Source organism: Pinus tabuliformis, chromosome 6 (genome assembly GCF_031772625.1).
Source record: "Pinus tabuliformis cultivar Carrire ecotype Pingquan chromosome 6, CPIR1, whole genome shotgun sequence".
Lineage (NCBI taxonomy): Eukaryota > Viridiplantae > Streptophyta > Pinopsida > Pinales > Pinaceae > Pinus > Pinus tabuliformis.
The window spans coordinates 1,011,923,264-1,012,067,442 of NC_142292.1; the positions used below are offsets into that span (position 1 = coordinate 1,011,923,264).

The following is a 144,179-nucleotide window of genomic DNA, read 5'->3' on the forward strand; positions in this document are numbered from 1 at the left end:
GGTTGGTTCTTGTGTGACAACTATGATTGTGTTTATATCCAATTTATCCTTTAAGCGCTTTTTGAAAAGCCATTGTATGCTCATAATAACAATGTAATAGTTAATATATTTTGGAAGTATGTAGGCTCCTGAATATGATATGGATATGGCAAGATATGAATATGAATGTATTCCCCCCCCCAACTGATGGTATTGGCAATTCTATGAAATGAAGAAGAGATGTTTTTCCAATAATTATCATGCTAGCTTTTTATGGAATTCTATGGTCAAAAGTTAGAAAATGACGTACCTTAACTTACCCTTGGAATGGATGAGTTGTATGTGTGGTGGCTGCAAAATTTTGATCATATTCTTCTTCAAGTGGCTAAACAAGAAGAGTCATGGATAAAGATTTAAGATGACTTTTTATTGCTTCTACTAAAACTTGTTGAATCTGCTCCAAAATGCTGAAAATAATAGTTTTCATGTCTTCAAAACTCATTGATACAATTCCTACTATGTGAAAAGATGTTCTGATATCGAACATAGCAGGGAATTGTTGACTGAGTGGCCATTAATGGATGCCACTAGTCAACACGAGAACTCTCACCCTTGAAGACAATGAGAGTCAAGATTCCCAAACACATCTTGCTAGGTACGAATAGTTTTGCCGATGTCGAGTCACCTAGAAGATCTGATGAACAAAAGACATTAATGTATTCCCATTGTTTGTCAGCGTGAGAACTTGCCATTAAGGCATGCAAGCCTCAAGGTGTCTTTACAAGGAACTTAGACTCAAAGGACTATGGACTCAATAATTTGCATTGAAGCAGAGCTTATTTGTGAAATGAAAATGACAAGAAAGAGAAGATGAAAATGGAAAATGGCAATGGAGAGTAGAAATGGCAATGGGCAATAAGCATGTGAATGAACCTCTTGCTTTTATTTGTGGGTTATGAATAAACAAAAAGAAATGGAAAGTGCATGTGAATGTAAATGGAAAATATGAAGGAAAATGAGGTGAATGGTTTATTATGAAGTATGGATGTGATGGAGACAATAGTATTTGAAAGTTTTTTCAAGTATTTGGATCTGATTTGGCATTAGAATATTTCCTCTTTGTTATTGATCATCCTTTTATGAAACAAATTGGTCTCTTAGAGAGACACCATTCACTTGTAGTCATTTGTCCTTCCTCTTGGAACCTGCAAAAAAACTAATACTTCTTCTGCAATGGAATGTAAGATTATCAAAGGAGAGAGGTGATCAATCTCTCTAGTTATGATATTTACACACAAAACTAAGAATTTGTATTAATGAAACAAGTTCTCAAAGGAAAAATCAAAAGAATTTATACCTGCTTTGGAATTGGTGCCTCAAGTTGAATGTTGCTTCTTTTCAGCAATTTATTTCATTATTTACTATTTCAAACTCTGATAATGGATTTCTCATTGTGTAGATCTTGTTGAGATCTTTCCAATGACACTTGAATCATCAAAATCTGATTTTGTTTGAGAAAGTTAGGTTGATTTGAACAATGAGATTTTTCAGCTGCGGAACGCGCGCAATTTCTGTAGCTAAAAATCTTGAATAAAAAGTTAGCCATTCGTTTTCATCATCAGTCCAAAATTAACCAATACCTTCAGAAAAGTGAGTAAATAACTTGTTCATCTCATTGATTCAAAATTGCTTTTTTTTCTTGACATGCAGTGACTTAGTGTGGCGACTTAGTGATAACACACACCTTGACTTCCCTTTGATCGGGGTCTTTTTCATCGACTTGGATCAAATGGATAGGACACCATCCATGTACTGACATTTTCCCAGCTACCCGTGTGGCTTGTTTCGTCTCTTGACACCTATAACCTATAGAAGTATGAAAATGGTTGCAGAGTTGTCAGTGAGCTACGGAACAGAGCTGCATTTCGCAGCTAAAAGACAGTCAACCATCAGTTTTCTGATTTAAGTTATTGGAAAAGAGATTTATGCAACCAAGTACCAGGAAGAAAATCCAAGACCGCCCATTTGATCTAGCTAAATAAAGTCCAAGTCAAAATCTGTTCAACTGATTTAGCTCTCACAATGAGCCCCATCATTTTTGTTCTCGACTACTCTTCAGAATTCTCTTCACTGTCTGAGAAATGGAGTGACTGCATGGATAGAAATCAGAGGTTTATGGATATGGAAATGGAATGAAAATGTATATGGAAGCAGATGACTGTAACTAAAGCGACTATATGTACAGAATATGTGAAAACAAAGTAACTATATGCGTAGACTGTGTGAAAGTAGGGTGACTGTTATACACAGGTAGTATGAAAACGGAGTGACTGTGTATGCAAAGAGGCTGCGGAAATATGAAAAGGGAAAAAAATCGGTGTAATGAAAAAATAATCAGGGTTTGAGAGTCGTATGCAAATAGGTTACGTCGTGAATTTAACCGTTTAACAGATGTTAAGTGCAGAAGTCCGGTTGAGTACGAGTCATGGAGTTCAAAACGGAGATTGCATGAATTGAATTGGATTCTTAGATGCCACATGGATTGAATGCCAACATATACTAGGTTCCCAAATTGGAATTCCCTTCCCCAGACAACCGAATTAAATCAAACTACCAGTTTATTAATTCAAAATCCGTTATTTCCTCTCGCGGCCTGCAAAAATTGGCTTCAAAGAACCAAGGAGATCGCCCAAACCACTTCAAATTACTTAAAACGATTTCTGGGTTATCTAATTGACCCTATTGCTAAAAAAGCCCATGTTTTATTTTTTCCTAATCTGTTTTCGTTTGGCTGGAATTTGCATTCAAAGTGTGACATTTTTCAGCTATTACGTATTTTTTTGTCTGCCAGGTGTATTACACAGGCGCAATGACAGGGCTAAAGAATTGGGGTAACTAACCATCTCTCGTGGCTCTCTAGAAGAAATTAGTCACAGGTTTGTTATCTAAAGACAAAACAATGAGCCAATCATCGATCCGTGGTGAGAATCGTCGATCTATTATCCTCATGTTTATTCAATATTTAGGATTACCTGATACGGGAACAACTCTCTTCTCTACTAGTTCATTAACAAAGAAATCGGAGAAGAAATGTCAAACGATAATGCCCAACCCAACGAGTTGCTAAACAATTGTTGTTGTGGTTGTTTTTATTAGATTGGTACCTTAAATATTTAAAACAACGATTTAATAATTTTGTTGAAGCTTGCAGCTTAGATTGTTTACATTGCAGGTTTTGTAGGCGGCGGAAATCTAAGTGGCAGCAATAATTGTATTGAGCTCGTTGATTCATTTTCAGGTTGGGACAATGTCAAGGCCCCTTAATGGCGTCAACGTGGATCTACAAATTTGCATTCACTTCCTCGTTGTTACCTAATCGTTTAAGATTTGAACCCTTGGTTTTTTCGCATATACAGTGCATTTTTTTATGATTTTACAGGTTTGTTTCAGGGCCAAAGCTCAAACAGGAATGCGGGTTTTCTATTGAGGCCACAGTGGAAACTAGAATTGGGGATAGTCATCGATTGTTTCTTTTTTTTTCTGAAATTGTGAAATTTTATAAGAATGATTAATGATTTTCAATTTCAGGTAGCAATGACTTCAAGGTAAATATGCTAAAACAGGACTTTGACTGAGGTCTTAAGCTTATTTTTTTATCAATCTGGGCTGGGTGACTAGGATAGGATCTATGTCGGGACAATTCCAGAGATGCCCATGTGGTCAGTTTCTTCATTGGATGCTTGTAACCTGCTAAACCTTGGAATTAGATGTGGAATTCACAGTTAGCTGCGGAATCAGGCTACATTCCACACCTAATTTGCAAAATCTTATTAAAACAAGACACAGTGTTTTGAGGGCCACTACAAACCATAACTAGTCAATCTTGGACAACTGAATCTATCAAAGCAGTTGGATTTTTTTTTTTTTTTTAATCAAATGAAATGATGAAGTTTATTTTGTCCCCTTTTTCTCTTTCTTTTTTTTTTAGCATAACAATTATTTTTCTGATCCTCCAGATCACACAAAGTGCAAGAGGAGAGCATACTCAAGAAATTATTAATTTTTTTAGATGTAATAAATAATGCCTCCTAATTACACTTCCCAGGAAATGGCGCCAAAATGTTTAGTCAATTTAGTGTCCTAAATTGCTCTACATAAATTATCAATCCAGGTATCGTAAACTGATGAAGTGTGGTGCACCATATGTGCTTAGTTAACATTTTTTCTTACTTTGTTGTTTTATATTTTATGTTGTTTTTGGGGGTTTTGTTTCTTATGTTAGAATCTACTTTCTAAAAAAAAAAGAAAATAAAACAAATCAAAACTTTGAACAGTTAGATTAATCTAAGCCGGAAAAATATCCAAGAAAAAAAAGCAAGAAAAATAAAGTTGTTGCAATTTAAACTAAAGGCAAAAGTAAAACTTGAAATTGCTCTTAAACTAATGAAAGGCAAATCAATAATCTCATTCATAATCACAACATTCCGCCAATGTTGGCTCTAAAAACATCATTATATGGGATGAGAGAATGACACTAAACTATCTAATGCTATACTAATGGAAAGCAAGTCGTCTCATTCATAATCATAACATTCCGCCAATGTTGGCTTTAAAAACATCATCATATAATCATGAGAGAACGAAAGACTACAATAAGCAGAAAGAAATAAAAACAAATCAAGTCCCATTCATAACTTCACATATTGCCAATTTCGTTCTTAAGGAACTAAAAAGACTCAATGAGACATGAACTTATGTAATGAGTATTCCACTAAGCAAAAAGCAAGAACATGTAAAGAAAAATTTATCTACTGTGTGCTCTAATGCTCCAATTCACCAATTGGAAAATAGGAAGACTACTTTCTTGGAATATTTTGTCAAGCATAGATTACATAGTTAGATAAATCTACAATCAACCAGTTAAACACACTTGCATGAATTAAAATTGCATGAATGGAAAATCTAAACTATCAAACTTGAAAGCAATAAAATGACATACTTGAATGAAATCAAAGCAAAACTTCAAAACAAAATCTACTCTACCTTACATTCTAATGTGCTCCATGACATCTACTTCACATCTCCTTCCATGTTGAGAACATCAAAGCTTTATTCAAATTCTTCAAAATTACAAAGTACAACAAAACTTTTCAAAGCCATCAAAGAAGAACTACAAGCTCCAAGCTAAAGAGCTACCAAAAAGCTACAAGCTTAAGAAATAAAAAGCTAACAAATGAAGGAGAGAGATCTTCTATTTATACAAAAAGATGAGAAGTCATCTCATTAATGAGAGTCCATGAATCTCTCCCTCTACCTCTAGAGTCCTAATCAAAATAGGAACTGATATGACACATGTCTTCTTAGAGTTTCAATACAATTAGTAGATGTGACACATATCCTCATGATCCCATGATTCTCTCCACTCAAATACGAATTTGGCCTTAGAGTGCCACATAAAGGTCTTCTAGAAGCCTCCTTTTGACCTACATATGTCAACAATCTCAACCCACTTGTTAGGTACAAGCATGTGCACATTATTTTCTAATTTTAACCACAAATTCACTTTAAAAAGCTAAGAATTAATAAGGTTTGGAAAAACATAAATGTGGCCCAATGATAATGAAAGTGGGATGATTGTAGTGACATAGTAGTGAAATGGAGGTGAAATGGAGGTGATATAATGGACATAATAGTGAAAGTGTAATGGAAGTGAGTGACATTTTCAAGACCCAACGAAGAGTTTAAAGACTTCTGCGCAGCGGAAGAAATTAAACGAGAATTGACGGCACCTCATAACCCATAGCAGAATGGGGTGGCCGAGAGGAAGAACAAAACTATTGTAGGGGCAGCACGGGAAATGATGCATGACCAAGGCCTACCACTTCACTTGTGGGATAAGGCATGCAACACAGCGGTCTATTTACAGAATAAAAGCCCGCATCGCATACTTGGGATGAAGACACCAGATAAAGCTTTCTCCAGTAAGAGACCAAATGTGGGTTACTTCAGGATCTTTGGCTCATCCGTATATTGCCATGTGACAAAGGATGCGCGGAAGAAGCTTGAGCTGACAGCAAAGTTTGGGATATTTGTGGGGTACACTGATACACCTCACAACTATCGAATGTACTTGCCTACCAGTCAGAGGACAGTGGTTCGCAGAGATTTCAAGTTTGATGAGCAAAAGGCCATGCGAGTTTCCATTGAGAGGGAGCTCCAACTACAGGTTGTATAGGAACTATTGGTTCCTAAGGAGGAGGAGCCTCAGACTGATGTAGAGCAGCTGCATGCAGAGGTTCCAGGAGTGGAGACATCCACTCAAGCAGAGTCTTCCAGAGATGGATGGAAGTGCACAAGTGAAACTGACAGATTGTTGGAGGATGCGAGAGAGAATGTGGGAGGACCATCTTCTCAGCACAGACAGAGGAGGTCACCTGAGAAGTACACTGGATACATGGCCCTTACTAGGGAATGTGTTGAGACCGAGCCATCTTCCTTTGAGGAAGTAGTGCAGCAGCCGATTTGGGTTGATGTTATGGTGGAGGAGTATGACTCCATAGTTCGTAACAGTGTTTGGTACGTGATTCCGAGACCAGAGAACAAGTCAGTTGTGAGTTCCCCTTGGCTTTACAAAGTAAAGCAAGCTGTTGATGGTAGTGTGGAGAAGCATAAGGCAAGATTTGTTGCCCGTGGCTTTTCACAGGTTGAGAGGATCATGTTGCTACAGTATATTTCGACAGAGAAGCAAGATGCTGACATTTTGACAAAAGCATTATCAAAGTGTAAATTCGAGTTCCATAGAGACAAGTTCGAGGTGGCAGATAATCCCTTTCTTGTTGAGAGGGAGTCTTGAAATGTGGCAACAAGAATATTCCAATTTAATTTGTCCCTAAATTAAATTCTGAATTAAAATTCAATTTAGTCTTAACAGCTACTTGGAAATAATTAATTAATTTATTTTAAATTAATTAGTTGGAGAAATTCAAGTTAGAAGTCTTTCTGAAGTCATGCAAGAGTTATCCCTTAAATTAAGGAGATAAGATTGAGTTATATTTGAGTTGTAGAGTTTAAGCTTCTGTGATCCATATCAAGTTTACAAAAAAAATTCGGCAAAGATCACATGAGACATCATTTGTCGACGCGTTTCGAACCAACCAGTGTGGTTCATCGACAGGACAAGTTGAAGAAACAGATCCAGCTTAGCATGTTAAATAGTCTGAGCAGAGACTCCAACGGCTAAATCGACCAACTGTTAATTTTGACCTACGGTCCATAGGTCAAATACTATTCATAATTTAATATTATTATTATTAATAAATTATTCATCAATTATTATAAAATATATATATCATAAAGTTGAGGTTAAAAATTTTATTAAATGGTTAGTTAGAAAAGGTAAATTATTTGATTTAATAATATAAGTAATTATTTATACTTAATATTATATTGGTAAAATAGCCTTGATAATAATATATTATTAATATTAGTAGTGAAAATATTATTATTATTATTATTATTATTATTATTTATGGAAAAAAGTTAAATTAGGTAAGTATATAGATAAATAATTTATTTATTTATTAAATTATTTATTAATAATAATTATATATATATATATATATGTGTATATAAATATATTAATAGTCTTAGATAAAGTTAGGTAAAAGACCGATGAAAATAATAATAATAAATAAATTAATTAAATTAATTAATTAAATAATTAATCAATTAATTAAAAATAAATAAATAAAATAAAATAAATAAATAAATATCAGGACAAGTTGAAGAAACAGATCCAGCTTGGCAGTTTAAATAGACAGAGCAAAGCCCCCAACGGTTAACAAGACTAACAGCTACTTTTGACTAGGTACCTTAAAAAATGCTACCCGGGGACCAGTCCTTTAAATAAATTAATATTAAAAATAATTAAAAAATATATAATAGTTATGTTCAATTATTACCTAAAAATAATTCATGTTAAAAGTTAGTTAAGGACAAATAACTAAAATTCATATCTAAGGGGAAAAATTACCCTAGAGGGGAAAGTCCCCCAAATAATAATTAAAATTATTTTTAAAATAGATAAACAACTCAATTAGTAAAAATAATTTATAAAAATAGTTAATTAGAGATAAATAATTAAAAATTATATCTAGGGGAAAAATATTTCTCATAGAGGGACCAATCCCTTAGAATAAATAAATTAATTATGTGAAAACTTTATATTAATAAAACTTATATGATAATAGTTAATAAACATAAATAATCAAAAATTATATTGAATTAAATTATATTAAAATTAAAATATAATTAAAACTAAATTATATTAAAACTAAAATATAATTAAAATTATATTTAAAATCAAATTATATTAAAATTATATTATTAAATTATATTAAAATCATGTTATAATAATTAAAATTATATTACCCTAGGGGGACCAACCCCCTAAAATAACATGATTTAATTCAAAAAATTAAAATTTTTAAGTTAAATTAGTAATTCAAAATACTTCGTGATAATATTTATTTACAAATAAATTAATAAAAATAAGAAGGAATTAAAAACCAGACCATTAAAATGAGTAAAATAAAAATATATATGTATATATAAAAATATATAGAAGAATAAATAAATAAATAAAAATAATTAAATAAATAAAATAATAATAATAATAATAATAAAGGACTAGGTCGAGAGTGTTGGGACCCAACACCGACTGATTTTCCAGCCATCATCTCTATTGATATTACTCGGCCTCTTTTCAATCTCAAGCGCCCCCCTAAATTTCCGATGATGGAGGTGCGAAACCTTAGCAATAACACTAGCTTCTTCAATACAAACATGATGATTGGTTTTCTCGGCGTGCTCAGCCAAAGCGGAAGACTTAGTACGCCTATGCTTAAGATCAGCTGCATGTTCATTAATCCTCTAATTAATGCAGCGACCAGTTTCCCCAATGTAGGGGGTCCCACAGGAACAGGGGATCAAGTACACACCTTTCATATCCTTAGGGTCGATAGGATCCTTCGCTGATCTGAGGGACATGCGAATGGTGTTCAGGGGCCTAAAGGTCACAGGAACATCATGCGACCTGAGAATCCTACCAATCTTATCAGTAGTCCCCTGAACATAAGGAAGAAGGACACCAGGAACTCACTCCTTTGGTTCTCGATGAGATACCGAATTCTTCGAAGCTTTAACGAAAGCCCTCTGACCTAGGAATCTACTATAACCGTTCTCAGCAAAGACATCAAGGAGATGGGATTTTTCTTTCTCAAAACTCTCCTTATCCGAAATCCTTAAGGCCCGAGTAGCCAGGGTATTGAGAACACCCATCTTTTGAGCCGGGAAATGATGGGAACTGGCATGAAGATACTGCTCAGTATGGGTTTTCTTCCGAAAAACTCGGTGGCCGAGGGAACCATCACTATTCCTAGAAATAAGAATATCGAGGAACGGAAGGCAACCATCGACCTCCTGCTCCATGGTGAACTTAATGGCAGAGGATTGATTATTGAGATGATTGAAGAAGAGAACTAATTCCTCTTGGCCGTGAGGCCAGATAACATTGGTGTCATCCACATATCTTCTCCAAAGCTTTGGCAGGAGCCTGGAAGAGTTTAGAGCCTTGGACTCAAAATCTTCCATGAAAAGATTAGCAACAACAGGGGAAAGGGGTGAGCCCATGGCAACCCCGCATGTTTGCTCGAAGAACTCTCCCTCAAAATAGAAAAACGTAGAAGTGAGACAGATCTCAACTAACTTAGCAGTGTCAGGATCTGTTAGGCGGTTGATCACCTCCATGGCCTCACTAATAGGGATTCAAGTGAAGAGGGAAACAACATCAAAACTAACAAGAATGTCCCCAGGGTCAAGCTTAATATCCTTGAGCTCCTTAATGTAGGAGGTCGAGTCCTTTACGAAAGACTCCGTACGACCAATCAAGGGCTTAAGCTTTAACGCAAGGAACTTAGCAAGAAGGTAGGTAGGACCACCAATGGTGTTGACAATGGGCCTCAAGGGAGCCCCATCCTTGTGAATCTTGGGGAGACCATATATTCTAGGCGCGATAGGGTTGCTTTCAATGAGTTTATGGTGCAGGGAACTCAATGAGCTAATGGATTTAATGGCAACCGCCACGTTCTTAGCAACCTTCTTTAACGGATTCTTAGGAAGCTTTTTGTAGCTACCACTATTATGAAGATGATCCAACATCTTGCTACGGTAATCAGCCTTGTTAAGAATAACGGCAGCACCACCCTTGTCTGCCTTTAAAACAATGATATCCTTGTTCTGGTTTAAGGATCTGAGAGCGAAAGATTCTTCCTTGCTAAGGTTTCTCTTAGGGGGCTTAGCCTTTCTCAAGACAACCGCACAATCTTGCCTAATGGTGTCCTTGACCCTATCAGGTAAATTACTGATCCCAAACTCGATGTCACAAATAATATCATCCACACTGGTTGGTTTGAAACGCGTCGACAAATGATGTCTCATGTGATCTTCGCCGAAAAATTTTTGTAAACTTTATATTTGAGTTGTAATTAGTTAACTTAGTTTACTGAGTTAAGTCCAATTAAATTAGTTCCAAACTGTTTGAGGAACTAATAGAGAGTTAACGATTAGTTGATGCATGCATGCACTCAACTAATGTTACTCCAATTAACTGAAGATTCCATCATCAGAAACTCATGCATGTATATTCATAGAAAGACCTAGTTGAGATTAAAGTCAAGGACAGTGTACTATCAGTTGCATGTGTTTTCTCATGGAGAAAACTCATGCATGCAATCAAGGATTTAATCCTTGAGGATTGTGTAGTTTTGAATGAGGCTTTCCACTTGGTAGAAGGCAAATCATCCACAAGGAAATAGGACCTTGGAGGGCAGAGAGGAAGGCTGGAGAGAAGCCAAGATTTCCTGTGAGCATCTGTGAGGATTGTACTGAGAGCTGGCTAGCTGTGAGAGATAAGGCTTTGTATAATTCCTATGTATTTCCACCTTGTATGATAATACAGATAGTGGGGTTTTTAACTGGGGCTTTTCCCAAAGTATTTTCATGTGTATTGTGCCATTGATTCTTCCTCTTCTAGTTATATTATTCAGCTCGATCTTTAAGCTTCCACAAATTGATAGTAGAAGTAGGTTATAGTGTTATGCTTTGATTTATATTGCATTATCAGGTTAACCTACCATCAAATTTTCTACATGGTATCAGAGCTTGATTTGTAGAAATTTTTACATACATACTTTGCAGATGGTAAAACAACGGCTCAATTTCTATTCAATCATGTTATTTCCAGGTTCGGCGTCCCTCAAGCCATTGTCACCGACCATAGCACCCATTTCCGAGATTACATGATGGTTGAACTGAACTCTACGTTGGGTTTGCGCCATGATGGCTCAACCCCATACTATCCTCAGGTCAATGGCCAATTTGAAGTTGTGAACAAGGTTTTGGTTACAATGCTCAGCATACTATTGAGATGCATAAGTCAAATTGGCATCTCATTCTCTTTTCAGCTTTGTGGTCTTATTGAACCTCGACAAAAGACGTAACTAGTTTCACACCATTCCAGCTAGTCTACGGTCTGGAAGCAACGTTATTGATTGAGTGTGAAATCCCTTCACTCAAGCTAGTTGTTGAACTTCTCCCTTAAACCTCACTTCAAGAAGAACGCCTCTTGTATTTAGAACGGATGGATGAGACTCGTTGTCTTGTTGCTTTGGTCATAGAAGTACAAAAGAAGTGAGTCAAGTCCCATTTCGATCAGTTGATCTCCCTCGCGTGTTTTCTGAAGGAAATTCGGTTTTACTATACGATTAGGCTAATGATAAACTGGGGGAAGGCAAGTTCAAACCTATGTGGCACGGGCCTTATATTGTTAAACATGTGTTACAAAAAGGGGCCTATGAGCTAATTGATTATGAAGGCAATCCTTTAAATAAGTCGCGAAATGGGCTCTATATTAAAAAGTACTATGCTTAGGCTATCTTGCATGGTCACTTATGTACATTAGTGTGTCATTCATTTTTGCGCAGTGTGGTTTGGTGTGTTGGTTTTCAAGCAGTTTTCATGCTCACTATGTTTTTACCTGCTTTGCAGATGTCTGTGACTCCTCACATTGGTTTCGCTGATGGTGCTTGCCATAGTACCCGGAATCTATCCTCTGCAGCATGGACCATTTATGACCCCCATGGTGAGTTGATTGATCTTCAAGGTATTTGTTTAGGTCGAACAACCAATAACATTGTTGAGTACAGCGCAGTTATCGAATTGTTGTCGAAAGCCATCGCTCTTGACATTCGGGAATTGGTTGTCAACCTAGATTCACAGCTTGTCGTCCTTCAACTCAACAGGAAATATTTCGTCAGAAATCCTTAGATATTGAGAATGTATCTACGTATTCGTCTACTAGAGAGAAATTTTGATTATATTACATATCATCATATTCCTAGACATATGAATACATTGAGAGATGCATTAGATAAGTATGTGTTAGATAGACATTTATGAAACATGTGAAAAGCAAGAACAAATCATTTGTAACATAGTAAGCAATAAAATACAGCATATATATATATATATATATATATATGTCCATAGTTTTTGATACATCCAAAACCCCAAAAATAATGTGTGCTCAAATAACATCCATAGCTCGCAGGCCTCATATATTCGTGGCTCGCAGCCCTCAAAATGTGAAATGTTGGACCTAGGAACTAATCAGCATGGTGATCATGGTAGCATGTAACTTCTCGTGTCACACGAGTCAGCGATCAGCATATCCAATCAGATACCCCCACCCTATGCCTCTGATACTGGCATGGGATATCTCCCACTCGGGCATACTTTGGGATCCCATGAGTCAACCCCTCGAGGTTCCTCGCGATATCCTCCTCGTTGTCGCCTCCCTCCTGATAAGGAGCGACATCGAATTGACAACACACACACCTGGCAATCAGGGACATCCCGGCAGGATGCTCTGGTCCAACATCTGCATTGATAAAACGAAATGTTATGAGCATATATATCTCAAAAACAATTAAAAATTAAAAAATTAAAAATTGTTGGGTTTTTACCTTCATCATCAAAATACCCCCCCTCTAGGAGCGGCATATCCGATCTCCTCGGAAGTCGGTACTGCTATAAGGCCAATCCTCCACTACGATCAGTTGTCGTTGTAGCCATGAGAAAAAGGTGGGCTTATAGGACATTTGTTCGCCCCCAGTGATCCTAGGCATCAACTGGCTCCACTGAACCATCCGCGGGTCACCTGGAATTGGCGAATCCACCTCAGCCAGCTAGTATTGGAACAATAGAACCCGCTCCAAGAAGAAGGTCACTAGCACAAATTCGAAGCAAAATTGCTTTAGGTTCCCCGCCTTAGCTTTTGACAGCTAGCGTTTCATGTTGATCTTCATGTCTTCCACCCAGTTGAATATTGTCGGTGATGTACAGTCGATAGCATAAATGAACTTCGACTTATTGGTTTTATGCTCTGCTTGGGACCCAGCCACTCTGTTGATGGTCAACAGTAGCACTCTCAGCGTAAGATCTCGAACAGTCATAATCTCGATCTTGCCGCTTTTGGATTTGAGGGATTCTAGGCAATGTTCGACAAGTAGCATGGATATACTTGCCCCGATCGGCCTCGACCCATATAGGTTGACTGGTTCCCCCCTCCGGGACAATCCTGTGATGAAATAAATGTCTGAAGTTTCTAACTCCAGCTCTTGGTCACCAATGACGAAAATCTCTCGATTCACATCCCAAAGACTAATCAAATATTGTAACAGCTCAGGTTGAGCCCGCATCCCTAGAGAAAGGAAGAACTTGAGGAGCCCATAGTTCCTCAAAGCATCCAAGCAATTTGGATCAGCCATTGCTTGTGTGTCAATGTTCTCATGTTCACGTTCCTTCTAATCTACCATTTTCGACGATTATTTCCTACAAAAACCATGTAATCAAGTCAATAATCATCTTTCGCCACTAAAATTTGGATTTAAACGGTGAATTAAAGAGAAAACATCAATTTTTGTTTGTTCACAACGTCGGCGCGCTTGTTTTAGAAATAGTTGCGTCGACGGCGTGCTTGGTAGTTTTAGCAACCCCTGGCCGGCATGATTTAGTGCCCGGAAATCACACCGACCGAGGGTGAACAATTTCTGCCAAAACCTCCCTCAAAAATCCAAAAAATGGATAAAAACAGGAAAGAACAGTATGAAAATGGAGCTTAAGGTCTTGGCTCTTACCTGCAACTAACGGCTCGGCGCATGACCTCCCAGATCTCCCGCAATTTGCTCCAGATAAATTAGGGAAAAAGTGGGTTAAAAGCTCTTCACACAAAGGTAAAATGGTAAATGGTAAAAAATAATTATTTTTCCCTCCTTTTATTCATTTTTCATCAAATATTAGGGTTTTTAAGTATTTTTGACCTATTTTGCCTCAGGAATTGGATAATACATTTACCTTTTTGTGCAGCGACAGGTCATGGATTTTCGATGATGGCACTGAGTCATGTTTCAACTCTTTTCTCGACTCGTAAAACTCAAATGAAAATATTGCCGAGTATTTTTCCCTTTTGACTCGTAAAAGAGAATAAATGGGGGGTCCGCTTTCAAGCTCTTTTCCAACCCTTTAAACACGAAAAGATTGTCGAGCTCTTGTCGTTTTGAACTCGTTAAAGGCTGCGAAACTTCATTTACCCAGTATACGTTTACCCCTTTTTTGGGATGGGATGAACTACTTACGAAAAAGGTACTCCTTGACTGAAATGGTCAAGCGGTTCTCTCGAGTATTGTTTTTTGCCTTTTCGGGCTCAAGAGACACAAATGTACAAAAAGGCACCATGTGGAGTTTTCTTTTCCGTGTCTTTTTCAAACTCTCTAAACATGAAAAAGATACCAAGTTACACCTTGTCGGACTCGTTAAAATATTAAACGACATCAGATTTTTCACCATGACGAACATGAGTTTCTCCTTCCTAGAGCTCATTAAACTTACTAAGTCAGATTCATCCGAAGGATGAACTTACAGTGCAAGCATATGCTATCCCCTTCAAGCTTGCGATTAAAAAATAATTGGGGTACCTGCCATAAATGGTGGGGGAAAATGGGAAATTTTATCAGTCGTGTCGGCAGCTCACTTTTGAACATGACACCTTTTGCTTCGTGTCGGGTTGGGATATCCTCACTTCATCATTGACCTTCCTGGGTTGGGCCATTCATTTTTTCCATCCATTTGATCTCTGCCACATCATCATGACCATTGATCCTATGGATCCAAAGGCTCCCAAACTTCGCGTCGTGTCACCAATATGTTCAAGATTTGTCCTTCTGCAGTTACCCTTAACTCTAATTCTTTGTATCATCCAAAATCATTTGCATCCCTTAGTCTCATGTCAATGATGTGGGATACATCATGGCCCTCCTTCGACATAGTCACTTCCTACCGACTTTAACTCATTATCCAAGAAGTTGATCGAGAGACTCCTCTTCGGTACCTTGGAGCTTGCATGCCCTTTAAACGGCAAGTTCTTCACACTCGACGATAAGTTCACATCATTGGCTTTCGATCGTGTGATTTCATGGGTGTTCGACTTCAATTTCTTCATTCACATTCCGTGAATTGTGCTGCTAGTACCTTGAGAACCATTGTCATTATTGGTGGTTTCTCTCGCACTTGTTAACAGTTTACATCATTGACTAGGAATCAAGCGATTTTCTAGGATGTTCGACGTCAACACATCTATTCACATGTTAGAATTTGTACTTTGATCGAGTCGTGTTGGAACGCAAGGCCCTAGGTTCATATTACAAAAGTCTAGGTTGTAAGGCGATGTGACATGGTTGTGCTAATATACATGTATTTTTTAGATGGATGACTGCAACCATACCATGAGTTGTCATATGTGATCCTTCTCATTATTGGATGGCTGCAACCATACCTTGGTTTCAATATGATCCTCTTTATCGGATGCTTGCACCCATGCCCGGATCCATTTACATGATCATTCTCTGGATGACTGCATCCATACCATCCATACCACGATTCATGTATCATTTGATAGAGTTTTCAGTAATGTATATGTATATGTACTTGCTTGCAGGTTTTCCGATGACAGACTCTGGTTCCCCGCACTGAGTTATAAAGCATTTCACCCCACTCTAGTTCGGCCTTCACGCTTTAGGGGGCATCTGTTACACAGCATTTTGTCACTGTCCCTGTACTCCCCGTTCCTTGATCCTAGAGGACCTCTACAGTGAACCCTTCATGTTTTTCCATCATGAAGAAACTCCCATTGTGTCCCTCTTCATGAGCATAACAATTCCCTTTTGCATCATTTTCCCAAAATCTTCTATTTTTCCCAGTTTACAAGACCAGCGCTAATGACCCGTGTCCTCCCCGCCCCGATATACAAGGATTACAACTGCCCCTCACGCCGACCGGAGCGACTAAGCCTTTTCCTAGTCGCATTGATCCTCTTTTGGAAAGTTTTTTAAATTTGGAGCCAAAGCTTCCAACTCTAGAAGCTTCATAACGAAGTCTGGTAAATGGTTAGGCCCGATAGAGCCAAGGAGGTCAGATTGGGCTCCTTTCTCCTATTAGAATGGAACTACCTCAAGAGATAAGACCTTCTCCCATGAGAATAGGAACCATCTCCCATCCATTCAAGCTATATAAACCTCCACTTTTCCCAAGCACAAACTAGGGTGTGTGTGCTAGTGCTAATTAAGTTTTGTTTGGAGTAATCAGTAAGTTATCCATACTTTGTAGCTCTCTAGTTTGTGTTTAAGGGAGAATTGTGAGTTGGTTTGGTGTGAAGCCTAAAGGGAAGATCCTTGAGACTATCATTGTTTGGGCCATCCATGGAATGCTAGCAGAAATGTGTGGGAACCCGGATTTGTCAAAGGAGAACAACAACGTCAAGACACCAGTTGTAACCTCTTCTTGATTTAATAAAGATGAAACTATCGATTGATTTCCTACATAAGATGTCATTTCACATGTTTATGGCTTAACGTTTCTTGACTTGTTAAGTAGGTTGAATACAATTTGTATATTATCACAGTGGTTGTCTGTTGTTGTCTACTTGTTTTAGGTGTTCGCAAGAAGGAACAGAAGATAGCTGGAGCAAGGAAGCAAGATCGTCATCAAACTAATAGCGTACTAAGAGGTAGTCCCTCTTAATTGGTTCTAACCTAAGAAAATCTTCCATAGAATGTCTTGTCTGTGGCTAGACCCGCTGTCACGCTAGAGGAATTTTTTGTGTCCACATGTAGAATTTTACCTGCACCACAATTATGAGGTACTATAAATAGCAAAGGGTGGGGTGACCTTGACATTCCCCTTTGTGACTTCTCATCTACCCTCATGACTCTTCAATTACTCTATGACTGTTACATCCAACTATCGACACTTGGACTTCCACTTTACAAGATGTTACATCCAATCTACACATGTACCCATGTGAGACAAAATAGGCTTGAGCAAGCCATGCAAGACATCACTAAGACTCGGACAGTTTGGGAAGACCAACTCTTCGACATCCTCATGGTGGTCGACCATGGCGATCTGATGCCAAGCTTGGTGGTCCATAGTGGTCGACCGTGGCGGACTAATGCCAAGCTTGGTGGTCCGTGGTGGTGTCTGAGCGCTCAATGGTGACATCTTGTTGAAAGCGAACTCTTACCTCTATTGCATCTAGGTATACTGATATGGCTCCTTTGTCCAACTCGTCTGGTAGCATGTGCATGGTTGTCCTGGGTGCGGCCGGACTAGCAACATACTGATGCATAGTGTTTGTGCTGATCTCCAAGCATGCGCTGGTGGTCGTGTGCATCAACTTGTCGGAATAAATGTTCAGCTCCAGTCGGACTTGCTTCTTGTTTTCACCTCAGTGAGTGTGCCAAAAGGGTGGGATCGCATGCATGCACACAATGACATGCATGTTGCTGAATTCCCTTGCATGCGCTCAACAACATTGTTCAACTTGTCTGCTTCGTGCCAGCTGCGAGGATGGATCTATAACTTGTATGGGCGCAATTTCGTTCGTCTGTGCATGTTGTGCCCCCTGTTGTACCTCTTCTTGTTGTGATTCATTCTCTCATATGTGCAGCTCATGTTCTTCCTTGAGTTTCTACTTCAACACATGCAACTCCTTCTCTATTTCTCTCTCTGCCTTCGCGTGATCTTCGTGTCGTGTTGTCACCTCATAGCCTCAATCTCCAAAGCTTCTTTCGTCATGAGTGGATTTACTTTGAACTTGCAGTGTTGCTTCGCCTCTATGTTGTCAACAACCTTCCTCTTTCATTTGTCGCGTGCAAGTGTGCTGCCTTCTGCTACTACTGATGGTGTTTCTCGTCGTGATTCTGTTGCCATTCATCTTGATATCCTTGTCCATGAACAACTTGATGTCTTTGTGGACAGGGAAGTTCATAGACACTTAATCAACTGCATCCCCAGTTGTGCTCTTAACAGTGTCTTTGACTCTGCTCTCTTGGAAGCCATTGTACCTGTGTTGTTGGGAGGACGATGACACATGTGATACCTAGAGACATAGCAACACTCATGGAAAGCAATTTGTCAGTTTAAAACCAAAACACGCTAGAGGATTCACATGCATAATACCTGTGTGACGGTCCATGAAGATTGTGCAATTTTCACCGAGAGGCTGGGAGACTCACTGCCAAGACTACAGAGGACACAATTCGAGCTGCCAGGAGGTTGAATGATTGCTAGAACTGCGCAATGGACAGTCCATCCTGGCCTGCTGAGGACTGAAACTGTGCAATGCGCAATTTTAGTCAGCAGTGACATGCAACCTGCAAACTGCATTATGCAGTTTCTGGGGCCAGCAGGACACTACCTCCAATAATTGCGCAATGCAAGCCTGGAGGTCAATGTTGGGCCAGACTTGCGCAATTTCTGCAAGGAAGACAGAGCCTTCGCTTCCAGAAATGTGCAATGCTAGCCAGGCAAGGCATAGTCCGGGCCAAGGCAGCCCAGACCAGCCAACGGGTGACTGAAAACATGAGAAGTCTGAATGCATGATGAGATGAGTGCAAACAAGAGTGAATGATTATGCATGCAAACAGTAAGTGCAGGATTCAGAAAATGAGACACATGCATGTGTGAAGCGGGTCGCTGTGACAGCGACCTTCAGTGCAAAAACAGTGTCATGCATGCGACAGTAGTGAGATGCAAACAAAAACTAAAATGGTGCTTGTACAAGATAACATGCATGCAAACGATAGCAAACGTTCACAGAAATCAAGCAGACAGCATTCACACAAACCGAAACACAAAAAGCGACAGAAACGCAGCTCAAGACATGTGAAGCAAGCTCACCCCGAAACAGTTGAGTCGAATGTGCCGACGACTCCTAGATGCTATGTGGGATGTCAGAGCTCCAAGATCGATGCAAGGAATGAGCTCTGCAGCGTTCGGTTCATAATTTTTTATAAAATCGAGATTATGATGTGCATGCCACAAATCTAGGAAAAGTGACACTTAGCGGGAGGTTTCTGAAATGATCCTTGCATGTAACCTCTAGCTGCTAAAAATAGATCCCTAAATCTAGGGATGCCTTTGCATGTTGCCTTGGGAAAAGCAGTCCATGCATGCAAAACAGTTTTGCTCAGTGCTGGAGGGAACCGGTCAACCTAAAGGCACATGCATTAGTCTATGAGCCTGGGATGGAAATCTGCGTTGTTCATGGGCTGAGTAGAGCTAGCTATCCCAGAGGTATTGCACAATTTCTAGGAGGAACAAGTGATTGTCTCCCAGGATTGTGCAATTTCTGCACTGAGCAATTGTCCTAGGTTTGATTGCGCAATTTTCTCAAGGAAGCTTCTCTGACTGCATTGCGTAATTTTTGAGCCCAGCAAGTTGCCTCACTGATTTGCGCAATTTTTGCTAGTTGTTGGACTGGTTGTCCCAAAGGGATTGCATAATTTCTGGGAGCAGTAGGTGACTGCTGCCCAGAATTGCGCAATTTTAGGGCTGAGCAGCTGTCCTAGGATGAATTGCACAATTTTTTAGAGGAAGACTGTCAGGTAGAATTGCGCAATTCTAGAGCCCAGCTGGGTTTGCGCAATTTCTGAAGGGAATGCTGGTTCTCCTCCATAATTGCACAATTTCTGGAGGGAAGGTTGGTTCCCCTCCATAATTGTGCAATTCCCAGAGGGAGCTGCTCAACCAGCAACTGACACTAAGTCTAGAAAGAAGCCTGTGAAGGAGGTGGAACAAACGTGCATGCATAGACTGACAAGACTCTATGAAAGAGATGAAACCTATGTGCTTGACGATGCAAGACATGTTGCTAAGGATGGTTGGCAGGGATGCTCCAAAACAAAGCTAAGTAAAAATTTTGGAGGGTGCTCATAGCCGCTACAACATATAGCTTCAATACTACTCCAAAGAGGCTTCAAGGATGTCTTTTGTAAGGATCCGACAATGCTTCAAGATGCTCCAATAATGTTTTCAAAGATTTCAAGTATGTTGCTCCAATCAAGGCTCTAGCAAGGGTGAGAATATCTTCTAAGAAACCTCCCTAAGCACTGCTACAAGATTCTTCAAAAGTTGCTCAAAAGTCCACAAGAGAGAGGCTCCAAACAATTCCAAATTTGCTCCAAGAAGTGTCAAGGTCAACTCTCAAGGTAGGGTTGAATATTGATCTAGATAAAACTAAGGCATTCCATAAAGGGGTTGAGGTCTATGCCCTATCACAAACTCGAAATTTCCTTGTCACGGGTCTCCACATGTTCGAAACTACAAAGGTTTGCTACAGACTTTCCGCAGGTCTGAACTTACTATCTCAGGGCCGGAATTATAGAGGTCTACTACAAAAATTCCACGGGTTCGAACTCACTATCTCAAGGTTGAAATCAAAGAGGTCTGCTCCTAGCCATGAGGGTCAAAAATCTAATCCAAAAAGGGTTGAGTTCTACTTCCAAGAAGGGTCAAGGTTTGCATTCAAGGAAGGTCGAATTGTCTACTCCTAAATGTTTGCACAAAAAAGTTGAACCTTGTTCAAAAAGATGCAATGAATCTAGCACAAAAGTTTCCAAAAACCAAATAGAGATTCACCAAAAATAGTTCAAAAAACTAGATCTAAAAACAAATTTTTCTTTTGCTAGACACCAAGTTCATGAGCTATGAACTTGTTTTCTTCACCTCATATCGAACTTATTCTTGTCTTCCTTGCCTTGGGCGAGTTAGATGGATGAATGGAGGAATCTAGCTTCTTATTTATACTTGTTCGACCATGTTTTGAATAGACATGTCTCTTGGGAAGGTTGACTTGTACTCATGTAGGCCGACTCATGTAAGCTTGACAATATATTGGTTTCCAAATTGTAAATTCAATATCTCATTAACAAGTAGGAGTTAGAAGGCAAGTAAATACTTGTTGGAAAGGGCTTGGAGTCCTCTATATTCTTATGTGATTGAATTCTTGAGTAAGTGTCCCTTTAACATTAATAACAAGAATTCTTCCAACAAAGATAAGGTGATTACAATTATTGTTGTGAATGTGGTGACAATGCACATTGTGCTCAAGATCGTATTAAGGCAATTACAATATTTGCAAGATTATGCAAAGCATACCAAGTTTTACAAATAAATTATGAGTACATGCTAATTTACACAATAATGAAGAGTTGACTAATACACTATCAAAACTTATTACAATGGAGGTACAAAGTTTAATTTCAAACCATAATGCATCATAATTCCTATCATCGAAAGTAGTGGTAGATTGTAAGCTTCAACTAATGAGCCATTTGATCCTACATATAATCAAAATTGTTAATGACAAGTATATACAAAGAGTAATAAGCCCAAATTGTGGAATGTACTAGATAAACTTACCAACCAAGGTAGTTTTAACATTGTTTGGATTTTATTGGATCCTATAATACAAACTAACTTACAAGTGGGGAGATGTAAGAAGGGTTATCAATATTGTGTGTGGTAGCTCTTAGGTTGTTCCTAAAGTGTTTACACCATGCTAAGGGTTTACTTTATGTAATGTGGGGTGAATGGTTAAACCCTAGCCCCTCACTGTATCTTGCATAGCATTGGTACATCAACACTTGGAGGGCTCATCGTAAGTGAATACTTGTCCTTGAGATATGTACTAAAGGAGGTGCACTTATTGTGGAAGTAATTATCTTATGTGGCAGTTGACATCTACATGGATAGATATTAAGAAGAATGTACGCTTGGCATAGGAGGTTCAACTCTCTTATGAGAAGTGCTAAGAATAAGGAGAAAGGGCGCTTGGCCCTAGAAGCATTAGGGCAACATGGCACATGTGGTAGGGAACTTGGCTTGAAGGACTCTCACTTGGAGGGCACTCTACTTGAGGTTGCTTATGAACTTATTTACACATGGAGGAGGAACATTGAGCTTGGAAAACTATCTTAGAAAGCATGCAACCTTTTGATAGGGAATGCTTAACATGTGGAGGCTTAGCTTGGAGAGAGCCTTACTTGAGGGTGGTGCCAAACAACCTAGTGACATTTACTCTATTTGGCAAAAGAGCACTCTACTTGAGGACCTAGTACAATGACTTAAATTGAGTTGTGAACCTAATCCACTTCTCTATTATTAGCATCCACCTCTCTAAGATGGAACCTTTAGTATAACGAAGTATTCAATTATGTACTCGTAATCTTTGATGCACTTGTCTTGGAGTCGATGAAAGAGCTGGAAGACTTGGAGTTTATCTGAAGTAAAGCTTACCACAATTTGTCTTGAAGTCTCGGTGTGAACTAGACCCAAGGTTTGTGGGATGAAACCCTAGAGAAAGATTTGTACTGCTTGCATGCAAGTGGAGCTTGTGTGATGCATAATTGGTTAATCCCCTTGCTAGCTTATGGGATACAAGTGCGACATTCAAGGTGGACTTATTAGTATTGATACTAGCATGTTGTAGAGCCTTCAATGCAACTAGATGGCTTGGTGGGATGCCTTACTAGGCCTTTATATTGTTGGTTTGGATTTGTTTTTGATTATGGATGTGATAGCTAGGCATTGTGGTGCAACTGGAGAGTCCTTGCTTGGATGTGTTAAAAGCACTTGTTTTACCAACTTGGGATGAGTTGAGGTATTGTATTTTATCTTAATTTGTGTAACATATGAAGTGTGCCATTGTTGTTCTAATTGCAAATCTAGAAAATTTGACTTTGATTTCTCGTTGTTACGAGTAGCTTCATGGTTATTTTAATTGAGTGGACTTGATGGAACAACTAGATGTGAGTGGGAAAAGATGATGGGAGCGAAGGGAAAAACGCTCTGCGGCTGCTAGGGTTTTTCTCGGCCTGGTCTGCTGCTTTCGCGCCTCCGGCGGCAGGGCCTGCCTCTGGTGAGGCTTTCGGTCCGCCCTCCCACCTTCGCTTGGTGCTCCTTCCCGTCGTGCGGCGTTCTGAGCCGGGGTTTGTTTCATTGAGTGGGGTCTGCAGTTCATCGAATCCGGTAGCCGGTGGTGCGGTTACGACCTTGGCATCTGGTTCCTTTCTTTCCGGCGGCCATCTTCACTTGCGTGGTGCCTTCATCTGCGCGGCTCTGATTTATTAACTTCGTCTGCCGTTCCAGCTTACGGTGTGCCCGCCCTGCTTTGTTCATAGACATAGTTTCCGCCGCTTGTGCTCTGTTTTGAGAGGCGGCGGAGTGAGAACAATATCTTCCGGTTTCCGGCGGATTTCAACAACTCCGGTTCTCTGTTTTGGTGGTCCGTTCCTGGTTGTGCTGAGCCGTGGTGAGGAGGCAGGGGCTTCGTTAGGCCTCGTGGGGGCGAGGTGGCTACCCTAGCCGCCTCTGCCCCCAGACCCGTATCGCCTCTGCTCTGGTTGAGCCCGGATGGGTTCCCTTGCTGAGTTGTGGTTATCTTTTTTTGGTTTTTTGCTGGCTTACCTCGGCAGTCATTGGTTGCGTTGAGGGATCTGTGGTGTGGAGTCTATCTCTGCACCAATTCGTGCCGCCTCTACAATGGCTGTTTCTGGTGGGTTTTCTTCGGTTTCTTTGGATCTGGGCGGTACCTTCCTCAGGCTTCTTTGTACACAGCTGGAGAGTTGAGGGGGTGGGGGGGTGGCTACCTGGGTTGCTCCTTTCCATTTCGTGCCTCTCCTCCCTGTCTTGGCGGCTTTTCGATCTACTGCGCTTTCCCCAGGAGCCTTTGTTTTTTTCTGTTTTTTAGCTTGGGTCGGATGGAGGTTTACTCCTGTACTGTTTTAATTTTCTGTTTTTTATTAGCTTGTAAGGGTTGGGTTTCTCCCCTGTTGGGGTTTACATACCCTCTTTCTGGATGCCCTGTTTGAGGGCCTTATCTGCATACTTCCCTGAAGTATTGGTTTTGTAAGTGGTATACCCACACTACAGCATATGCGTACAGCATCTACAACATGTAATTTTCTGCAATTCTGAATTAATGAAAATTAAGCGCTCTCTTTCTTCGGAAAAAAAAAACTAGATGTGAGTGGAAATTGTACCCCAAGAGTTGTGATATTCATCTCTCCTTCAAACAAATTTTTGGTGTCCATCCCCTTGAACTTGCCTAGTAAATGGTTGAACATAATTGAAGTAATTGTTGTGATAATAAATATTTCAGATTGAATAAAAACACTAAAAGTTCTATAAAATATATCCATGAAACCTCAAATAAATAAAGTTATATTTGGAAGTATTTTAAAGTACAGATTTTCTAAATTTTCAATATAGTATATCTAAAGAGTGGACATATAAAATTACCTAGACTTTTACATCTCTTACATTTATAAATAACTAGCTAATACCTCAAACCCACAAATAATGATGGTTGACGCAATACATCAACCTATCATACTCCACTATTTATCAATAAAGCTTCCACCATCAATAAAACATCTTGTTTAATATGTCAGATGAAATAAGTGTGGCGTGTTGCTTTTTTTAATATTGATCCTACATTTTGTAGATAATTCTCTTGGTCCAATGAGTCTAAATCATTAAAATATTAAAAGTGCAAAATGTATTTGACATCTTTTGGATAAAAGTTTTTATATACATACAGATTGAAGTCATTTGCAACCTAGTACCCTCTATTGGATACTGGAATAACTCTACCACTAATTGCACCAATGTTCAGCCACCATATCCAATCAACTATTTTACAAATCTCATCATGCATTGAGTGACCTAGAACTTTTTTTTGCAACCATTTAGAAGCTCGTTCATGTTTTATTCAAAAAAAATCACATGATTACATTACATGCAAACAGGAGATCACAAAATAGTTAAACACATAGTAGCAAACCTCCATAGACTTTAGCAATCAAATCACTATGCAAATGAGAGTCCCTTGTCCCACAAACATAAAAGATCCCATATACCAATTTAGTGTCTAACTTAACTGTGACCTTAAAATTTGATGCTGATAATGATGATATTATTATTATTCATGTTTTATTCAAAAAAAATCACATGATTACATTACATGCAAACAGGAGATCACAAAATAGTTAAGGACATAGTAGCCAACCTCCATAGACTTTAGCAATCAAATCACTATACAAATGACAGTCCCTTATCCCACAAACAAAAAAAATCTCATATACCAATTTAGTGTCTAACTTAACTGTAGACTTAAAATTTGATAATAATAATGATAATAATAATATTATTATTAACCACTTAAAAATTATGGAAAAAAATTGGATACTTGTCGCTCTATATATAATATAGAAATAGAAAATAATATTGCAATTAATATATTATGCCCAAACAGGCTCGACATTGCTATAACAATATAACCATTTTCCAATTTATACATTATGCCCAAATAGGCTCGACATTAGCAATAAAAATATAACCATTTTTTAATCTTTAATTATATTTCACTGGGTCAAGTGGTCGTGACGTAACAAGCACACATGGAAATAACACTCATATCCACGTGAACATGTACACAAATAAAGTCGATACACCACTTAATGCCACTAAACGTAGCCAGTACAAGCCAAACTGCGGAAGCCCTTAGGTAATACACCCAATGAACAGATTTAACTTCCGTTAATAATATAAAACAGATGGGGGTCTTTAAACAGAACAGGTATTAATCCTTACAACGCAATCCTTTTATATAATAAACTTGCACAGGACCTATTACATTTTGAATACATTCACCAATCTACTTGGAAATCAAAACTATGCACACGGAGATTATTATATGCAAAAGAAGAGCATGTGCGCAGCCACAGTTAGAACACACTGAATGGATCAAATAGAACCATTTCCAGGATAGCCGAATCAGTATAATGGAATAATATCACGACGCATTCAATACTATGATACAAGAAACACTACTGCTTCCATTGGAGGCCAACAAATTGTATAGCTATATTCAAACCACGATTCTTGTATTATTATGAAATGAATATCCCGAATGAGCGAATTCTCGATGTTTATTATTCCTGTGCACTTGCACAGTAACAAAGGTGTTCAAAATTCTTTAGAGGCCGTAAACATATTGCCGTCGAACAGTATTTTGAAAAAACAGGAAAAAAAATAGGTATTAGGTGCTTCCTGCCAAGAACCATAACAGACTAAACTTTTGGAATGGTTACAATCTCACGGCTTATATGCTAAAGCCAAACCAATCTTGGGGGACTTATCAAGTGCCTTTGTGTCAAACTCTGAAGAAAGAGTTATCAAGGATTTAGGCTTCCATTCGTGCTGGAGAACTGTGCCAAGCTTCCCGTGGTTGTTGAGCCGTGTTTTCATGGTGGTGAGGGGGTCAAGGGCATAAGAACTTCCCACTGTGAAAGTGTTTTGATTTGCTGAAAACTTGCGTGAAATCTCAGCAGCAAAACAAGTTTTTGTAATGGGACTCAGTTCATGGAGATATGAAGCTTTCAAAGTGTCTCCCTTGTCAGCGCTAATGAACAAAAACAGTCATACAAAGTTAAAGGTTATTAACATCATATATTCATATTTATAAACAAACACACAAGATTATAAGAGAAGCTGGATTAGGTTAATTGAGATGCATACAATATAACAGCGGCACTGAATTCAGGCTTTGTAATGCCAATGCCTGCATTGTACTTCGTGAACAATCCTGATGAAGTGTCAAAGCCTACTTCACCACCAACAGTAAATACGTCGCTTCCTATTGCCGTAGAAAAGTCAACTACAGGCTTGGGAGTCAAACCAATGCTTGAGCTCAAGCCCACGTGTTCAGGCAAGTATTGAACCTCCAACTAAACCAAACAAAAAAAACAAAAATAAACAGCACAATAAATAAAATTATAGAAAAGTGCACTTTTGAGATTTTTGGAAAACTTCGTAAAAATGATGCCACTACTATAAATTATGTATGAAGGCATGAGTGAAAGAAAGAAATGGATGAAACAAAACAACAAATGGATGCAAAAATGGAATATTTACCTCAATGCATGTCCCACAAATAGCAAGGAGTTAAAGAATTTTGTTATGGAGAAGTTCCGTAAGCGTATATGGGGAAAAGAGTTGGGTAAAAAGAAGTAATCTGTTCAGGAATTTAACCCCACTTGTGATCTCCAACAAAAGAATACATTGGAGCTAGCATTCCGTGGAGAGCAAAGATTCTTATTGCTCAATTAAAAACTAACTCACATCAACTTCAGTGTGAAACGGGACGGTGGAAGAGACCTAAAGAAGCTTGGGAAGAATTGGTGTGTACTTTTTGCACTTCTGGGGCAGTGTTATCGGAAAAGCATTTCATTTTGGCATATGATGCTTTCAGAGACATCAGGAACAGTTCTGGCAGTATGTTAGCACCAATTACTTGGCATTGTCTTTTCAGTGAGGGCACTGTTAGAAGGTTGGGTCAGCTCATCATCAATTTGAGTAAGAAAATGATTGAATTACAAAAGGCAGAAAACAGGGAGGCTGTTAGTCCCATATACTATTTTTAGTCTCGTGAACGTTAAAATATCATTCATTCATTCATTCACTAATATATGATGAGGAAAAAATGGCACCAGATGCATTTAGAGGTTGTAGAACTTCAACTATAAGTAAAACTATCCACATAAACATTTTCTCATATTTCCTGACAAGTTAAAAGGGAACATGATAATCACTAAAGAAATAGAACGAACACTTCTGGTGTAAAAACAGCTGAACCACTTACCTTGCCAGATTTATCGTCTGGCAATTTGAAGCTAAAAACAGTCTTGGCACCTGGTATGACTTCATCAATGGTGATTGTAGTTGAAATCTGTTATTTAAAAGAAACAGCCCAGATATTCTAAGTCACAAGAATAAGTGAGCAAGCAAAACTGAATTCCATGTGCAAAGTTTGGAACTCATTTAGAATGCCAAGGAAGACTGTTTTCAGAAGCAGAGAAAGATAAGAGAGAACATCAAGCGGTTTCAGTTCTATTCAATCAGTTCACACTACTTACATTGGAATTTGTGTCCACTTTAACGTCGATGGTTGACTTCTGATACTTGTAGAGTGTAGCGATGTCACCGCAGAAAAGCCCTCCTTTGTTCATGCCAGTTGATGTAATACCCTGACCAGTCATTTAAATGAGTATCAGTATCAATTTGAAAAACAAAATACAGATGATTGCAAACAGCATAAGAACAAATGAGAACATGTACTTGGGAAATATATGTTTCCATTCACAAAAGTGAAATTGGAAGAAAAAAAAACTGCAGTGTATCACCAGTAGATGGAAATCAACAATAGATGAAAATTGGTTATTCTTTTGCCTGTTCCTCTCATAAAATACTTGTGTAAAATCTCATTTAACTTCATAAAATTTTACCATTATTTTGAATCTCATAAAATATCATTATTAATATTTCCTGAATTATATGTTTTAGAAGCCTATTAACCGACTTCTAGATATTCTATTGCATCCCACCATTTTTAATGTTTTAACTTTTTCTCCCTCCTGACACCAAAACCACACAGTTTGGGAAGCTTTGCCTCGGACCTTTGACTTTCACCACCAACTACCACCTCTGTCGACATCTTAAATTTCACAGATTTTGCCATTTTAAATCAAGAAAATCTGGTCCCGTCTGATATAGACATCATGATAAAAAAATTCTATGATTGTTAATAGTTCCTTGAGAAAAGCCCAGTTGGCTAACTCAACTGGTTAAGTGCTTTGTGGTTAAGTGCTTTGAGCTTCATGTAGGTCTTGGGGCCAATTCCCTAGGCTGTCTACCTCTGTTGCATGCACTTGATGTCTCTGCTGAGTCAGGCACTGTAATCAGCGGCAGCAGGTTTGCACTAGGTACCATCTCTGAAAGAAGGATGTGCCCTGGAGTTTCCCTACGAACTTTTAGTTGGGCAAAAAAATAGTTCCTTCAGAATGATATTTAGATCATAGGAGCATTTGAAAAGAAGATAGAAATGGAAAATTGAATATCCCAGCCCATTAAGGGTTTTCCTCTTGTTCATAAGGCCTTAGTTCTTTAGAAATGCAGGATTGATGCGCCAAAAGTCCACCCTCTCTTTAATTTTCCAAAATTGAATTAACAGACTTGCATATATGGTTAGGTTCTTCAGGTTGCCATTAAAACAATGGAATTCAAGAATTTTAAGAATGATGGGAGACATTCTTGGTAAGTCAACTTCATTTTTTAACCATCTGCCCTAGAAATGTAAGATTTGGAAGCAGTGGGGCAGCCTAGAAATGTAAGAATTGGAACTGGGGGTATGATGTTGGTAATACTGTTGGAAGTTCAATCAATAGAATGGAGGCAGCCTGCAGCAGGTATGAAATCAACCCCTTTTGATTCCTTATTGAACTGGTACAAATTATTGACCATATGACCTAATTTGATTAAATGCCAATACTTGATACAAGTTTTTTCTGTCTTTCCTGGTCGAGTTTAACCAACATAGGTTAGTGGCAAGGTGGCTAGGCTTGAGGTCCTAAAGTCAATTATTGGCATCATAACAACAGAAGTGCCAAAATCCTCAGCAAGATGCATGTGAGAATGTTGACCTGCATAAAGCAGAAATATGGAGGGTGATGAGCCCAATAAATTTGGCTGCCTGGTTTTAAAGTGCTTATTCAGACCAGTAGACACTTCCAGTGTGTTTTTTATGCAGATTTGTCCTCTTTCCTTAGCAAACTGGCACAAATACTTGACCCTATTGTTGAATTTTGTAGCTATGGTTGGTCTTCATAATTTGCATTCTAGCATTTGTAATGTATAAAGAATTTGTAAAACATGTTATTAATGTCATTTTGATTATTTAGTCCTTGAAAAATTTATTGTAAGACATGTTCTTCATGTTGGATTTAAAAGAGAAAATTTTGAAATTTGAAAATTGAATTTTTGGCTCCAAAATTGTTAAGTCGGCCCTCCCTCAAGTCAAGTTGGCCCTAGTGAAGAGACACACCCATTTGTGAAGGCAGAACATCTATATATAAAGGCATTTGACCTCCTCCACAAGAGCACCATTCGATCTCATCACAACAAGACATTTTCTGGGCATCAAAGTGAAGGGCAAAGGAGAAGAAGAACTAAGATCTCTCTCTCTTTAGCTCGCATCTCTCTCTCTCTAAAACTCACACGTGAGACCTTTTTTGGACAGGCCGAAATTCTGGAAGGCTGAGTTGTCTGGGCATATTCTGGAGGCCAAATTTAGACCTAGGGCAGATCTGATCAGAGCGAGTTGCTGGAGGCTTGACTTGAGGGTTGTGGACCAGGTTTGACCATAAACATAGTTTTGACTAGCTGCATTAAGATGTATTTCTTGTTGAACTCAACAATTTCTCTAAGAAAAAGGTTGTTGGGTTTTCCCCCCAAGTGGGTTTTCCCAGGGTAAATCTTATGTTCTCTTTCTTGCATTGTGATCTCTACTGTCTTTATGGTTTATGGTTGAATTTCTGAAGTGTAATTGCTTAATGATAAACTGGAATTATTAAAAGAAAATCTATATCATTTGAAGTAATTACCAATAGTTCAGAAATAGTGTGCTTGTATTTATTGCACTTCAAAATCAACATGGTTTCAGAGCTTTGGTAATGAAAAGGATGTTGAGATCACTCTTGAAGAAGTTTTCACTCTTTGGTAAAAGATCACTCTTGAAACCCTAGATCTACAACTATGGGTTCCCACATGAAGGAAGGAAACAAGTTAGAAGGAGCTACAAACTTTAGGGCTTGGAAGACTAGGATTGATCTTCTCCATGCAAAAGGTCTATAACTATGGGTTCCCACATGAAGGAAGGAAACAAGTTAGAAGGAGCTACAAACTTTAGGGCTTGGAAGACTAGGATTGATCTTCTCCTTGCAAAAGGCAAGGTCACTGAACCAGAGAAAGACGAAGAGAAAGCAAAGTTTGAGAAGGACGATTTTACAACCATGAGCATCATTGTGGACTTTATCAAAGATCACTTGATTCCCTATATTTCAAGTCTTCAATTCTCAAAGCATATGTATGATGCCCTAACCATTTTGTTTACTATCAACAATATTGGTCCAACCATGAGTTTGACGAATGAAATTCATGATATTAGAATGACAAGGAATGATACTATAGCCTCACACTTCATGAGAATATCTCAACTAAGAGATCAACTACAAGCAATTGATGAAGTCATCTTTGATAAAGAATTAGTAATGATAAGGAATTGATAACTACAGCACTCAATGGTCTACCCGAATCATGAGATGCTTTTGCAGCTGGAATATGTGCTAGAAAGGATGCTCCAAAGTTTCATGAACTATGGGAAAATTGTACTCAGGAAGAATCAAGGCTCGTATCAAGGGGAAGGGTTCAAAGATCTAATGAAGGCAATTCTCAAGCATTTGAAACACGCTTCAAGAAAAGTGGAGGAAGAAAGAAGTTTGGTTTTCAAAGAAGAAATGAAGATAGAAGACCGGAAGAAAGAAGATTTGCTCCTCAAGGAAAGAGAGACATGTCAAAAGTTCAACGCTACCAATGTCACAAGTATGGTCACTTTAGACACAATTGTCCTGAAAGATCAAATGATAGAAAGAGAAAGAGAAAACAGCATGCCTCTACAGCAAATTTTGAAGAACTTACAAAGAAACCAAAGAACGAAGAACCAGGTAATAAAGAATTCTTCTATTTCTCTGCTCTTACTGGTTTTGTTGTGTTGAAATATGTAACGAGGTTCGGACTTCACAATGACATTTGTAATCATGACTTCATGTATTTGATGTAGAGAGAAAAATAAAATTATTATTGTCATTCTTGAGGCATGGGTTTCATGCTCACATAATTTGATTTATAGGTCAAGCACACATTGAGTGCTTCTAGGGCTTGTCACTAGGTCTACAGGTCAATTAAGTCATTATCATGGACGGAAAACCCTTTGGGCATGTTACATATTGTAAAGGAAATTTTATTTGAGTCAAAATAGAGTCAAAGACCCTCCAAGACCTTGTCATAGTGCTACAACCAAGTCGGCCTATTAGGCCACTCAAGGTATCCTATATATAGGAGCATTCAGCCTCATTCAAAGGAGTATCGATCAATCATCCAAGAGCAAGCAAGAAGTGCGGAAAAGGAAAAACAAAGAGTCTCCTAGATAGCAAAGAGAAGAAGGAAGATCTAAAGTTTGAGATTGCTTTTGGGACACCTACACCTCCCACGTGTGATGATATTAGGGCTTCTATCTGTTGCAGGGAAGCCGAGTTGCAATACCATCAAAAGGTTATTCATTGGTACCAATAAGACTTGTTTTAAGGACCAAGTTCACAAGGAAAAAGGAGACCAAGTAGGTAAAAGAAGGCATATTTCTCCATTTCATCTCACCTGTGCTATCCTAGGGTTTCTGCAAAAGAGACTGAAAGTTGCAAATCAAAAGAGGTCGAAAATTATAGTCAAGGTGTAGGTCTAAGCTTATGATGTGAAGGCAGATTTGAACCAAAAGAGACTCGGGTTGACTTTGTAAGAAGTAAGGTCTTCAAGAAGAATTATGACTTGGTCTTGGAGGGGTCGTTTGACAAGGGTCATAGGTCTTGGAATTTGTCATCTGAAGTTTTATAAGAAGAGAAGAGTTCTTGTGAGTTTTCCTCTCAAGAGGAGAAGTTTTGGCGCTAGTTGATCACCTATATCTTGTGTCCTCTTGGTAGTTGTTTGATGATAAGAACACAATAATAATCTAATTGAAGAAGAAGCTAATCAAAATAAGTAAGAATATATCACAAGCAGTTATCAATTTAAGAGAAATCACTTAATTTAGCTACCGCTAGATTTCTCAACATGTTGCAGATAGTGAAGATTTATGGCTAGTAGATAGTAGTACCTCAAGGCACATGACGGGAGATTGAAATAATCTCACAATTCTGATGGAAAGAAGGCAAGCACAAAAGGTGGAACTTCAAGACAACCATAGTTATGCAGTAGAAGGCATTGGAAAGACATCCATTGTTGAAAATGTAGTGATGGAAGGTCCTCTGGCTTGTGCCTTAGCCAGTGAAGACCTCGACTTAGTCTTTCTCCAGCATGAATGCGAGTTCATGAGATAGACTTCAGTTACGATTAGTTGACTTCTATTTTACTGGAATGGTCATCAAGTTTTAATGCATAGTGTTAGAGCTTCAATTAAGAGGAGTCCTCTTCAATTAGACTACAGGACGAGGTGGCAATGACAAGTTCAATTAGAGTTTATTTAGAACGAGTTAAGACTTCAGTGTTGATTGGAAAGAGAACAAGTTAAGACTCCAATGTTGATTAGAGAGAGAACGAGTTGAGTTCTCAATTAACTCGCAATCACAACTCGTGCTACTAGTGAGAATTGCTAATCGAACTAGGCCTCCTTGCATGGTTCGAATTCTATCTATAAAGAGAAGGACGAAGGCACATAATTCATAGATCATTCTTTGTGTGTGGAGTGTGCATAATTGAGGAGCAATTGTGCACAAGGAAATAGGGCTCATGTGTGCAAGGAAATAGGAGCTCAAGTGCACTAGCCAATAAGAGGCCAAGTGCAGTAGGAAATAGGGGCTCAAGTGTGCAAGTATTGTGGAGCAATGATCAGGGATTCTCAAGGTAGGTCGAGAATATCTTTAGCAGAGATCAAGAGCTGAGAATAGTGAGGAGAAGCCTAGAGCTTTCTCATAGACAAAATTGTTGGCTGCAATAGCAGCGTGAATTGTAATAGATCTAATTGTTCAAGAACAATTAATAAAATACAACAAAGAAAGCAAGTTTTCCCTTTTGGGTTTCCTAGGTAAAACAAGCATGTCAATTTTGTGAGCATGTGTTTTTATCTCGATTATTTTCTGTTTCTTATTAAAAGTTTAGAGACTCTGTATCTTGGTGAAAGTAAATTTGGTTTCAGTTTTCAGTAATTTATCTAAATAGTGTGCAAAGTTTCAAGAGAAAATTTAACATGGTATTAGAGCAAAGTTCTGCATAAAGACCAGCACCAAAATTGATCAGTCAGTGAAGAGTGCAATTCAGTTTGAAGGCTTGTGCTCGAGTTTTGAAGACCATTTTTTGGATAAGCAGTATGTCATTCCAAGGACTAGGGGCAAATCACTTCTGCTCATGGAGGGGGAGAAAATATCATTGGTGTTGGAAGATAATAGGGTGCTAGAATTTGCGTAGAATCATATAGTTCCACTCGCAGATCCCTAAAATTTGATCCAACATAACAAGAATGACACCAAGGCCAAGAGGATCATTCTTGAGGGGGTCAAAGACCATATTATCCCTCATCTCCATGGGAAGAAGACAACATACAAGATGTTTAAAGTCATCTTGTTGATTTTCTAGTGCAATCAAGATTAGTACAATTTTTCAAACTGATATCTACTTCAAATGATAAAATTTAGAGAATTCCAATCATTGAGTAGTTATACATGACAATTTTCAACCATTAACTTCTTCAATAAAGCAATAGAGATCACAATGAACAATGAGACAAGAGGCACCAAAATTTTGGTCAATGACCACAGAAAAATACACAAGGGGAAAACTCAACTTTCTTTCCTTATGAGAGAGAATTTAGTTCATCAAAATGTACATCAGAATATTCCAATCAAAATTCCAATCTCTGACCTCAATAAATGCCAAGTCAAACTAGTCAAATGAGAGAGAAATAGTCAACATTGGTCCAAGTCAAAGTCTGCAACAGAGGGATTGAATTTCAGCCTAAGGCAACTGGTCAAAGGGCCGAAATTCAGCCTGCAATACCATAATCAAAGCTCGATCGAATCATAGAAGTTGACCTGCGGTCAACCCTTGGTCAAGAACCCAGAAACAGAGATGAACTTCGATCAAACACAATGAACGAATCACTAAAGCTTTCGGCCTCTAAGATCAATCAAGAACTTGATCAAACAAAGAGAAATGAACCAAATTTGATGCAAGTCAAGCAAAAGTCGAGAGAGTTGGTCAGCATAGAAATAATCTTCCTCTTCTCCTTCGCATGTGTGGATTGTTCTTCTAGTTTCATATCAAATGGATGAGTTGTTGATGGATGCCAAATAAGGTCAATCAAACTCCAATATATATGTGTGCTAGGAGTTGGGTTTTGACCAGAGGGTCAAACCCCTTCAATGGGTGGGGGCGACTTGGTCAACATAAAATACATACCTACCAATGAAGATACCTACCAAAGCTACCAATTTTCAACACTCCCTCTTAGCTAGGGAGGTACTTTTCATTCTCTCTCTCTCAAGGTCAGTCTCCCCGACCAATCCATTAGTCTCTCAGTAATAACCCAAGGGAGAGATCAAATGTACAAGACTCATCAAAAGGAAAGATACATAGCATCAAACTCATGCCATAAGCCAAAACCCAATGGCATTAAGGTCAGTTCCCCAACTGACGAATGGGATCAATCAATGAGGCCAACCTCCAACCACATGAAATGGTTTCTCAGTCAAGCACAATGACCCAAGTGAGTACTGGAAATCAATCTCTCTGACCATAACAATAGTCTCTCGATCAAACAAAAACGACTAAGAGAGTACACAGGGTCTATCTCCCCGACCATAAACAAGGTCTCTCAATCCATTACCCAAGGGAGGAATCCCTATCTCGATATCAATCTCCTCGACAATATAGTCTCAATCAAATATAATGACCCAAGGGAGAGAACTCAAAATCAATATCCCTGACCAAACCTACTGTTCTCTTAGTCAAACACAATGGCTTAAGGGATCACTCCTGTTAGAAAATTACAAAGGCGGAAATATTTTCTGTTATTGAGAATTACTTGTGATTTCCTTGAGTTATTATTATCTTTCTTATGTTCTTTCATCTTAGTTCATCAAGCAATTAACAAAACCAAAACATGAAGATCAAGTACACCAGATGTAGGTGCACAGCCAGGACAAAACCCCTATATAGGGGAAAACCCAGTCAAGAACTCTTCCTTCAATAATTCAAGATGAGATAAACCAAGACCCTAGACCGACAGACCTTCCTCCTCCACCAAGTCATCCCTCAAATTGTTCTTCCAACCTTCAAAGATCAACCGCAACACTACTGCATCAAAGACAGATTTCGACCTACTGCATCAAAATTTCGGCCCAGCTTCAACACTGCAATTTCGACCCTCCTGCAGCTTTAGTTCCTTCGCACATGTGAGACAAGACAGAGAGAATTTTGACCTCCTTAGCAAGAAAATGACCTCCTTCTCCTTCGCGAGCCCTTTCCTTCTTCCTTGGAATTCGTACCTTTTACTACTTCCAGCTACTGCAATTCAAACTTGTTGAGTGATCTCTTCAAAATGATTCGAGTTGTTGCTTATATATAGCCCTTCTAGGTGATCGAAGGCTTCTTTTGATGCCGACTTGGTGGAGGCCTAATTGACCTATTTGACATTAAAATAATTTTCTTCTTAGACAAATAAATCCCAAGAAGGGTTCTTTACAATATGACATGTACAAGGACACTTGACATAAACCCTAGAAGCCTTCAATGGAGGCTTTGACCTAAAAACAATTGACCCAAGCATGAAACCCATTCTTTAATAAGTCAATTTATTTAAATAATAAAACTTCTTTTTCTTTCTTTTGATAAATATATTACATCATGACTCAAGTACAATTATGAAGACCGATACTAGTTACATTCTTCAACAACTCCAAGCCTCAAAACCAAACTCCTCAACCATAATTATTTTTCAATCAAATCTCAATGACCCAAGGGAGTGACCAGGACAATCTTCCTGACCATAGACTATGGTCTCTTAGCTAAGCCCAAGGAAGATTGTCAATCTCATGATGCTATACAATCAATGCTACCTCTCTCCCACAGAGCGATTCTCAACAACTCCAAGTTGTTCTCTAAAATAAGCAAACTTCATCTGGGACAAAGGTTTCGTCAAAACATCGGCAACCTACTCATCAGTAGATACATATTCAAGCCTCACAGCTCCTCTCTAGACAATATTTTGAATGTAATGATACTTGATCTCAATGTGCTTCAACCTGTCATGAAAAACTGGGTTCTCAGAAAGCTTTACACAACTTTGATTATCACAATATATAATGGTTGATTCCAACACCTGATCAAACAAACCAGCAAACAACTTATGAAGCCACACAACTTCACAACACGCTGAACATGCAACTATATAGTATATACTTAACTTCAACCGGACTAAGAACAACAAAAGTTTGCTTCTTACTTGACCATGAAATCATAACAGAGCCCAAGCCAAAAACAAAAACTAGAAGTGCTCTTTCTATCATCAATGCATCCAGCCCAATCAGCATCAATAAAACCATGCAGCTGCCATTTTCCATTAGAAACATATTTCAAACCATAATCAAATGTGCCACACAAATATCTCAATATATGTTCGTTGCCACCCAATGCACATGTTGGGACTCAACCAAGAATTGGCTCAACTCATTCACAGCATAGCAGATATCAGGTCTGGTGTTCACCAGAAAATTCAATGAGCCAATCAATTTGTGATACATAGAGGGATCAACCAAATCACAATCACAATCTTGCAACTTCTTCAAATTTGTCACAATAGGAGTATCCATGGAATTACAGTCCATCATGCCAAATTTCTGAAGGATCTTAATGGTGTACTTTCCTTGTCCAACAAAGATTTTATTAGGCTTTTGCCATATTTCCAATACCAAATAGTAATGCATAAGACCAAGATCCTTCATCTCAATATCATAAATCAACTCCCACATACACAAAACAGTAAGTTTCTTTGCCCCTACCAACAAAAAAAAAAAAAAAATCCTCTGAAGACAACAACAAAGTCAAGGACTCACATTCAACAAAGTCAAGGACTCACATTCAACAACCTTGATGTACAAATTTGGGTCAACATCACTCGTTTTGAAACCAACCTTGATGGAAGCATTGCTATGGATTCTCCCAAAAATCCACAGCAATGCTTCCATCACTTGCATGCTTGATTTTGTGGATCCATTTGGAAGACACAAAAGATTTTTGTTCAAGTCTTGGCACAATTTCCCATACATCATTCTTCAATATGGACAGGTACTCAATGTTAGCATCTTTCCAAACTTGATGTTCAGTAGCCCTTTCATAAGTGGAGGGCTCAAATTCAATGATCTTACACATCATTGTTGCATAACCTGAATACTTCTTCGACCTCTTGCTTTCTTTGAAGGTGAGACAAGGTGTTGTGTGTCCTTCAACTTCTTTCAAAGTTCTTTCAAGCCAAGCAAGTCTCTTTCTAGTCTCAAGTACAGTGACTCTAGGTGAATCAACAAATTCATGTGGATCATCAAACTCTTCTTGAGGATCATGTTCCATTGGTTTAGGTTCTTCAAATTTCGGTTCCACATTCTTAGAAACCACCTACATCTCATCATTAGAGTCCAAGTGTGATCCCTTGGACTTCCAGAAAGCAGCATCCTCATAAAAAAGGACATCCCTGCAAGTTTCAATAGATCATTGTCTTTGTAGACTCTGAAAGCTTTTGAATTTTCCCTATAGCCAACAAAAGTTCCCTTCTTCTTAGACGACTCCAATTTTATTCTTTTCTCCTTGAGCACATGAACATAAACAGGACAACCAAAAATTCTCAAATGTTCAACATTGGGTCTCTCACCTATGAAGACTTCTTCAAGAGTCTTGTAATCCAATATTCGGTGTGGACATCTATTTTGAACATAAATAGTTGTCTTTGAAGCTTCTCCCCATAGAAACATTGGCAGCTCTTGATCATGAAGCATGGCTTTGGCAACTTCCATAATAGTTATGTTCTTCCTTTCAACAATTCCATTTTGTTGAGGGTAGTAGGGAACTATCAGCTCCCTCTTAATTCCAGCATCCCTGCAGAAAGCAATCAGCTCCTTGGATACATACTCTCCTCCATTATCAGACCTTAAAGTCTTGATCGTTCTTCCTGTAGCATTTTCAACATGTGCCATGAATTCTCGAAACTTTTCAAACACTTCATTTTTGAACTTCAGGAAATAAATCCATGTTTTACAAGAGTAATCATCAATAAAAGTGACAGTACAAATGACCACCCAAGGATTTGTTAGACATAGGCCCACAAACATCAGAATGCACAAGATCCAAGATTCCTTTGAATCTACTATCACTACTAGTACATCATTCTTTAAATTTTTCCCAAGAGCACACCCTTTGCAAACTCCATCATGTTCAATCTTAATTTCAGGTACACCTTTAACAAAATCCTTCATTCTAGACAAAGCTTTATAACAAACATGAGCATACCTTCGATGCCATAGTTCACAAAGATCAAAAGTGTTGTGTATCAAGGCTTGAATTGAGCATCCAAGGAGACGATATAGGCCTCCTATTTGTACACCAATGACCTTGGAAGATTCAAAGGAGTCGTCCTTCTTCCATACTAGAACTTGTCCATCAACAAATGCAATTTTATACCCTGTCTTCAAGAGATGAAATAGACAACAAATTCTTCTTCAAACCAGGAACATATAAAATATTATTAATAGAGACATTACCTCCTGATTCCAATTGGAAGGATGAAGAACCAATGCTTTGGTTTCGTACTTGCCATTGTCTCCAAGCTCAACCCTTTGAGCTATCTTCTTTTCAACGAATTTAGAGAGATTCTCATGACTTCTAGTCATGTGCCTAGAGGCACCATTGTCTACCAACCAAATTTCATCATGACCTGCAATAGAACCTGTGAAAGCAGAATAAAAAGAATATTCATCATCAGAATCTTTCTTCCTAGGCCTCCTCTTATGTGAGGGTTCATTAAGGTTAGCTATAGAAGCATGGTGCTTCCCTTTCCTTTTTCGATCATCATCCCTTTGAGAATCATTCCTTTGAGCACACCTATTTTGATGGTGACCATATGCTTGGCAACAATAGCAGTGAACATTTGTAATGTCTCTTCTTTCTTGAGAGGCAAGAGTTGGTCTTCTTTGTGGAGCAAGTCCTCTTCATGGAGTAGATCTTGAAGGAGGTCTCCTACCCGAACTTCTTTGCAATCTTCCAAAAATTCTTCTAGCTTTGCTATTCTTTGAGTGGGTTGTGTTGAAATAGGTAACTAGGTTCGGTCTTCATAAATATGAAATGAACTCTTGATTCTTATATATTGTAAAAAGAAAGAAAAATTATTATTATTATTATTATTATTATTATTATTATTTGTAGCATGGGTTTCATGCTCCAGGTCAATTTATTTATAGGTCAAGGACCCATTGAGTGCTCCTATGTTAATTTTAGATAACAATGGTATGTTCTATGCTTAGCACAATTTACTTCAATGTTCCTTTAGCAGCCCAAAAAACAATTTTCAAAAATTTCCAGTAGCAATCATATTAACCATTAATCACATTGACAGTAAATGCAGATAGAACATAAAAACATATGCAAAAGACAAGCCAAGACAAGAGGACACCAGATTTGGCGGATGCCAGGGAAAAACCCCAATGTGGGGAAAACCCTTTGATCAAATCTTCTTATTATTATTCAATAGTTCAGCAGAGAGAGAGAGAGAGAGTACAAAAGTCAAATAGATTAGCCCAATACAAAGTTAAATCAACCCTGTCAAATTCTGCAATCGACTGCAGTCAAACTTCAACGCTAACCAAAATGTCAACGCTAGTCAAATCAATAGCAAGTCATCTCCTTTGAAGCCCGGTCAAAGGAAAATTAATTCGGCCTCCATCAAAGGTAAAAGTCAACCCAAAACAATCCCACAAATGTTGGTCAAACTCAATCAAATAGCAGTCTGCCTTGAAGTCAACATTGGTCAAACAATCCCAAACACTTCGATTGCTATGCCAATTAATGCGGCCTCAAGAGAGCGAAATTTTGCCCCAAAAAACGGAGTCAAACTTGATCAAAATAGCAATGGTCAAGCTAGTCAACGCAAGTCAACAGTCTGAAATTTTCGTCGTGTTTTAGCCAAGAAAAAACAATCCTCCTAGCCGCACGTGTGAGAAAGAGAGAGAAGATTCCCAAGCTGTATGAACCAATCTTTTTTGGAGAGAGAAGAATGATGAAGTGAGTGATGTCCAAATGAGGAGAGAGGTCTCTTCTATTTATACACTTTGATGTGGGTGAAGAGACACATCTATTGGGCTTCTTGAGCCTACATTAAGTTGAGGCCGACCTTAACAATTTGTACATGTGAGAATAAATTCAAAATCATACTTCTACTTGTCCGAATGTGATGATCTTTATATCAAACTTGGACCTCTCGAAAAGAAGAATCCAATGAAATAATCATTTCCATCATATGAGATGTCCCAAGGTAGAATTTGGCCCTAGTTGCCAATTTTAACATTCTAGGGTTTTTCATAGAGTCAAGAAGTCAATTGAGTTATTGTGATATATGTAAGACCCCATTAGGCATCTTGTAACAAGTCAAGAAAATTGTTGTAAGTTAAGATGTGTCATGTTAAATTTTGGTATGCTCTATGCTTGAAGCAATTTACTACAAATTTTCTTATTAGCCCAATATCAATTTCCAAAATAGCAATCACATCAGCGTGATAGTAAAATGCAGCTAGAACATAATTATAAACAGTAGAAGACAAGCCAAGACAAGAGGACACAAGATGTGGCACCAGCCAGGGACAAACCCCAATGTGGGGAAACCCTTGATCAATTCTTCTTATATTCTTCAATAATTCAGCAGAGTTAGAGATAGTACAAATATACAATTCTGTAATTTTATGACAGCAACAGCAAAACCCTAACCAGCAAAGTCAAAGTCAGCCAAACAGGTCAGATTTGACCTCCAACCAATCTCAGTCAATGCTCAATCAACTCGGCCTCCAACAGCAAGAAGAAGCAACCCAAAACAGTCCGAAAATCACAGTCAACAATGGTCAAACCTGCTATCAGCCCTCATGACAGCCAACGTTGGTCAACGCATAGTCAAAATAGGTCAAAGGTGTAGTCCAAAAATGTGGCCTACCAAGGAGAGGCAGCCTAACCCAATCCGCATGCAAGAATCAGTCAACACTGGTCAACGCTATCAATTCTGCCCCCTTGCAACTCAGTCAACCCTAGTCAACGCTGCCCTAACCAGAATCTGCATCCTCCTCCTTCACACGTGTGGGAGATCTGCTCCTCTAATGTGTACCCAATCAAACTAGGAGAGGGAGAAGAATGTGAGATGAGAGGAGTGAAATTATGCCACAAGGTCTCCTCCTTTTATATGCAACGTTGAGGATAAGCTAGGGGTGAAAATGATTATTTTGCTTGCTAGCCGACCTTGACAAATTGTCAACAATACAAATAAATTCAGATCTCCATGAATAAATGTCAGAATCAGATGATCTTTAGATCAATCCTACACCTCTCAACAAGAGGAATCCAAGAAAAATATCAGTGGCCATAAATGAGGTGACCAATATGGAGTTTGGCCCTAGTTGCCAATTTTAACACTCCCTCTCAACTAGGGAGAACTCCATCTGCTAATCCATCTGTATGTTAGTACTATCTCTGTCATCAATGCACTACTCTGCTGAACCATGAAGAATAAGTGATCGAGAATGTATCATACCATTCTCTACTGAACCGAAGTCAGTCTCAGATGAAAGAGAGTGTCTCGTACCACTCTTACTGACCCGAAGTCAGTCCCAATGAAGAGAGTGTGTCATAACACTCTTACTGATCTAAAATCAATTCCAAATAAAGAGAGTGTCTCATACCACTCTTACTGACCCGAAGTCGGTTCCAATTGATCCCAGATCAATATCATCCTAGCATAGGAGTACGGTAGTACATGATGCGTCCATCAATAGTACTATGTTCCATATCCTCATTTCCCTACTCATTGGCCAAATGAGAGGTACTTCCCATGAGTCCCAGACTACATGGGTAGGATGTCTCAGCAGGAGAAGGATGAACCACTCATCCTGCCTACATGTCGCCAGGGGTATCCCGGGGGAAGGTTGAACCACTCACCCTACAACAAATCACTAGGGGAAGGCTGAACCACTCACCCTATGATTGTGTCTCAGCAAGAGAAGGATGAACCACTCATCATGCCTACATAGCAAACCACTAGGGGAACGATGAACCACTCACCTTGTGGTTGCTCATCGCTCCAAGAAGTACCCCAAAGCCCCCGGAGCTCCCAGAGTTCAATGTCCATATCATACAGGACCCTCAGGAAAGGGTCTCTCCACGACTCCTAGTGGTTCTCGAAAAGCCAAGAATTTGGCCTTTCGCAAGGGCTTCATCTGAATATCGGAAACCTGCACATTAGTCCCAGATTGATGGAACCTTCTTGCTCCCCGTTGTACCATATCCCAAATATTGTGGCACCTGATGTCTATATGCTTGGAGCGATCATAGAACATGGGATTCCTCAACAATCGAATCCCACTTTGGTTGTCACAGAAGATCACGATGGTATCCAGCAAGTGTCCAAACATCTCACTGAAAAGCTTCCACAACCAGACAGCTTCACACGAGGGCATACTCGCAACTATGTATTTGGCCTCAACGGTGCTCAAAGCAACCGACATCTGCTTCCTGTTCATCTAGGATATTGAAGCAGAACCCAAAGAGAAACAGCACCCGGAAGTGCTCTTACGATCCTCCACACCGCCTGCCCAATCAGCGTCAAAGTAAATATGCAACCTCACATTTCTGGCAGTGTATCTCAGTCCATGAGAGGTTGTGCCCTGAAGATATCTCAATAGATTCTTGGCACCAATCCAATGAGGCTCAATCATATATGAGCTCAACATGCTAACTGCAAAACATATATCCGAACGAGAGTTCACCAAGAACATCAATGCTATTATGAGTTGATGAAACTCAAAGGCCTTTCCCAAATCAGGTCCGGCAGCACTACCGCATAACTTCTTGAAGTTAAGCTCCATTGGGATAGTCACGGGCTTGCAGTCCACCATTCCAAATTTGGAATCCAACTCCCTCTTACTTTTGCAAAAGAGAGGGTCTGTAGTACTGTACCTGCCAAAAAGAGGTCGTCTTCACAGGGTACCAGTATGAGAGTTCTATCATCCACAACCTTCAAGCAAAGGTTTGGATCTGCTTCACTCCTAGTGAATCTCAGATTCATCAGATAGTTATCAATCCTCTCATACCAAGCCTGGGGTGCATGCTTCAAGCCATAGAGAGCATTCTTCGACATGCATACATGAGATTCCCGAACATGAAACTCAAACCCCTCGGGTTGTTCCACATCTGTGGTCTTGTTATTAAATGAGGGGAAAGGTGCCCTTATAAGTTTTCTTTCAGTACATCTCGGACATGTACCTTCATGCTCTTCTTTGAATTCAGGCATCCCTGTCACGATCTGTCTCACATCGGGTAGGGCTTTACAGTGAAGATGGGCAAACCTCTGATGCCATAGATCAGACATGGCCCCCAATGTACCTCCTACAACTTGATACAAATTGCCAACCTTGAACCCAAGAGTAAAAGCATCTTTAAAATTCCTTTTCCAAACACGTACCTTTCCATCAATGAATGCCACCTTGTAACCTTTGTCTTCCATTGTCGAAATGGACACTAGGTTCTTCTTGAGATCACGTACATAAAGAACTTGTAAATGAATCGTGTTATCCTTATGCAATTGAAGGGTAACATTCCCTACACCTTTTACAGGATAGGTGGCATCGTCTCCAAGAATAATCTCCAACTTTGTTTCCTTCTCTATCAGATTAGAGAGTGCTTCCTTGTATCCAGTGAAGTGCCTTGAAGCACCACTATCAATAAGCCAATTTCCCAAAGTATCCGAAGAAGAGGTAGAGGAGAGGGCCGATATAAAATAATACTCCTTTTGCTTATCAGAAACAACATTTGATTCTTCATACCTGGAGTTCCTTGCTTTCTTGGAGGGCCGACCATTTCCTTGATGTCCTGCATTCCTTTTTCCTTTGCCATTGTACCCATCATTCCTTCAATCATTGAAGATGCTCTTGGAATGATTGAGATCATCATCATGAGATGTGCCCCTTCTATTTGGACATTTCCTCGCATAATGGCCAAATTTATTGCAAGAAAAGCATCTACCTTTCCTTCCACCCTTAGATCCGGACTTTCCATTGAAGTGACCTTAGATAGGCCATCAGACGCTTACCAATGGAATCTCTGATGATCTTCTTCACTTTGACTTCACCCTTGGTGTACTTGTTCTTTGTAGCAGCCGATGCATTTGATGGAGGCTCAGGGATTTTACCCTTCACGAAATCCAGCACTTCTTGCTCTTCCACTGTCAGATCCAGAGACATCTTCCATCCGTGATAGTCAGACTTTTCATGGAGCTTATCTTCAGCCGGGTAGTGGGATGGGAATCCATTGAGCTTTGACCTTGTCCAACTGTCTTTGGTGATTGCTCTTTCACTCTTGCTTGGGCTTTGTCTTCACCTTAGCTCCAATACCATGTTAAATTTTGGTATGTTCTATGCTTAGAGCAATTTACTTCAAATTTTCTCATTAGCCCAATATCAATTTCCAGAATAGCAATCAGATCAGCATGATAGTGAAATGCAGATAGAACATAATTATAAACAGTAGAAGACAAGCCAAGACAAGAGGACACAAGATGTGGCACCAGCCAGGGACAAACCCCAATGTGGGGAAACCCTTGATCAATTCTTCTTATATTCTTCAATAATCTAGCACACAGAGAGAGTACAAATATACAATTCTGTAATTTTATGACAGAAACAGCAAAACCCTAACCAGCAAAGTCAAACAAGTTAGATTTGACCTCCAAACAGTCTCGGTCAATGCTCAGTCAACTCGACCTCCAACGGCAAGAAGCAACCCAAAATAATCCGAAAATCACAATCAAACTTCAGCCAACGCTGGTCAAACCTACGATTAACCCTCATGACAATTAACGTTGGTTAACGCATAGTCAAAACAGGTCAAAGGTGTTGTCCAGAAATGCGGCTTGCCAAGGAGAGGCAGCCTAACCCAATCCGCATGCAAGAATCAGTCAACATTGGTCAACGCTATCAATTTTGCCCACCTACATCTCGATCAACCCTAGTCAACGTTGCCCTAACCAAAATCTGCGTCCTCCTTCTTCATACGTATGAGAGATCTGCTCCTCTAATGCATACCCAATCAAACTAGGAAAGAGAGAAGAATGTGAGATGAGATGAGTGAAATTATGTTACAAGGTCTCCTCCTTTTATATTCAATGTTGAGGATAAGATGGGCATGAAAATGATTGTTTTGCTTGTTGGTCGACCTTGACAAATTGTCAAGAATACAAATAAATTCATATATCCATGAATATATGTCGGAATCAGATGATCTTTAGATCAATCCTACACCTCTCGACAAGAGGAATCCAAGAAAAATATCAGCTGCCATAAATGAGGTGACCCATATGGAGTTTGGCCCTAGTTGCCAATTTTATCATGTCAAAAGATTCCCTCCAAGACAAGTCAACCTTAGCAGAGGACAAATCGGCCTAAGCAAGGATAAGTCGGCCTCATAAGGGTTGTTCGAATGGTATATATAAAAGTGCCATCGACCTCATTTGAAGAACACACACTCAAGTTCAATCACAAGAAGAAAAGAAAACAAGTTGAAATCCTAGCAAAGAGAGAGAACAAAAGACAGAAGAGAAGCCAAATTTTGAAGACAATTTTGGGTCTCCATCTCCTCACACGTGCGAAATTAGGGCATCAATTCTGCTGCATTAGGAACCGAATTGCAATCACCTAAAGAAGTTGATTTTTGTCTTTAGAAGGATCAAGTCTACAAGCTAAAATCCTAAGGAGAAGGAGGTACTTTGGGCGAAGGAGAGAGAATATCAAATTGCCCTAAAATCTATCACACGTGAAGTTGCAGTAATTGCAGGAGGCCGAAAATTGCAAGGTAAGGAGGCCAAAATTGCAATTCCGAAATTCTTGGTCAAAGGAGAAATGACAGCAGCTATAAGGCAAGTTTGACTTGGGTTGACTCTGTGAGAAGCAAGTTCATCAAGAAGAAGTTTGACTTGGTCTTGGAGGGGTCTTTGACAAGGGTCTTAGGTCTTGGAATTCATCATTTAAAGATTCTATAAGAAGAGAAGAATTCTTGTGGGTTTTCTACTCAAGAGGAGAGGTTTTGGCCCTGGATGGCAACCTATAATTTGTGTCCTCTTGTCTCATTGATCTTCATAGTTTGGTAGTTATTTGATGATAAGAAAACTCTAATAATCAAGTAAAGAAGAAGCTAACTACTAAGTACATCAAGTTAAGTAAAAGAACATCACAAGCAGTTACCAAAGTAAGAGAAATCACCTAATCTAACTGCCCTTGATTTCTCAACAAACTGCAAAAGGTTCAGAATCCTCACCTGGATTTGGAATCTTGCCTTTGGACATCAACATAGATTCTTCTTGAGTGCAAGCAACCCATAGCTTATCAAAGGTAGGTGCATTCTCTCTGCCACCACTGCTTGCCGCAAAAGAATCCCAAGAGATAGGCAAACCATTGATTGCTACAACTACTAATTCTTTGTCAGATACTTATTCATCAATAGCTTTGAGTTGATCTCTTATTTGAGATATTCTTACAAAGTATGATGCCACAGTATCATTCTTTGTCATCTTGACATCACGAAGCTAGCTCCTTAGACTTATAGATTGATTGATGTTGCTGATGGTATACAATCCAATGAGCGCATCATACATCTCCTTGGAAAATTTGTGATCAGAATCGTCTTGATGGATGAATAATGAACCATTGGAGCAAATGTAAACCTGCGAGGAGCCCTCGGCCACAAACTTGGCCTTGTACTTCTCCACACTCACATCTGCCCCATGCTTCACCTTGTACACCTAGCATGCCCCTACCACTGATTTGCCCTCTAGGCGTGGCACAATCTCCCGGACATCATCTTCATGATGGAGAAATATTCCTCCACCGTGGCATCCCGCCAAACCTGCTGAGAGACCGTCTCCTCATAACAAGAAGGTTCTAAGTCTAATAACTTAGTCACCAATGCTATGTAACTGGTGTACCTTTGTGGCTACTTGTTTTGCCTGAATGTAGAGTTGGGAGTCTCAACTCGCTCTTGGGCCTCTTGAATCAACCTCTCGACCCACTTGGCTCTCTTTCTCCCTGTGTTGGGAGTCACTGACTAAGTGGCTGCCTCCACTCATCTTGGTCTCTCCTCATCATGCAATGAGTCCTTACAGCCTGCTTGCCACCTGGCTGAGACTCAGTCTGTGGCACTGGTTGTGGCTCCTACTAGGGAGCGAGAAGCTCCTCCTCAAGCACTTTGATCTACTCTCGCTCCAAGGACTACCTCAGAGCTTTATCCTCTGCAAACCTCACATCCCGTCTGATAACTATCTCCCTGAGTGATGCTACGTACAACTTGTATGCCTAACATGTCCCACAGTGACCCATGAAAATTCCTTTTTCAACAGTGGGCTCCATCTTCTTACTGCTCTGTTTGGGCACATGGCAGTAAACTCTTGTCCCAAATATGCAGAAGTGAGAAACATCAAGCTTCTTACCTGTGAAAGCCTCCTCTGATGTAATTCATCCAAGCACCCAGTGTGGACTCCTATTCTACAAAAATACTATAGTGTTGCATGCCTCTGCCCACAAGAACATGGGCAACCCTTGGTCATGCAACATGGCCTTGGTCGCTCCAACTATGTTGTGGTTCTTCCTCTCAACCACCCCATTCTGTTAAGGGTTATGGGGTGTTGTAATCTCTCTCCTAACGCCCTCCTTGGCACACACGTACTTGAACGCATTGGAGACATATTCCCCGCCATTGTCACTCCGCAATGCTTTGATCTTCTTCCCAGTCTGATTTTCTACCAAGGCCTTAAACTCCATGAACTTGGAGACGACCACCTCCATAAAAAAGATCCATGTTTTCTGAGAATAGTCATCTATGAAGGTGACATAGTACCTGTGTCTCGTGAGAGATGGAGAAGAGAAGGCTCCACATATGTTTGAACATACTAGCTCCAAAATCCCTTTGGCTCTGTTATCTCGGCCCTGAAAAGATGACTTGGCATACTTGCCAAGTGTGCAACCCTTCCACAGATTTTGTTGGTCAATACTGCACTGTGATTTCCCTATGGCTATCTGCTAAAGGATCTTCAGCACCCCATGATGCAAATGCCCCATGTGTCTGTGCCAAAGCTCCCCCACGTCTCTGCCATGCTCACGCCCTGCCTTGCTACTCAAGGTTGCGTCTGTCTCAACCTGCAACTTGTAAAGGTTCTTCACCCTCACACCAATATGCTTCATGGCTCCAGATTCTAAGTGTTTGAGGTAGGCCTTTCCTCTGCTAAAAATGACATCATAACCCTTGTCCTCTAGGGTGGAAACAAAAACAAGGTTCTTTTTAAGGCCTGGAACATAGAGGACATCCTTGAGATGGAGAGGGCTACCAAAATCCCTCACAATACTGATAGTACCCATGCCCTTGGTCAAGTACCTGCCATCATCTCCTAGGTCAATGTGAAACTGCATGTCCTTCTCCTTCAATCGACTGAAATATACCTTGTTCGCTATCATGTGAAAGGATGCTCCAGAATCAATGTACCACGCATCGCTGCCCAATGAGGTTTCCATGCAAGCTATCAATGAGAAATCCTTTTCGAACTAAGAAGTAAAATCATCTACCTCGACCAATGCTGCCACATGATCCTTATTAGACCCCTTCTTCTAGTTAGCGCACTTAGTAGTGTCCAAGCTAGTGGCAAGAGAAGCATTTGATCTTTGCTCATATCTTTCTTCTTCTTCTTGCCCTTCTGACTGGACTCGACCTTACCTTGGATCTTCTTGCCCTTGGCCTTACTTCCCTTTCCTGCCAACGCAAAGATCTCCTCATCCTCTGTCTTCACTGAAACTCCAGCTCTTGTCCCCCTCCAGATTTCTTCTTGGATGCAGTCTCCCCACATCCTTTCCCAATTGGGAAGATTCTCTCTACCAATGAATGCATCTTGGAAATTCTCCCAAGACTTATGAAGTCCCAGTAGTGCAAGACGCACGAGGTCTTTGTCTGCTACAGTCTCATCCACTCCATCTAGCTCATCCCAGGCCCAGGTAAACTTGGAACGGTATGTAATGATGGGCTCACCTTTACTCATCCAGTTATTTCTTAGTTTGTCCTTCAAGGCAACTTTCTTCGCATCACTAGATCCCTGATACAAAGCTAAGATGGCTTTCCACATATTGTTTGTTGTCGTCTTCCCATGGAGATGAGGGAAAATGTGGTCTTTGACCCCCTCAAGAATGATCCTCCTGGCCTTGGTGTCATTCTTGTTATGCTAGATCAATTTTTGGGCATCTGTAGGTGCAGTTTGCAGATTCTTCGCAAATTCTAGCACCCCATTATCTTCCAACACCACTGAAATTCGCTTCCTCCTTGAGTAGAAATTAGAGACACCCTCTAAACAGTGCACTACCCTTTGTCCTTCAAATGACATACTACTATCCAAATAATGCTCTTCAAACTCTAGCAAAAGCCTACTAACTAAACTATGCTCTTCACTAACTAAACAATCTTGGTGCTGGTTTTTACACAAAGCGTGCCTCTGATACCATGTTAAATTTTCTTGAAACTGTGCAACTACTTATAGATGAATTTACTAAAAAATCAAGGAAACTGAAAACGGAAACCAAGTTTAACTTTCACCAAGATACAAAGTTTCTTAATGTTCAACCTGCAACGGAAAATAGTTGAGATAAAAACAAATGCACACACAAATTTGACACCAGTGTTTTACCCAGGAAACCCAAATGGGAAAACCTACATTCATTGTTGTGGCATTTTTATTGATTTCTTTGAGAAAATAGATCTTTTACAAATTCCGTATGTTGCTACTGCAACTAGCAAATAGGCTCTGAGAAGGCTCTCATTAATCTCAGCTCCACAATTGCTCTCGACCTACTCCTTGATCACTGCGCTCAGCCTTGAGAAGATGCTCTCAACCCTGCCTCTTGATCTCGACCTGCACACAAATGTTTCCTGTTGAAAACTAGTCTTAGCTTGCTCTTTGAACTCTGAGATCTTTGCTCCTCAATCAATGTGATTGTCAACAACAATAAATAATCCAACATTGTGTTGAAAAATGTGTAACTAGGTTCGGTCTTCATAAATATAAAATGTACTTTTGATTCTTGTAAATTGTAAAATGAAAGAAAATTATTATTATTATTATTATTATTGGAGCATGGGTTTCATGCTCAAGGTCTTTTATTTTATAGGTCAAGCAACCATTGAGTGATTCTAGGGTTTGTCTTAGGTCAAGAAGTCAAAAGAGTCATTGTCATAAGTTGAAGACCCCTTCGAGCACATTGTAACTTGTAAAGAAAAATATTTTTGTCATTAAAAGAGTCAAAATACCCTCCAAGACCAAGTCGGCCTGGAAGCTGGCAAGTCGGCCTAAAAAAAGAGCCACATCCACCTTGAAGAGCCTACGTATAGGAGGAAACTTGACCTCCTTGAGAGACATGCATCCATCACTCATTCTAGCGAAGGAGGAAGAAGAAAGAGGAAGGAGACTTTTGTTTGGGCTATTTCTCTCTCACACGTTCTAAGGAGGACTAGGGTTTCTGCAGCAGATCTGGGTTTCTATCTACAAGTTTGATCTTGGAGAAAAGAAGGAAAGAAGGTCAAGCGAAGGTCACCAAGGGTCATCCTCAAGCTCCAGAAGTCAAAGAAAGGCAAGCGAAGGTCAAAGGCTCAAAAGGAAAATCGAGGCTCACACGTGTGGCAACAGCAACTGCTAGGGAGGCCGAAAATTTCAGATCTGCAGTGGAGGCTGCAATTCTGCATTTGGAAGTCGAAGAAGTGTTACTGGAAGAGATTTGACTGAGTTTCACTGGATCAAGGTTAGCACTTCATCCGGAAAGGTTGGTCTTGGTCTTGGAGGGTAGTGGTCTCAGTGTTAAGGTCTTGGAATTTGTCAATTGAAGAATCTATAAAGAAGAGAAAAGATTTGCGGGTTTTCCTCTCAAGTGGAAAGGTTTTGGCCCTAACTTCCAGCATATATTTTGTGTTCTTGTTCTTCTTGTTTTGGTAGTTGTTTGATGATACACACACATAATAATAAGTAACAAAGCTAATAAGTAAAAAGACATCACAAGCAGTTATCAAGTAAAGAGAAATCACTCTAATCATTGCCCTATAGATTTCTCAACATGGTATTAGAGCTAAGGTTAGCTAAGGGCATTATGAAGATCTCCACTACATTGAAGAAGTTCCTCAAGAAGTGTTCAAAGGTAGCAATTCATTTCAAGAAAGGCATCAAGGAAGCATGGAATCTTCTATTTACTACAAAGAAGGAAGTAATCAAGACAAAGGATGAAGGTCTCTTCTCAGCACTCACTGGCACATTCCAAGACGAGAGCATTTGGGTAATCGATAGTGGTGCATCTAGACACATGACTGGTCATCACAAACAACTGAATACATTATCAAAGGGAAAATCTTCTTACTCAATGGAACTTGGAGATAATAAGAGCTATCCTGTAAGAGGAATTGGATCAACCTCTATAGATCTGAAAATGGAAGCAACATTCATCTCAACAACATCCTATTTGTTCCAGGTTTCCATAAGAACTTACTTTCCATTTCAAGTCTAGAAGATAAGGGTGATAGAGTAGCTTTCATTGATGGAAAAGTTGTAGTATGGAATAAGAACTCAAGCATAAGATAAGGGTGATAGAGTAGCTTTCATTGATGGAAAAGTTGTAGTATGGAGTAAGAACTCAAGCATAGAGAATGCTAGAGTAATTGGTATTCGTGAAGGAAGACTTTACAGGTTGATATCTCCTCTTGCACAAGCTTTGGTTCACATTGAAATCAGCCCATGTGAACTCTGGCATAGAAGATTTGGTCATCTCTATTTCAAAATCCAGCGACCTCTAAGTTCTATAGTAGATGGAATCCCTAAATTGAAAGAAGATCACGAAGGAGTATGCAAAGGATGTGCATTAGGTAAGAATACCAAGAGACCATTTGGAAGCAGTGCTTCACGGTCAAAAGAAATCTTAGATCTTATTCATTCCGATGTTTGTGGTCCTATGACTCCAAAATCACTTGGAGGTCATCTATATTATGTCACATTTATAGATGATCATTCAAGAAAAACTTGGGTTTACTTAATGAAATCCAAGGATGAAGTATTTACCAAATTTCAAGAATTCAAAGCTGAAGTAGAGAACCTTACAGAAAGGAGAATCAAGATACTAAGGTTCGATAATGGAGGAGAGTATACATCCAAAGAAATCATAGCCTTCTGTAAGGAATCTGGGATTTAGAGGGAGTCGATAGTCCCATATAATCCGAAACAAAATGGGGTTGCAAAACGAAAGAACCCATCCATTGAAGAAAGTGTAAAAGCAATGTTGCAAGATCAAGATCTACCGAAATTTCTGTGGGGAGAAGCCACAAAGACAACTATATATATTCAAAATCGAAGTCCCCACAAGTCACTTAATAACAAAACTCCCGTAGAAATATTCACTGGGAAGAAACCAACTGTGGGTCATCTCTTAATCTTTGGTTGTCCTATATATATTCATATACTGAAGGACAAAAAAAAGAAGTTGGACACTTCAGGCATGAGAGGAACATTTGTTAGCTGTAGTAACTCCTATAAGGCTTATAGGATCTACATAAAGGAAGGACACCATATAGAACTAAGTCGAGATGTTATATTTGACGAAAGCACTGCATTCAAGAAATCTAAGGAACTTCCTATGGACTCTGATGATGAAGAACCTCCAGTATTTGAAGAAGAAGTTGTGAAAAAATGGATGCCCAAATTTCTACTGCAACAATTGATTACGTTTCTTCTATTTGTTAATTACTGAACAAAATTATTTACTGTTTCCTACAGTAAACACCGAAACTCATACATTGTTGCCTTCACCATTTAAATAAAATGTGAAAACAAGAATCTAAGCAAGAAAGAAATAACACACACAAGTGACACCGTTGTTATTGGACCAATGTCCCCGGAAAAACCCAATGTGGGAAAATCGGTGCGGCAACTGAGGGTTCTATTATTATGTAGTAGTAATTTCTGAATACAATCTTTGGATGCCTTGCTAGCTATCCAGTACAAAGAATATCACTGACAGAGAGATAAGTGAGATTACCTCACACTATCACAGGAGACACTGGTTGATCCAGCCACTGAATGACTAGCCCCTGGTTGCCTCTGCGTCATCTCTACGTAGTCACTACATCAACCCAGCGTCACACTGTCTAGGGTTTGCGTCACTCTTCCTGGCTAATCGATTCGCCTCTGAGATTTTGACTTCTACTCTCCCGGTCTCACACCCTCGCTTCCAACTACAGAAATCGACCCCTCCAGCAAATTTCGGATCTCCTCAAGGCTTTGCGCTGCCTCTGTGTCAGCCTACATTGCCTTTGCGTGGTCGTGCGTCAGCCTCTTCTTGCTCTACGCTACCTCTTCCAGATCTCTCTCTGCCTCCTCTGCGGAGTATTCCCGGATCGGGAGAAATCTCCAACCAAAATTATCCATGCCCCTCACTGCAAAAGATCACTTGGAAATTCTTTCTGACAGCTGCTCTGCTTCAGAAAATCGATCTTTTGATCTTCACTCTATATGTTCTCCAAGTGCCCCTCAAGCCTCTTCTTATATCTTTTTGTTGGACAACCAACGGCCCAGATTAACTTCTAATCAATGGCTTATATCATTTTGGCTTGATCGTCGTCTTCTACTAGAAGTTTCACCCACAGTTAGATTAATACCCTTTAATTATTTTAATTTCCTAAGTTTAGACTTAGGGTCCCATTAAAAATAATTAATTATTTTAATAAAATAATTAACTTAGGGTCCCATTATAAATAAATAATTATTTTAATAAAATTGGCTCTGGGTGGAATTTCCCAAAACTATTTCTAGGTATTGGAGAATGCATGTCTCTAAGCCTCCCTACAAATTTTGAGACTTAGAGCACATACTATGCCACCAGAAATCAACAGAAGTCAACAAGGAAGAAGAAGAATCTAATCATGAAGATGAAGGTCCCAATGAACCTATTCAACCTGCGGTCATCCCCGAATCATGAAAGAGACCTAACTGGTTGAATTCTACACTACTTGATGCAGAGGGTCATGGAGCAGCTCAAGGCATATTCAAGGAAAGCAAGAAGCCCAAACGATATTCTGGTTATGCAGCCGACATGACAAAACTAATAGAAGCAAAGCCATCCACTTTTGAATAAGTTGTCAATCATCATGAATGGAAGGATGTCATGAATGAAGAATATCAATCTATAATGAAAATGGGGGTTTGGGAGATCATGCCTAGGCCCGAAGACAAATCTGTAGTAACTTCCATATGGATCTATAAGATTAAACATGCAGCAGATGAAAGTATTGACAAGTATAAGGCAAGATTTGTGGCTAGGGTTTTTCTCAACTAGAAGGCATCGACTATGAAGAGACATTTGCTCTGACAACAAGGTATACAACTATATGTTCATTGGTCTCTTTGGTAGCATCAATGGGCTGGCACTACATTTCTGAATCGCACACTTGATGAAGAAGTCTATATAGAACAACCCTTGGGATTTGAAGTTAAAAACAGAAAGACATATGTTTGCAGATTGAAGAAGGCATTATATGGCCTCAAGCAAGCACCAAGGTATGCTACAATGGATGCATACCTTCAGAGGTTAGGCTTCACAAAGAGTTATGATGATCTGAACCTTTATATTAAGGTTGTGAAGGGTGAACAGGTTATCATTCTACTTCTCTTGACAAGTGTAGAAGGTCGAATTGAAGAATGCAAGAAGCAACTAACCGCGGAATTTGACATGAAGTATCTAGGGTTAATGCATTACTATTTGGGACTGAAGTCTGGCAAGGACCTGATGAGATCTATCTAGGTCAAGGAAAGTATGTGATCAAGATTTTGAAGAGGTTTGACATGATGGATTGCAAACCACTGACAAACCCAATGATCACAAACTTGAAAAGACTAAGGAGTTCTAAATCGAGCCCTATGGATCCTTCCAAGTATAGACAATTGATAGGTTCATTGATGTACTTGGTGAGTACTCGACCAGACATATGCATTGCAATAAATGTTCTCAGTCAATTCCAAGTGGAGCCGAAACATGATCATTAGATAGTAGCAAAACATATTCTGAGATATCTTCAAGGAACCATCCACTATTGCCTGAAGTACGATAGGAAGAATGATGTCCATCTGATTGGATATACAGATTCCGACTAGGGAGGCAATGAGCAAGATGGAAGGAGCACTACAAGAGGATGTTTCAGTGTGGGATCCTCCATGATCTCATGGACGAGTCGAAAGCAAGATACATTTGCTTTAAGTAGTAATGAGGCAAAGTATATTGCAGCCTGTGAAATAAGAAGAGAAGCGTTCTGGTTGAGGAAGCTGTTTTCTGACCTATTTGAAGGACCAATGGACCCTACAGTGATACATTGTGATAACACTAGTTGTATACGATTGTCTGAAGACCCAGTGTTTCATGGAAAGACAAAGCATATCAACAACAAGTATCACTACATTCGGAAGCTAGTACAAGATGGTGTGTTGCAACTACAGTATATCTCCACCGATGAGCAGGTAGCTGACATATTAACGAAATCTCTACCCAATAAGAAGCTTGTGTATTTGAGAAACAAGCTTGGTCTGGTTGATGTATCCTCCCCGGTTGAGAGGGAGAGATAGGCACATCATTCTTATCTTCACTTGGGACAACAAAATGGAGGATTGGTTAAGCATTTGGCATCCGAAACTCTCTGAGGATGAGGTAGGGCATCCAAGATGAGAGTAGTCGTGGACCGATATTCTTTGAGGACTGGCTATCCAAGATAAGAATAGTCCAAGGAAGGTAACTTGAGTATGTACCGGTGGAGTATGTACCTTGAGAGACAATGATGATGGTGTCTATAAATCATTGGTCTCGCCAGCATTGTGCTTTGATCTTGTGGAGAGATAGAGTTGTTAGTCAAGGCCTTGCTATGTGACAATGCTGGTTGGTATGATGCTAAACATATGGGTTGCCAATTTGACTCTTCTTATGAGATCTCTTCAGATTGTGAATGTCCCTGTAACATTTATGAATACCTCCCTAGTTAAGAGGGAGTATTGAAAAATGTGTAACTAGGTTCGGTCTTCATAAATATGAAATGTACTTTTGATTCTTGTAAATTTTAAAATGAAAGAAAATTATTATTATTATTTTTGGAGCATGGGTTTCATGCTCAAGGTCTTTTATTTTATAGTTCAAGCACCCATTGAGTGCTTCTAGGGTTTGTCCTAGGTCATGAAGTAAAAAGAATCATTGTCCTAAGTTGAAGACCCCTTCAAGCACATTGTAACTTGTAAAGAAAATCATTTTTGTCCTTAAAAGAGTCAAAATACCCTCCAAGACCAAGTCGGCCTGGTAGCTGGCAAGTCGGCGTAAAAGAAAGAGACAAGTCCACCTTGAAAAGCCTATATATAAGAGGAAACTCAACCACCTTGAGAGACATTCATCCATCACTCATTCTAGCAAAGAAGGGGGAACAAGAAGGCAGCGAAGAATAAAGAGGACGAAGGTGACTTTTGTTTGGGCTATTTCTCTCTCACACATTCTAAGGAGGACTATGGTTTCTGTAGCAGATCTACAGTTTCTATCTACAAGTTCGATCTTGGAGAAAAGAAGGCAAGAAGTTCAAGTGAAGGTCACCAAGGGTCATCCTCAAGCTCCAGAAGTCAAAGAAAGGCAAGCAAATGTCAAAGGAAGGCTTAGAAGGAAAATCGAGGCTCACACGTGTGGCAACAGCAACTGCTGGGGAGGCCAAAAATTTCAGATCTGTAGTGGAAGCCTAAATTCTGCCGCTAGAAGTCGAAGAAGTGCTACTAGAAGAGATTTGACTGGGTTTGACTAGATCAAGGTTAGCACATCATCCGGAAAGGTTGGTCTTTGTCTTGGAGGGTATCGGTTTCAGTCTTAAGGTCTTGTAATTCGTCAATTGAAGAATCTATAAAGAAGAGAAGAGATTTGCAGGTTTTCCTCTCAAGTGGAGAGGTTTTGGCCTTAACTTGCAGCCTATACTATGTGTTATTGTTCTTCTTGTTTTTGTAGTTGTTTGATGATACACACACATAATCAAGATCTTCCAAGAGCAATGAAACAAACCAAGGCTCCTCTAGCCTCTCCACTATCCACAAACGAGCTGTAACACCTTCTGCAATTTTCGTATATGTGGATAACCCTAGCATACTTCGTACGTGTGAGTTTTAGCAGAGATATTTTAGAGATCTGAATTCTTCTAGGGCTTGTCACACTCCTTTTTCTAGAATTCTTCTAACCTTCTAAGACCTCCACTCTTCAACCGCAGATCGAACTCAAGAAGTGTGTGCTTGATGTGTATCAAATGAGGTCAAAGTTCTTCCTTTATGTAGCCTCTACAAGAGGCTCAAATAGGCCTCTCTAGGCTGACTTCAAATAGGCCAACTGACTTGGTCTCGGGGCCTTCTAGACACTTCTAAATACAAAATATTTTTTCTTTTCTTGATATTAATGCCCAAATGGGTCTTTTACAATGTGACAATGAATCTTTCACTCATGTAAACCCTAGGAGCATTAAATGAATGCTTGACCTAATGACAAATAACTTGAGCATGAAACCCATGCTTTACAAAAGTAATTTTATTTTCTTTCTTACATCATTTTCTTTCTTCTTTTGATAGATACATAAAAATTACATCATGACATGAGTCAAATGACAATTATGAAGACCGAAACTAGTTACATTCTTCAACACTCCCTCTTAACTAGGGAGGTATTCATAATTGTCCAACCAGTACAAGGACAATACTCACTTTGAAAAGTTCTCATAAGAAGAGTCAAATCAACATCATAACTAGCATATATTATTACAGGGATCTAGATACCATCTAAGCTACTGCCAAGGTATCAACCCAAGGTCTTTCAGGGATTTAGGTACCATCTAGCTATTGCCAAGGTACCAACCAAAAAGGGATCTAGGTACCATCTAGGCCACTGCCAAGGTACCAACCAAAAAGGGATCTAGGTACCATCTAAGCTACTGCCAAGGTATCAACCCAACAGGGATCTAGGTACCATTTAGGCTACCTGCCAAGATAACAACCTTAACAGGGATCTAGGTAGCATCTAGGCTACCTGCCAAGATACCAACCCTACCAGGGATTTAGGTATCACCTAGGCTACCTGCCAAGATACCAACCCAAGAGATCTTGGTACCATCTAGTCCATCTGACAAGGCACCAACTCAATAGAGATCTAGGTACCATCTAGGCTATTTGCCAAGGTACCAACTCAACAACTTGTGTGACATCATATGGGCTAGCCTAAGGCACAACAACTAGTCACCATGATCTGTTTCACGCCTTATCCTCATGGTATATAGACCAGTACAGGTTTGTTATTACCAAGGTCAAATCTCCAGGAACATTCATGTTCCAGCTACCCAAGGTTGGCCAAACCCTATGGAACATACAACTTCTCAAACCACAAAGTCAAAAACCTAAAGGATCCTTACACCACAAGGTTACTATTATCAATGAACAAACCCTAACATTACAGGCCTTACTGGAGGCCAAAAGGGTTACTTAATAGGTATCTTAGCCTAATAAAGGTACCCACTCTTATAGAGTGACGAGGTCAATTTCAGAAAGGTACCTACTCTTTTAAGTAACGAGACCTAAAGCACCATTCTTCCTTGATAAGGAAAGAATGATTGTCCCTTACCGGACTAATCTCCAAGGATAGAATAATTGTCCCACAATTCTTTAATCTAGTCAAACATGGCAAACATAAAGAAGATATCTATCTTTCTATTTAGAAAGATTATTTTATCAATCCCAAGTTTGTTTCTAAGGTACAAGTACTTAATCTAGAACAAAGGCTTTTGAAGGCTAATCACAGCTTTGATTATAATGAAAAGGCATACCTTAAGACTTGGAGAGTTGAACTGCTCCCTCTAAGCCAACAACCCTTTCAAGATTCAAAGCTCCCTTTGAAGCTCCCTATGAATCCAAGACTTGTCACAGACTTTTGTTTTGACGTTATAACTTCTTCGAGCTCAGACAATTTTCAGCATGTACCTACAATCCTATTCGGAGAGATCACAAAAGAAAATTACAATCAAGTAATGAAAATAAAGCAAGAGACTAGATTTACTAAAGAAATCAATAATAGTACAAGAAGAGAGATAGAGCACTTATCTTTTTACTAACAACAGCATTTCCTTTTTTATTATGTTGATCATTATCAAGAATTCAGCATCAAGCACGAATCTTATATTGCTTTGTCCTTCCATCCTTCTTATCTTGCGTCCACCATTTTACCTGCAATTCTTTAACAGCAAGTACAACCAAGAAAAATCTACAAATACAAGAGCATGATGTCAATTTTGTCAATCTAGGGTTTTCATGATTTTCAAAAGTGTGCTTCTAGGGTTTAGGTTGGATTCCATGACCCAACCCTTGTTAGGGTTTTACGACATACCCTAAATTCTTTCCATGAACCCTAGAAATCAAAAGCTAGGGCTTCAAAAGAGAGAACAAACGGTTAGGGTTTTCACTTTTCTAGGGTTCTCTAATCCAAGTCCCATTTAGGGCTTATGAACCCTAAATACCAAAAACTTTCAAAATTGTTAAGTCTACAAACCCTAGACTCTTACCATGTATAGTATGTTGCAAAACCCTAATGCATTCCATCTCAAGATCTATTGTGTCATTACTCTCTCTAGAAATTATATAGACCCTAGACATGCATATACATACCTTATAGACAAAGACCGCGAACCTCTTTTTCCTGTCCTCTATTGCAAAGACCTGGTCTTGAAAAAATTTCGTCAAAAGAGATACCATCAGGTTGATTTCATTAATATCACCCTTTCTTGAATTAAGTCATCTTAGAGATAGTCCAACCTACTGTGCATTGACCATTGTTGTCAACCATAAAAATATTGTCATTGTCATATGAAGGCCTTCTGGTCACAGATCGTGATTTTATAATCCTAAGCATTGTGGAGGTATTTACATATTACTTGTCACTTCGATTGTTGATACTGGCTTGTATAAAGCTTGTCACTGCCATATTTGCAACTTTCACTCTCGGACCTTGTTACAACCATGACATAAATTGTGCCTTCACTCACACACATATCAAGATGTCATATGTCGAGATGCCCATAAGCCACTGTATTATTGCCATTGTAGAGTGCAGCGAGACCATAGTAAGACCATTGAAGATGTTATAGTGTGAGATATCCACTGAGTGCAGGGTATTCGAGATCATGTATAAAGTGACTATAGCGTGATCAATATTGAGACCTTGCCATAGAGTGAGACCACAATTATAGTCACTGTGGAATACCATGACACAGATAAGAAGATCTGCACTTACTGAATTACAGAGTTGTAGATTTGATCCTTCAAGTCACTATAATATGAGTCTTTCTAAGAGTACGAGTCATAGGGTGAATAGAAACGACCACAGGTAATGAATGCGAGTCAAATGAAGGTCACTGTGTAGTGAGCCATATAAATGTGACTTCGGTCATTGTAAAAAATGATGCTTTGTCACAACATATCGAGTTTTATATCATAGATTGAGACCAATAATGTCATCACATAGAATCATAGTATATGTGTGAGATCCATATGCGTGATTCATATTCAAGATCCAAACTAATGTGATATCCTGCAATATCTTATAGAGCGAACAGAGTTGATATCCTATACAAAGCATACGAAATATATGCATTGAACCTTTAGCCATCAACGTGATCCCTTCAGATTGAGCGAGCCACCATGAAACATAATCAAGTATAATTTGAAACCAACCAAAACATCGATGTGATCCATCACTTACTGAAACAAGTAGTCATTGTTACATATATCGTGAGTCACTATCTCTGTATAAATACGAGCACAAAGTGTGGCAAACCTCGATTCTAACATAATTATGTCACAGAGAGCATGGTCATAAGTCAAGACCATGCTATCGATCTATTGCGAATAACTTGAACAAATGTCAAACCGTATCACCAAATAGAATATAATCTCCCTGTTTAATTTAAACAAAGAATGTGTTTCACAGATAAATTGCCTAGAATTTATTTTAGAATTCGTATTGCTCAGAACTTGCCCAGTTCACCAAGATAGAGAGATTCTTCAATCTAAATGCCAAAAAAAAGGTGATCTTCAGGCCTCCTTTCCATAGACCTTAGCTCTAATACCATGTTGAGAAATCCATTAGGGCAGCATTAGGGCAACTTTTAATTTGATTTCTCTTTTCTTGACAGTTATTTGTGATAAATATATTTTCCTTCTTGATTATGTTTATGTTCTTATCATCAAATAAATGTCAATCATAATTAGAATGAAGATCACAATCACAAACAGACGAACACAAGATATAGGCTCCAAGCCAGGGCAAAACCCCTCCAAGGGGAAAACCCAAAAAGAACTTCTCTTCTTATAGAATCAATTCAAATGAGACTTCCAAGACCCAAAACAAAAGACCAAGACTTCACCAAGAACCAAGCCAACCACCAATACTTCTTCTTCAAGACAAGAACAAGATCTTCCAAGAGCAATGAAGCAAACCAAGGCTCTTCTAGCCTCTTGACTATCCACAAAGTAGTTGTAACACCTTCTGCAATTTTCAGATCTATGGAGAACCCTAGCATACTTTGTACGTGTGAGCTGTAGTAGAGATATTTTAGAGATCTGAATTCCTCTAAGACTTGTCACTCCTTTTTCTAGACTTCTAGCCTTCTAAGACCTCCACTCTTCAACCGTAGATAGAACTTGAGAAGTGTGTGCTTGATGTGTATCAAATGAGGTCGAAGTTCTTCCTTTATATAGCCTCTCCAAGAGGCTCGAATAGGCCTCTCTAGGTCGACTTCAAGCTTGGGAGCCTTCTAAACACTTCTAAATACAAAATAATTTGTTATGAATAAAATATATATAAACATAATATAGATATAAATAATGATGATAATTGTAATAATAATTAGTTTATTAGTAATCAGTACTGAAGAGGCATTTCTAAATGGACATGACCTTCCATTAAGAGGTACCTTCCTAGGGCATATATGTTGGCCCTCATTCTCATTTGTACATCATTCTCATTCACACATTTAATATATAATATTTGTATCCTCAATGGATATCTTCATATTCCAAGTCTTTTGGAGTATTTAACTTGAAGAACGAACTTTGTTCGATCCATTTGGTATCAGAGTTGTTCGATCCTCTGGCCGCAACCACTGCACAAAGCTAATCTGATCCGGTTTTTGGCCGTCAAAATTCGTCGACCTTGTTTCCGTTGAAGTGTTTCGCTACACAGCGTGGAGTTTCTCCATTTTTCATATCATCATTCAGGCCTTTGGCCATAAAGGAAAGAAAAAAAAAGAGTTGAAAAGAATACTAAAAAAAAATTAAAATCAAAAAATTAGAATTTCAAACATATATTAAATAAAATTATATATATAGAAAGAAAGAAAGAAAATTAAAAAAAAATTATATATATATATATATATATATATATTAACAAATATATATATATATACACAAAAAAAAATATATATATATATATATATATATACATTAAAAAAATATTAAATAACAAAAAAAAAATCAAGACAAAAAGAAAAATAAAAATAAATAAATATTATTTAAAAATAAAAATATATGTAGAAATTTTGAATAATTTAACACATATTCAACAGAGATTATCCTGATCATGTACTATTGCGGAATACATACACAATACATAAGCTCCTCTACGTTAATCATCAATATAGCAGCATCAATAACAATAAAACATAAAGAGCAATCACAGTATGTAACCCGGGGAAAGCATCTCGCTAAAAACCCCACACTATCTGTATATTAATGATTGAGACCATGTAACATTACAAAGTACAATGCTTATCACAAGCAATCTAGTACCAGCTCCACCTGTTACACACAATACAGCTAAGATCTGATCTCCAAATCTATTCCACTGCTTGCCTGCCTCCACTGCTCAATACCTGCTCAAGAATGAATGAGAGTGGTCTACCAAACTCGTATTTCACCTCCAAAGAATCACTCACAATGTGTAAGACGTGAGCAAAAACTACAAACTGGGCAAATACATGAGCAAACTCATTGGCATACTCAATCCCTTGATTGTGCAAGATCTGATGCACAACTATAGTCACAACTGATAGCAATCTGATTCTCTAACACCTGTCCCTGCTGAACTGAACATGCACTGACATGCAACTGAGTTAACTGATGTATTCTATAGTTGTATTATGAGTTAATAATTAGTTTAACAACTCATCATTAGTCTATCTGCAGTTAGACTAACTACAACTAGTTTAACCAAGTCAAACTGAACACAACTCCATCAACTCCACAATCAACTCCACCAACTCAACTGATTGAGTTCTAACTGAAGTCATGCATGCAACAACTCAACTGACTCATAAGAAAAGCGTACTTCCTTCTGACAGCTGCATGGGCCACATCTGTAGCTCAAACTGAAGTGCTCCAAGAGAATAAGATCAAGTTTATAGTCCAAATATTATTATGAGACAATAATATTTGACTTTTCTATTTTTGACAGCTAGTCTAAAAATAGACTTTGATCACCCACACTTTGGTCACCCACACTTTGGTCACCCACATTGTGATCACTCACACTGTGATCACCCACACTGTGATCAAAAATAGAACTTGCGCCATAATTTGCCTGCGGGCCCACTTAGTGAAGGCGACTCTTTTCACTAAGCTCCATCATCTTGTTGCAATCTCAACAATATAAAAAATAAAAACAAAAAACAAAAAAACAAAACAAAATTAGAAAAAGGTATTATAAAAAAAGGTTTTGTGCTATCACCGTCCAACAACAACAAAGCCCCAGCCAAAGCTGCTACTAGCCACCACCATCGCAGGAATTGACCAACCGATTCATCTGAATTATCGCTTCTGCAACCCATCTCTTCCACCGCCACGCAGCCCACCTCTTCCACCACCGCGCAGTTGGCCTTCTTTGCATCTTCCTCTGTCCCATTTGTCGTACCTACGTCGCTGCTCCTATGCAACAAACCATCGCAGCCACTAACCTATAGCATTCACCTCATCCCTTTCTAATCCCCTTTCACTACTCCATGCATCAATCACACCATCGTCACGCCCTATCAAAATCTTAATCATTGCTGCCATACATTCGATTAAACCACCATTACTAAATATTGAAACGTCGCAACCGTTTAACTATAGGCGGGAAGCTCATAACAAATACCAAATAATTTTAATCCAATCCTTTAAATACAATATTTATAAAAGGGTTAAAATATACCAAAATTTACATTGCAGATTGGAAGGTAGGTTGTACAGTAGCTACAAAAAAAATTGTGTACCTTCTGTCTTTGAGCATAGTTAGCTAATTTCGAGAGTGAATTGTGCGAGAAGGAACAAGTTTATATATATATATATATATATATATATAAGTACAAGGTTGGGCCTCTTTGTTAATTAAAACATTATAGCATCTAATCACCCCACAAATAAAACATGTATGGCAAATATTAAAAGGGACATGAAAGGTACTAAGAACTATATTGGAAGTAAGAAATCAAAATAATTATAATCCAATGTCAATCAGTGGTTTAAGAAATATAAAGTAATATATATTACTTTTTATTAAATTATAAATTATAAAGTTAAAAACAGAGATTATACAATTAAAAGATATAAGTACACAATAATTAGTGGAACATATAGGGAAGGTAATTCATAAAGTGTTAAAAGTCCTTCAAATAAAAAGGCATCTTATTATATTTCGAAGATGTCTCGTACAAAGAATATATAAAGTTTAAAAAAAGGGTCAAAAAGTACTTTAAGTCTTGTAAAAAAAATGTAAAGGTATTAAGGATTACCAAGGAAGACATTGTTAAGTTATTTATAAAATCAAAGGAAATAATTATTATATTTCTAAGATCATAACGGTTATTTTTGAAAGTATAAAAGAGGAATATTTTTAAAAACCCTAGGTTCATCCCAAAGAAGCAAAATGGAGCGTAATACGGAAAGGAAGGCCGGAAAATTCCCAAAAACTTCATATAACTATGCCTTGGTGCTATTTAGAATTAAAGGGTCTATTGCGGGAAAAGATGTTACTATCACTATCTCGTCAGCCGAAGATAAAAATTACATAAAACCTAAAATCGCAAACCAATTAGTGATTCCCGAGTCAAATATAATCGAAAAATTAGACTGTTATAACAATAAAAAATATGAAATAACCAATTTACAATTAAACATTGGAGATTATGCATTCATATCATAATTCTCAGTTCAAAACCTATGGAGCGATCAAGGTGACATTATTTTAGGTTCACCCTAGATGGCAACCCTAAGTTCCTTCATCCTGAATACGAAGAAGAAGTTTTTGACATTTTCTTACAAAAAGAAAACAATAACGCTACATGATGTTAAAGTGAAGCCAAATGTAGTAATACCAGAAGACATACTAGATATCTCAAAAGTAATTTTTCAAGAAGGTAAAAAAGTACTGCAAAATAAAGACCATAGTGAAAAACCACTAATGCAAATTAAGAAGCTCAAAAAGGACAAGAAGTCGTTAAAAAACAAGTTAGAACATTATATTCAAGAGGAATTATCGAAGTCGCCAATCGTAACAACTCCGGTTGAAGATAAAGGAACGATTATCGAACCAATCCATACCACAACTCATAAAGAGGATAAGTCAGTTGAAGGAAAAATACTCACATCTTGCAATTCAGATGATGAAAATTCCAAATGAAGATTTTGTACCTAACTCAACAACCGCGCTACCAGAAGAAAATAAAAAAATTGCCACACCTAATAAGGAAAAGTCAAACCAAAAGAATTCCCTATCGACATCTAAATCACGAAAGTAGACAACTCAATCAAGCTACGTATTTGTACCATTCAAAATAGAAACAACAATCTGATGTTCCAAAGAATATTGAAGTAAGCTCAATCCAATCCAGTGATAACAATTCATCACAAATTTCCGTAATCGAAAGATTCCACAAAAGATTAATTTAGGATGGTCAGATCTTTTTTTTGTGTGACAATTTTATATATCACTTCAAGGATCTTATCAACTTGTATCAACAAAAATGACAGTTTTGAGACGAGAAAACATTCAAAACAGAAAAAGAGATCAAGCGTTTTCATCAGCAAGCTTTGACGACAAAGCTTTTTGAGGAGGAAGGCAATGTTATGAATAAAATATATATAAAAATAATATAAATATAAATAATGATGATAGTTGTAATAATGATTAGTTTATTAGTAATTAGTACCGAAAAGGCATGTCTAAATGGGGCATGACCTTCCATGAAGAGGTACCTGTCTAGGGTATATATGCAAGCCCTCATACTCATTTGTACATCATTCTCATTCACACATTTAATATATAATATTTGTATCCTCAATGGATATCGTCATATTCCAAGTCTTCTGCAGTATTTAACTTGAAAAACAAACTTTGTTCGTTCCATAATTTTTCTTTTCTTGATACTAATGCCCGAATGGGTCTTTTACAATGTGACAAGGACTTTGAATCATGTAAACCCTAGGAGCATTAAATGAATACTTGACCTAATGACAAATAACTTGAGTATGAACCCCATGCTTTACAAAAAAAAATGTTCTTTACATCATTTTTTTTCTTCTTTTGATTGATAAATAAAAATTACATCATGACATGAGTCAAATGACAATTATGAAGACTGAAACTAGTTATATTCTTCAACATACCAGTTATTTTTTCTATTTATGTAACATATTGATAACAATTTGTATTGTGTGCTTGTACATTGTGTTTTATAATCACACAAGCACACAATACCCCCAATCAGCCCATGAAGGGAAAATATGTCACAAGCAAAATTTGATCCCGAGTGGGCAGGATAACAATTTCTCCTCTCAACCACCCAAGCTAGACCCGATTGACAATTGCAAACTCCATACTTATAGTTTAATCCTTTAGATTATTATCTGTCAAGGCTCTGGCTTGTAATAGATCATGTGTGTTTACAAAAACATTTGATTATTTACATATGCATATCACTATCTTGATGTCTGAACGATAGATTTGATCATGTAAGGAATTGTCTCACTTTTTTTTGTCAAACATTGAATATTTCATATATTTCATAGTATGACAAAGTTTTATTAAGATTTTAATAGATTGAATCATATTTAACCAGAGGAATACTATTGCATAAGATAATTATATTAACGTCAAGCAAATAACCACAAAAGTCAGTCAACCAATACAACGAATACAAATACAATATGGGACTGTGAAAGCAACTCCTATGACAATGCTGAAGGCCACAAAGATGAAAAAGAGAGAAGCACAAGTATCTCGCTTTGCTATACTTTAGCAGTCTTCCTGAAGATACAAAAGTCTAAGTGCAATAGTATAATAGGGAGGTCAGAGACTGGAGATCCTGGTCTTGAGAGAGAGAGAGAGAGAGAGGATGTCACGGCCTGGTAACCCTGATTGGCGCAAGGGAGGAACCAAGGAGGCGTCGTATAGGGTCATTGAAAGCAAGTCAAGAACTTGTTTCCATGATAAGTCCTGGGGGCACCAAAGATTTAATAAAATAAAAGTATAATATAACATTCAAACAAATATGGTTATAACAAGGAATTTTGTAACATTCATGTAACATATGTTTAGGAATCAAAAATTAATAAATAAGAACTTACCAACCCATCATCACTATATGTAGCCACAGCAAACTTCTGGTCATAGTTGTAATCCTTCGTGAGAAGATCTACAAGCCATTTCGATGAATGTTGTCAAAACATCTATTTATTACAAACTTCAAAATATACCAAATATAAAGCTTTTCAAGAACATAAAAGGTAATTACATCAAACTACAGTGTTCATCTTTCTTCAATTGCAAGAAACATTGTCCTAAATTCTAATAGTACAAAACTGTAACAAATAAAATACTGCAAAGATATATTTCAAAAAAATCACTGCAATAATAAATCAAAAAAAAATGTATAGTGCAATTATGGTCACTTAATATGTCCCTGCATATACAGCCTATGTAATCAAATTAAACAAAACAAGTAAATATACAGAAGTTTTACATATAGTGATCACAGTGTTGGGTTCAACTAATCACTCAACAACTAATGATGCTACTAATAGTCTGAATAGTTCCCTAAATTTTAGCAGACACAATATTTTGAATTAAGTACAATGCCAAAAATGCAACTTTTAGAAATTGCCAGAAAGGAGGGAAAAGGAGGGGCTGTGCTTCCTCACCCACAGAACTCGTACCCCAACCCTAATAGATTTGACTGGCATGAGAACACTATATTGGCAATGTAGAAGACCAAGGAGACTGGTTTAGAATTTGAGGTGTCAGCCCAGGTACCATTGATGCATCGCATAGTTGTCTGTGCAAGTTATGGTTTGTGGCAGCAGTGGTTCACCTAGGCCTTGTAGGTTTTGGATTGTGTCAGTCACTTGCCTATGTCTTCACAGGCTGTAGCAGCATCAATTTGCATATGGCTCTATTCATTGTCTCAATGTTGTACAAGTGAAGAGGTTCATTGCAGACATAGTCTCATTTCAGAAAAAACTCATGCTACACTGTTTTCTGGTCTGTGATGCATGTTTTTTTCCAAAAACCCAACCCAGTGAATGCACACATTATCTGGTATTAGGTGACTGCGCAGATTGGAGATTCTGCTTCACTTCATTGGGATGCACAACTGCTTCTCAAGGTCGCCTTCCAACAACGATTTGTTCATTGGGATTTCAAGGCTTTGGTAGTGTGCTCTCCCCAGCACACCTATGCAGCTTAATTATGGGGTCAACTTTTATGGTTTAGGCCATATGGTTCTCTATTGTATTGTTGGTCAAGATCATGTTGGTCCCTTGGATGGCATCTTATGTTTTGTAAAGGGATGATCTGTCTAGTGTATCAGTTTTTGCTTTAGAGACCATGCATCTGTTTTTGTTAGGGAAAGACCCCCTGTACTTTGTCTTGCTGACTACAAGCTATGATTGTCAATTTCAAGTTTTGGCATTGAGTCATAAACTACTCTGTGGCATATACCCTTATCTGCCCTTTTTTGTAAATGCTCCTATATATGTATTTGACTTCATTCGTTTCAATGATCGATATTTCAAGTATATCTCAAAAATATAAAAATTGCCATGTTGGAATTTTCAACAATGAATCTGCCCTAGGAATATTCAGTGCTAAGCTTCAGCAAGTTCATGACTAAATCTTTTGGTTCCAGAGCTGTGTGTTTGGCAGGCCTGGCCACATAAACGACCAGGCCATTAAAAACACATAGGAAGAACCCAAAAAATGTGTCAAAAATTCATCACCCACTAAACTGTTGTAAATCTGGCCAGGTTTTAGACTTTTTTTTGATATGGTTGCAGTCCTGAATGGCCGACTGGACATCTCAAAGGACCACATAGATTAGAGAGAGGAGATCATGGAGAGCAATGAAAAGGAGGCAGGAAGTCATCAGAAGCTACAACCAATACCAAGCACAATGAAGCAATTTTGCATGAGAGCTTGGAAGACAAGGACATACAATGCAGTTTTGGATGTGCATGAAGAAACAAAAGAATTAAAGAGTGAAGAGGGCATGCAAGAGCAGGAATCCACTGGCAAGGATGCCCCTCTGATTCAGGAAGCAACAAAGACCAAAGGAAGCAAGGGTGAACTTCGCACTCCATCATATGTTAAAGCTACAAGGAAGCAGTTTAGCTCTCCACCGTTTACAAGAGGCAGGAAATCCAATGAGACAAAGAAATGGGATCTCAGTTCTCACTTGCCAAATGAGGCTACATCTTGGGCGTTCAGATGACATTTTGGTATGTACTTTTGATGTATTTTTATATGTAAGCAGTTCATGAAACGATTCACAAGCATTCTAAGAGGGCGTGTTAATTGAAGTTAGAGATGAAAGGGTTCTGGTAAATTTAGAAGTGCACTATATTTGGCAAAAGAACCTGCATGTGAAGCTAAGGCGCAGTCTTAATATCTCTTAGTGTTGACTTAGGAAAATTATCTAATTTTCCTATAATTTTCCTATAGTCAAAAATACTAAATCGAACTGAGCATGCATGGAGATTTTACCTCAGTTCCACTTCAGTTCAGTGAGGTAGTTTGACTCGAGTTCAAGAGACCAATTCGCTTGAGTTCAAGATGTCAGTTAGACTTGAGTTCAGTGAGGCAGTTCGACTTGGGTTTAAGGTGCCAGTTCGCTTGAGTTGAAGAGCAGTTCAATCCTATAAAGAGAAGAGCGCAAACTTGGTGAATCATATGATTATGCACTAGCGAGAATTTGTGTTTTGAGCTCAGGAAAATAGTTCTAGATCAGCACGTGAGGTCAGGTAGAGCACATCACTTAAGTAGGCCGGGATAGCTTGCACAAAGAGGCAATTCAACCTGTACAGTTGGTATAGCTGCGCAAGAGAGAAGCCAAATTGGTCTAGGGTGTGTGGGATATTTTGTTGAGGAACAAAGAGTAAGAAGGGAATTTTTCCCAAGTGATTTGTAATTAATTACTGAGATTTTTCAAGTCAGATCAATAAAAACACAAATTAGCAGGTTCTCCCCAGTTTGGGTTTCCTGGGTATTTTTGGTGTTTTGCTAATTGTATGCTTGTGTCTTCATAAATTTATTTTCCACTGCAATTTTGTTAGAATACTCAATATATTTGATCAATGAATTTCACAATTCAATTTCTAGTTCTTGCATCTCATAATACTGTTCAAATTAGTTGTTAGTTATTAGAAAACTAACAATAACAAGGACAATAATCAACAACATCTTATTTTCTATGAAAATCAGAGCAACAACACACCAAGATTTCAATATTACATAATGATCAATGCTATTGGCCAATGGGGCACCCTTAATGTAAAACAAAAGTAATTACCATGCTTAGAAAGATAGTTTGCATTACAAACTTACATATAAAATGATTATCATTTCCATATGCTTGAGTGTAGCATCAAACAATAATAGATTGTAACAAATTTAGCCCAATGGACTAGCTAGAGTGGTTGACTGATTTGAACCTCACACACAAGGTCTCAAGGTCAACCCTAGGGCTACCTACTTTTGTTCCATGCCTCACTCAATGCTCCCAAAAGATCAAGTACCATTATCAATGCCAACCAATTTACACTAGGCACCATCCACAAAATGCAAGGAAGGGCCCAGGGGTTTCCGCAATGGGTCTTTCCTAGGAAAAAAATAGACTGCATTCAACAATCATGCACATATGCATAAACTTGACATTGTAAACAAGGGGAGGCAAGAGGTAGTATGAGTGTTGTTGTGATTTTTTATGCCTAAGGAGCACAAACAACACATTCACAATGCACCCTTGAAGCATTGGTCACAATTTCCATTGAGAAGCAGATTAGACCATTTCCTTGTCTCTAACATCTTCCTTTGTTGCAATAATCTAGCCAAATCCTCTATCCTTCCCTGGAATGGCTCTGATCACCGCCCCATTCGTCTTGATCTTTCCTCTCCCATTAATTATGGCCCCATCCCTTTCAGATACAACACCATCTTGAACCAAAACCCTGACTTCCGTGAAGTGGTCGCTCAATCTCGATGCACAAGAGTTGAAGGCAATCGCATTCAGATCTGGGAAACCAAGATTAAGAGGTTCAAAACCTACCTTAAATCCTTGGTGAAATCCTCTAAGCTCACCAGCGAGACCTCCATCCAAGAAGTAGAAAAATCCATTGAACTCTTCCACTCCCCCATGTAGGCAAAGCCAACCTCTGAGGATATTTTGTCTCAGGGCAAGGTCCTTTTTGACAAATATCACTCTCTCTTGAAAAATGAGGAAGAAAAATGGAGACTCAAATCTCGTAGCTTGTGGCTCCAAGGAGGAGATCAAAATACTAAAAAATTTCCACAAACAAGCAAAAAAACGAGAGAGGAAAATAAATATTCATGAGATTGAAGTGAATGACACCAAGATAAATGATTTTCGGCAAATAAAGGAAGCAGTGATAGATTTCTTCAAAAATATCTACTCCCAATAGGCTCCCTCCTTAGAGGAAGTTGAGCTCTATATGTTGGAACACACACGTCAAGCTATCTCCGAGGAAATGAACAGAAGGCTCACGCTCCTCCCATCTGAGGAAGAGATGCAAAGAATTGCCTTTTCCTTCCACTCAAACAAAGCCCCTGGTCCAGACGGGTTTTCAACAAATTTCTATCAAAATTTATGGGACTTCTGCTAAAAGATTAGCTACTCACTTAAGAATCAGTGCATGGGAGGAGGAATAACTTCGTCATTCATGGCCTTAATCCCAAAGAAAACAACCCCTCCTCCTTCCACGGATTCAGGCCCATCTCCCTGTGCAACGTCTCCTACAAAGTAATCTCCAAAATCCTGGTTGATAGACTAAAGCAGCTCCTCCCTGCGAGCATATCTGAGAATCGAGGAGGCTTTGTCCCAGGCAAGCAAATTTTCGACAACATGATCTTGGTGCAAGAGACCATTTTTTCTAGTAGAGTAATAGGTGATAAAGGGATGGCCATCACGCTGGATACGGTGAACACTTTTGATCGTGTTAGGCACGGGTTCCTCTTCAAAAGATTGCGTAGGCTAGGGTTCAACAGTACCTTCATGTTGTGAAATCTAGGGTCAGCTAGATTAGGTGATTTCTCTTACTTTGATAACTACTTGTGATGTATTTTTACTTAACTTGATTCGCTTCTTTCACTTGATTATTATTAGTGTTATTTATCATTAAACTACCAAAGAATAAAATCAATGAGACAATAGGTCACAAGATGTAGGCGATCAGCCAGAGACAAAACCTCTCCAACTGAGAGGAAAACTCACCAAAATTATTTCTCTTCTTATAGACCTTCAATTGACAAATTCCAAGACCTTTAACCCTTGACCAAGAACCTCCAAGTCACGCCTTTCTTTTGACCTTCAACGACTTCTTTTACAACTTCGACCTATCCAGCAACTTCTTCTGCAACTTCGACCTATCCAGCAGCTTGCTTCTACAACTTCAACCTATCCAGCAACTTGCTTCTACAACTTCGTCCAGCCCAGCAAATTCTTTTGCAACTTTGTCTGCTACTTCGTCTAGCCCAGCAAATTCTTCTGCAACTTTGTAGAGCCCAACAAATTCTTTTGCAACTATAGAAACCCTAACAAAAGAGAGAGAGAGATCCAAAACTTGCTTAAGTGAGTGTGTAAATGAGGTCAAATTTCTTCTTATTTATAGGCTTGTGAGGGGTACGAATTTCTAGGTTTAGGTTGACTTGTCCATTCATGTAGGCCAACTTGATCTTTGTGCCATGACGAGGCCTTGGAGGGTCTTTTTTACTCTATTTTGACTCAAATAAATTTTCTTTACAATATGTAACATGCCCAAATGGGTCTTCAATACATGGCAATGACTCAATTGACTTTATGACAAACCTAGAAGCACTCAAACGGTGTTTGACCTAAAAGTAAATTTCCCTTGAGCATGAAACCCATGCCTCAAGAATAACAATAATAAATTTATTTTTCTTTTTTCATTAAATACATAGAATCATGATTACATATGTCATTATGAATACCGAACCTAGTTACATATTTCAACACTCCCTCTTAACTAGGGAGGTATTCATAATCCATACAAGGTACTTGGACATTTTCAATCTGAAGAATTCTCATAAGAAGAGTCGAATTGGTAACCCATCTATTTAGCATCATATCAACCACCATTGTCACATAGCAAGACCTTGACTAACAGCTCTATCACTCCACAGGATCAGAGCACAATGTTGGCGAGACCAATGATTTATAGACACGTGCATCATTGTCTCTCAAGGAACATACCCCACCCAGGTGTTCACAAGATATGTCCTTCCAGAACTATTCTTATCATGGATTCACATTCCTCAAGGAATATCGGTCCTTCAAAACTCCTCTTATCTTGGATGCGCTACCACATCCTCAAAGAGTATCGAATGTCAGATGTTGACTAAGAGCTCTATCTCTCCACAAGATCAGAGCACAATGTTGGCGAGACCAATGATTTATAGACACCTGCATCATTGTCTCTCTAGGAACATACCCCACCAAGGTGTTCACAAGATATGTCCTTCCAAGACTATTTTTCTCATGGATTCACATTCCTCAAGGAATATCGGTCCTTCAAGACTCCTCTTATCTTGGATACCCTACCACATCCTCAAAGAGTATCGAATGTCAGATGCTTACCCAATCCTCCATTATTTTCTTCCCAAGTGAAGACAAGAATGATGTGTCTATCTCTCCCTCTCAACCAGGGAGGATATACCCATTCCTATGAAGGAATGTACCCATTCCTATAAAAGCAATGTACCCAAGCTCCCTCTTAACCAGGGACTTGCTTCCAGCAACTTTCTGCTCTAGGTGGAGATCATGGGACCTTCGATGTCATGAATTTCATTTTTATGGAGCCTTATCTTGTAGGGCATCAACCATTCATCACTTTCTTTATGTCAGTGATGTCATCCTCCTCATCAAAAAGTGATCTTCTTGTCCATGTCTAGTCTTCATACAACTACCTTTTCCACATGATGTATCCATCAGGATATTCCATCATACCACATGAGTGCTAGTTGTAGGTGACATCCACCATTCTTCTTTGGTAGCCTTGCATTAACCTATCCAGATGTTATTCAAAAACCAAAAATCAAAATCAAAATTACCTTTTTATGATGGCCTTTCATCATGACATCTGCTGCTAGAGACATCAACATCCTACATATTCATAAACACATCTCCAAGACTTTCAATGTCAAGGGCCTTCTTTTTTTCAGACTTTATCAAGGTCTTCATACCTTTCCTATGGAGATGTCCTATCAGATTCATCGGATGTTGATTGCTTTCTCCTTAGTTGCATCTTTCACGATCTCTTCATTTTCTCTTTATTCACATATTACTTCCCAGGAACTCTCAATCATAGTTCATTTATTTTTGTCAACCACCTCATATTCCATATGACGACATATTATGTTAATTTCATCTAGTTAATATGTGAACCATGCCTTCATGCATATTTCCAACGAAAGAGATCCCTTGTCTTCGACCATGCTCATGAGGTAGAGCATTCATTCATACTATCTGCAACTATATGATGACATGACTCAATCTTATCAAATACATGCATACATAACTCATTTCTTCTTTTTGGTCAATCTAGACTTCCTTCGGCAACTTACTTGATTGAAACTTGAAAGTACTTCAACCAACTTGACTTGCTGCACTCCTTTATCATCATTCCATCATCCCATGAATCCCATACAAGATGAACTCAGCGAGACACTTACTTCTTCCAAGAGAGGTGAGCCTTTTAATGAACATTCTAACGGACGATCTTGATTATCCTCATCCTGCAAATGCTCCTTCCTAATGATGATGATACATGATGAGCTCTTTCTGTGCTAGGTGACTTTTTCTTTTTCCATAAGTACTACTTATGCTTTCAATGAGGTTACCAAGAGCTACATTATTTCTATTATGACTGTTGCAACCATATAGAGTCCTACTTTAGCTATGATGTCATGAGCTCTTGCTTTAATCTTATGCTTCTAGTATGATGCCATCCTCTATTAAGATAAATCTCGTCATAATGCTCCTTATCTTGACTACCATGGTGGAGGTCTTTTCACCTTCCATTTCTCCTTGCTATGTATTGGAGGAACCCTAATAGTGAAGATCTATCCCTTTGGATTTCTTCTCATCGGGTTCTTCCACTTCTTCGGTGATATGAGCTTCATTTCTTTCTTTCTTCTTGTTGTCCTTCTTGAATTTCGGACAACCTCTCTTGTGATGCCTATATTCCTAATAGTCATAGCATTGGATCTTCGACATATCCTTCCAACCTTCCTTTTCTCTTAGTCATGGTAGCAAATGCTTAAACTTGTTCACCTGGTCCCACATCACTTTTTGCTTTTAACCTAGTTCCTTCAATCTTCTATAGATGCTTGATTCATTGAGCATCACAATGGTCATTTCTTTGTTGGACATTATTTCACCCAACTCTTGCAGTTGGTCTCATATTTCTGACACCCTCATGAAGTATGAGGCTATTCCTTCTTCCTTTGATATCTTTATATGACTTCTTCAGTGTTGCTTACGGAGAATAATTCTACTAACTTCTCGTAGATTTCTCTTGATGTCTCTAACTTTGCTACATATAGAATGAGGGGATCCTTAATTCTATAAGAATCCTTTGAGCCCTTATTTCCCCTTTCATGCATTTTTTTGTTAGAGCTTGAGCTTCTTCCTCTGGAGGTTTAGTCACTGAACCCTTCACATGCTCAATGACTTCATTTTCTATGACGATTAAATTTATCCTTTTCTTCCATGCAAGAAAGTTTGACGACCCAACCAATTTGTTGCTTTCCTTGCAAAATGAAGTCATTCTGACAGATTCAAATATAGATGTAAAGATACTTACTTGTCAAGTGAAGATGCTCCTTGATGTTAATATCTTCAACTTGATGCCTTCTTGATTTTGATGATGATAGAAGATGTATTCTTGATGAATATGTCTTCCTTCAAAAGTGATCCTCCAACGAGAGGGATATCACCTTGATTCCTCAATGGTGATGATTACGCTTCTTCCTCCTTCTCTAGAATGTAGAGACTCTTACATGCTTCAATGTGTAGTTCTTCTATGGATTAGCTAGAGTTTTGAGGTCTTCTTAATTCACGCTTGTTAAACTTACAACTTCAGATTTCGACCCTTCTTCAGAATTTTGGCTTCTTGTTGTAGGACTTGCAATTTCGACTTCTTCTGTAGAAACCCTAGTTCATACGTGTGACTAGAAGATGGACGGATTTGTCTCCTTTCCCCATCGCTTGAGATGGAACCTTCTTCTTATTAATTTGGCTTGCAAGGGAGATTTCTTTTTGCCCCAAAACTTCGCTTTCTTGGAGTAACTTATACTTCAGAATTTTTCACTGTAAGGTGAAGCCCTAATCTTCACATGTGTGGAGGAATATAGTCCAAATACAAATCTAAGATGCTTCACTTCTCCTTCTTCTTTCTTTGTTAGGTATTAGACTTCTTTTTCTCTCTTGATCGAACTTCTTAATGCCTCTTAGATGCTTTTTCTCTCTTGATCGAACTTCTTAATGCTTCTTAGATGCTTTTTCTCTCTTGATTGAACTTCTTAATGCTTCTTAGATGCTTTTCTTCAATCCTTGAGTGTCCTTTATTGAGCTTCCCCTTCCTTGACTTGTCACCTTAGGTCTAATACCATGTTGAGAAATCTAGGGGCAGCTAGATTAGGTGATTTCTCTTACTTTGATAATTGCTTGTGATGTAATTTTACTTAACTTGATTAGCTTCTTTCACTTGATTATTATTAGTGTTATTTATCATCAAACAACTACCAAACAATAAAATCAACGAGACAATAGGACACAAGATGTAGGTGATCAGCCAGGGCCAAAACCTCTCCAACTGAGAGGAAAACCCACCAAAATTCTCTCTTCTTATAGACCTTCAGTTGACAAATTCCAAGATCTTTGACTCTTGACCAAGAACCTTTAAGTCACACCTTGCTTTTGACCTTCGACAACTTCTTTTAAAACTTCGACTTGTCCAGCAGCTTCTTTCGCAACTTCGACCTACCCGCAGATTGCTTCTGCAACTTCGACCTGTCTAGCAACTTCCTCTGCAACTTCATCTAGCCCAGCAAATTCTTTTGCAACTTCGTCTAGCCTAGCAGATTCTTCCACAACTTCGTTTAGCCCAGCAAATCCTTTTGCAACTTTGTCTAGCACAGCAAATTCTTCTACAACTTCGTCTAGCCCAGCGAATTCTTCTACAACTGTAGAAACCCTAACAAAAGAGAGAGAGAGAGAGACCCAAAACTTCGATCTTCTTCGTCCTTTTCGAGCGTCAATCTTGAGAAATCGAACTTGCTTGAGTGAGTGTGCAAATGAGGTCAAATTTCTTCTTATTTATAGGCTTGTGAGGGGTACGAATTGCTATCTTTAGGCCGACTTGTCCCTTCATGTAGGCCAACTTGATCTTTGTGCCATGACAAGGTCTTGGAGGGTCTTTTGACTCTATTTTGACTCAATTAAATTTTCTTTACAATATGTAACATGCCCAAATGGGTCTTCAATACATGACAATGACTCAACTGACTTTATGACAAACCTAGAAACACTCAATGGGTGCTTGACCTAAAAATAAATTTCCCTTGAGCATGAAACCCATGCCTCAAGAATAACAATAATAAATTTATTTTTCTCTTTTCATTAAATACATAAAATCATGATTACATATGTCATTATGAAGACCAAACCTAGTTACATATTTCAAAACTTCATCCAGTGGATATTGCTTTGCATCAGCTCCCCATGGATCACTCCCCTGATCAATGGCAAGGCCACTAGATTCTTCCAGGCTTCTAGGGGCCTACGTCAAGGGTGCCCCTTGTCTCCTTTCCTGTACATTCTTATAGTCGACTCGCTAAGTAGGAGACTTAAATATGGATGCAGCATCTCGCATCTTCCTAGTTTGTGATACACTCCTTCATCCAAAAGTGCAAATCATGCTCATTTCCCCAACGATACCATCTTGTTGGGTGGAGCCTCGATGACTATAGCAAGGGAGGGCTAACCAATTTATAGACACGGGGGATAAGCTAAGGCGATTTAGAGCAATTTTGGATAAATTCTTGGATGACACGGGGAGGGCTAACCAATTTAGCTAGATCTCAAATATTTACTTGGAACATCTTAGCGGGTTTGCGCCTCCAAATCCGAGCGATTTTTGGATTCAATGCCATAGAGGGATGGAAAAACTTCAAATACCTAGGAATTCCTTTCCTTCTCAAATCTATCTCCTCTCAAGCTTGGCAACTTGTAATTGCGAAAATTAAAAATAAATTTTAGTCGTGGGGGGCTAAATGGCTCACTCTTGCAAGTCTAATTGTTCTTATCAAATTAGTTCAGTCGGTTATCCCTCTATACCAAATTTTTGCCTTACTAGCTCCTCAATCCATCTTACAAGCTCTAGGGAAGGTTATTCGCAAATTTCTCTTGGAAGGACCAAAAAGTTCCATTTGATAAACAGGGCCACAATGTGCACCCCAAAAGACCATGGAGGCTTGGGGATCAGAGACCCAGCTCTAATGAACCAGGCTATAGGTGCAAAGCTGGCTTGGAAAATAAGAACAAATAAGGAACCTAGTGGTCTCGAGCAAATATGGGCAGTCGATTAGAGAAGGTCACGGTATTCCATCTCGCCTTTGCTCTCCAACTTGGAAGTTGATTGCAGCCTCGAAAGATCTAATTACAAGCCATCTCAGTTGGACCCCCGGAAATGGATCCTCAATTCACCTCTGGACAAATTCTATCCTGAACTGTCCCCTTCTTCTCAACTTTGAAGACCTGAGGCCTCTTCATCAGTACATCCAAGAGAGGACGTTCACTGGCATTTCTAAATGGAAGGGAAATGGAACATGGGAACACTGGCTCCTTGAGAATGTCCCTCCTAATCTCAAGAGTCAGGTGGATCTTCTTAAAATTAGGTTACAGGTTGTGCACCAACAAACCGAATGGAGAATGACACGCTAGGAAGGAAAGCACACTCATAAAGTGTGAAGACCAAATATGAAGAGCTACTTTTCTCATCGCAGATTCTACCAAGATCCTCCACATGGAAAAAACTCTAGGTGAACAATGTTATTCCTAAGGTAAAAACATTTTGTTGGACCCTTCTTCATAAAAAAATTCTAACCATAGAAAATCTTAGAAAAAGAGGGATTTATGGCCCCTCTCAATGCCCTCTCTGCAAACAACACGAAGATTACATTCCCCATCTCTTCCTCTTTTGTCCTTTCTCTTCTAATGTATGGATTTTGGCCTTGGGTCCACTATCTCCCTGCCTAGTAAAGTCCTCTGACGTTGTAGCCTTCATTAAGGGTTGGCACAAGCATTACTCTAGGTCCTTTGATGGGAAACCTGCTTTGAAATGGATCTAGTCGTCTTCCAAAATTTATCTGTTGGCAAATTTGGCTTTCAAGAATTAGTGTAATTTTTGAAGATGTCTACATCTTTGCCAGATCCAATGCCATGTTAGCTCTCTCGCTCTGTTCAGAATTCGATAATCCCACTCTTCCCCGGTCGATTCAAACAGAATGCACAATTATCAGAAATTGGACACTCAGACTCCCTGATGAGGAATTTGCAGAATGGATCTCCCAACAAAAGACGTGAATCTTATTTTTTGATGGAGCTTCTAAAAAGAATCTAAGGGTGGCAAGAGGGGGAGGGATTCTTCTCAATCTCGAAGGAAAACTGGGAGTTCAGTATGCCTGGGGGCTTATCCATAGATCAAACAACCTTGCGAAGATGTATGAGCTGTTTTGCAGCCTCCAGATAACCAAGAATTGGAATGTTTCCTCAATAGTAATTATTGGTGACTCTCATTACCATCCAGCACCTCCTCAAAGGCTCTAATCTGGCGAACAATCAAATCTCCCTCCTTTACAGAATTAAAGCCTTGTTGAAGGACTTCTCTTCTAAATCTTATTTTCATATCCTCAGAGGGAAAAATAAGGAAGCAGACTTGCAAGCTAACACAACTTGGCAGCTAGAAGCAGGGCAATGGGAGATGAATGGCTCAACAAGTTGGCGAGTTGTCCCATGAAGAGCATAAGTATGCACTTTGGGCCTCCCTTCCTAAAGGGACATTTGGAAACAAGAACAAGGATCAAATAGACATAAACTATAAATTGTCTCCTCTATCTCTTTCAATTTCCTGCATCTCTCCCCTAATCAATATCAAGTTCAGATGATGGCGTCGAAACTACATCATGTATCGCAGAATGAATGAATGTCATCAATCTGGCATTTTGCTAGCTGATGTCATACAAGCTGCAAGGACAGAGACATGCTGAAAATGGATCTCCTCCCACGCCTTGGCCTCTATTTTGAAGGTGTCCAGACTGATCGTAATCAAAACAAGGAGGAATCACAAATATCCTGAAGCGTGGGATTTGACCTGCATAGATGAGGCCTTCAAGATCGAAATGGATGGGTGGCGAAGGTCTCAGTCAGATCGAAATTTTGAAAATGTGAGCAATCGAAATAAATCAATCGAAACAGAGAACAGTCACCACAGTTGCTATGGTGTTTGTGAGTGGTTCCCTTGGCTTGTTTCCTTCCAATCTTTTGATCGGTCTAATTGTGCTCGGCACGCTGACATTGACCCCCCTGGGTGTGAAGGTGCAGTGCCTATCCTCTTCATCATCCAAGTGTGGAATGATTAGGCTCTCAATTTGGTGGTTGGCTCGTCCTCATCGGTTGCAATGGAAAAGGTTAATAGTCCAGAAAACCAGCATGGAGTGCCCATAAATTTCTCTCTTTGGGATAGAGAAAGGCCTGCACAAGATGGGCTCTTCATTCTCACCAGCATATGATATATTAGCTTTCTCCTCAGACGGTCAACGACGTGTTAAGGGACTTCCTGGGTCAAGCCATCTTCTTCTTCAGGCGTGACACTCTTGCATCTTTGAAACAAGTCTATCAGTCATCCTCTGCGTTTATTCTCTCTGCTTTAATTCACCCACAAAAGATTACTGCATCATGGGACCGGTCTTTAGTTCATTGGGAAGACATGGCAAATCGAGATACACCACCTCATGCTTTGGGGGGGCATATCAATGCCTGTTTTGCCCTCGCCCACAAATTGAAGGGAATCCGGAAATCAATGAAATTAAGCAATAGGTAAACCAACAATCAGAGCACATCCTCTTCCTCCGTGAAGAATTCCAGAAGCAGAAAGCACTGTTAACACGATTAAAAGAAGAAATGGATTAGTTCCATTGCCAATATGCAAATTTTCAAGCCTAGAGAAATGCAGACGAGGATCACAGCACCGACCCACCTAGTTAATCCATGACATCACAATGCAAATGTGTCCTGGTTTATGGCAATTTTGTAGAATCTATAGTTGCAGCAGTTTTTGTTTCATGTATGATCAAGGTAGGCACGTAGAAGAAATTTTTGAATATCCATTAAAGATGTACTCAGAACAGATAACATCTCTACACCACATGTAAACTTTTCCCGGGTTTCTTCCTGCATTCCGAGTGCAGATTTAATGAAAAAGGCCTAATCATCCTTGTTAAGGAAAAATCCATTGAGAACTTCAAACCTTGAAAATTTTAACGAAAAAAACACATGAAAGAAGATTTCTAATTAAAGTTAGCTTTATCCTAATTGAAAACAAAAACAACATGGATTGTAGGAAGAGTTTAGGGAAAAAAACAAGATGACTATAAAATAAGCTAGTGTGTAAAGATTAGGGTGCATCTTGCAAGAAATACATCATTCACTCTTTGCCTTCCTCTCAAGGTTGGTTCTTAAAAGTACAATTTTGTGCTCTTCATGTCACCCACAATTGACGATTATAAGAATTGTTCCTAGAACTGCATAATCAAATGACTAAGAAAATTACTCCCTCCCACCCCCATGTCAATTGTGTTGATGTTTGTAGCTCAAGCAAGTACTTATGCATAGGCCTATGTGTCAAGGAGTCTGGAAGTCACCTAATTGACTCTTAACCTTAGAAATTACTTTATTTATTAAAGTAATTTCTTTTTGTTGAAAATAGCAACAAGAAATGATAAAAATAGAATCCAGAAATTCCAATTTTAATTTGTCCTTGAATTAAAATTGTTAATTAAATTCGAATTTAGTCTCACCAGCTGCTTGGAAATAATTAATTAATTCATTATGGAAATAATTAATTAATTCAGTTGGAGAAATTCAAGTTAGAAGTCTTTCTGAAGTCATGCAAGAGTTATCCCTTAAATTAAGGAGATTATACCTTAATTAAGGAGATAAGATTGAGTCATATTTGAGTTGTAATTAGTTAGCTCAGTTTACTGAGTCAAGTCCAGTTAAATTAATTCCAAACTGTTTAAGGAACTAATTGTGAGTTATCAGTCAGTTGATGCATGCATGCACTCAACTAGTGTACTCCAGATAACTAAAGATTCCCTCATCAGAAACTCATGCATGTCTATTCTATGAAGGACCCAGTTGAGCTAAATGTCAAGGACAGTGTACTATCAGTTGCATGTTTTCTCCTATAAAGGAAACTCATGCATGCAGTCAAGGTAAGGTTCCTTCAGGATTGCGCAGTTCTGACAGTGTGTTAGAGCAGTGTGTGAGAGCAATGTTACATTGGGTGAAGGAGATCATCCCAGAGGTAACTGCGCAAGGAAATAGGAGCTTGGAGGGCAAAGGAGAAGGCTTGTGAGAAGCTTTGATTGCCTGTGAGCATCCAAGAGGATTGTACTGAGAGCTGGCTAGCTGTGAGAGCTAAGGCTTTGTATAATTCTAATGTATTTCCACCTTGTATGATAATACAAAGAGTGGGGTTTTTAGCTGAGGCTTTCCCCTGAGTATTTTCTAGTTTCATGTGCATTGATTCTTCTTCTTCTAGTTATATGTGTTCAGCTTGATCTTGCTCAATCTTTAAACTTCCGCAAAGCAAATTGATAGTAAAAGTAGGTTATAGTATTTTGCTTTGGTACATTGCATTATCGGGTTAATCTACAGTCAGATTTTCTACATAGATGTCAGCGGTAGATTTATAGAGAATTTGCAGGAAATTCTACACTTTTTTTTTAAAAGTAAGTTAATCTAATGAAATGCAAAGGTTATTTGCATTAGTGAATTAGATAAATGAAAATCACAATCGTTGATCTCAAATGATGATGAGATTTAATCTCAACCGTCAATCCTTTGGAAATTATGGTTGTTGGTTTAGTTATAACTCAAACTTATAAAAAGAAAGTTGGGCTAGGAGAGGACACATTGTGAGAGAAGAAAATCTCAATGATTGGGGTCAAGAAGGCTTTTCATCCAAGTACCACAGAAAACAGCAAGGGAATTTTCTGCAGCAAGAGATCATTCCCAGCAGGTACCAACAGCAGATCCGTACAGCAGAATTACACAGGCCAAACCACACATGCAAGTTCAGGAGGGCACAGGACAATAGCACTACCTCACACGTCGCAAATCACACATGGGAGTCACATGTGGGAGAGCAGGGCACATAACAGCAGCGCATGAGTCACAAGTGCAGGCCATACAGCCATACATGCATGGTCATACAGGTGCAGCAGCAAATTTGCAAGACAAGGGGTCAATCCAGAAAATTTCAGAGGCTCGTACAGCCCGTACAGGTGCCCAGAATTTCTCCAAAGAATTTATGAATATTCTTGTAGCTTGTATATTTTTCAATGGGAAAATTTTCCCAAGTTGGGAAAGCCATTGTAAGCTTGGAAGTTATTTGAATGAGAAGCTGAATTTTGAAGGACAATTTTTTATGGGTATTCGTGCAATGAGATTGGCTCACTATTTTGCTTCCACTGAAAATTAAATTTATTAGTTAAAATCCCAGTAGTACATTTTGTTCAGCAAGCTATAAAAAAAAAATTAAAATCAGCGAGGGATTTTGCTAGGAAATAATTTGTCAGTTACTGGGGTTTAGAAAATTTAATAAATTGGGTTTAGCTTAAGTAGTAGTGAGGAAAAGTTGTTACCCTCCCCACTCGTTCAAATCCCACTTTGTGACATGTTGCTCTTAGTGAGCCAATTGTTGATGAACAATATCTAATCTAGTCATGAGTTATTAACCTAGCCTTGTGCCCTGAAGAATCTAGGATTTACCCTAGGTACCATCCTCAATATGAGGGAAAGTGCTTGGAAGATTTCCCCCGAGATATGTTACCTCAAAAAAAAAAAAACGAAATCAAATAAAATAATTTGAAAAAAAATTACCGCCCTCCATTTAAATATGACATGACAAGGACTGCAAAGTAAAGCCCTTAAAGCAAGATATTGGAGGAGGAATTACAAGCCTTTTCATCTAGTAAATGGTTTAATACACTGACCACAAAGGAACTCTTGAATGATTAACAAACTGACCCCAAAGGAAGTCGTGAATAATTACTTAGATATGACAAAGGAGGGCCCAATATTTCCCTTCAAAACACATGCCCTCAAGACAAAAATCCAGATACCCGAATTGACAACTAGTCACCAAATACACTAAATTTTATCGATAGATCTCAAAATTTGGTGAATTTTATACAGTCCTGAACAAATTTGTTGAAGTTAGTCAAATTTATTCAAGTAAATTGAATTAGCTAAGATTTGAACTGAAGTTAAATAAATTAGTTTAAATTTGAATTACATGTTTCCTTATGCTTGATCCCAAATTTTATCACATAATTTTACAATACCAAATTTTTTCCAGACTTTATGATTGTCAAGCATGAACACAAACATGAACCAAGACAAATATCTACAAATTCATGAGTTATGGCTATCGTAAAAACCCTTACAGAGCTTTTACAAGCCAGAGTCGAAGATGAAGCAATCTAAACAAGCCATGCCACAGAAGAAAGAAAGATGGTCGGATCACCTATTTCATGCCACAGGATTTTGATTTTGAGCTGGCAAACCTCAAGGTTCAAATGTAAATACCCTGCTTCTGAGGCAACCCCATTCTCGCCATAGCTTGTGGGGTCCGCCATGGCCACTACAGATAAAGGACTGGCAGAGCTCAAAGGGCCAGGGAAGCAGAGGAAATTAGCATATCCGTTTATGGTTTTGTTATAATGCGTATGGAATTACAGTTCTACCCTGTAGAGGTTACCTGCATAGATAATTAGTTAGAAAGGTAAGACTGTTCCAAATACAAAAATGATTTACTATCAGTATTTGTGATTCCCCTGTTGAGGGATACATAATCTCTTGTAATATGGTCTGTTCATGGTGGTTTACTAGGCAAGCTTATTTTCCTGTGCAACAGAACAAGAAAAACTTTACCCTAAACCTACCCAGCCATAACATACTCAAGCATGTCTTCAAAGACAAAACCGTTTGTATTTCTAGTTTTGGCTTAAGGCATGAATCTTGGCAAATGATGTTCAGGAATATATTAAATAAGCTATATCATTTATGTTTTCAGTCCTTCACACTTATCCATAGCACTTAGCCACAAAATAGTGAGCAGCAGGAGGCAGAGAAAATAAAATATATTTAATACAGCTTCAGTTTTGGTTTTTGACTTAAAGACTACTGCAGGTCAGCAGATATCCGATATACCATTTCCAGTTTTGGTTTATGATATTCAATCTTGGCAAGTGATGTTCAGGATTATAGGTTTCCAGTTTTGGGCGTTGCCTTCTAAGTTCTGATATTGTACATTGGCATAGGTAGCCAGACATATCACATCAACTTGTAAATTTGTAAAGTCTTTGAATCATGAAATATCTTTTGCAATGTTTTAACTTTTAAGCAATAAGTGTTTTTCTTTATATTATCCATGGATTTATTTCTTCATATGGATATGGTGTCTCATGCACGAATTGGCAAACACAATTTCTTAAAATGCTGCACCTACACATGCAAACCCCAGTGGCTATGCATCAGGAATCCTTTGTAAAGAAGAGGTACAATAATCAATGTTTTAAAACTCAGACTCGGACTCGGTATCAATTGAGGGTCAACTTGGACTCGGACGCGGACTTCGATTGTCTCAGACCAATCTGATTTCAATGATTCAATTTACAAAAAAATATTTTAAAGATTCCAAACCATGATTCCAAAAAATTATTGAAATTTTGAAAGAAAGCATTATGGATAAATGAGCAAGAACATTTAAATGACAAGCAATGTTCCACCATCGCTTATATCGGGATCCAGAATCACCCTTTGCCTCTTGTCTAGCCATTGCCTCTACCTCAATCATTGAAAAACATCAGTCAACACCACCCTATTTTGAAGAAATTCCCTAATCCAAGTTTTATAATATGGTTAAAAAAGCTTGGCATGCCTAACCAGTGATTTTGGTTTAAATGAAGGGTACATTTATGCTAAGGCCATGGCAAAAGAGTTCAACAATCAATACCATCAACATCAAGGTACATAAAGGGCTTGGTGTTCCTGAAATCCTGAAAACTGTCTGCTAACTTTCAAAAATGGGATATCAACTTTCTCCATATGAAGTCCGATGAGGTTGTGGTGGCCTGGGTGCAGGTGTAATGGACAATCGTTCAAATCCAGAAACGATTTCTGTAAGTTCAAGTGGAACTTCTTCTTGGATTTCCTTTGGAGTATCAGTCATCTACCTCCAAACTTGGCTATTCTGCTAAATTAGCAGAACTGCTTAATTTAGCCGCAATATGACAACCTTTCAGTTACTACGGAATCAAAAGGAATTCAATCTTTTTGTTAATTCCTTATCGCGTCCGCTTTTTCCCACAACATTATCGCACTAACTCTCTGTCGTTGATCTTGCCTTTCAATTCGACAGTTGTTGGTTCACCCAGTCAACAAAACTAATCGGCGATCCTCCACCGTTGATCAAAGCTCATTTGATCCAAGAGTTAACAGCGATATCGGACGGAGATCTTGCGCAATGTTTATCCACCCGATAAAGTGGTTCTCTCTCCACCCGAGTGCTACGTGTAGGTCGATAAATGGAATCGCTTGGAATTTCAAAAGACCGCTTACCACTTTTTCTTTACCCAATAAAGAACTTCACTGATAAAACCGCCTTTCTCCCTTAACTAAACGCACGAGCTTATTGATGCGCGATGACCATTAGATCTATTAGATCTGTAGATCGGACGGTTCTAGACTCCTTTGGGTTAACACGATTTTGTCAGGTTTTATTTTCTCTGTTCTGCCAAACTTGACACCCCCACTACATTTAACTTGTCTCAAACCCTATTCTCCGATGTTTTTAGAACATAACCAAATTATTTCAAAACATGGAAAAAAACAAGATTGGCGATATAATACAGGTTTTTCACACTCTAATTCAAAAGCCAAACTGCAAATCAACAGAACTCAGAGATATTTCGAAGGAATACAACACCTCCGGGATTGACCAATTATACACAAATACACAGAGATACAGTTTTTGTAACTTAATCTTACACGGCCTAATCAAGCCAAATCAGTCAAAATCCCTTTACAATCATTCAAAACTTACATAAATACCATTTCATTCTAACAATCAGATTCTTAATCCATGGATCGAATCTGCCTAATCTTAGACAATATCTAATCTGGTTGATATTCTCCTTGAGAATCTCAACTGAATCTAAACAACTTGAATTAATTATAAAATCACTCAATCCCTAAATCCTAGCTCAAATCCTATCTAGAAAACTTTGTAAATTGACAGCTAAAGGATCCCATCCTTTGCTTGTAAACTTTTTTTGTATTTTTTGGAATAAATTCGAAGCCTTTTGTCTTCAAGCCTCATGCTCCTGCATCAGGTTGGAACAACTCCCAAACATCCTAAAGTTTAATTAATGGTTATGTTAAAAATTTAAGCAAAAAAATAAACAGGAAAGATAAGCGTACAAACTCAGCTGAGTAGGGCCAGTTCGGTACCAAACCAGCCCTCCGAACAGATTCATTGGCCGAGTCAATATGGGCAGTGGTCAACTTGGCCAAGTTGACTGAGTCTGAGTCAACTCAGTCCGAATTGGAAATACTGATAACAATTGTAGTCCAAATGGTTTGACTGTGACAGCAACCATGTGGAACATTTTCGATGGAAAAACATCAATCCTAAAAATATTCAACCGTCGAGAAATTGTTTGCGCAAAGCACGTTTAAGGTTATTATGTTATTTACCAGAGCTATTAAGTAGACGAATGTGCAATCAAAAAATATTTTTCAATTTTGCCCTTAGCATAGCATCAAACAGGCATTTGTGAACAAGTATTTTTGCTTAAAATTCTCAGTGTTCTCACCAAGTGCTGAGAAGGTTAAAGGTTGCTGATCGTTAAGTGTTTTGCTGCAAAGAGATATTTCCATATTTCAAATGAGTTATATAGCCAATTTTAGAAATCGAGGACACTGTATATCTTGAACAACATAGAATGCAAGAAGAAATGAATGCTCAGTGCTCACAATCAACCATACGGGAGAAAGAATGACTTAAGTTACAAACATAAAAGGCTACTAAGCTGTATGCAACTGCTGTTAATCCAGCAGCCATACTTTAAAGAGCAAAACCCTAATCAGAGAATAAGCGTGTAGGTACTAAGATAAATCCAACGTTTTGGCCTTGGCATGGGAAAACAGATACTTTTTATGACTGTCCAATACACACAAAATACAATCAAGCATGGCTTCAATAGTTTTGGTTATAAGGAGAAACCAATCCTAATTAGCATTCGTCATTTGATTCACGTTACATTCTAACTTATAGCTACTCATCAATTTGTCAGTGCCTTATTCACTTGGTGCCAGTGATGGAGAAAAGCTTTCCTGATTTACTTATCCAAAGTTATAATCAACTAGCGGAACAGAGCTGTTTGTTAAATGAAACTGACATGATGAGAAACTTGACTTCGCGAACAATTCAGAGAGGCTGCAGTGCAACAGTTCGACTCGGACTCAAAAAATCTTGGCACCAGAAACCATTCAAAACTAGCATTTTTCATTTCCTTTTTGGCATTTATTTTTTATGCCGGCAGGTTTTTCAATTCGCTCGGCAGCGAATTACCCGCAAGTTACTCGCCAGTAAGGATCTGACTGGCAAGTACTGACAAATCTGCCTTGCAGCTGACGAGTTTGCTGGTGAGCGGAAACTTAAGACTTAGTTAACTAGGCTCGTCAACAAGGCCAAGGAGAGTTTGACTCAACAGACTCAACTAAGAATGAAACCACTTATATACGAGTGAAACGATCTAAATGTGAGACAGGAGGATGATTTCTTTGGAACACCATCAATTCATTTAATAATATGTTAGAACTAGGACAACAAGTGGCAATTTGTAGCAAGAGATCTTCTGCCCTTCGAAATGGGTAGCTATTAGATTCTTAAAGTTAAAAGTAATTTGTCTTTAAATATATAAAAGCATGGGAGAGTTGAATTGATAGACGTTCCTTTGCAAGTGAAGGAGGGATGGACTGGTTGTCCTATTCAGCGCATATTTATCAATACATCATAGAGACAGCGAAATAAAAGAAATAGGGCTAAAGGATAAAGGATTTCTTTTAATGTCATTGAAAAATTAACACATAAATACAATCGCTGCTTACCTCTGGCCTTCTTCCCGATGTTGGAAAACAATCCAGGTCCCTTGCCCATCTCTCCGATAGATCTTCCATTTTTAGTCATCCATCAGCACAATGCAGAGATAAAGACACGAATTAATTATTCCCCCAAAACACAAACTATATATTTTAAAGAATACTTCAAAAAATAAAACAGTATCGAAGAAGACGATTGAAAAACCCAGATGAGCCAGAAGAACACCCAATAACATATCTGAGAAACCGAAATAAATGCTTTCTGAAATTCCAAAATAAGCTAAAATCTGCAAATTTTCAACCCAAAAATAGGATCGTGAACAGATAGATGTAAGATGCTCTGGGAATCATCTTTTGTATCGATTAAATAAAAAGATTTCAGGGAATGTGCAATGCCTTTTGTATTCCAGGTCCTCTGACCAAATGAATTTTATTTTTAATGGAAAAAGGTATAAATTCAACGAAAAAATGATGAGAAGATACCGCAATAGGGGGGAAAGATTCAATGGAGCGTCTGGCTGCAAGTGTTACTGGCCGGCCAGTTCAGCTCCACCGAGGATCGATCTCGCGACCTGGCGATACAATGCAGTGCGAAACAATTGAAGGGAAGAGACAGAAATAGCGAGACCGATAATTAGGTCACTGCAAATCTACGATTAAAGCGGGTCAAACTTGGGCATTAAAGTTGAATAACCCTATCAATTTTGAATAGTATTATGGTCTCTGCTCATTTCTTCGACTATGATTATGAGTTAGGATTGTCGAGTTTGTAATAATGGGTGAATGTGTCTTTATTTTAAATTAATGAGTGATTCACATTTTTTAACTTAATTTTGATAGTTAATGGTTGAAATAATAATTTATTTATTTATTTATTTATTTAAGTATTTATTATTTGAAGTGGAACTATATGTATTCTTTACTCATATTTTATTATTTTTATTATTTTATTATTTTTATATCTCTATGTGTTTAATTATTATTCACGATTTTCCAAAATCTTTGGGAATTTTCATACAAGGCATTTATTTAAAAAATATTATTTTCATATAATATATTTGGTTTAAAATATATATATATTATTTATATATAACATATTTATTTTTAAATAAATAATATTATTTTCATACTACACATTTTCTTTAAGTAGATGTACTTTAGCTGTTTAATAATATTATTTTTATATAACATATTTATTTTTAAATAAATAATATTATTTTCATACCACACATTTTCTTTAAATACTTGTACTTTAGTTGTTTTATGTTTTGGAGTATTTATTGGTATATGTTTAGGTTAAATTTATTGAGTATGGAGTAAGTTTTCACCTCTGAATTTTTTATAATTTAAGTTTTTAAAGATTTTTTATAATATTTAATTAAAATAAATTTTAAATAGTAGAAAGTGAAACAACATTTTGATTAAAATTTGTTTTGTTAAATTATAATTAAATTAAATAATATTTTAAAAATAATAATTTAATTTAATTAATTTTTATTATTTTTATATATAAATAAATAAAATTGAAAATTTTAATGCAATATATTTATTTAAAAATAAAAATTATTAAAAAAATTAATTATTTGTATTATTTATATCTTATAAATTAACTAAAATTTCTTTAAAAATTTTCCAAAATGACAAGGCATTTTTAAAAATAATTTAAGTAAGTAAATTTTGATAAAATATGATATTGCCAACAAATCCAAACAGCGTATACTTGCATACTCTACTTTTATAAGATTTCACTTGAGATGAATTAGTGGAGGTTGAAAAAAGTTTCATGGCTTTGTGAGATCATTTAGTGTGACTTTGGTGATATTTTAATGGTAGTTTATATGTTTGTTTTACTTATTAATTTGATGAGTTTCTAAAGGTTAGTTTTTATAATTTATATGGATATAATATATATGGAGAGAATATGGGAGGATTACTATGAGTTGGGTTGTATAATTTATTAAAAATTTAAAAAAAAAAATCGAAAAAGAAAATATGCAATATCGCTATAGTGATATGTTAAAAATATATTTTGTAGTATATTTTAAAAAATTTTAAATATTTTATAGCATTCAAAAAATTATAAAAGCATATTAGAGGATAAAGATAATCTTGGTAGTTTAGAATAATAATCAGTAAATATATGGCTATTAAGGTATTCCGCTGACGAGAATAAAAATTAACAAAATTATCTGAACATCAAAGGCTGGAAATAAGAAATTCAAGTTTGTAATATAAATTGTGCATAGATATGAAAAGGAATAACTTCCTTGTTTTATAAAGATAGCAAAAAAACTCTCAAAAAATCTGAGAGAATCTCTGCCACAAAAGGAGTAAAGATGACTATAGAATAGTCTTCTAGTTCAATCTCGCAAAAAGATTTTGAAGTCATGTACTGAAACCTATTGTCCTCAAAAGCTGGACATGTAGCATGCATCATTGAGACTCTTCAGAGTGATCATTGTTCTCTTCAACTATGATCCAATAATCCTTCTCCAGATGGATGCTAGCCTTAGATAAATTGCTTGTGTTCTGATTCCTTTCCCTGTATATATGTGAACATGAAAAAAGACGTAAGAGGACAAATAATATGAGAAATCTCCTCAATAATAGGCCTCATAAAAATATTACTGTAGGAAATAATGTCGTTTAGCGAGTTAATTGTAAGCTTTGAATCTTCAAAATATGTGAATTTGTGAACACCCTTTTACCTTTGCAAACAGTAGCAGGTTTTTGCACGCAAGGAGTTTCGCTTTGCTATTAGAACCATAACCAAAGCTTGTGTTGACTTTAAAAAAGTGATTTGGGGAAAGAAAGAAAAAAAATCCACACCCTATTTTTCTAACCATTTTCAATTGATGCACCATTAAAGTAACCCTGAGGTTTGGACAGATCAATAATTTCTAGAGTGATAACTTTAGGGGCAGCAGACTCTTTTTCTTGTGGAAAATGACTCAATGTGACTAAAGAAAAACCAGTAGTGCGTGAAGGATTTACGACCAAATTTTGAAAGACGACCTTGTTCAGAGCAAGCAAAACCCCCCAACATATTATTAGGGGGGGCTTTGAAAGGCCTATTTAAAGGATTTGTGTACCACAAACATCGAGCCTCCTCCAAGTTTGAACTAGACAAAGATATTGTATGGCCCAATGCAAATTTGAAAAGATTCCAAACATTTTGAAAGAAGGGACATTCCACGAAAACATGATGAGAATATTCCTCATTTTTTTGATAGAGAGAACACTCGGACCACAGAATAGTCTTATAATTAATAGTTGAATAATTAAATTATTAAATGATGATGATAAGAATAAGACTTACAACTATTGCATATATTCCCATCATCCAACTTTGCACCCTTCAACATGTTTCTAAATTAAGAACACTTTTCAATGTAATTTAATTTATTATCATGGGTTTTTTTAGAATAATAGTAGAAGGAAAGAGTCAAAGGACAATAGCTTGAGTGGTAACTAGTGGGTTTAATTCCCCTCCACCTAGGTTATATTGTTCACAACTATCTAATGTGTCACAAACCATTTTGTCACATCTGTTCAATATGCCTGAAAACTGGATCAATCAACATCCTTGAACACTTTGTCATAATCCCTTTGCAAATCCCTAAGCATCATCTCTTTACAAAGTTTGAGTTTCTAAGTCTATATGCTAAAAAACCATGTTTTTAGCCCCATCACACCCTACATGTATGTCCACCTGCAATGGTTGCAAGTTCTGTAACTGAGCATCTGCTCTAATCAACGCAATTTGCTATACTCTGCAGGTGTGTTGATTCTAGAATTTCAGGAAAATTAAAAAATATTTTCGAATCTTCTCCTTCCATAAGCTTCTAAGGTGGTTTTAACCATTTTTAACAATTTACCACGGATAGATACCTTTAATTTCTATTTGATCCTACTCTAGTGGTCTTATCTCTTATCCCTAGAGCTTATCTTCCCTCGTATGTGGATCTCAAGCCTATATTGGTAAATCCTAAACTACCACTTTCACCTATAAATTTATTGCCTCCCATAGAGTCTGGGTTAGCTTTTGGATATTACTAATTCCCTCGTGTTGCTGCCTTTAGCTTGAATCGATACATTTGTGCATTGGGGTTGAGTGTGAAGATTTGCTTTGTGGCAAGGAAGGACAAGACAACTGGGGAGACATCTACAAAGTTAGGTTCTATATATGGTTGTAACTCTCTCCTTTGTTTATTATTACAAAAAGCAATTCATTTGCCTACACTTGTGTCATGTTGATGCTTATGTATTTCAATGTCATTCTAACTCATTGATTAGATATATTGGATTATGCTATGTGGATATTGTAGTTCCTTTGCTTGTTTTAGTCATTGTTGCAGGTTCCATTTATAGTGCATGGAGCTAGAGTTGGAGGTTATAAGCAAGGAGAAGCGGAGGACTTACTACAGACTCCAGGTAGGTCTCTTTTTCATATTCTAATCTCTCTAAGGAAAACATATATCTTTTTTCCCTCTATTGTTCTAGATCATACCACTAGATCTAAGGAGTTCATTTTTGTCTACATGAGAGAATTTTCCGTATAACAAATTGGCGACTCCATTGGGGAATGATATTTCCCTTAGTGGTTTCCTCAACCTTAGAATTTTTTCACCTTTCAAAGCGAACTTAATTGACTTATTCAGACAGTAATTGACCTTAAGAAAACACATTTTTGAGCTTGGTAGGGTTTCTTGTGTCGTGTTTTGACCAAATTAGCCCCATCACAGTCTCTAGTCTAAGACAGAGCAACCCAAAGCAACCGTTCCTCTCTAGCAGTGTAATGATGCACACTGGTTCATGTTTTGCCCCTGCGTTGATCCTCTAGGATGCAAAAATTTGCATTCCTTTTCCTTGCTCTTTATTCTAATTTGGTTGAAAAAAAAATCTTGAGTCTCTGAGTTTGTCTATGTCTCTAAAAAGGCATCATAATGTTTGCATTTGATTTTATTAGCCTTTGATGAGAATTTGTTTGGTTTTTATTTCTTCTTATCGATTAGGTCTTTTGTAAACATTTGGCCTGATTGTTGATTAGTTTGAATAAATTTATATTATAGTCATATTTTGTGTAATTTATTTTATCAATGACCTAGTTGCATCTTAGTTTTCATTGCATTTGAAAATTAAGAGGAAAGAAAAGAAAAAATTTCATTATTTGCATCACATATAGGGGTTTGAATTTGAATTAGAGCGGTTGCATTGAAAGATCTACTTAGGAAGTTTTGTTTGATGCATGCTTGATTGTTATATTATTCTTTGTGTCTTCCTTCTCGTAGATAGATATTCATTGAAATTAAAAGAGTTGTTGTTATCATGCTAGATTTCATTATAGGGAATTTAGGTGAAATCATACCATAAGCCTTGAAACTGAAACATAGTTGAAGATGAACTTTTAAAATTTACTCAATCAATCTAAGGAGCATTTGGAACATTAATGACACACATAAAGGTATAGGCCCGAGACGTGTTTTGACGTCTTTAAATGCAGGAGTTGTCGTTACTTATCTATGTTACATTCTTGGGCTAGTCGATATTACACGTACGTAAGTATATCAAATCGTTCTCCATGTACCCGTGGGTATATCAAATTATACTCCATTTATGAAAACCATATCATAATACTTCCTATTGTACATGACACATTAGAAAAAACTACTATGGATTGTGCTTCGACGCACCTCTAGGTATATTTTGGAAGTACCCTATAGGTTGTTATCCCACCATAGGTATCTGAATCAGCCACCTTGTCCACTGTGATACACCAAACACAACATTCAGGGAAATTGCTTGCACGTACTAGAAATGGTATTCCACATTTCATAGTGATTTGGTAATCCTTTTCTGTCCAGTTACCCATTTGTTTTATTTTGTGTTTTTTAAGTTCTAAAATTTATTAAACCATCGTGGAAGAACACCCTCAACACCCCCATCATTCACGTAGAATGCAAAGATTGCCTCCTCTACCTCCATAGTCAACACCTGGTAGTCAAAAGAATAAATTATGCAAACTACTGAAATTGGTACTTTGGAAGCTTCCCCTTATATAACTACATTTGAAATCAACCAACCAGAATTGTCACTTCCCATAAGTAGTGAACCCAAAATCACATCTTTACAAGTTGGTGAGTCTGATGCAGTCGAAACTAAAGCCCTTGAAATTTCACTACCTGAGGTCATCGAACCTGAATTTCTTGATTCAGATACATTGCAACCTGATTTTATACAGCCTGAGGAACCTCAGTTAACTGAGCCTATTACTTCAGGGCCTTCTTCCTCTCTTTCTCTACCTTTTAATCAACCACAACCCGTATATTTCAGTCCCGATGGAGAACAAATTCCACCTGATCTTTTGAGTATTGAGGAAATTACAAAAGAGTCTCGACCTTCCTCTCATGTCCATTTAAGAGAGACTCCTCTTTATCAAGCTCATCCTTTCCTCACTCCTCGTACTCCAATACAAGATCCTTTACATAGCACCCCTCATTTCAACTCACCTTTGAGATTCCCTAAGCAAACTTCTTTGGGAAGTTTAACCATGACTGAGTCAATGAAAGTTTCCCAACCTGTATATGCTATTATGAGTGAGACAACTGAAGTTGCATCTACTTACATGTTTGCGACTTCAATATAAATCCATTTATATGGTGGTCCCTTAGTGGCACCTGGCTACCATTCATTATCTGGAACCTTTTCTGGTGTGTCGACTATTCCATGGAATTCTCCCTTGTCATCTTCATATGGAATGTTATCAGGTACTTCTTTGATGAGAGCCTCATAATCCATTTAGCCTATTGCGCCCCAAACTTCTTTGGAGCAACAATATGGCTCATTTCTTCGTGGATTGGGACATCTACAACAATCTACTCCATCCTATACTGGGTACCCTCTGCAGTTACCCCCATATTCTCCCTATTCCCTGGCAAGGGGGAAACATGTTCTTGTTGTGTCCCCATCTCCTAATTAAATGTCACAAGTTAGTGCTCTCTCCTATTCGAGTCCTCCATTTCTGGGAATGGTTTCTAATCCTTGGAATCCCACATTGCCTATTCAACCTGGTTTGGTTTTGAATCATCTTCCCCTTTTTTAACCTGCCTTAGTCACACCCTAGATTCCTACTTGCCAAACCATTCAATCTATGCCTCAAACAACCCAAGTTTTATCTCAAGTAAGTCAACCTGTCCAGGATGCACATTAAACATGACCTATTCCACCAGTATCTAGGATCTCTCAAATCCCACTTACCTAACCTCTTCAGGGTGCGTTGTAAACTCCACCACTTAGTCAGTCTATTCCTCAAATGCAAGTAAGTCGACTTGTATATGGTATGAGCCAGGTATCAACCAGTCAACCCAACGCCGTGATGATGCAAAATCCCTTTCGGAAACCTTTCCAAAGTATTCCATAGATCCATGTTGGTCAATATACTATTCTGAAAATGCCTTATCAAGGCCAATAGATTTAAACACAACTATTTCAGCCTTTTCAAGGTTTTCTTAGAACTGGACAATCTGGTTATGTTTATCGTGGTTACCAAAATCATCCTTACGCCAGAATGTAGATACTTGTTGCTCAACCCATTTCGTCATACCCAAGATATCCTCCCCTGAATTTAATAGGAAATTGCCATTTGTGGCAACTCTTGAATTTCTAGATTCAACCTGGCAGATGAATGATTATATTTGTCATTCTCCTTACTCAACAACCATTCCTACCAAATCACCGAGTGATATTCCAAAATTCAAGCGAAATCCTGGAGAAGACCCGTCTACTCATGTTATTACCTATCATTTATGTTGTTCATCCAACTCCTTAAATGATGATTTAATTCATTTACGGCTTTTCCAGATAACTCTTATTGGTATGGCATCTAAGTGGTATGTTGAATTACCACGAGCTTTATTTAACAATTTCAATGCTTTGGCAACTACGTTCTTGACCTATTTTAAATTTCCTATTCGATATGAAACTGGAACCGAGCTTTTGACCCCATTGAAAGAGTCTGAATCCACTCATATTTCTAATCGCACTGATGAGTGGCGACGTCGACTGGTCAAAAATTTCATTCCAGATCAGTTATTTGTTGAATGGTTTTTATCAAATCCTTGTTACCATCCATAACCGAAGACATTGCTAAAGGCAGAGTTGCTATTGAAGAGAAAATTATTGCTCGTGCCCAATATATCGATCTCATTTATACTCAATCTAGCACGCTCTGCGACAAAATACATAATGCTCTGAGACCTCAACACATTGTTCCACCACCTCCCACTAAAGAATCACATGTCGTTGATGGCGTAATTGGTTCTACTAGTCAACATATAGTGAGTAAGCTATTTGTTTCGTCTCCTGCTGTGGCTACTCAAAACCCATCTTCTGCTACTCCTGCAACTACTTCCGAGATTAATATCGTTCAAACCACGAAGGGCAAATCTCAGCAACCCGAAAGTAAGAAGAAAGGAAAAGGAAAGAAAAAGAAAGATAATTCTTTGCAAGAAAAAACAAATAACCAGTCTCCTAAAGACAAACAAAAGCCTCATTATCCTTACCTTAAAAGTAATAAGGAACATTTTACTCAAGACCGTTCACATTAGGTGGAAGTTAATCAATTCCTAAAGTCATTATCTAATGCGCCTACCATGTTAACAGAACCCTTTCCAAACCAGGAGACGGATATGGTTGCACAGGATCTAGCTTCCTCTTCCTAGGTTATGATGTTATATTCCACCAAACATAAAGACAAGATCATGGTGGATATGAGAAAAAAAGACTATGGTAACCTGAATCCCTCGACTGATAAGGCTAATTATCAACCTGCTAGTTCTACCTCAAATCCTTCTCCAAATGTGATATCGACTGAATCAACCATTAAACCTCATAAAGGTGTCATTCACAAATTTTCATTCGATCCTCATGTGAGAGCTACACAAAACTATAATATAGTTAAGGACTTGGCCCAAGCCCCTTTTACTATGTTAACTCTTGAGGTATTGTAGAATTGTCCTTCCCAAAAGAGGTATTTTCTTGCAACAATTGGAGGTATAGATCTATCATATTGAATCTTATGGTCTTTAATAATGAGAATCATACCCCCAAATTTCCAATGCAACTGGCATTTATGATCTAGGTTGTTGTTCAAGGTAAGGCTATCCATCAGACAATTGTGGACGAAGGTGCTTCGACTTGTATCATGTCACTTTCATGTTGGAAGGTTATTGGTTCTTCTCAACTTAATCAGTCACCCACCGCTCTTAAAGCTTTTATGGAGAGATTTCAAACTTACGAAATTTTAAATACATTGCAAGTAGAATTAGCTTGAAAAATTGTTTCAGTAGAGGTTGAACTTATAGATGGACTGTTGGATTATAACCTTTTACTAGGCCACACGTGGATTTATGCCATGGTACTTGTCATTTCGACTTATTTTAGGATGATCGCTTTCCCTCGCCAGGGGGCATCGTATTCATCGATCAACTTACCTTTTTTGCCTATAATTTTTAGACTATTGGATGCATCCCTCTTGTTGGTGAATCCCCATAGTCTTATCAACATGTCAAAGAGGATTATTGAACGATTCCTCTTTGATGGGAACTTTTTTCGCTCCCTCCACTTGACATTCCCAATCTAGTTGCCTTTGTAAACAAGATCTCCTCTTGTATTGTTCCTTCTAATCTGAGACATTTCTTATGTTGATACGTTTGGTGACCACATGTCTCTCAATCCCATTGAGCTTGAATACAAAGACATCTATTTGGCTTGTTTGACACATTCTGATTTTAAGTCTTTGATACATTGGGTTGGGTGGGGCGATAACCATCGTCGTTCCTCCTTGCCCAAAAACCTTGAGAATAATCTTGGAGATATTTATTCACCCAATATTATTGAGATATCTAAGGATTCCATATCCACTCATGGTGTCAATTCTGAGAAGAATTTAGCGAATATTGAAGAGACCATTCCTCTTGATATTTCAATTAAACCCAGAGTTATAAATAATGACCATATTGGTGCATCTTGTTCTGCTGGGGAGGTCAAGATTTATAAAGCCCTTTTTCAAGAATTCCAAACATTTTCTCCCATGCATATGAAGAGATGCTAGGTATTGATCCAAATATTGTAGTACATGAAATCAAGTCTTATCTAGATGCTAAAATAGTTTGGCAACACTTATGTTCAATTCACCCTAAGAAAGCTATTGCGATTAAAGCAAAAGTTGAAAAACTTATGCGTGTTGGTTTTATTTACTCAGTTCCTATGGTGAAGAAATAAGGCACAATTCGAGTATGTGTCGACTATAAGGATATTAACTGTGCTTGTCCTAAATACCATTGCCCAACCCCATTTATCAACTAAATTGTTGATGATTGTGATGGAAGTGAAGTTTTTTTGTTTATTGATGGTTTTTCTGGTTACAATCAAATCAACATACTCCCATTAAACCAACATAAAACTACATTTATTTGTCCATGGGGCATGTTTGCCTATCGCAAGCTCCCTTTAGGTTTGAAGAACGTTGGGGCAACTTTCCACATGGCTATGAATTATGCCTTTCACAATATTAAGCACATTGTACAATCATATTTGGATGATTTACCTACCCATTCCAAACAACACAAGGATCATCTGATGCATCTCATGGCTATTTTCCTATGTTGTCGACATTACAATACCAAGTTAAATCCACACAAATGCTTGTTTTGTGTCCAGTACGGTAGACTTCTCGGCTTCATTATGTCGAAGAGAGGAATCCATATTGATCCACTCAAAGTACATGTGATCCTTGATTTTCCTGCACCTTCCTCACTGTTACAATTACAACGTCTCCAAGGGAAGGCTAACTTTCTACGGAGATTTGTCCCAAACTATGTAGAATTGACGAAAGGATTTACTCACCTATTAAAGAAAGGGGTTCCCTTCCATTGGGATGATACCACCCAAAAGTCTTTTGATGCTTTGAAAGATGTTTTGGTTTGAGCATTGATGTTGTATCCCCTTGATTATCAACACGGTTATTTCCTATACCTCATTGTAGTTGTTACTACCATTGCTATGGTATTGGTCCAAGAAGATGACCTAGGGGACGAACATCCAATCTATTATTTGAGTCAAAATTTAAATGACATTGAAATCAAATATACTCACATCGAAAAGTTAGCTTTGGGAGTTATCCAAGTTGTCCAGAGATTTCACCACTACATTATGCTTCATAGCACTATGGTAGTTTTTGATTGCAACTTGATGACATACATTTTGTCACGACAATTGCTAGGGGGCAAATAGTCTAAATGGATTATTATTCTACAAGAGTGTAATACCTCGTAATAATAATAATAAAAACAAAAATAAAACAATATAATATTAATATAAATAATAAACAATAAAGAAAATATAATAATAATAAATAAATAATAAAGAAAAGATAATAATAGTAAATAAATAATAAATCACGAAGAGAATATAATAATGTTAAATAAATAAAATAGTAAATAATAAACTAAAGTTCTATTTAAATACATATAAAAATAGTAAAAATAAGTAAAGTTAACAAAAAGTTAAAAAAAAAACAAGAAAGAATAAAAAAAGAAAGAGTTAAATTACGAGAAATATTGTATTAAATAAAACTTAAAATAAATAAATAAAGTTGGCATGTTGACACATGGAATGTGTACAAATCCCTTTCCATATTTGGAATCGTTTGGTCTATTTAACGAATGATGAGGAGGAAGAGGTGCATTCATTCCTTTAGAAGGAAAGTGTTGTGAGACAAATGATTCCCTAATAGTAGTACATTGATTGAGGGCTCAGGGGTGGTCAACTGTAGAAAGATTATGTGCAGCTAAGCCTACGGTTGGGTAGAGAGTCGCCCCCAAAACTTTGTTGCGGTTAGCGAGATTCAAATAACGTTCAACTCTGAAATCACAAGTAATATCATCGCCATTGGTAAGTTGTCTCTACTCATGTTTTTCGAAATTGTATGCTAATTAGTTGAATAGTTGTGTGTTGATTATAAATCACATAAATTGATGTAATTAATTGTATATTTAAATTTCGGTTTGTTACATATGGTATTAGAGCGGGTTTCAACTCTATATGACCTCTAGATAAAAGTTTCAGAGAATATTTTAATTGGATTTATTATAGTATTTTATTTTCATAAAATTTTGATTAATCTAATTTCAGTTTGTTGAAATTATTACATTACCCTTTATATAAATAGAAGGGCTTATATAACTTTTATATAGGTTTGTGTTCGCTTAGAGTAGATTAGGGAAGCTTCCAAGGAATCTTTGGAATTTATTAAGAAGAAGGTATTTAAGATTAAAATAAAGAAGAAGGTATTTAAGATCAAAATAAATTTAAAAGAAAAAGGTAAAGGTTTGTAAATCACTTTCAAACACCATGCTGATTAGTCAAATTCACCATATCGAGTTTCCTCCCCATACTATAGCTCGTTATAAATTATTTATTTTATTAACAATTGGCCAAGTATCAGATTTAGCTCTAGGCTTTGAGTTTAATAGATTATTTATTTATTTATTTGACAAGGCTCCATAACTTATGGATTAGGGAACATAATGCCACGGGGTTTTGAATCCAAGCTCCCATATATATATATATATAGAGAGAGAGAGAGAGAGAGAGAGAGATTGTCAATGCCCCGACAACTTGATCTTTTTCAAGAAATTGTTGGATTTCAGTGTCATTTTCATGAAGCGACTAAAGACAAGATTAAAAAAAAAAAGATTGATACAAACAAAAACTAAAAAAATAACATCACAATTTTATTGTTGGCCGCTTAGATATGATTTCACCACCAAGGTATAGGGTTAAGGGTTTCATCTTAAACATCAAGCTTTCTTTCCCTTACAATTTAAAAAAAATTAAACTAGATATAATAATGGTCAATAACAATTTTTTCCATGTCCAAAAGGAATTAATTATCCCCATTCTTAGGTTATTTAAAAGAGTGTCTGCCATGTGTAAAGCATAACTAAAAGTGTTTTTATTTGAAGTATCAAAGTAAGTCACTCTATGGAATTTTGAATGAAGTTAATCGATGGGTAGGAGTTTACCCTAAAGATGAACTACACCTAAGTTGTCTTGGCCACATAAATTATTTAAAATATATAAATAATAATAAAATAAATAAAATGATATGATATTAACATATAAGTAAATAAGTAGGTTTTATAAAGAGGAAGAAAATTATCTCAGTCCAGATCGGCCTTTCTCTTGTGGTGCAGGTGCTACAAACAGGTAGCGTGCAACCTATAGCAGGTGGGGCACCTTCTGAGTTCAACTACTAGGGTTTCAATCTGTCAGCACGCTGCAACAAATGGCATAGGCGGGGGGGTGGGGGGGCTCTGAAGCCCCCCCCCTTTTGGGATATGGTAGCTGGTAAGAACAAGGAGCCATAAACCTCTTTTTTCATGAATCTCACAAATTATAATGCATTTCACTCTTCAAGAACAACTTAATCGGCAGTAGAGGCAAGGTAAGTAACAAAAAAGAAGCAGAAGGAAAGTTTGCAAAGGAAACCATCCAATAAAAGGCTTCGACCTTAGGGGAAGATAAAGAAGCAGAGGCAGAACATACACATTCAGACCAGCCCCAAAGAGCAAAAGAAAAAACCAAAAACAAATACAATCCGAAGGCAAAAAAAATCCAGTTCTAGAAATTCAAGACCCATATATAGTAGCATATAAAGACTACATGTAGAAGCATGCGGTTATATGTAAGTTCATGGGCATTTGGACCACTAAAAAAGCCTTGAACTGGTGGATACAAACAAAATGGAAACCAAAAGGAGAGCTCAAGCTGCAACTGGCATCAAAGGGATTCTTCACGGTCATTTTCGACCTCTTGGAAGACAAACAGAGAATTTTTGAAGGAGGTCCTTATTTTTTCAACTCAGCTGGGCTCTACATGAGATTCTGGAAGGAAAACTTTACCCCAGAAAAAAAAAAGATTTCACAAGAGTACCAGTGTGGGTAAGGTTATACACTTTTCCCATAGATTACTGGGCACCATGAGTACTTAAAGGCATAGGAGATGAACTAGGAGAATCTATAAAAATGTCAGAAGGCACCAAAAATGGCCACTATGTTTCCTACACAATAATATGTGTATACATAGATGTCTCATGATCCTTACCTGAGGCAATAAAGCTAGTATTTAGAGACGAGGTTTTGCTTCAAAGCATCGAATACAAGCATATACCATTCAGATGTAGAAAATGCCACGAACACGGACATTTATTCTGCGATTGTCCCCAAAACAAGGCTCCACAAAGCAACGAGCAAGCTCAAAGGAAAAAAGATGAGCAAGGTTTCATAAAATTTGGACCAAGAAACAAGCATAACAAGATGACACATGGAAAACAAGAGAAATACCAAGTAATCAATATAAACAAATATGAAGCACTACAGAAAGTATAAGAAGACCCTCTTTTAGACAACAAGAATGAAGAAGAAACTATTGGAAGTATTTAAAAATCAGAAAATCGGGAACAAGGGGAGAAGCACTCAAAGCATATTCAAATAAAGGAGGACTACTTACCAGAAGACACTGACATGGAACCAACAACGATGGAAACCACCACGGAAGATAATGCAACAGAGGAATCCCTAGAAGGAGTTGGCCTCATATCCATAGTAGAAGAATGACAAAAAAATGGTTTAGCAGCAAGACCATAAGAGAAAATACAAAGAATAGAAGGCGCATATCTCCTAAAAGAAGAACTAAAATAGAGTACACTTAAAAAACCACCAGACGATTAAGCAAACAAAGGGATACTGGTGAATATGACAGTAGAGAGATACACCCCAAAAGGACCTAGCATAAAAAGAGGAAGAAAAACTATGGGACATCTTCTTCAGGAACTGGGTGCAAGACTCCTAAATGAAGGAAAGGTAAAAGCTCTTACCCTTACCCCTCATCATTATCAATGAATTGTATGTCATGGAATATAAGAGGCCTCAATGGTCTAGGGAAAAAAAGAGTCTTAAAAAATAGACTCATCACCGACAAACCAAACATGGTACTCATTTAAGAAACTAAACTCGATATGGAGAACCTCAACATCCTTCATAAGAACTGCCTCAAAAACTACAGCTACATAGCAAACTCAACAATAGGTTTTGTTGGTGGACTCATGACTCTTTGGAAAAGCTCACTGTATGAGTTATCTTCCTCTGTAGTAACAAAGAACTCCATTACTACTGTTCTAAAAGTCATTGGAACCAATGAAAGTATCTACGCTCCTCACAGGGCAGTGGAAAGAATCCAAATGCTTCAAACTATCAGCAAACTCTTGGAAACCATTCCTCATCCTTTCAAAATTATAGCAAGAGACTTCAACATGGTTTTAAACCTTGGGGAAAAAATGGAGGGATTCGTAGAATGGAAAAAGACTCAGAAGCCTTCCAATCAGCAATACATGGGCTAAGTCTGATAGATATCCCCACAAATAATGGTATCTTCACCTGGAACAATCGAAGAGGGGGAGACAAACAAATAGCATCTAGACTCGATCGCCTCCTTCTCTTTGAATATATTTAAATGACCTCTTGGAAACGGAGGCTTGTGTCCTCCCCCAAACAGGTTCAGACCATTGGCCAATCTCCCTGAAAGTTCAAATCTCCACAGGACTGAAAAACAGGCCTTTCATATTGAATTATTCTAGCTTGAGCACCCATAATTTATGGAAAACATGAAATATAGTGGAGAATCCCAATGCCATAATAAGGAAACAAAATCTATCAATTCCAACAAAGATTGAAACTCATAAAAAACAAAATCAAAATATGGAACAAAGAGATCTTCGGCAACACTTTTACAGACAAAAAACATCTAGAACAAAGAAGGAAATGCTCCAACAAAAATTCATCAGTAGTGGAATCAATGCTCAAATGAAGCAAGAAGAACTAAGCCTCCAAAAGCAATGGGAAGAAAGAGTCTCTAAGGAGGAAAAACTATGGCAACAAAAGTCTCGCATCAATTGGCTTAAATGTGGAGAAATAAATTCTTCCTTCTTTCACTGCTCAATGATACAACACAGAAGACATAACATAATCCTTGGCCTAAAAACCACAGATGGGAGTATGATCCACAACCATGAGGACATTGCCAATGAATTAAATGTTTACTTCAACAATCTTCTTGAAGAACTTAGAATGGATAGAGCCAGAGAAATCAAAGAAATCACAAACAACATACCTGTCATCCTCAATCAGAATCACAACAGAATTCTCCCGAGGAAAGTAACGATGCAAGAAGTAGAAGAAGCAATAATGACCATGCCAAATGGAAAATCCCCTGGACCAGATGGCTTCACAACTGACTTCTACAAAGCCTGTTGGCCCCTCATAAAAGAGGAGGTTCATGCTCTGGTGGAAGAATCCAGAGTCCATAAATCGGTTCTAAGAGCCCTAAATGCAACTTTCCTTACTCTCATTCCCAAGGAGGAAGGGGTTGAATCCCTGGAAAGGTTTAGACCAATTTCCCTTTGTAATGTAATCTATAAAATTGTCTCAAAGGTCCTAGCCAACAGGATCAAAATTGTTCTGCCTCTCCTAATCTCCTCAAACCAGTCGGGTTATGTGGAAGGTAGACAAATCTTGGACAACATAATCCTCTCCCATGAACTAATACACTCTCTAAAAGTTTAAAAAAAATCGGGTATGATGATGCGGCTAGATATGTCAAAATCTTTTGTCAAAATAAACTGGGACTGTATGAAAGGAGTACTAGAAGCTTTTGGCTTCAATAAGGATTGTATAGAGTGGCTTATGGCAATGATCTTGGGAGCTTTCTTCTCTATTATTCTCAATGGCCCCGCATCAAAGTCGTTCAACCCATCGAGAGGCATTAAGCATGGATATCCCCTATCACCTTTCCTCTTCATTATTATGGCAGAAGGTCTAAGCAGATCCATCTTGGCAGCAACTTCAAACAACTCTCTGAAAGGCCTCAAGCTTCATGACTATGCCCCTCCCTCCACCCATCAACAATTCATAGATGACACTCTGCTAATGGGCATTCCTACTGTTAAGGAAGCCAACTCCTTCAAAGAAATCCTCACAGAGTTTTCGGAAGCTTTGGGTACCTCCATTAACCTGGAGAAATCCAAATTGTTATTTTTTAATACCCCTATAACCATTCAAAGGAATATAACTAGAACGATGGGATTTCAAAGATGTATTCTCCCCTCCAGATACTTGGGGTTCCCTCTAACTGACAAACCCTTCAAACGATCCATCTGGGAATACCTCATAAACAAACTGGAAAAAAGAATGCCTAATTGGACTTTTTGTTCCCTCAACCTGGATGACAAGTTGGTCCTAGTAAAATTTGTGTTGCAAGTTATGCCCCTATATATGTTTTATGCTCTTGTTGCTCCTAAATTGATCACCAACGCCACCAGAAACATCCAAAGAAACTTTCTATGGAGGGGTACTGAGAATATAAAAAAATGGATGCTTGTTGCCTAGGATAAAGTATGCAGACCAAAACATGTTAGAGGTCTGGGCTTGAGGGACCCAAAACTCCTGGGAAAAACCCTTGGGGCCAAAACCTGGTGTCGCTAGTTGGAAAAACCATACTCTCCTTAGGACCATATCTGGAAAGCAAAATATGTCCCAAATCACCAAATTAAGAATCTCATAAGGCTCAATGGGGAAATCAAAGGCTCAAAAATATGAAATCAAGAGTGTGAAAACAAGGATGTCATCCAAAATCACATCTTCTGTGAAATAGGAAAAGGAGAAAAGGCTCTTTTCTAAGAGGATGCACGGCAGTGGATATCATATTCAAACAGGGAATAGTTCACCCAACTACGCAACACAATGAAAGAAAAAGAAAAAGATGGAGTAGCTCATTATTGGAAGCCTAACAATGGAAAGGATAAATGGCGAGAATGGTTGGACGACAGAGAATGAGAACCTTTGCCCAATGATTCTAACCGGAGATCATTCGCCAGAACAATTCAAGAAGACAAATACAATATGATAAAGGGGAAGACAAGATCAGATGGGGGGAAAATGTAGCAGGCCACTTCAACCTCAAGGAAACTTACAGCTATATGGCAAACCATGAGCAAATTCAACCGGAGCAAAAATGAAAAGCTCTATGGGGAAGAAAACAATGGCCCAAAATCACTCTCTTTATGTGGCTAACAATGCAAAAGAAGATCTTAACCTGGGATAATTTAAGCAAAAAAGGATTCAATGGACCCTCAAGATGCACTATGTGAAAAAAGTGAAGAAACATCAAACCACCTTCTAAATGAATGTGATTACTCAAACAATATTTGGGAATGGGCGGAAATGGTTTTCATAATTTCTGACAGGGACAAATCCTCCACCCTTAGAACCTTAGAGAATTGGAGAACTTCTTTCTCCTCCACCCTAATGGTTGAAAAAGCATGGAATCTAATCCCTAGCAAAATTTGTTGGGCATTGTGGAAAGAAATAAATGCCAGCATTTTCAAAGGGAAAAAAAGCCCAGAAGAGAACATCCTTACTTTCATTAAGCAGATGATCAGAGAAACAATATCCATTAGCCATGCTGATCAGAGAATCCTCATCCTCCTCGATCTAAATCCCTCGTCCAATAGTAACATATAAATTGCTACAACTAAACAAGATGCTCCCTATCAATGGTTTCCTCTGGACAAAGATATCCTAAAGTTGAACTATGATGGAGCAGCCAAGGGCAACCCAAGGGTTGTCGGTTTCAAAGGTGCATTAAGGAACTCTCAAGGGAAGATAATTTGGCTATACGTTGGAAATTTGGATACTTCCACCAATAATGCAGTCGAGATCCAAGCTCTGGAGCATGGTCTGGAAAATGCAAAAGCTCAAAAATTTTGGCCGCTTATCGTGGAAGGAGACTCCATGCTCACCACCCAAGTTTGTCAAAAGCTTCAGCAAGGAACGATGGTCATCAAAGTTTCAGACAACTGGCAGCTAAACAAAATCCTACAAAGAATCAAACAACACATCAATGAGGTAACTGGGCTCCACTTCCAAGCCGTAAGAAGAATGGCAAACACCCTAGCGGATAAATTAGCTAACGAAGGCACAATTGGCACCCTCAGATTTCGCTCCCTTGCATGGAGGGACCTGGAGGAGGGTCGTCTTAGACAGGATTGTGAAACAATAAATGGTATGGATAACAATACATCAGACCCTCTCATTAATGAGATCAACTGTCGCACTCCTAATCAGGACTGATTAACCTCCCGCATCAATTCATTATGAGATCCTCAAAGTGCAACGCTCCAATTTTCCGCGTGAATTTAGTACGAATCGGTTTACCGCATCCCTTGAGAGGCACCGCCATTCAGACCCTTCGACCAGTAATGATACCCTCTCCCTCATCACGATGACGTACCTCCATTTGGTTGCATTCAATGGCCCTCCCACGCCATCCCACTCCTCCTTGATCGCTCACCCCTATGAATACCCCATCCTGACAACATCTCCCAACTACTCTTTCTGCCCCAACGCTTTAGTTCTCATTGCCTCTGTCCAGATACCCCCCCAATTTCCGTTTCTTACCCAGCATGGCTCCCTTGGCGTAGTTCTGACCTTGTGCCCTAGCACGGTCGTAACTCTTCCAGGTGGGATAACCCGAGTAGGCCGCCAAGTACCAAGGCAGAGGCCTCTGCGAGACGTGTTGCTCTTAAATATGTTGTTTCGGTTAATCCAGAGACCCAAGAGAGAATCCATAACCTGGAAATTCAAGCATGCAACATCAGACATAGAGTGACCTCAAAATTTGTGGATGTCAAATTCGAATGGATTCCTGACCCGAGTATTCCTGGGTTAGGGAGAATCTATACAATTGCGCAATTGAATTATCTTAGCAGCTTAAGACAATTCTCAAGCTTACTCTTTAGGAATATACAAAGAACTCCAAGGTCATGGAGGAAACGATTGACCTGCTAAGTGACAAATTCCTGGTGTATGTAGAATCTATCCACCATCGTCATTTTGTTAATAGGGACTTGCCTCACTACACATTTCTTAAGAGACGCATGGCAATGGAGGGGGTTCTCCAAGTATTAAAAAGGAAACAAGTGGCGCCTCCTCAAGCCACCAAGCCGCAACAAATGCTCAGGATGGTAGTAAGCAGGAGAAGCCCATCAGTCTAGACGAAGAACCCATGGAGGTCACTGCTTAATGTTATTTTGTCTGTTATATATTCTAGATCTCTGGAAGTTTACTTTTTTCAACGGCACACCCGACAACAAAGCCACTCTGGGCATTATGGTTTTTCACAAGTCTCACAGTTCTCGCATCATTAGCTTGAGGGACATTTTGGGTATTCTCCACAGCTTCCCTTCTACCATCCACCTATCCTATCTATCTTCTCAGCTTAGGGGAGGAGGTCTTTTTCTATACTATTGTAAAAGAAAAATCATAAAATCCACTCACTTAAGGAGAAATAGTTTTTGTGTAAAACTATGTAAAAGATACTCTACAAGAGGCAAGAGAGGCCTGTTTTGTAAAATCTGTGAAAATAAAGCTTAGCTCTGGTGCTTGAGCATTCACCTCACGCCATGCATTTCATAATGTAAGTATCGTACTACGAATTAATAGAACCTATCTTATTTACAAAAAAAAACATATAAGTAAATAAATAATAAACAATAAAGAAAATATCATAATAATAAATAATAAAGAAAAGATAACAATAGTAAATTGTGATATCCCCACTTAGCATTATTGCTAAGTGAAATATCAATTTTGTCTTAATCCATGTTTGCACTTAGGATATGTGGGTTTATCGGCCCCACTTTGATTTTTGCTTAAAAGTAAGTCCCAAACATTAGAGGTGGAGGAGAATATTGAGCCCCTAGTGGAGCGTGGGGGTCACACATGGAGAATTGCATCCCACATGGAGAATACACATGCCTTGGAGGGAAATTTGGTGGGAGGAAATCGAGATGGGCCCACATGAGCACGTTGGAGGCATTTTGACAAAAAGGAAGGAAAGGCACTCACTTGATCATTCATTCATCTATTCAGAAATCTTGTCTTTGACATAACACGCTTGAGCTGAAGCCAAGTCTACAAGTCTTGTTTAGCACACGAGTGTTTCCGAGCAGAAATCTCAACCCTTGCTTCGGTGGACTTCAAGTATCATCCCAGGGAGGGAGTTCCATCCTTTTCAGATTGTTCCAACAGTGGCAGTGCGAGTTTGTGGGGAGGAGTCATTAGCAGCAGCGCAAGGACTGTGCAGTGCTTGGAGGAGGCACACTTGGGAGTTGAGGATTGAAGGGAGTTTGGGCTTGAGATTTGAGGTGGAGCCCGAGAGAGCAATTGTCGGGAGATTGCAACTATTTTTTAGGTCATTTGTAGCAGGATTGACAGGTGGGTCGAATTTCCCAGCAGTAGAGCCATAGAGGGAAAAGAGGGTTGGAATTCCAAGGTTGACCATAGCCCAATTCCTTCGTGAGTTATTTTGGGTATTTGGTAGGTTAATTTCCCATAATTTTTTGAGCACTGAAGGAGGCCCTAGCAGCAGATCTTCACACCCAACAAGGTATTTCTTGGCAGTTTAACACAAAGCCAGGAGATAGAGAAATAACATATTTGAGAGGGACTTCTTATTGTTCATTTGGGTTTATCTAGCTTGCCTTGAGCAAGCCCATGTGCACTCTTTACCATCTTCATGTTATAATAAAATGGCTCAGCAAAGCAATTTTTGGTGCATATTCATGGCCTAATTCATGTGTTTACTTTTTGTGGCTTTTTGTCTATGTATGCTTTATTATTTCCTATAAAAATTCCCTAGGAATATTACATAAACAAATAATAAATAAGAATAAAAAATATAATAATAGTAAATAAATAATAAATAATGAGGAAAATATAATAATACTAAATAAATAAAATAGTAAATAATAAACTAGAGTTCTAAATAAATAAATATAAAAATAACTATAAAAATAGTAAAAATAAGTAAAGTTAAGAAAAGGTAAAAAAAAATGAATAAAATAAGAAAGAGTTAAATTAAGAGAAATATTGTATTAAGTAAAGCTTAAAATAAAGAAATAAAGTTGGGATGTTGACACATGGGATGTGTGCATGTAGATCCATTTCCATCTTTGGAACCGTTCGGTCTATTTGATGGACGATGAGGAGGAAGAGATTCATTCATTCATTTGGAAGGAAAGTATTGTGAGACAAAGGATTCCCTAATAATATTACATTGATTGAGGGCTCGAAGGTGGCCAACTATAGAAAGATTATGTGTAGCTAAGCCTACGGTTGGTTGGAGAGTCGTCTCCAAATTTTTTTTGCAGCTAGTAGGATTCAAACAAAGTTCAACTCTGAAATCACAAGTAAGGAATATCATTGTTACAGGTAAGTTGTATTTGCTCATGTTTTTCGAAATTCTTTGCTAATTAGTTGAATACTTGTGTGTTGATTATAAAACATATAAATTGATGTGATTAGTTGTATATTTTAATTTTGAGTTGTTACAAGGAGTTTGATTTGGAATTCACTAAATCCAAATCTAAGAAGTCCTTAGTCTTCACTGAACTGATATGCGACCTTCCCTCATCCAAAATTGAGTAAACATCTGACGATTCTATTCCTGATGAGTCATTTTTTTTATTGATTCATGTGATCCTTGGTATGGATATATCATCATCTATCTCCAGACCCAAAATTTTCAGCCTAATATCTCTCGCTCTGATCAACGATGTATACAATACCAGGCTCAAAATTATATCATAATTGGAGACACACTTTATTGCCATGGTGTCTATATGATCTTTAGATGATGCCTTACTCATGAGGAGGCTAAGAAAGCTTTGAACGAATGCCATGTTGGAGCATGTGGCGGCCATATGTCTGGCTATGCAACCACCCATAATATTTTGTGAGCCTGTTACTTTTGGCCAACCATGTTTTGCGATTACACCATTGCAGTCCAAAAGTGTCACGCTTACGAGATCTATGATCGTAAATCCCATGCTCCACTTGTTCCTTTGCATCCTGTTATCGTTGTTGGACCCTTTGCAAAATGGAGCATTGACTTCATGACATGTAACCCTCATTCAGTCAGGGGGCATGGATACATCATTGTGGATGTATATTATTTTACCAAATGGGCCAAAGCGATGCCTACATACAACAACACAAGTGAAACAACTACATTATTTATTTTTAATCATGTCATTGCTAGATTTGACGTGCCGCAAGCTATTGTTACAGGCCATGGGAAACATTTTCAGAATCACATGATGTTTGAGCTTACTGCCAAGTTGGGTCTTCAACATGATAGCTCGACTCTCTATTACCCCCATGCTAATGGGAAAGTAAAAGCTATTAACAAAATTTTGAAAACAATGCTACAACGCATGATAGGTATTCACAAAACGAATTGACACCTCATCCTTTTTGCAGCTTTTTGGGCATAAAAAACATTTGTATGGACTACAACTAGATTCACACCCTTTCAGTTGGTGTATGGTCTAGAAGCACTCCTTCCCATTGAATACAGGATTCCATCTTTGAAGCTTGTCATCGAGCTTCTTCCCGCCACTTCTGCAGAAGAAGAACTTTTTTTGCATCTATCATGCTTAGATGAAAATCGATGCGATGTCACAATGGCCAATGAGGCCCACAAGAAATGCATCAAAGCACAATATGACAAGAATGTTAAACCTTGTTCCTTCTTGGAAGGTGATGTAAGATGTTTGTATGATTAGGAAGCCAATAAGTTAGGGGTTGGGAAGCTCGAGCCGATGTGGCTAGGCCCATATATAGTCAAACATGTACTTGCGAAAGGGGCTTATGAGCTCATTGATTTTGATGGAATCCCTTTGGTGCAACCCATAAATGGGTTGTACCTTAAAAAATACTATGCATAGATTACCTTTGCATAGTCATTGTGTACATACTGTATAGGTGTGTTAGTGTGTTTCCTTTGAAATTTCCTACCGTCTCTATTAATCTTGGATTACATTTGATTTGCAGATGTCGACGTTCCTTTAGCCATATGTTGGTTATGCTGATGGCGGTAGTCGTAGTACTCAGAACCTTTCTTCCACAACATGGGTTATTTATGCTCCAAATGACGAGTTAGTGAGTTTACAAGAGATTTTTATCGGTTGCTCAACCAATAACATCGTTGAGTATAACACAATGATCAATTTGTTTACTGACGCTATTTCACATGGCATTCACCATTTGATGATCATAATTAATTCACAACTCGTAGTACTACATCTGAACAATGTCTATTTAGTACAAAGTCCAACTATGCTTCGTATGTTTTTAAGGGTTCGCCTTTTATAACGAAATTTTGATTACATTCAATATCAACATATTTCTAGAATTCTAAACACATTAACTGATGCATTAGCAAATTATGTTTTAGACAAACATTTGCAACACATGTAAAAATTTCAATCAACATCATACATTGAACAAGAAATAGAGCAAATAGGAAACATCGATAGATAACTATATATATAGAGTTTGGTTTTACAAAAATTGTTTTTGAGACACATATGGCCACACGACCTATACTATCAAAATACATGCAGACAAAATATGGCTACAAGGCATCCTAGTAGACTATTCTCGATGATGATCGCAATAACAAGTAATCACGTAGACAACCTTTCACAACAGTGGATTGATGCACTTTGGTACTCCAATAGTGTATTGTTGTAAGCGCATGGGGATCTCATTGACCCTGGTCTCTAGCACACTATGGGTCAAACCATCGACATGGCGCTCGAACTCGACAAGAGTCTCGACTATGTTGAGATCCTGCATCTCCTCCCTCACCCATACAACAATTGCAACTCCTACCAGTTGTGGCTTTCCCCATCGCTAAAGATGTGAAGAGCCTACTGGTCGTACTGGGCTAATATCTACATGTGAAATAAATAGTTAGTCTCTAATACATTAAAAACCTAAAAAAAATTGTAAAATCCAAAAAAGAATAAAAAATTACTCAAAATGACATTGTTTTACCTATATCACCCCATTTCTCTCCTTTAGGTAGAATGAGATCATAATGAGATACACCCGCAACCATCAAGAGAAAGTGGGAGTGAAACTCATTGAAGATGCACCCACATGACGAGACATGAGATCTACCCATTTCCTCATCTGTGGAACTCTAGGACCTGGAAGCTCGAGCTCAATGCACTGAGGTTGGAGTAGTGGTATCCTCTCTAGAGCAAATGATATCAGAATGGAACCATATCCAAAGTTCTTCAGTCACCCATCCTTTTCCCTATTGAGTTGTTCCTTCAGATTTTCCAACACCCCCTCACTCGAGTTAAACATGGTGGGTTCTATGCATTCCAATGCATATTTCATTTGGGACTTGGTAGCCAAATGCAAAGCAACACTACCAGCTAACCGAGAAATGATGAAAAGGATCGACCTGAGAGGCAGTTGGATCACATTATTAATGTTCATCTTCTTGTCCTTTGTTGGCTGAGAATGGGGTCTACAGTGAGCAACTATGTAATCCTTGACTGTTTCACCGCCCCTTCTCATCCCATATAATTAGATAGAATCTCCTCTCTGAGACAAGCCTGTTAGAAAATAGATGTCCTCTACCTCTATCCTGAGAGTACGTGCTCCAATCTTGAAGCATTGTCCTTGAATATCCTATGCTCTAGATAGATATTCCAATAACTCAAGCTGAGCTCTCATGCCTGGAAGCCATAAAAACTTAAGGAGTCCACAATTCCTTAAGGCTTGTATTGTTGTTGGGTCATTGGCAGCATCCAAATCTTGGGACTCATGTTCTCTTTCTCTCTAACTTAAAACCATGTTTGTTCTAAGAAAAACACTTGGAATCAGTCTTGTGCAAAAATTTTGAGAGAAATTTAGCTCAAAAACATTTACATTTTTCTTCAATTACGCCCATCGCACTTGCCCATTAATGGATAGAGTGCCCCAAAGCATTTTTCCTTCTTGGAAGGTGCGTTGGGCCGCTCTTCCTAGTGCAAATAAGACAGACCCAATGCACCATTCGATACAAAGAGGGTGCAATGGGCCTAGGGAGAAAAATTAGACCCTAAAATGCTGAGAAATCTCCAAAATTTGCATGAAATGAAAAATGGAAACCATGAAAAAAGAGAGCAAGGACAAATCTCTTACCTGGAACCAACGACACTCAAAATGGTCCAATGGATTGGCTGCAATCACCTACTGAAGTTTGAAGGTAAAAAGCACTCAGAGCTCACTCATAAGAGGTAAAATGAAAATGGTAAAAATGAATTTACTTTTTGCCTATTTATGGTCAATTTCATTATTATTTTATTATATTTTTAATATTTTGACCTAATTTTACCATATAAGATATATATTTTTAATCTTTTTGTGGTGATCTGAGAATGTTAAGAGCTAATTGAAGGATCTTATGTGAATTTTAAGTTCAGTACAAGTCATCTTGATGATATAGCATTCTTTTATCACTTTTTCAGGCTTTGTAGAATTACAAAAAAGGAACCCCCTGGAGACCTCTTTCAGCGCTTTTCAAACTCCCTAAACATGAAAAGATTGTCGAGCACTTGTCTTTTCAAACTTGTTAAAGTAAATGAAAAGGAATTTGCCCAATATAAGTTTAATCCTTTTCTGGACTGGGATATATTATTTACAAAAAAGGAATACTTTAGTCGAAGATGATTAAAAGGTTCCCCTAAGTATCGTTTTATGCCCTTTCGGACACAAGGGACTAAATTTACGAAAAGGAACCTTTGGAGTTTTATTTTTTTGCCTCTTTTTCAAACTCTCTGAACATGAAAAAGAAGTTGATTTACACCTTTGCTAGACTCTTAAAATCATCAAACAATGTTGGAATCATCAAACATGACAATACTAAACCACTCCTTCTCAAGGTTCGTTAAAAATACTTAGAAGGATTTATCTAAAGGATGAACTTATAGATCAAGCATGCGTTATCCTCCTCAAGCTCATAAAAAATAAAGAGGTACTAACAAAAAATGGTTAGGGAAATTGGGAAAACAGGGTACTTAAACTATTAATGGGAACAAGTCACTCGTTAACATGACACTCTTTCACTTCATCTCCGTGACTATTGGGTTGGGAAATATGCTTGCCTCTTTGGTTAATCACACCATATTAAAAGGCTTCATAATGGGTTTTGAGTCAATGTTGCCAACTCTATAAAGTGTTGTCGATATGTTCAAGAAAAGTCCTTCAATTGCTACCTGCTACAATACTCTTAAGTCTTCATTCATGTCTGTCATTCATAAACCAAATCTACATCAACATCATTCTGTATCAAATCTTGATACCCATTTCATGTCATTGATGGGGGATACATCAAGGCCCTCCTACGACAGGTCGATTCTTATCGACATCAAGTAATTATCTAGGAAGTTGACTTAGAAACTCCATTTGGTACCTTGAAGCTTTCGTATATCAATGGCAAGTTTCCTCACTCTCAGCGACATGTCCTCATCACTGGCCTTCGACCAAAAGATTCTATGTGGTGTTCAACTTCAGCTCATCTATTCACATCATATAGATTGTACTATAGTACCTTGAGAGCCATTAAAATATTCGATGGTTCCTCTCGCATCTGTTAACGTCTTACATCATTGGATGGTAATCTGATGGTGTCTACCATGTTCGACTCCAACTCATTTATTCACATGGTTAGACTCGTACTATCGAGGGACAAGGTAGAAGACCCTGGATCTAGTTCCATCCATCCTAGTTGTGATTTCAGGATTCATACAATATTACAAAATATGATGGATATGATCATTCAGATAGTCATCCAAACATGAGTCCACGCTCTGTCATCAATGGATGAGATTTCTTAGTCATTATACATGTAATATTGGCTTATGTGCTGAGCGCGGGTATGCCTCCCTCAACAATTATATCATGATGATAATATTTATTGTAACAGATGATGATCTCGACCAATCTGCTCTTGATCTAGACATGTCACAAGGTAAAAATAACTCTAGTCCTCAACCACTACTTCTGACTTTGTACTTTAGGGGGAAATCTATTGCAGGACATTTTATCGCATCTTTTTAATAGGCATGAAAACTAGATCAATCAACATCCTTAAACACTTTGTCATAATCCCTTTGCAAAGCCCTAAACATCATCTCTCCAAAAAGTCTGAGTTTCCAGGTCTATCTGCTAAAAAACCACGTTTTTAGCGCCAACACACCTTGCATGTATGTCCACCTGCAATGGTTGCAAGTTGCATAACTAAGCATATGCATTGATCAACATAGGTTGTTATACTTTGCAGGTGTGTTGATTCTAGAATTTCAGGAAAATTAAAACATATTTTCGAATATTCTCCTTTCGGAAGCTTCTAAGGTGGTTTTAACCATTTAACATGGATAAAGATCTCAAATTCTTATCTGATCCTACTGTAATGGTCTTATCTCTTATCCCTAGAGATTATCTTCCCTCATATGTGTATCTCAAGCATAGATTGGTAAATCCTAAACTACCACTTTCACCCTATAAATTTACTGCCTCCCATAGAGTTTGGGTTGACTTTTGGAGATTACTAGTGCCCTCATGCTGCGACCTTGAGCTTAAGGAATCCATCCATTTATGCATTGGGGTTGAGTTTGAATATTTTCTTTGTGGCAAGGAAGGACAAAACAATTGGGGAGACATCTACAAAGTCAAATTCTATATATGGTTGTAACTCTCTCCTTTATTTATTAATGCAAAAAGCACTATGTTTTCTTATACTTGTGTCATGTTGATGCTTATGTATTTTAATGCCATTTTGACTCATTGATTATGGATATTGGATTATGTTATGTGGATATTGTAGTTCCTCTGCTTGTTTTAGTCATTGTTGCAGGTTCCATTTATAGTGCATGGAGCTAGATTTAGAGGTTACAAGCAAGAAGAAGAGGACTTACTACAAAATCCAGGTAGGTCTATTTTCTGTATTCTAATCTCTATAAGGAAAACATAGATCTTTTTGCTCTCCGTTGTTCTAGATCAAACCACTAGATTTAGCGAGTTCATTTTTGTTAGTAGAAGTGAATTTTCCATATAACATAGTGCATAAATAAAAAAATATCTCATCAAGATTTTTACCTTCAGATCTACCCTGCTATAACACATTTGGTTCTTTGGCACCTTCATTTTCTGATTTCTCCTTATCATAACTCGCACTAGGGGGTGGACCTCATTAGGCTAAGACTCTTTTTTATGAGATCCATTCTTCTTTTTTGTCTTTTTACTCTTCTTCTCAATCTCTCCATTGCTACTAATATTATCTCCTCCATACAAGATTTGCAATCTATCCCATATGTCCATTGCAGATGTCAGATCCACCATCTTCTCCAAATTTTCATTGTGAATATTTTCATAAATCATGCACTTGGCTGGAGCATTCAGCTGCATCACTTCAGTTGGGATAAGATCTCGGCTAAAACCTTCACACACCAACTTCCCAACATAGATCCACAAGATAATAACTTAATTTTCACCTTTCCCCTCCATACCTAGTAATTCACAACACTGAGCAGGGACACTCCTTGATGATCCATCAATTTTTTTTTCAAAATTTTACTTGAATCTATGTTCCAGCAACCAATTTACACCTGAAAGCAACTGCTTTGATACTAATTTTTGGAAGCTCTGATACCAATTCTTGGTATCTTGGCAATACTTGGGGGGTGAATAAGTAATTGCAACAAGATGATGGAGCTTAGTGAAAAGAGTCACCTTCACTAAGTGGGCCCGCAGGAAAATTATGGCGCAAGTTCTATTTTTTATCACAGTGTGGATGATCACAGTGTGGGTGATCACAGTGTGAGTGATCACAGTGTGGGTGACCAAAGTGTGGGTGACCACAGTGTGGGTGATCAAAGTCTATTTTTAGACTGGCTGTCAAAAATAGAAAAGTCAAATATTATTGTCTCATAATAATATTTGGACCATAAACTTGATCTTATTCTCTTGGAGCACTTCAGTTTGAGCTACATATGTGGCCCATGCAGCTGTCAGAAGGAAGTACGCTTTTCTTATGAGTCAGTTGAGTTGTTGCATGCATGAATTCAGTTAGAACTCAATCAGTTGAGTTTGGTGGAGTTGATTGTGGAGTTGATGGAGTTGTGTTCAGTTTGACTTGGTTAAACTAGTTGTAGTTAGTCTAACTGCAAATAGACTAATGATGAGTTGTTAAACTAATTATTAACTCATAATACAACTATAGAATACATCAGTTAACTCAGTTGCATGTCAGTGCATGTTCAGTTCAGCAGGGACAGGTGTTAGAGAATCAGATTGCTATCAGTTGTGACTATAGTTGTGCATCAGATCTTGCACAATCAAGGGATAGAGTATGCCAATGAGTTTGCTCATGTATTTGCCCAGTTTGTAGCTTTTTCTCACGTCTTACACATTGTGAGTGATTCTTTGGAGGTGAAATACGAGTTTGGTAGACCATTCTCATCATTCTTGAGCAGGTATTGAGCAGTGGAGGTATGCAAGCAGTGGAATAGATTTGGAGATTAGATCTTAGCTGTATTGTGTGTAACAGGTGGAGCTGGTACTGGATTGCTTGTGATAAGCATTGTACTTTGTAATGTTACATGGTCTCAATCATTAATATACAGATAGTGTGGGGTTTTTAGCGAGATGCTTTCCCCGGGTTACATACTGTGTTAATGTGTGAATGCTCTTGATGTTTTATTGTTATTGATGCTGCTATATTGATGATCAACGTAGAGGAGCTTATGTATTGTGTATGTATTCCGCAATAGTACATGATCAGGATAATCTCTGTTGAATATGTGTTAAATTATTCAAAATTTCTACATGGTATCGGAGCTGTTGATCATCAGATCTACTATTCAGGAAGTGTTTACATTCTATTTCTTTAGGCAGAGTCTGTAATCGGGCCAGGTAGCCTCTGGATTCATCCTTCCTTTGGAAGGTGAGATATCTGGTGAATGCCCATACAGTCAATCTCTGTATGAGAAATATTGTGTTCTCACGAATCTTAGATCCGAGGCGGTTGATTTGGTTGCTGGTGGAATTCGAATTTGCAGCAGTGTTTTCTTGGTGACAACGTAGCAATGTCTTTCAACGGATTGCGATTGGAGTATGCTCTTGAGGGCAGCTCAAACTATATTGCATGGAAGGACAGGATGGAGGCAATATTGGATGATAACGGGCTGAAGGAGTTCATAGATACGGATATCCCAAAGCTTACTGATGCTGCTGAGGCGGAAGTTTGGCAAAAGAAGACCGCAAAATGTCGAAGGATTCTGTTGGAGGGCGTGAAAGATCACATTGTGTCCAACCTCCATGGAAAGGCTACTCCATATTTGATGTGGAAATCATTAACAGAATTATTCCAAAGCAAGAGCGATCAAAGGAAGCTGGCGCTCAAAGATAAAGTCAGAAACATCAAATGCGAGAAGGGTGACAGTATTCCCAAGTATCTCACGAAGTTCACTTAGTGTCGAGATGAGCTGGGAAGTGTGGGGGTTACTGTCGATGTTGAGGACTTGGTGAGCTTGGCTCTCCTTGGTCTTCCGAAGAGTTGGCATTCCTATCAGGACTCTGTCAATGGTCGGGAGAAATTGCCAGGATGGGAAAGACTATGGTCAGATCTTGTGCAGGAGGAGATCAGGCGGAGTACCAGGGACGGATCTTCGTCAAAGGGAGCTGATGAAGAGAATTGTGCTTTGGCTGCCAAAGCAAAGAAAGGGAAGAGCAAGAAAGCTTCTTAGTCTAGTGCGAAAGGCAAGAAGCAAGATATGTCCAAGGTGAAGTGTTTTCATTGTCACCAGCATGGACACTATGCCACTAATTGTCCGCAGAAGAAGAAGAACAAGCAGGCTGCTGGATCTTCAGCAGGAGAGGCTCTAGCCTCACAGTTTGAGCTTGATTTTTCATTGATCGCATGCTTGGTTTCAAGTGTGATGGGATCAGTGTGGTTCTTGGACAGTGGTGCGTCTTTTCACATGACGGGAGATAGAGATTTGTTCTCTGATCTGGAGGACAAAGATCTTGGAGTGCACATCGAGATGGGCGATGATGGTAGATACAGTGCGACCGGTATCGGTACCATTTCCTTTGAGAGGGAGTCTGGTAAACCCTTCATATTGAAGGAAGTCATGCATGTTCCAGGATTGACGAAGAATCTCATCTCATTGGCGATGTTAGAAGACAAGTGGTATGATGTTGTTTTCAGCGAGGGAAAGGCTTTCCTGTGCAGTAAGACAACTGGTGAGACCCGGAAGATAGGGGTTCGAGTGAGGAACCTTTATCAGTTGCATGTAGATGGATGCGCAACAATGGCGGGCAAGGCAGAAGGATTGGTGAGCCGGGATGATGGCGAGTTGTGGCACAGGAGATTGGGTCACCTTCACCATGGAGCCTTGAAGATACTGCAGCAGATCACTACAGGGCTTCCTAAAGGCACACTTGCGCAGTCAGATCAGTGCAAGGGGTGTACTTTGGGGAAGTTTGTGAAAGCCACCTTTCACGAGAAGGATAGTCGTGCCACGACGATCCTTGAGAGAATTCACACAGACGTGTGTGGACCTTTCTCAGTTGCTTCGACAGCAAAACACAGGTATTATGTGATTTTTGTTGATGATTTCTCTCGTAAGGGCTGGATCTTCTTCATGCAGAAGAAGAGTGAGACATATTCAAAGTTCTGTGAATTCAAAGCACTGGTCGAGAAGGAGTCGGGGAAGAAGGTGAAGGCTCTTAGGAGCGATAATGGTGGTGAATACATCTCGGACGAGTTCAAGGATTTCTACAAGGCAGAAGGGATTCATAGAGAGCTCATAGCTCCCCATAACCCACAGCAGAGCGGGGTAGCTGAGCGGAAGAACATAACGATTGTGGGTGCTGCATGGGCAATGTTGCATGATCAGGGCCTACCCCTTCACTTGTGGGTGGAAGCATGCAATACAACAGTTTATGTGCAGAACCGTTGTCCTCATAGGATACTTGGCATGAGTACACCTGAGGAGACTTATTCTGGTAAGAAGCCTGATCTTTCTCATTTGAGGATTTTTGGTGCTAACGTTTACATGCATGTGACGAAGGATGCCAGGAAGAAGTTGGAGCTGACCGCAGAGGTTGGGATATTTGTGGGGTACACTGATACGCCCCACAACTATCGTGTGTATTTACCAGACAGTGGTAAAACTGTTGTGCGACGGGATATAAAATTTCAGGAGGAGAAAGCCATGAAGTGTTCGCTTGAGAGGGAGCTACACTTGCATGCAGATGAGGAGCTATTAGTTCCTAAGGATGAGCTTTAGGACATGGATCAGCCACAAGACGAGGTTCATGGAGTGGAAGAGACCACTCATGCAGCGCCAACCATCAGAGGGCGAAAGCGCTTGACAGAAGCTGAGCAACTGGCTCAAGATGTAGAGAAAGTTGTAGGACCACCTATAGCCCAACGCAGGCAGAGACAGTCACCTGATCAGTACACTGGATACATGGCTCTGATGAGCAAGTGTGTTGTGACTGAGCCATCCTCTTTCGAGGAAGCTGTGGAGGATCCCGCATGGGTAGACGCCATGGTGGAAGAGTATGATTCTATTGTCAGAAACAGTGCATGGGAGATTGTTCCTAGACAGGAAGGGAAATCAGTGGTGGGTTCGAGATGGATCTACAAGGTCAAGCAGGCAGCTGACGGGAGTGTGGAGAAGTACAAGGCAAGATTTGTTGCCTGAGGCTTTTCACAGATAGAGGGGATCGATTATGAGGAGACCTTTGCACCTGTCGCAAGGTATTCTTCCATACGGACGATTCTTGCTCTCTCAGCACAGATGGGATGGCACATTCATCAGATGGATGTGAAGACTGCGTTCCTCAATGGAGTCATTGAGGAGGAGGTGTACATTGAGCAGCCCGAAGGCTTTGAGGTCTTTAGCAGCGAGTCGCATGTGTGCAGGCTCAAGAGAGCGCTGTATGGGTTGAAGCAAGCACCACGTGCTTGGTACACACAGATAGACAGCTATTTCACAGGACTTGGATTCTCCAAGAGCGAGGCGGATCCTAACCTATACCAGATTGTGGTGGAGGGTAAGTTGCTTATCATTGCACTGTATGTTGATGATTTGATTCTAACGGGTGATGAGCTGTTGATACTGTCATGCAAGAAGGATCTTGCTACAGAGTTTGAGATGAAGGACTTGGGCCTCCTTCACTATTTCCTAGGATTGGAAATATGGCAGCGCAGTGGTGGACTGTTTGTTTCTCAGGGCAAGTATGCTTGGGAGATACTGGAGAAGTTCAACATGCATGGCTACAAGCCTGTTGATACTCCTCTTCCTGGAGGTTTGAGGAAGGAGGATGCCACTTCGAGAGAAGAAGTGGATGCCACTGTTTATCGACAGTTGGTGGGGTCACTAATGTATTTGGTCAATACACGACCTGATATATGCTATGCAGTTAACCAACTTTCACAAGCTATGGTTAAGCCTACCAAGCTCTTCTAGAAGGCGAGCAAGCATGTATTGCGCTACTTGAGAGGCACATCGGGATATGGTTTGTGGTACAGATAGGAGGATGAGGTGAAGCTATGTGGCTTCACGGATGCAGATTGGGCAGGGAGCCCAACGGACAGAAAGAGCACATCAGGAGGGATCTTCAGTATTGGATCGACAACAGTTTCTTGGTATAGCAAGAAGCAGAGATCCGTGGCACTCAGTTCAGCGGAGGCCGAGTATATGGCAGCAAGTTTGGCTGCATGCGAGGCTATATGGATGAGGAAGATCCTGGTTGGTTTGTTTGGTTCTCATTTGGATCCTACTGTGATTTACTGTGATAACCAGAGTTGCATTAAATTCTCGGCTAATCCTGTATTTCATGATAGATCTAAGCATATTGACATCAGGTACCATCATATCAGAGATTGTGTGCAGCGGAGGATCATGTTGCTTTCATACATTCCAACGGAGGATCAGGATGCTGATATTCTGACGAAGGCTCTCACCAGGAGCAAATTCGAGTACCACCGAGGCAGGATAGGGGTTGCTGATAATCCATATCTTGTCGAGAGGGAGTGTTGAGATTGCAACAAGATGATGGAGCTTAGTGAAAAGAGTCGCCTTCACTAAGTGGGCCCGCAGGCAAATTATGGCGCAAGTTCTATTTTTTATCACAGTGTGGATGATCACAGTGTGGGTGATCACAGTGTGAGTGATCACAATGTGGGTGACCAAAGTGTGGGTGACCACAGTGTGGGTGATCAAAGTCTATTTTTAGACTGGCTGTCAAAAATAGAAAAGTCAAATATTATTGTCTCATAATAATATTTGGACTATAAACTTGATCTTATTCTCTTGGAGCACTTCAGTTTGAGCTACAGATGTGGCCCATGTAGCTGTCAGAGGGAAGTACGCTTTTCTTATGAGTCAGTTGAGTTGTTGCATGCATGACTTCAGTTAGAACTCAATCAATTGAGTTTGGTGGAGTTGATTGTGGAGTTGATGGAGTTGTGTTCAGTTTGACTTGGTTAAACTAGTTGTAGTTAGTCTAACTGCAAATATACTAATGATGAGTTGTTAAACTAATTATTAACTCATAATACAACTATAGAATACATCAGTTAACTCAGTTGCATGTCAGTGCATGTTCAGTTCAGCAGGGACAGGTGTTAGAGAATCAGATTTCTATCAGTTGTGACTATAGTTGTGCATCAGATCTTGCACAATCAAGGGATTGAGTATGCCAATGAGTTTGCTCATGTATTTGCCAAGTTTGTAGCTTGTGCTCACGTCTTACACATTGTGAGTGATTCTTTGGAGGTGAAATACGAGTTTGGTAGATCATTCTCATCATTCTTGAGCAGGTATTGAGCAGTGGAGGCAGGCAAGCAGTGGAATAGATTTGGAGATCAGATCTTAGCTGTATTGTGTGTAACAGGTGGAGCTGGTACTGGATTTCTTGTGATAAGCATTGTACTTTGTAATGTTACATGGTCTCAATCATTAATATACAGATAGTGTGGGGTTTTTAGCGAGATGCTTTCCCTGGGTTACATACTGTGTTAATGTGTGAATGCTCTTGATGTTTTATTGTTATTGATGCTGCTATATTGATGATCAACGTAGAGGAGCTTATGTATTGTGTATGTATTCCGCAATAGTACATGATCAAGATAATCTCTGTTGAATATGTGTTAAATTATTCAAAATTTCTACACCAGCAACTAATTTACACTTGAAAGCACCTGCTTTGATACTAATTTTTGGAAGCTCTGATACCAATTCTTGGTATCTTGACAATACTTGGGGGGGTGAATCAGTATTGTACATATGGATCAAATTTTTATAACTTTTTTCCCTTTCTTAAACAATTAACTGAATCATACATTAGTTAACCAACAACACATTAATTAATCATCATATCCATATACATGAACTAGAAATCATATGAGAAACAATCAACATAATAACAAGTAACCAATGAGCAACACAACATCAACAAACATCATCGACCATATGGACACAAGATATAAAGTGGAGACCCTTCTAAATATATTTTACACCATCCACAAGCGACCACTAGTGTGTAAGCCCTGACTTGCAATGCACACAAGAAACCACTCGCTTTAGGCCACTACCAGACGAAAGTCACCATTTTCTGAACTTTGAAAGCCACTACCTGCTAGAACTCACCACTCCCTCAACTATGCAAACCACTACCTACTGGATGCCCCAACACCTAATAGTTTCATCGACCACCATCGGAGGGAAGACGACACTCCCAAGTTCTTAGGCCACAACTGAAAGGAATCCACCACTCCCTGAATCAACAAGCCACCACTCACCAACAAGCCACCACTTTCCCAGTAAAGGCCCAAACCTTAAAGCTCTCGTGGACCATCTTCCATCCATTTTCAAACTATGGCCCACTACTCTCAAACAAACCACTGTAGGCCTCGTTTCATCCTATTTTCAAACTGGACCAATGTAAAAGTTTATTCTCATCGACAATACAAAATACATCAATCTCTATCTCTGCAATAAAACAACAATTTTTTCTTAAACACTTTGTTCATATAATCACTAACTCAATACTATGCAATACAAATTCTCTCCCTGCACCTCAAACAATATATCAACTCACACAAACAAATCTTCTCATCAAAGAGATCAACTCACAACACCAACCTCTGACTCAACACTCAAACGCACTCATACTCTCACATAAAATAAACAACTACAATCTCACTCAACCAATACATAACAACTCAAACCCTCGTCATACATACTCTGCTCATCAAACCTAACTCATCAACCCATTCAACAACATCATCAATAGCATACTCTAACTCGACACTCTATAATACATTACATGGTATCTCACTCATACATCAACGCCAACAATATAATCACTCTCCCCTCACTAATCAAATATGCCCAGTATAACAACATCAACAACACCATACATATAAACTTCTCAAGCATATAGAATCAACCACAGGGAGATATACTAACAACTTCAACCTATAAGTTTGCAAACATCGCTATTAGCACGCAAATACTCTAACAATGCATTAACACACAATTATCCAACAACTACAGGTATTCCAATCTAATCTACCGTCAATCTATCTCTATCACACCATGTGTGCACACTAAACACCAATAGCTAATCAATTCATGTGCAAGTACCTCTACACACTCATCCAACACTAAATTTTTTCCATAACTCGGTCAAAACACATGAGCTCTAACTCTGTCATACACACTAGATCCAAAGTGCTCTGCTACAAGTGTATTTTCTAATCTATGTGCACTATACTTAGACAACCATGCACACTAGTATCTCCAATAATCACACTATCATTTTTTTCTCAATGCACAATAACTATGCACACTTAGCACACCATCTAATCTTGCCTTTGTCCAACGCATAGCAAATTATACTAGTTCCCTCAATGCTCCAACTTAGACAAAAATCAAAACACTATGTCTTCACTCATTGCGTCCATACCATGCAGTAGACCAAATCGACCATAACTAGATCAATTCAATGCTCGACCAAATCAATCATTACTTGGAGGACCACATGAACTATTGATTAATGTTGAGACCAGATCAGACTTAGACAACAATTTCAATGGTTTAAGGTCAAGGTATTTCATTTACGCACCTACAGTCAGTGCCCCAAGCACTGGATTAGAAGCCTACAACAAGTTTTGTGGGCACATAACGAGAAAATAACGGTAATGAGTTAGTGTCACTCTGTGACACTGGCAAGATTGTGACAATCAATATAAATTTGGAAAACTCAAGGATATTCAAGCTATATATGTTGCCAACTTCATCACTACTTCCTTAGACATCTCTAGGACCTCTGCAACACCAGGAACACATTAACACTCATCAATTAAACCATGTGCAAGCGCATCAACTTGTTGACATCAATGCCCAACTACTTGGTTGACTCTATGGTTGAAATCAATGTGAACACCATGCTACCAATACTAGGACATGCTTTGGCACCTATTAGATCCCAAGAAATTTAAACTAGTTGCTCTAGGTAATGCGGTCAAATCAAAAGTCAAACTTAGCAATTTCAAACCTATCAAAAATCTGCATCGAGGGCACTTTTTGTACATCTAATGCCAAATCAAGAAAAATCGAGACATGGGTTCTATGCCAAAAATAACTATTCAAATAACCATGTGAAAAAAAATCTCATAAATTAAAAAAGGAAGGTTGTATAGACATGTTTTTAAGGTAGTTTTATATTTTTTACCGCTATGTACAAGAAAGATAGAATTTAAGTATTTTTGCACAACAATTTCTTTTCTTCGTCAAAATGAAAATATATAATTACAACAAGATGAAAAATGATAAAATGCACCATGCATAACTTGAATCACTCAATTTGGGTTTAAAATGAGCCTGTGATGTAAATTTTTGTGCACAAGATTATAAAAACAAAAAGGCAAAAATGACCAATTTGATGGATTTTATACATGTAAATGAAGAAGATCTATTTTTTTTTGGATATGGAGTTTGTCAATAGGGTTATGAGTTTCAGCCAACATGTCTCACTTTGCAAAACAGTGAACATCTACAAGCTTTGGCATGCATTTTTCTTAGGCCACTTACGCATGTGAGTACAGTTTTTCTACATCGCAGTTGAAAATTTATAAACAAATTAGTAAAGGCAAAAGATAAAAGATCCTCATATTTGATTGCATAGAAGGAGAAGTATAATTTGAAATATGGTTAGAGATTAAGGCCATGAAATGTTATTGAAAATCTTGTATCAAAATCAGAGGGAGTTCTTGTAGGAACAAATTACTCCTCTCTCTCTCTCTCTCTCTCTCTCTCTCTCTCTCTCTCTATATATATATATATATATATATACACATAGGAATATTGGACACATTGGCACATATGCATTATTGATAGCACAAGGGATTACAACCATTGGGATGGAAAAATCTACTTGCTATAGTAGCACTTTGTGTTAATACAACACAAGAAACTGGTTGTATAAATATAGTAACAACTCATCGATTTGCATAGAAGTGCTAATCCTAATTAAAATTAGTGACATGGGTTTTGTTCCTAAGAATGCCAAAATGTTTTATCTCTTATCAATCTAATTCCAAATTCATTACAGATACTATGAGCTCTTTCTCAAGGCTACAATCAACACCATTTTCTTTATATACAAAGCATAAATTAATCTGTTTATATCTTGTATATTGTGCATCAGATGGTCGCGAAATTTGGAATAAAAATGCATCAAAGTAAGATGAATAAACACAACAATTTTCAAGTTAAACTAATTAATAATAATTTGTGAGGAATCAACCATCATCACCTACAACCATTTTGTATTTTTCTACGGATTCATGTATATGTTGGTTGTGACTATTGGTTAGTTAAAGCATAGATGTATTACCAACAAACCCACAAAATTGATTGGAAAACTCATTTGTAAATTGAGAGAAAATAGATAAACATTGCTTTAAGAAACACTATAATGAAAGTCTATTACAAAAAATCTTGTAACCAACTTATAGAGATTTGTTAATGATTTATTCATTCACAAACTAGCATAACCTCAAACCAAAATTTGCCACATGGGTTTTTTGTTGTAGATTTCATGAGATGGTTCGGTTCCTATTGAACTAGTTCTAAATTTGATGAAGAGGGTGCTAGCTCATGGTCAAACTTAGAGTTAACCACATGCTAGTGATTACTAGAATTCCTGTAATAAGCAATTTGAAAGTTACTTTATAAATTTGGTCCAAGGATTGATATGATGGGTCAAATTATGAGTAGCGAATAATAAGAGATTTGGCTGATGTACAAACTATTAGGCCATCATTTTGAATTCATGCATGTGATTGAATTTTTGGATTTATATTTTTTCTATGAGTAAGTGGGGAAGATTCTTTGTTGCAGCAAGAAAGAGAGCAAGTCTAAGAGGTTGGTTTCGCCACACAAGAATGGACACTTCCAAAACTTGTGGTTGCCACATAAGAACCAACCACAAGAAACTCAATTTCCACTTAGATACTTTTTAAAGATAGAAGAACCTATCACATAGATAAGAAAAAGCAATGTTACATGAGTTCATGCAACATCTTCAATTGGGGAGAATGTTGAGTTATGAAAATTACCATTATTTTGCATATTTTCATAACCTTTGCTTTGAATTTCAACCATTTTCTGTAACGTTATATTAAGAACATTTTAATGTTTGTATGTGGGATTAGGCTCCATATTTTCCAATGCATTTATTTTAGTATTTTAAACGAATTTATGATTAAATATAAGAAAATTAACGTATTTTCACTAATCCTTGAATGTTGGGTGAGTTTAGTGATGATTAAGGTATATTTAGAAATTCCAACAATGCACATTTTTTTCACCAAGCTCCAATATCTAATTTTCTCTTCAATCATTGAAATTTTCCATGGATTTGGGATCATTAATGAAATATCTTGGATATGGAAAGAATCTCGAAGCTTTGGATAAGATTTGTTATCAAATATCTTAGAGAGTTTTGGAGATATTGTTGACTTGTTAGTTATTAGCAAGTGGTTGTAACCACATGAGAAAATTGTGGATATAAGAGAGATATGTAGGTTTGAATTTACTATTGGTTATCTTAATTTTTGTATAACTAAGAGTGCCTTCTCCATTCCAAAGGAGAGGACTCTTTGAGTATATGTCCAACTTATAATGGAGTGAATAAAGCTTCTTGATATTCCCTTTCATATAGATTGTCATTTTGTAGTTTTATAAGTAACATGTTTTGATTTAAGTTTATGACATTATAATTTAGTTTACTCCCATGAATTTTTAGGGGACAAAGCTAAATCCACGAGAACATAGTGGTCTTTCATTCATGCAATTTGATTCCATAGTTAGTCTTTCATTGATGCAAGTGTGGTGTGTTTATCTTTTTTTCTGTTGTTACCTAGTTTTTATCCTAACTTAGTAACAATGGAACGATGATTTATGGAAAGATGGAAACTTCAAGATATGCAAAGAGATAACTTGGTGACAATAAGGTCCCAATAACATGATTGGTGCCCAAGTACATGATCATCACCAAGAGTGGTTTAGTTAGTTTTTTATTTCATGTAAGAGTGTTTGCTTTATACAAGTGTGTCTAGTATTTTCATTTACCTATACTTAGTTATATTTATGATTTTTCAAAGTAGATAAATATTGAAAATGATCTAATTTTGCACATATTTTTTTTTCATTTCACAAGTTTACAAACTTCAGCTTGATAATTAAATGTCACAAGATTTAGGTATATAAATTGCCTAACATATGGCATAAACATTTCCTATATTTTGTTGATAAATGTCATATCAAATTATTCAAGATATCCCAAGGAGCTAAGAATATTGGATAGAGAATTTAGGCATAATGTCTAAGATTACTACTCACTCTCCATAATTCCTCCAATCATCCACAACTATGAGTGCATTATATTAAAGGTACGACCACCAATAGGAAATATTTATTATAATTCCATGGTTTCGGGTTATGGTTTTGATCATGTTGATGGTTTAGTGAAAGGTCCTTCTAGTGGGGGTTTGCTTCCTAAGGTCACTGGTGGATTATAGACCTCTATCTATCCTATTTGAGTTATTATGGATTATGAGTTGGTTAATGAAGACATTTATCCTCCTATGACTATCCTTGCATTTGGACTAGATTAGTCTGTGACAAAACTAACATTTGAGGATGTGGGTTGAGATAAAGGTTCATATAGATACTCTTTGAGGAGAGTTTTGGGGATGTAATGGGTGGAGTGGTAGGAAATTTGTCACGATTAACTTATAATGGGTTCAATAGGTGAAGGAGAGTTAGGAATTGATACATTTCCCTAACACAAGAAAATGCACACATTAGTGTCTAATTTGGCAAATAATTTTATATAAAAGTGTTCCTCATAGTAATTCAAACCCGTTTCGCCAATGAATAAGATTGGGCTCTCTTTAAACTATAGAGGGTTGAGCAACACCTCTGAAAAATAGGCCCTTAATAGACTATTTTACTCTCTTAATCCAAAATTTATTTTACTTCAAGATATAAAGTTTGAATGGGTGGAAGCATGAGAATATTAGGGAATATTTTTAGCGGTTGGGTGTTAATGTTTTTTAATTCAAAAAGGAATACATAGGGGCTTGATGTATGGGTGGAAATCTAGGTTTCTTTCTTGCTCTAACTTATGTTGTTTTGACTTTGTTTGAGGTATTATACTTTTCTCACAGGAGTTGGGGAAGGAGATAATGATTCTCAACCTACATGGTCCTTGTATAAATAGATTCCCCTTCAAATATATTTTTTTAAAGTTGCATTTTATCATATCTACAAATTTCATTATGGGAAGGAAAATTATTTTTTCATCACAAAATATTGAGATATTGGTTGTTATTACTTTGGTAGACCCTTTGACTAAATATTTAGTTTGAATATTGGATGAAAGTGGTCTTAATGACATAAAACCATCTAAGTTGAGGCCAACTTGGACAAACAAGAGAGTAGGGGGAACAACATCTCAAAAAAATTGGACACATTCTTAATTTTGAAGCTTCCCATGGAGAGATGAGATTTTATAGGTTTTAACCCTATACAATTAATCACTTCAAACAAATTCTTAATAAAAACATGAGAGATACAATGGCATACACACAAATTTATACAAGGATTTTAGCTTGGAAACCCAAAATCGAGAAAACTATCAAGATTTATTTATTTATTTATTTATTTCACTGCATTTTTTGTGCAATATATTATAATACAATATAGATCTCGCGACATCTGAACTGCTAATCAAACTATATCTATGTAACCAAAACTAAAAAACCATGGGCAAAACCACCATGCACCGTGGTGAGCCCTGGTATTGCACCAAGAATGTTGCAACTCCCAAGGGCTCCTCAACTCAAATTATCAACCCAGGGTTCGTACAAACTTAGAGGTGACAGTGTTATATGCACAACAGATTGGATTCCACTCATGCCACCCTCAGTCATGACATTAGATCAAAAGTGCTCAGAGACCATTCCTCCTACTAAATTAAAATGAAATCTTGTTGATGAAGGTACAATTGAAAACTACTTCTAGCTATGAAAGTGGAAATGCCATTTACTCAACTTGTAGATGCTTAATTAATTAATTCATGAAAGGACAAGGGCTAATCTACTTGCAAAAAGAAAGTTATTTTATCTTGCAAAATCCATCAAACTACCAAATCTACTTGTAGAAAGGAAGTTATTTTATCTTGCATAATTCATCAAACTACCAATCATAATTGCATGTACCATCTACCTAGTTCACACTTGCTTGAAAATCAATAGCCTACTTGCATCATACTTGTGATAATAATAAAAAAACTAATTCTACTATGTTTTGCAGTGAAGAAAAGGAATGGTTGGAGTGGCCTAGGAGCTTCCCCTGATCATCAAATCACAGCTGGGGGTCATTATTCATCTTGAATGAGTCAAAGTTGCAGTGGGGATCAAAATTGATGAAGGAAAGTGGTGCTATAGGTGGCTGCTACAGGAGGTCATGTATTGCTACAAGAGGGCCTGTAATGCTACAAGAGGGATTCTGAGTGGCTTTTGAGGGTGAGAATGATGTCTTGAGGGTATGGAGAGGTGGATGGAAGTTGAAGCAAATGAAGGGAGGTTGGTTTGAGCCCCTAGCCAAGCTCAAGACCCATCAGAGGTTTGTCTTGCACTAGGATGAATGCTCACAGTGTACTTAGGCAAAATGACTTGTGGAAACAAAGTTTTAGGACAAAATTGAAGGTGGAAAGACAAGATGGAGGAGTTCAAGACGGAAGTGGTGAAGGTGCCCTTCCTTGCATATCAACACAACCCTAAAATCAATCACATGCATGCATCCATTGATCATTAACAAACTGAGATAACCTATGATGGAAAAGATGAGTTGAATTTAAATAACATCCATTTTATGCCATAACACTAATATAATCACTAAATTGGCTTATAAGCTACAAAAATAAAATGTAAAATAGAATAACTAACACTAATCTATTCCCAGGAAATCATAAACATAGTATTTTTGGACTGTGGTCGTGAATCCTTCCATTCATTCTCCCACAAGAGAGGTGATGTAGAGGCTTGCAACCACAGGTTTTTATAGATTAATCTCTACTGAAATGAAAGAAACATGACCTACTTGGAATCAAGAAGAAACATAAGTACAAAAACATAGACCAAAGCCTCTGGTTTGGGCCCAAGCCCAAGGGTCTCAACCCTCTAAAACTAACTCAGATGCAGCTTAAAATCCAACTTCTCATTATCAAAAAGTAAAGGTCTTATACATCACATAAAAGTTCAAAGTGACAATGTCAAGCTTCAAGCTCAATAACTACACCTAGCTACACAAAAAACTTTGAATCCTAATGAGATTTTCTTCTTGTTTATTTATACAAAAGGACAGTTGATAGCATCTCCCTTGAAAGTAGGAGTGTTTCCCTCCTTGATCTAAAAAATAGTGGATCTTGTCCCTCTTAAGCTTCACTTGGACTAGGAGTCACTCAACTACCAATGAATTCGAACTGGTGAGAGAGGATACTATGGTCCCAAGTCGAGTGAGGGAGTTAAGGAGGTGGAAAAACCCCCTATATTCTCTCCTAGTTGTCTCCAGCAAGCCCCTGCATAGTAATAGCCTAAAAAATGTTTATTTTTCGTGAAATTAAATCACATTAGGCCACATACTATGAAAAACACCTTTTACTCCTCTTACTAGCATAATATAACAAAAAATGCAAATTAATGTGAGAGAAGGATAGTTTTAAGGATGTTGGATGGCATAATGATCTTCAAAATATACTTATTTATGGGACTCATTGTCACCCCCCTATTGAAGGCGTTGCTCATACTCTGAGCAACTCAGTCATCCATGTGAAGCTCTTTCATGGCCCTAGTGGCCTCTCTGACATCCTAAGGCTCCTCAGATGGTGTGCCCTCTTGTGGATAAAAGCCTACATTCCTTTCCATCTCTGTCCATTTGCTTTTCTCTCCTGCTTCATCTCCTCCTTATTGTAAGCCTAACAACAAGGGTGGACTGAGTTTGAGTCCTATCCACCTGATTTTCATCCTCTACATGATTCTCTTGTACAATGGTGTTCTCTCCAAGGCATTCCTTAGCCTTTCAGGAGAGTGATATTCTCTAATTTGTAGACTGTGGGGTAAGGCATGCCATCTTCTTTGGAAGGCTTGCAAACTTTATGTTCCCAACATTCTAAATGTGTCTTCAAAGTGTAGAATGGATTGCTCCTGGGTAGCAATGTATTTGGGTGCTAAAGCAACATCATTGGAGATGAGGCTATGATTGCTAATGACAGCCTTAGGGCTCACTAGCTCTGCTCTGATATACAAGGGTTCCTTCTCATCTTTTTCCATTACCCTTTTCACCTCCTCAGCCCTTGTCTCCTCATGAGTCAACTAGGATGCTAAAGCCATTAGCTGCATGCCTCCTAATCTTGAATTGGGATCTTAAAAATTCAATTTTTTTCAAAGTTATATTGTGCATATAAAATTCAGCTAATTTTATATCGAAGCCTCTACCCAAGGCTTCTAGAGTTTTTATCTAACCAAGGCTTACAGGACTAGTAACTCAACCCACAACTTTTACCAGGCTTCTAGAGCGTTTGTTCAACTAGGGCTTTCAGGACTAGTAACTCAACCCACCAAGGGCTTCTAGAGCGTTTGTCCAACCAAGGCTTCCAGGACTAGTAACTCAACCCAAGTTGTTACAGGGCTTCCAAAGTGTTTGTCTAACTAGGGCTTCCAGGACTAATAACTCAAGCCAAGCTAAGGAAAAATGAGAACCAACCAAAACAAAACAAGGAAAAAAATCCACAATCACCATGGCTATCTAGGAAATGGCAAGGCTAGGTAATCCACTGTCAATCCCGACCATCCTCCATGCCAATGAAAAATCATAACCAACAAACCACATGCATATGCCATGCATGCCAAAACTGGTGAGCAAAACATACATGCAACTCGGTACTTGCAAGCAAAATCCACTGTAGATGTTGATCCCGATGTCTTATTGCATTTTCCTGCTCTTCCTTTGCCTTCTTGCTCCAAAAATATAAGTATACCACACCCTCCAAGAGTGATCCAAGAAAACTCTAAGTATCCAAGAGTATCAGAGAGAGATAATAATGAGAGAGCTCCAAAACTGAACTGACAAAAAGCTACCAACTAATCCTCAGAAGCCTTTTTATGAATGAGGCCTCTATTTCTTCATTTTCCATTATTTTCCTTCATTTTCACCCTCACATGCAACCTGTGACCTTTCACCTCCCTTTTCTCCTAATTTCTATTAGTTTCATAAATAAATGTGCCAAAAATTCCATTTTTCCTCTCTAAAGCCTTAGCCATTGCCTTTACCAATTTCCTTAGCCATTAATAACCAAATGAACACCCACACTAGGATGTCTTACCCAACATTCAACTTGGAATAATTGTCCCATCAACCATGGTTATTATTTTGCCTTTATTAACTTTTATTACATGGAATTTTCACCAGGGATGATACATAACCCTCCCCCTTGGGGGAACATCATCCTCGGTGTTCAACGACACCTATAACCACAAAGCTATTATAAGCAAGACATACTGTCGATGGAGCTTTATAAATTGGCTCGATGCAATATTTACAATGATCAACCTGCTGAGAAGTAAAGCAACATGAAAACATAACAAACGTAACATCATAATGACATGACACCCATACCACTTATTTGAGCTTTATAACATAGGTCATAGCGGTAATTACATCCATATACATATGTACATATAGCAACATCACCAAAACACATACCAAAACACCATACCAAAACTACTTTTCCTCAACCAGTAAACAAGGAAGGATACATAGCCCGCATCTTATCCACCATCTCCCATGTAGCTTCATCGGGCCCAAAGTACTTCCATTGCACCTTAACCTGCTCGATTGCTCGGTTCTGAAGTATAAGCACATTTTTCTGCAATATATGCTGAGGCTCCGGCTGGAATTCTCCATCTAGTTCCACTTGCTATACAGATCAGTCAATCACATGATCAACATCTCTAACATACTTCTTAAGCAATGACACATGGAAAACATCATGGAATTTCACTGTTGGGGGTAGTGCAAGTCAATAGGCTACTGGCCCAATCCTCTCAATAATACTAAGGGGTCCACAAAACTGTTGTGCTAGCTTGGCACATGATCCAATCCATAAGGAACTATTCTTTGGTTTGATGCGAAAGTACACCTATTCCCTGACCTGGAACTCCTTGAATAACCTATTTCGATTTACATAGCTCTTCTACCTATCTTGTGCTGCTTTAAAATTCTTCTTGATTACCTGCATTTCCTGTTCCATATTCGCCAACATGTCTGGTCTAATCAACGCCCCGTTAACTAGATCATTCCAACTAATAGGAGTATTGCAACTCCGCCCATAAAATGCCTCAAACAGACTCATCTTCAAATATTCTTGATACCCATTGTTGTAAGCGAACTCTACTAGTGGAAGATACTCTTCCCACTTTCATTGTTGATGCATCACATACATCCTCAACATGTCCTCCAATATCCTATTGACCCTCTCTGTCTGTCCATCTTTTTGCGGATGATAAGTTGTACTAAAGGCCAACTTTGTGCCCAAACCTGCAAATAACTCCTTCCAAAACTTGGAAGTGAACTTCGCATCCCTGTTTGACACAATATTCTTTGGAACACCATGCAATCTGACCACATCTCTGATGAATACATGTGCTACATCGCTAGCTGAGAATGTAGACTTCACTGGAATGAAATGTGCAACCTTTTGTCAACCTGTCCATAATAACCATGATGGAATCATGTTGTCTCACTGTCCTCGGAAAACCTGTGATGAAGTGCATGGAAATGACTTCCCATTTCCACTATGGAATCGCAATCAGCTGTAGCAATCCACTTAGATGTTTACGCTCTGCCTTCATACACTGACAATCAAAACACCTAGCCACAAACTCTGCTAAATCCCTCTTCAGTTTCGGCCAATAATAAAATCTCTTCACTGTTGTTAGTGTCTTCTGATAACCCAGGTGGCCCGAATATGGTTTCACATGAAACTCCCTCAAGATCACCTTCTTGAGCTCATGACTGTTTGGCACATATATCCTGTCTCTGAATCTAACCAATCCATCTGTTGTAAGGCCATAGTCCACATCTTGTGCACCTGTACCTATATTTATACCTATATTACCACCTATACCTATACCAATACTCTATTTCAACCTATGCATAATCTCCATGTATCTGACATCCATCTAACCCACTTGCAATATCCTATCATGTAACTCTGTCCCATAGTGTTGGGTTGTATTATATTGTTTCCACGATTAGCCCACGCGGGTGGGGGGGGTATAGGGGGGGCGGGAGCCTCCCCTGTACGTTGCACCGGGTGCTGCCAGGGGGTCACAGGGGGGGTGGCTACCCCCCCTGTCGGGGGTATTTTTTGGACACTATATTAGGTGGGTGGACCTACCTATGGTTTTGTGCATGGATTTCGCACATGGCTTTGGGTGCGATGGTTTTCGATCCATGGTATTTTGTAGATCCGGTTAAGGGAACTATGGTTATGTTCTAATCCAGGGTTAATGGATTGGGGTTTATGGATGATTCGACATGTATATATATGTATTGTGACATTAAAAGGAACATAATGAAAAATCAATCTGGTAGTCCCGATTTTGGGATCCAGGGGAAAATCTCTGTGTATATTTGTTTTATGTGTTATGTTCTCGCCATCGTTTATCTTTTGTTTTTAGAATTCGTATGCAAGTAATTTTTGTACGGGGTTAAAACCTACATTTGGTATCAGAGGTGTTTTGGATTCAAGGGGATAACTCTGCTGCTAAGAGGTTTTTTTCAGTTCTGTGGTAGACCCTGTTCAATGGGAGATCTGCAGGATCGATTCTTGTGGTGAAAGAAGATGGTAAGAAGTGGAAATATAGAGATCGAGAAATTTAATGGTCAGAGTTTTGATTTGTGGAAACTCAAGATGGAGGATTTGCTGGTGGATAAAGATCAGTGGATCACAGTAGATCCGGGTACTAAACCAACTAGAGTGTCTGATGAAGAATGTAAGAAGTTGGATCGGAAGGCAAAAAGCGCAATACGATTGTGTGTCTCAGATTCAGTATTGCTGAATGTATCAGGGGAAGCTACGAAGAAGGCTTTGTGGGACAAGTTAGGGATTTTGTACCAATCTAATTCTCTAGTGAATAAACTGTTCCTACGGAAAAAGCTGTATAACCTGAGGATGAAAGATGGAGACTCGGTGACAGAGCATCTGAACGCATTTAATATTATGGTAAGTCAGTTATTATCTGTTGATATTAAAATTTCAAATGAAGATAAGTGCATCAGTTTGTTGTGTTCTCTACTAGATTTGTGGGATAGTCTGGTTGTTGTAATAGGTAGCAATGCAACTGCCGTGTAGTTTGATGAAATAGTCTCATCCTTGCTGATGGAGGAGTTGAGACGGAAAAATATGGAGAGCCGGAATTGTGATGCCTTGTCTGTACGAGGACAGTCCCAGAACAGAAACAAAAATAAGTCCTCGAGTGGGAGATCTAAATCTAGAGGGAGATCTAAATCTCCAGGAAAACCTGTAAAGGTGTGCTATAAATGCGGAAAGGAAGGGCACTACAAAAGGGATTGTAAATCTAACTCTCCTAATCTCTCCTGAGAAAGTGACTCGAAGGGATCTGATGATGCTGCTTCTACAGAGTTGAAAACCACCTCAGATGAAGGTGGGGATGTGTACTTGGCTTCTTCTTCACGTACACATGTAGATCATGAGGCATGGTTGATTGACTCAGGTGCATCCTTTCACTTCACTCCCCATAAAAAGTGGTTTTGCAAGTATGAGAAATATGATGGTGGTGCTGTCTTCTTAGGGAATGACAGGAAGGCTAGAATCATTGGTCGTGGAAACTTCAAGTTGAAGTTGCAAGGTGGGAGGATTATAACACTTTTGGGTGTTCTGCATATTCATGCATTAGCCAGAAATCTGATTTTTGTAAGCAAGCCGGATGATGAAGGTGTAAAAACAGTGTTCGAGAAAGATAACTGCGAGATGGTTCCAGGAGCACTGGTATTGATGCGGGGAGTTCATATTGGAACTTTTTGATGGTGCTGGACCTGCCAACATGTTAAGGGGATCTCCCCGGTTAGACCTCAGATTGTTTGGTGTAGGAATCCCAACAGTGGGTTGTAAGGTAATGCCTTGACCACGATGTCGCATAGAGGCAAGTAAGATAATTCTGTCAGTAGCAAGGGTGTGATTGATGCAGTGAGTCAAGGAAGGGGTATGAGAGGTTCCAACACTTCGAAAGGGGAAGGAGGTGAAGGTGAGTTCTAGGTTGAAAGGGATCAGTCCCAACTCGGCTAGGAACACACAACACAAAGGACATGCACAACTTTTGGTGGAGCAGTCCACTCGAATGCGACAGTCACATCATACAAGGTAAGATAACGCGTACAACACTCACGGATCAGTCCGAGACGAGTGTGATGGTTGTTATAGCAAGGATCAAGTGAAAGGTCTGTTTGATGTCTAGCAGAGCAGTCGACATAGATGGTGACAACATTAGCCACATATGCAACACATTAACAATAAGATTCATATAATTGCATGTGAAGCAGTTCGTACACAAGTACGTAAGTTAAACAACATATATCATTAAAGCAACCAGAGCAGTCCAACTACAATAACAACATATGCATGAAAATGTGTTGGCTCTTATTATATAAAGAAGTGTAAGTCACAATCATATAATACATCCATGTAAACCTGCTAGCCCCAATAGTGGAACGTTACAGCCACATCTGCCTACTCCTCCAAAGAGATGTACTAGCTCCGTGCAGTGGAGAAGCCAAGGCACATTACAATACTGTCCAAGCCTTCTTCAAGATAGTCTTAGTAGAAGCTTTCCTGACCAAAAACCCATACAATGAGTTATGAGGGACTATTTATAGCAAAGGGTGGGGTGACCCTTAACATTCCCCTTTGTGACCATTCAACTACCCTCATGACTCTTCACCTACTCTATGACTGCTACATCCACTCTTGACAACTGACTTACACTTGACATGACTCAACATTACAATGCACATGCACCCATGTGAACAATTCTTGGACAAGCCAAACTACACATCATTTGAACTTAGACAACCATAAAAGTCCAACTGCTTGACATCCTCATGCTGATCAATAGTGACATATTGATGCCAAGATTGGTAGTCCTTGATAGTGTCTATGTGCTCTGTTGTGACAACCATCTGAAACTTGAACCTTGCCTCCATATCATCTAGGTACATTGCTCGGGCTCTTCTGTCCAACTCATTTGTGAGCATGCGCATCATTGTCTTCAGTGTGGCCGAACCAGCAACGTACTTGCGCATGATGTCTGCACTGATAGGCAAGTCTGGGCTGGTGGCAGTGCACATCAACTTGTTGAAGTACGAGTCAAGCTCCTGCCGAACCTGCTTCTTTGTCTTCGCCTGCGCGAGAGTCCCAAGTAATGGGATCGCATGAGTGTGCACTATAACATCCATGCTTTTGAATACTCATGCATGGGAAGCCTGTATGCTAGTCATGAGTTGCGGTAGGTCTTCATAGTTCCAGAGCTGACTCCGAATACGTGCTTGCAGCTCGACTGCATTGGCCTTCATCATCTTTGGTAAGTGAAGCGGGGCTCCCTTGTACTTCATCGTCCAGGTTTGCATGTTATCAACAATAGTATGTATGTTCTTCAATATGCGTGGCCTTCCCGCACATCACTGCTGCCATCCATGGAGATGAATGACTGCTTGATGCACGTTACCAAACTTGGAGTACAATGCTCACATAACTGTGTCCAAGGACAATACTTCATCAAGTATTGCCTTCTTCAGTTCAGGTCGGGCGAACATTGTCACTAAGTCTCCTCCCTGCTTAGCCACCTGTAGTTCCTTCGGCATTCGCTCATTCTCAGCTATGAGAAAATGAACACTCGAGCTAGTGGCTTCGGCATACACTCTAGTTGCATTG

The 144,179-nt window shown here is 38.3% G+C and overlaps 1 protein-coding gene across 1 annotated transcript; it reads right to left on the reverse strand.

Annotated features, from left to right (window-relative positions):
• Positions 1–26,351: 26,351 nt before the first annotated feature.
• Positions 26,352–91,719, reverse strand: VDAC2 (voltage dependent anion channel 2). The gene is made up of 6 exons (XM_089424486.1): positions 91,567–91,719; positions 69,143–69,210; positions 28,413–28,523; positions 28,139–28,225; positions 27,016–27,224; positions 26,352–26,899 (listed from the first exon to the last, which is right to left on the reverse strand). The coding sequence occupies exons 1-6, from the start codon at positions 91,643–91,645 to the stop codon at positions 26,593–26,595; spliced, it is 861 nt and encodes a 286-aa protein (XP_089280612.1). The 5' UTR covers positions 91,646–91,719; the 3' UTR covers positions 26,352–26,592.
• Positions 91,720–144,179: the final 52,460 nt, after the last annotated feature.

Coding starts and splice junctions, on each gene's coding strand:
- VDAC2 (XM_089424486.1), bottom strand. CDS start 91,645: ATGACTAAAAATGGAAGATCTATCGGAGAGATGGGCAAGGGACCTGGA. Junction 28,524..69,142: donor CATATAGTGATGATGGGTTG/GTAAGTTCTTAT, acceptor ATGACTGGTCAG/GGTATTACATCAACTGGCAT. Junction 27,225..28,138: donor CAGACGATAAATCTGGCAAG/GTAAGTGGTTCA, acceptor TGTTTGGTTTAG/TTGGAGGTTCAATACTTGCC.